Raw genomic sequence first — 137,450 nt, 5'->3', positions numbered from 1 at the left:
TTTGACAGTGGAGTTGCCAGAACGTGATGTTGCTGGAGAAGGACTATCCTTGGGTTTGAGAAAGACCGAGATTTGAGCCGCAAATCTGTTGCGGCTCCATTGTCATTGAACCATCGTTTCTGCGGTCGTACTGTCACGATATTGCTGCTGTCGCGTCATCTCTGAGCAACAGTAGTTCGGGCAGCTGCTGCTGCTAGCAGGCACCTTGCTACCCCTTTTTTCTATATCTCTTTTAGTTTTGCTATATTCAACATCTGCACACACTAACACATTTTTAGATGTATTGTCGTCTAACTTATTCATCTTGGTGTTTTCTTTGTGTAAGAGTTTAAAGAGCATGTCTAGCTTTGACTATCAGATAACTATCATGTGTGTGCTCTAGACAAGAGCCCTATTTGTCGTTGAGCATAGAGAATGTGACTAAATATGTTTCAGGCGCGAGAGAACGGTGAAGCGATGGCAAAATAAAACTACAACAATCATATTACAAAGAGTAAGATAAATATATTATCATTCAAAACAAATAAGATATAAAAAATGTGGCCTTCATTTCAAATACTCCCTTTGTCTCATTACAAATGTCTCACTTTTTATAATGGGATGTCCTATTATAAATGTCACATTCTTTTTTTGGCAATTAATTAAATGAATTTAATGGGCCCACTCACCATATTCTCTCTCTATACCTACTTTTAAAATAATATTTAAATAATTTTCATCAATCCACTTTACCTACTAATTATACATTCCTTAATCTCCATGTCGAAAAGTAATACTCTATCTCTCCCAATAAAAGTGGCAACCTTTCCATTTTGGTTTGTTCCACTAAAGTGGTCACTTTCTCAAAATCAAAATGTTTATCATTTAATTAAGTTCAATTAGTTAATTTAATTAAAATTCTAATTAAACATAAACCCTCTTTAAATAAAAACACACACAAAACATACACAAACACATGCACAGCAGCGCCGGCTTCCCAACACAGTCCATTCCCCTTCTCTCTTCTTCTCCGGCGGACGACAGCAGCGCCGACCACCGCCCAGCCCCCTGACCTCACTCTCCCTCGCCTCTGCTATCTCCCTCTGTCTCTCTCGTTGTGCACACACATATACCAAAATGTCACACACACCGGAAACCACCATGGCAGATCTGGCTCTTCGCTGTTGACCTTTGCCCAGAACCGTACCCGCATTGTCATAGACAGCGGAACAGAAGTGACTCCACCGTGGCTGCAAACCATGTCGTACGTGCCTCTGGATCTGATGGGAAAAGGGCCGCCAAGGACGCCGCTGCCGTCGATAGCAGGAGTGACGACGAGGATTTGTTGCTGTCGCCAGAAATCATGGAGGGTGAAGGATAATTTTGGGGCTAGGGTTCAGGCGGTGGCGGTGGCTCCATCTACAGGACAATTTCATTAATATGGGTTTTGGTTTTTGGGTGAGAACAATTGTTGGTAAATTAATAGAAATATCCTACCCTTGTTTTGATGATTTCAAAATACTTAGTTAATCTTCACTAGACTAGAGTAATTAATAGAGTCCATGTTTTTAGCTAGACTGAAGATCGAAGACTGAAAACTGAAGAACTGAAGAGCCGAAGATTGAAGATTGAAGTTCCAGTCAAACTGAAGACCAAGAGACTCAAGACTACTGACTCATATTAAAGGACACGTTTACTAAAGTATCAGTGTTAGGAAAACACTGATACATGCCATGTCGGATAAAACAGAGACTGATACTGAAGTAAAGTATCAATTGTAACCTCGGACTCATTCTTTGTCCCAAACTGATTCTCAGTTTAAGGTTGTCTCATTCGCTTTAAAGAATTACTTGGTATAGACAAATAATGATTTAAATTAAAATACTTACCCATCAGTATTCCTCTAAAAGAGGATCCTCCCGTCGTGCCTAGCGCAATCGGCCCTAATCGAAGCCACTGATCGGCCTTTGGGCCTTCTAGACCCAGATGCAGCAATGGTCTGTGGAGTCGAACTCTCTGGAGTCGCAGAAATGTACGGCCTAGAGCCTAAGGAGGATTGTCGCTCCTGCTCAGGCCCAGAAGACCGACTACCAAATCCCAAAAGCCCTCTACAATGAGACATGGTACCTATTTGAAATTGATTTAAATAAGTATAGACACAACCGGTATATAATTATCAAATAAAATAACAAACATATCACATAAATTGATTCAGATAAGTATAGACAGTATGTGAATTGCATAAAGTTTCTGATCACAAAAAATAACAAGCATAAACAAATACATTGCCAAATATTCCAAATTGTACATTTACAATTATTTCTAATCATCACTACTGTCATCATCATCACTGTTGTCGTCATCAGATGTCAACGGTTGGTCGTCGTCTTCTGGTTCATCGTCATCTTCAATGTTAATGATTCCACCGAGGGGATGAACAAGAAGTGGTGGGTCAATGTCCACAGTTGTGTGGGTAGACATAATAGTAACAACCTCTTCTTGAAACGGTTGATCTAATGTTGAGTTAGATGCGGCAGTGGAGACTTCAACCTTTGATCTTGCGTTGACTTTGCATGATGACCACCAATTTTTCTTTGATTGTTTCGTACTGGGATAGAGGCAGTAAAACACTTGAACTGCCTGACTCGCTAAAACAAACGGATCATACTTCTGATATTTTCTTGTGTGGTTCACTGAAACCAACTTGAAGTCTGTATCAATAGAAGTTTCCCGAGCAGACAAGTCAAACCATTCACATTTGAACAAGACTGTCTTCTTAATTGGATGCCCCCATACTCCAGCACACACACCTCTTGTTGACGCCCATAAAAGTCTTGCACATCTCTACCATAGACCGAGCCTTTTATGCAAACGCCACTGTTCACAGTTGCACGCTCTCCATCAAGATCAGTTGTGTGAAATCTATAGCCATTCACAAAATACCCGGAGTATGTTTCAATCTCAATTAAAGGTCCTGCTGCAAGCGACTTGATATACAGGTTCAAATCATTGTTAGAAGGGCGAATCACCTGTTACATGCAATAATTTAGGTTCGCAAGCCCATTTTTAGTCAAGTAAATATATATTGAACATAAATTTGTCGCATCTTACATAATGGCCAAACCACACCAGAAAATCGTTGTCGAAAGCACCCTCTAACTCCGCTTCGGTTAGTGAAGGATTTACATATCACATTTCGTCCTCGAAGATCCTTGGATAGAACTAAAAAGTTATAAGTTACCACCTATGTACTTTGAAAATTTATATACATAAATTGAGTCAAGAATACTCACTCGATATATGTGTCTGCAACCTCCGCACAATTGCTCAAAATATACATATGCGCAGCAATGTATTCTTGAGGATCCATGTATCTCTTTGTCATTCGCCCAATCGGACGTCCAACTGGTTTGAATATTAAGAGTTGATTAGGATCATCATTTTCTTCAACAAACTCTTCAATATTGCGAGGCAAATTTCTCCACTTTGTAGTCACATGATCCTCAAAGTAATATGAAGAGAAGGTGGACATTTCTTCTAGTATATATGCATTGCTGATGGATTCCTCAACCTTGGCTTTGTTTCTGATATGATTTTTCAATGTCCTCAAATATCGTTCAAAAGGATACATCCACCGATACTGCACTGGACCAGCCAATCATGCTTCATCTACCAAATGAACTGGTAGGTGCTCCATTGAATCAAAGAAACTCGGGGGAAGATACGCTCAAGTTTGCATAGAGTAACAACTATCTTCTCACTGAGTATTTTCATATCATGTATTGAGACATTGCGGGATGTTAATTCTCTAAAGGAGAAACTTAACTCTGTAATTGCCTCCCAAACATTCTTAGGAAGAAGTTCTTTAAAGGCTACAGGTAGCAATATTTGCATGAACACGTGACAGTCGTGGCTTTTCATGTTGTGCATCTTCAGGGCGTTCAAATCAATGCATCTGCTATCCCAAAGGGAGAAGATCCTTAAGAAATTGATTAAATCTATCCCACAATATATAATAACATATCATTTCATCCGAAACAGTAAATCAATTTAAAATTAATCTAATTAATACTCCCTCCGTCCACGAAATGAGTACCCATATTTCCATTTTCGTCCGTCCACGAAATGAGTACCCATTTCCCTTTTTGACAAGTGTACCCCACACAACACTTTAATTAATACACTCAAAAAGGTGGGACCTCTATTCTATTCACACTACACTCAATACATTTCTTAAAACCCGTGCCGTCCACAAATGAGTACTCATTTCGTGGACGGAGGGAGTATATCATTTCATTCGAAACAGTAAATCAATTTATATTAGCATACTTAATTTAACAAAATAATAGTAAATCAATTTAAAATTAATCTAATTAACAAATTTCAATTAATCATGCTTCATAAACATCCTATAAATTAATTAGAGTTAAGTTAATTTTAATCAAATAAATAAATAAAAATCTATTAAAAACGAGAGTGTACCGTGGGGGTCGACGGCGGAACCGTGCGGTGGCAGCAGCGGTGGGGCGGCAGGATTGGCCTGAAATTAGGAAGAGAAAGAGGAAGAAAGGGTGAGAGAGAGAGAGAGAGAGAGAGAGAGAGAGAGAGAGAAAGACAAAAGGAAGGAAAGGTGGGGGCTTACCTTGACGGCAGCGGCAGGGGGCAGCAGGGCAGGGAGCGGGAGGGGGGGTGTTAATTAGATCTGCAGAGTTAGGGCTTGAAGCCTGATTTTGGGCTTCAAAATTAACGGCGGCCCATTGTCGCCGCTAAAGCCCGACCAGAACTTTAATTTACCGGCGGCACATGCCGCCGCTATTGTTAAATTAAAAAAAAATTAAGTATATATTTTCCGGCGGCCTTAATATTTACCGGCGGCAATTTACGCGTATATTTAAAATTAACGGGTCGGCCGCTCCGTCGTCGGAAAGCCGCCGATAATCTCCGGCGGCGGAGCTGCCGCTGATAAATCTCGCCGGTAAATCGCCGCTTTTTTATAGTGATTTTTTTTATATATAAATTTATAATACTAAATAAAGAAATTAAACGGTCGCGCCATAGAGGACTCGAACCCAAAACTTTTAATATTAAGCTTTAACCTCTTATCACTTGACCAACGCACGTCGCTTTTGGTGTTTTTTATATTAGAGCTCGTGATTTAAAGAGCAAACGTGGGCGCCATGCGCAATTGACCCCATAGTGTCACTTTACGTTATGCAACTCTTTAAGGTGAGGTGAGGTGAAATTGAAATTCGAAACAAAACTTTTTTAAAGCTGATCTGAAAAAGTATAAATACTTTTGAGTCAAAGCAGATTGAAATTTGTTTCTAAACTTTTTAAGCTTGTTCTTATTTGGTAATTGTTGTGCTTAAAATTTACAAGTTGGGGGAAACTTGGGTGTTGGACGAGATCCCGCATCAACTAATAGCTTCTTATGATAAATTCGACTGGCAAAGATGGTGAATAAAGCTAATTTGGTTCCGGTTTACCCTGATTTCACCTGATTTCACCTTTTGCCATTGTTGAATTCAAATTTCAGAGTATTCAGGAGAACTCTCGTAATTCTATAGCCATTTTCATGATTTTTAAGGAATAAACTTGAAAATTTAATATTTTCATAAATTTCTTTATGGTGATTTATTATTATTATTATTATTATTATTATTATTATTATTATTATTATTATTATTATTATTATTATTATTATTATTATTATTATTATTATTATTATTATTATTATTATTATTATTATTATTATTAAGGTGGTGATTAAATAAATACTACAAGTATATCTAGATAATGAAAATTTCATAAGTCAATATTTGTTTTTTTTATATGAATATGTGATGTTATCGATTGATAAACTCTTACATGTGAGGTGAACAATTTATACATAGTAGGTTATTACATAAAAACAGAATATATCTAAAGTATTTGGATAATAGTTACATATTATCCTTGTCACAAGAAACTAAAAAAAATGAAAAATAGAATTAGGTTGTCCTTAGCTTTTAAGTTATAAGTACTAATAATTAATAAAGCTTAATTAGATTAGTTTCTAAAAAAAGGGTTAATTAGATTCATTAATTGCATTGAAAAACTGTGCGGCCTTTATTGATTCAAACAATTTGGAAGAAAGTATAATTTTTTTAACATGAACTTCAAAATGTCACACCGATAAACCTCACACATTTTATAATTTTCACGCAGTTTTCATTTTTTGGTCAAATTATTGCAAACGTGATGTTAACGTGGCAATAAATAAATACAACCATGTACATTGACAGCAATTTAATTAATTTGATCAAAATAAAAATCGTATGAAAATTGCAAAATAATGTTTATTTTAATCGTACATGTTTTTAAGCTTATGAACAAAATGAAAAACAACCCATAATTTATAGTAATAATATGTTTTATGAAAATTACTTCTAACTAAACGTAATTGGTATTCCAATATTTGGGTTTGAATTGGAACTCTTTCATCTTTCTTTTCTGGGTTCATGCCTTGGTAGTTTAATTACACAGGATCCGATGAATCTTCCATCGACACGCAGGAATATGTGTTTGTGTCTGTGTGAGGTAATTTATTATTTTTAATTGTTTTGTCTCGCAAAAGCAATAATTGCATGTATTCAGAATGGTTTCTTTTATAGTTAAAATGTCCTTTTCCAGATGGAATGATTAATATATCTAATCCATCTTAATTAATTTAACTAATCAAATCTAGTGACATGAAAAGGAGAGGACGGTAGGTCACTCAAGATTTGTTATCATTTTCTCAGATTGGGAAAGCATTCATCTGTTGGACACATGGGTAGGCCCACAACGAAATGTATTTCTAGTGACAATTAGTGAATTATCAAATTGTAATTAATTTTAAGTCGATTCCAAAAAAAAAAAAAAAGTAATTTTAAGTAAACATGTTTTCGTAATCCATTAGCTGTGCGATCATTTGTAAATATTGATTATGGATCTAAGAAAGTTACTTAATCCCTAAACTACAAAAGAATAAAAAAAATAAATTGTATGTATGTATGTGTATATTAATTTAATCATAAAGTGGTTAATGACGGTCTCGTGTTCAAAAATCCACCGTAACATGAATCTTTATATCATGTGGTCTCTTGTGAAATCGATTTTATGGTAAAATCGGCTTCACGATGACACTACTTCAACATACAAATGACACTTTAAAATATTAAAATTTCATTTATATGTTGAAGTAGTGTCATTGTGAAGCCGATTTAACCATAAAATCGGTTTCACATGAGTTTTTGTGTCTTTATTATATTATGAGTTTATCGGAAGAAAAAAAATTGAAAACAAACAATTTCCACAAATATTTTGAATAACTTTCCCTTCAAATAGAAAAAGGAGATATCCGTACAGTTTACTAGAATTTATTGAACTAGTTAGTATAGTAGCTAAAATTTTCCCACATAACTAGAGATATAATTAAATAAAAAGCAACTTTCCGACCAGACCAAAACTCTCCATCAACGAACTTCAGCACAAAAAAGAAGAAGAAGAAGAAATCCACATTGTCATTTTGTCAATTAGTGTGACATAATTAACATTGAGGAATTGGCCCCAATTTGTAATAATTATATGAAAAATATCTGGGTAATGTCATTAAAACCCATGGACCATATTACCATTATTTCCTCATCCTTTTCTTATCCCCCGCCCCCCTCTTTCTATATCAATTAATATATAGCACGAATCATTTCAATCATCTAATCTTTTCGTATTTTATTATATATATTACAACACATGATTATAAATGATTTTTCAGATACTTGGTGAGATTTAGTAAGATACAAATCAACTTAATTATAAATGTCAATATGTTTGAAAATTAAATTTACACTATGATTTAATCTTAGCTAATACATATATAGTTGTGCGTGATTTTATAGGGGTGGGTTTTTGTAAGGACCATGGCCTGAAGGAACACAGGAACGCTGCTTATTTGTTAATTATTTAATTTTATATGACAATTAATGGTTATTTTGTGATACTGCTCGATGATTTATATATACAACAATACTAATTTTATAATGCCGTTTATATATACTACTCCCTCCATTTTAAGATGATCAACTTTTTTTCGGCACAAGATTTAAGAAACTAATGTCTTAAGTGTATTTGATAATAAATGGACGGTTCATGCTAGTTGTCTTAGACAACTAGTGAAAAAACCGGTTCATGCTAAAGTGAGAGAATATATATTAATTTGACCGGTTTTAAGCTATTTAGTGATTTCTCCTTTCCAAAATTTAGAGATCCGATTTTAAGCTATTTTTGGAAGTTATATTTCCAATTTTAAAGCTATTTATTTTATTTTATTTTATTTTTTGTTTCCAAAATTATATTATTGATTTGTTTCCACTAATTTAGAGATTCTCCTAAAAATAATCCTAGATTTATTTCCACTAAATCAATAATAATTTTGGGAAAAAAATAGCTTAAAAATTGGATCTCTAAATTTTGGAAAGGATATTTTAGAGAAATCACTAAATATCTTAAAACCGGTCAAATTAATATTTTCTCTCACTTTAGCATGAACCGGTTTTTTCACTAGTTGTCTAAGACAACTAGTGTCTAAAAATCACTACCTATAAAGGGAATAAGTGATTAGATGTTTCATTACTTATATTTATTCTATATAAGAAAATTGATCAACTTAATTGAAACGGTAAAAAAATTTAAAAAAAAAATTGATCAAATTAGTTGGGACATAGTGAGTATAACATTTATTTTTATAATAACCATAATTTAGATTGATTTCTAGCTCAATTCCTTCATAAATAAATGGATCTCTCCTTTATTTGGGTGGTTCAAAAAAAAAAAAATCTTAGTCTGACATGTAAAATCAACATGTAACATTGATTTTTACATGATTATATTAAAAACGAACATCTTTATATATATATAAAGAGCAAAGTAAATGTAATTTCATTCAATTTGAAGGACATAATTGGAATTGGAGTGAAAAAATTTGTAAAACTCTTCGGCAGTTTTTAATGTATGCAAGATGCAACTATGCATTCCAATTTCCCACTATCAAAATCTTTCCTTAAAATGAGGAACGTATTTTAACTTTTATAATTTTCTTTTTTGTTATTAATATTTAATTTTAAATTATGTAGTTATGTTTATTTTACATTAAAAATAAATTATTAATATTACATTATGTCATTGTTTGTTATAAAATGATATCATATTATATATTATAATTTATATTAAGAAACACTAATTCAATAATCTCATCCAACTAATTGAATATTAATTTATTTTAAAAATAAATTACAATTCATGTACATGTACTTTCTCAAATTCTTATCCAATTAATTGGTTAGTATAAATTTTTTCTTAAAATTATATAAGAAAATGTATGAATACATACCTTTTTATTACTCTCATCCAAGTTATTGATTTTTTAAATTTTACTACACATAAAAATACAAAAGTTAATTATTTTGTTTTTAAAACATAACATGGATGATATAGTAAATATCTACTAATACTTCATTCGTCCCTGAAATAAGTTTCTCTTTTTCCTTTTTGGGATGTCCCCCAAATAAGTTTCTTTTTCTTTCTTTTTATTTTTGGACAACTACCCCACCACTAATAATACTTTATTTATTCTTACTTTTCACTTTTTCACTACTCTCAATACTAATTATAACACTTTTTCACTTTTTCACCATTCTCAATACTAATTATAATACATTTTTCTCCACTATCAATACACTTTACCACTTTTCCTTAAAACCCATGCCGTCCTCAAAGAGAAACTTATTTCAGGGACGGAGGGAGTATATATTATTTAAAAAATATATATATTGCCAATTATTACGTAATATGGATAGATGTATTTTGAAAAAGACGAAGAGTGTGTAATATTTTAATTTCTATCATACTATTTTATTTCTTACACAAAAAATAACTTTACTATTTCTATGTGGTTTCATCTTACATAAAATATAATGGAAAGTCATTTAATTTGGTATATGATGAATTTGAAATAAATAAATAAATAGCTTATATTTATTATTTATTTAAACCAATATTTTTTAAAAAATTATATATATATATATATATATATATATATATATATATTAAAGATCAAACATGTTTAAACTTTTCTTTAATTTTACTTCTTATTTTCTCCTTTTTTTTCTTTTTCCTTTTTATTTATGATATTTTGATTTTTTATATTATGTATTTCTATATATTTTATGTATAAAAATAACTAATAGAATAAAATAACATTACTATCAAAAGACATCAAACTATATATTATAGTTTATTTTATGATGGAAATTACAAAATGGCTTTAATAATAATAATAATAATAATAATAATAATAATAATAATAATAATAATAATAATAATAATAATAATAATAATAATAATAGTGTATCTATTTTTAATGAATTCATTAATTATTTTTTTAAATTAAATAGTATTAAAATAATTATAAATTAAAATCTAGCAACAAAAAAAATTCCTGGAGTTAACTAACCAAAATAGGCAAGGTTAGTGATTAATTATTATGCAGTTAAAATTTTTAAATACATTGAAACTAAATTTAATTAAAAGTCAGATACGGAATATTATGCATAAATACAATGCAAAATTTTAAAAATTCAAATTAAAATAAATTGTTGTTTTTAAGTAGGGATTAGAATCAATTGTTCTAAAAACTTTATCTATATACGTACGTGAAATGAATTCAAATTAAATTCAAGATTAAATAATCCATTTTTATTGAATTAAAAGTTGTAAGGGATAAAGAAAATTATATATGATCGAATTTGTTCAAAACTATTGTTGCTTTCTAAATATAACAATTTTTTATTCTGTATTAATGTATGTCTTTTTTGTATATGTACAATTATCTTTGATGTGTATTAAATTAAGTTTGGATATCTTTATGTGTCTGTAAATATTTAAAAAATATGTGTTGAGATAGGTTTAGGATTTGAATCTCATAATTTGCACAAATTCATTTTTTTAATTCATTATTTTTCATAATAAATTAATAGACAACTTATTTTATACAATAAATCTGATTTATATAATTATAGCTACTCCTTATACAAGTAATATTATATCTATATCTAGACATATGTTATATTAAAAAATTAGATCATTTTATAAATAATAAATTTGATACTGTATCAAATTTTAATTTTATTAGCTAATTTTAATAATTATAAAACATGTACATAACTTACACGAGTCTAAAATTATAATCCCCGCGCATCGTGCGGGAGATACACTAGTTATTATAATGTACAAATCATTATCATATAAAATACGCATTATCACACGTATAAAGAAGATTATTACGCATGTAAACCAATCTTGATCGTCCATTTTGTCAAGATATATGGATCCAATTGATTTCTTAATTGTTCCTATATATACTGAAATGGTTTCCACCTAAAGATGGAGTATGTTATTCTACATGTAAGTATATATTATATATGATATATACTTTTATCTGTCAGCCAATATATAAGTGTAAATTATCATTTAGAAATAGAACATACTTTGTTATGAAAATTTATGTCAAACTTCTCATTTTACCCTTATCATCAACATAGATTTTGTCTAATTTCTTGATGTGGGTATTGAATTACTAATATACCCCTAATCAATATATGAGAGCCCTCATTGGATTTTATGTCTGAAATCCGTCAACCGTGTTATAGAAGGAGCCGCAAAGTGCTTCTCCATGCGTGACCTTTTCCTTTATCGTAGGGGTCTGTTTTGGAAACAATAAATTTATGTCGCCACATTATGGCCACCCACATATTAATATAATAAGAAAAATTTTGATTTATTTAATTTATTTTTTAAAATAAAAATAGAATTTAGTTATTTTATTATATTCTCTATATTGTACTTTTTTTTATTTTGTTTTGCATTTTTTATTTTTAATTTATTTTTTAATAAAAATATACCAAAAAATTACAAAAAAATAACTACAATGTAGAGAATATGATAAAAATAACTAAATCTTATTTTTATTTTAAAAAATAAGTTAAATAAAGTAAATTATTTTTTAGTTAGGTAAATTGTGGGTGCACCACAATATGGCTGTTGGCTGTCTAGCATTACTCATTTTGGAAATTTGGGGCAGGGCGGGGTTAATTATGACAATAAATAATATAATAATTATGCAATTTTAAGCATATGAAAATAATGAAATCACTTTTAATTAAAACATGACATACTCGTAATCGTATCTGACGAACATTAAGTATAACTTAAGTTCAATATTTGAGAAGGTCCAAAATTCAAGTAAGAATTTGTCTAGTTATACACCCAAGTTACTCAACTATATATATCAACTTGTAAAAAAATAACCAAATTAATATGAAATAACTACTGATAAGAGTCTTTAACTAATTAATTATATCGAGTGTCCTATTTGTTTATACTATCAAAGTACTCTTTACAACAATTTATTGGCTGATTGTAAAAAAGTTGCATTACTTTTTATATTTTTGTTTTAATCTAAAACTTTTATTTTAGCAAATTTGCAGAGATAGTTCTTTTTATCTTTCAAAAGAAACCAGATATTCATACAAATTGAGTTAGCGTGTATCGGTGTATGATGACTAATTAGTAATTAATGTGGACATGTTGATCAAATTGATTCAATACTAAAAAATCACTACGAAATTGCTAAAATTATAAGTTTCTGATTAAATTATGAAACTACCTTGAATTTCCATATTTTCCGTTTATAATTTATATGCGTTGTAACTTGTAATTGATGAGATTCACCATTCACATAACAATACTCTTCGACGACTTGAATAAAAAATTTCTTCGATGTATTGGTGATTATTCTTTCATACATATACAATTCACATTATCATAGAGATAACACCGTTGCATCTCACTTGAAATTTGATATCATCAATCCCATCTTTTGACGTTCCATTTCAAATTTTGTAGAATGCTTTTTACTTCAATATTAATTTCTTGTAGTTTAGTTTTAATCTTAAAATTATTAGTTGGGATTGATTATACCCAATAATGTTAAGTATGATCGATATAACAGTTTTTATATTTATGATAATTTTCTTAAAATAATAAATTTATTAATGAGACATAAGGGCATAAAAGTATCCGATTTTAAAAACATCTACACACTCTCTATAGGTGTTGTAAGATGTACAAGATAAGGTTGCTAAAAATATTATTTCCCTAAGAAAAAAAAAAGGTTTTGTGGCTGAGTTGTAGCGAAGATAATATTTTAATTGATGCTCTTTTTGTCTTCAGTCTTCCGTGTATGGTCCCAATATTTCAATTAATTTCAACTGTCATACATAGGAAGGATTTAAATATTATTCTTTTTAACTCTTCTCTTGCAAAATACTCAAAGTTCATTTAAACAATTCGGATAATTCAATTTTATAATCGAAAAGTATTCCCTTACGCAAAAAGTGCAAATTTTATATTTGCTGCGATCTGATATGAAGGTTCTTGACGTTTGGGACCAAAAGTCGTGCCTGATGAAAAAACACAGAATGTATAAATGCTGAAACGCAAAATGGTTTTTTGGCTTTATATTGTCTGGTTGGACTTAGAATGTAAGTACAACACTTTTTTTCTCTTTTGTTTTTTTCTTAAAACAAAATTTAAGAATGTTTTGGGATCTTGCTTTTTCTAACCACATAGAATAATTCGATCTAGAACAGGCTGGATTACCACTATAGCAGACCAAATAGACAGTTCACATAATAAAATAGATATACATATTGTAGTAAATCAAATTGACTTTACATATTTTTATATTGAAAATTTACCAATAATTAAGTAGACGATTTGATTAATTGTCAAAAGCTTTTATAATCGCTTCTTTTGGTGTGCATGGGCTAAATTCACATTCATGTGCAATAATTTACAATAAATACAGAATGGTTAAATTCAATGACGGACCCAATTTATTAGTCAGTAAAGTCCAATTAATCATAGTTTTATAAATTCATAAGAATTTTTTAAATTAGAAAATAAATTACGATATAATATAGTCATTAAAATCACATCCCAATTTTATTTTTAAAAAATAGTTAAACATGACCGCCTCATAGTATTTCTTTTATTATTATTTGAGATTAGACAATGCTACGTTCATTAATGGTGAAAAGAAACATCCACAATACGAGATACTTTTGTATAAATCGTTCTATTTATCTAAAAAATAATAACAAAATTCAAAATATATATGTACCCTGATATTTTATCTTCTAAATTTAGAATTTATAGAGGAATGAACTGTGAATAAAGTTTTGCTGAATTTGAAATTTAATTAGTTTCTCATTGTGCAATATAGAACTAAAATATCCTTTTAATTCATACTAAACAACGATAAATAATGATATATCAAATGCAATAATAACATAATAGTACATAAAGCTCGAATGATGATGATCCAATCTCATTCATATTACCTTAAGATATCGAGTTTCTCATATTTAGAGAATAAAAAATTACATTTTTTTTTTGCATTTAAGTGTATTCCTATTCTCTTAAAAAAGAAGAGAAAGTTGTATCCTCATGCTTGATATATGATATATAAAAAAATAGCTCAAAATACATTTTTTTTGTTCTCGCTCTAAATAGTACATTTTATTGGCATACTAGATCATTTTACAAGGAAATTAATTTTCTTTTGAAGCATTTAACTAGAAAATTTAATACCAATAATAACAATAGGAAAACCAACTTATAAACTCTCTATAAGACAAAAAAACTACCCTATTATTAGAAGATCAATATGATATGATTTTTTTAACTAGACTATTAAATATGAGAGACATATATATATATATATTATTTTTTTTGTAAATTTCAGTGGGACCCAATCCCCCGACCTCCGGGTTCAATCCTGGGTAAACTATATTTGGAAAATCAAGTGTGACAAATTCAAACCAATAAAAATGTTAACAAGTTTCAAATATCTGGGACTTTTAATTTTTAAAATATATGTATTCCTACATATATATATATACTTACTTTACCGCTATATCGTTCAAGGTATTGAGCTTTGTAGTTTAATAACATCACTAGTTTTCCATTACAATAATATGTTAATGGTCCAATCGTGAACTTGTTGCATATTTAAAAAAGAAAAAGAGACAAGATAAGACAATAAATTTAAAATAGGGACATATCTCATGTCTAATTTAATTAGAAGATGTAATACTACAACAAAATAGAGCTAGCTTTGTAGTGAATATCGTCTGTATTCATATTCCATGCGCTGTTATGGTGAATAAAGTTGAAAGAAAACGAAAAATAAAGCAAAGAAAATATATATATATATATATCCGATCCGCAGATAAAAATAGAATTGTGCAGATATCTTTCCTCAGACTCATCCCCTATAAGAACACACTCTTGAACCACAAAAAATGATTAGCTTCCTAAAGTAGACAGCTCTGCCCCGTCCACGTGTCGGGCATCCACTGGTGCCAAATGTCCAAGGGCGGCGCACCAAACCAGACATGACATCCTGGACCAAAAATTGCTTGTAAATAAATTTGCATAATTTAATTTTACAAGATTCATTTTTAGTGCTTAATGTAATTGTCTGTGAGTCTGTGATAGTTGACAGCTTCTGTTAATCTTGAAAATAAACCATGGGATGGTGGGGCCCGGGTGGGGTGGGGGGTGGTGGCGTGAATGCTTGTTGTCACGCCGTCCAAACAAACCTTTGAGCCAATATCAGCCACCCCACGCGTAATCAATAACAATTTTTACACAATATATAAGCTCTGTATCTATAGGTGTGTGTGTGTTGGAAGTTATTAGTATTAATTAGTGGTAGTGCGGTTTTGCTTCTGCTCATCTCATGCTCATATAAATATTCATTACATATCTCTCTCGCCACCAAATTTAACCAACATTTGATAACTTGTTATCCGCTATTTGCTTCATTAACATTGCATATTCATCACCCTCTCTCTCTCTCTATTTCTATATCTCTCTCTCTCTATATATATATACGCACACACACATATATCGACAGACCATTCTCTCTATAAGTTTCTCTCTCTATCTCTCAAGAACCGGACGATCGCGCGAGCTTCGGTTAGTACATTATTCTATTAGATGCTTGTAATTTTTGCATGAGCTTCATGTTATGCTCCGACCTCTCGAAACGAGCAATTGCTTGTTTCGATAGGGGAAAAAGAAAAAGGAAAAACACTACATGACCAATGAGACAATTTCATCTAAGTTTCCATGCATGTGTGAGCTTGCATTACACATAATATTCTGCACAGGTGAGGGGGAGGGTGGGCTTCAGCCCCCACCAAGCAATCTCTTTTTTGAATTTAATTCTTATAAATCATCAAATTATCATATTTTTGTGTGATTTTTTTATACAAAAGCCACTATCATCGCACCGAATCATAGAAAAATTATACATACAAGTATACAACCCTATCAATTTTTTTTTTCTGCATCCGCCCTATATGAATATCTAAGTTTGAGAGGGAGATATTATTATAAAATTAGATAAGTTAGCTTACTAATTACATGTATAAGCTTAAGCTGATAAATTATTCAACAAGAGTATAAGGGGGTGGGTACTGAAAACCCCTTGTGCACCAGGAAGCATGGAGTAGAATGTACTCAAAGAAATGAACATGCTCATGTCCCTCTCTCTCTCTCTCTCTCTAAAGTCAATGTTTTCGGCCAATACCATCTACTACTTTTGTGTTCAATATACTTTCTCTTAATCACTATACATGCAACTATGTGATTGGCCTATGTTTCTAGATGGGTGGGGGTGGGTACCCCCAATTTTTCCCTCATAAACCACTGTTTCAAAACACATGTTATCAAACCCCGCTGGGACCATCATTCCATTTTGCTCACGAATGGATATGCAATGAATCATTGCATTTCTCGGATCAAAGAGTTGTGTGAATTTCACTAAAGTGCCTTTACACACAGTGACAAATATCTCCCCACACCATTTTAGTGCTTTTCATGATCTCTAAATCAATGGAATATGTTACCTAGCTAGTCTCTCTCTAAAGGCCTCTCCCTCTCTCTCTAGATTGGAGAAGAAGATGGACATGGAGTCGTGCGTCCCCCCCGGCTTCCGATTCCACCCCACCGAGGAAGAGCTCGTAGGCTACTACCTCAAGAGGAAGATCGATGATCTGAAAATCGACCTCGACGTCATCATCGAGGTCGATCTCTACAAAATTGAGCCATGGGACATTCAAGGTAAGTCGGAACTAAATTTCCCGGCCCAAGGCCTCAAATTTGAGTTCTCGATTACACAGTTTTTAAAAATATTTGTTTCTTCTGAAAAAAGAAATAAATTTCCTAGAACAACAGAAACTATGATCATTGGCTTATTAGATGATGATGGTATGTGATGAACAACAGATAGGTGCAAATTGGGATATGAAGAGCAGAATGAGTGGTACTTCTTCAGCCACAAGGATAGGAAGTATCCGACGGGGACGCGGACCAATAGGGCGACGACAGCTGGATTCTGGAAGGCGACCGGAAGGGACAAGGCGGTGCTGTCCAAGGACAAGATCATAGGCATGAGGAAGACGTTGGTCTTCTACAAAGGCCGCGCCCCCAATGGCCGCAAAACGGATTGGATCATGCATGAGTATCGCCTTCAGACTTTCGAGCACGGACCTCAGGTAATTATTCTAATTTTCTGCAAACCTTCAACTGTTTTTTTTCCATAAATAAAACAAAATTTAAGGTTGTTTTTTCTACAAAGTTTGAGCCATAAAATGTACGTACTTGACCCTTAACTATATATCTATGATCGATTTCCAAAAATTAATACTAGTGTGTATTGCAATTTTGTGGCTTTAATTAGGTTGATCTCCATTGAAATGTTCCTTTTGAATTTAGTGGCATGCTATGTTACTTAAATTTCATGTGAAGAGCCACTTTTTTTGTGTGTGTAATGATTTCAAAACATGTCTCCCATTCTTTCTTTCATAGAGCACTTTCTAAGGTTGAAAGTTAATGACCTTAAAAGAAAATAAAAAAAAAACTCGGTCTCTCTTTATTATTTCCCACATTCGAAATTTTGTTTCATTCTCGTGTTACATCTCGCGTGTCTCACAACGCTAATGGAAAAAAAATAAAACAGAAAAAAAAACCCTCCATCTCTTTATTGTTTTTTCTACATTCTCTTGCTGCTCACAACGCTGCACGCGAGAGAAATTCTCACATATTTTCGTATTACATCTCGTGTCTCGCAATGCTAATGTAAAAAATTAACTCCATCGCTACATTCTCTTGCTGCTCACAACACTACAAGAGAAAGTTTGTTACATTTTCGTATTACATATCATATATGACAAAAAAAAAAAAAAAAAAAAAAAACTTCATCTCTCTTTATTGTTTTTTCTATATATTCTCTTGCCGCTTTCAATGCAGCAAGAGAATATTTGCATTACATTTTCATGTTACATCTTGTGCCTCGTCCCACAGGAAGAAGGGTGGGTTGTCTGCCGCGCGTTCAAGAAACCGAACCCGAGCCACAAGCAAGGCTACGAGGCTTGGAACTACATGAGATCTTCTAACATGAGCAGCAGCAGCAGCAGCGGCAGCTACTGCTACAGGCCTCCATCCTATCCCAACCTGCCTAGCTACGACCCGAACCAAAACCTTCACCAGCGGCCGCCATTCTCAGCCGCCGAAGCTCTCAAGCCCAGCAGCTGCGCTTTCGATGGCCAGATGGTAGAGATCCCGAAGCTCGACAGCCCCTCGAGCTTCGCCACGAACAATGACAGCAGCTTCGCCAACGAGGAGGCTCACGAAGACATCAAGAGCAACTTCGGGAGCCATTTTAGCTTCGATTATAAGCTTTCTCATCAACTGATGGGAACGACGTCGTTCGACTACACAAACATGCCGTTGGTCCCACATGGTGATGAGTTGGATGATCAAAGCCATTTGAGCCATGTACTTGAATGCTTTCCTGACTTATAGATTGCATTTATTTTAGAATTTTATTTAGAAGAAAAAAAAAAGGGAGGAAGTTGTAAAAAATAACAAGACTTTCGTTGGGAAAATTTGATCAAAGCTGCCTTTGATCTTGCGACGTAGGCTGATTATTGTTGATTTTGATTCTTGACTGCTTTTTGTTTGTAACCAATTGTGAATTTTATTATATACAATATATGTGTTGTTACAGATTGACTCATCATGAAAAAATCCATCTCTTTTATTCGTGGGTTTTGCCTTCTTTTTTTTGTACCTTTTTTTTGAAAACTAGATATTTAATATGTAAAATTATGATAAGTATGTTATATATATTCTGAATTTTTTATTTTGCAATTGAAGAATCTGTTTTATTTTTTATATGGCTGCAATAGTTTAGGTTTTGTATTGTTTATTTACGTAGAGAAAATTACAGGTTATAGAAAAAAAATGATATATGTATACGTACTGTTTTCTTTTTGTTCTTTGGTTATCATCTGGTTTGTCAGTAGATTCTGTATAAGACAACCACAAGCATAAAATAAATTAATAAAATGATCCTTAAAAAACGAATGGTTTTATTACTATATATTGAGATGAAATATATATATATATATATATATATATATATATATATATATATATATATACCACATTTTGTCATGATCCAAAATACATTCCTACACCTGTTGTGATTCACCTCTCTAGAATCCAAATATACTTCATTTTGTTTTCAATTTTTGTCAAATTAATGCAGGCCAGAAACTTGAATGAATCGTGAAGCATTTCAGTCCTATAAATACACAATGCTCAAAAACTCTGAATGCAAGCTCACCTGAACACTTGACATATTCAACAGTACTTGTAGTTTCTTCAAAAAAGAAGAATGGAGGCCTTCCTACCTTACCTTGTTCCTCTTTTCCTTCTTCCTCTCTCCCTCTACCTCATCTCGTCCCTCCGGAAAAAGGGGTCCGGTGATCCGAAAAACCTCCCCCCCGGCTCCAAGGGGTGGCCGATGGTGGGAGAGAACATGGAGTTTGCCCTCTTAGGCCCTCAGAAATTCGTCAAAGACAGAATGGAGAAATACTCTCCCGATGTATTCCGAACCTCGTTGCTAGGAGAGAAAATGGCAATATTCTGCGGCGCACAAGGCAACAAGTTTCTCTTCACCAACGAGAGCAAACTCCTCACCTCATGGTGGCCTCAATCGATGAAGAAGGCGCTGCTCTTCCCTGAGTTCATCGAGAGCGACTTGAAGGAAGTCTCCGCCTTGAAACGGAGCTTCCACCACGACATCCTCAAGCCGGAGGCCTTGAAACACTACATTCCAGTAATGGATGAGTTGGCTCGTGACCATCTCGACACAGACTGGAAGGCTAACTCAGTGGTGAAGGTTTTACCTATGTCCAAAAAATACACATTTGAGCTGGCGTGCAAGCTGTTTCTGAGCGTGGTTGATCCACTGCACATCAAGAAGCTCTCGGATCCCTTCACTCTAGTGACCAATGGGATGTTCTCCGTGCCCATAGACCTGCCCGGGACGGCCTATAATGGAGCCATCAAGGGGGGCAAGATGGTGCGCGAGGAGCTCATGAGGATCATCAAGGAGCGGAGGAGTGAGCTGGCCCAGAGGGGCGAGGCCGAGGCCGAGGGCCGGGACCTGCTGTCAAAGATGCTGCTGGTCACCGACGAAGATGGGAATTTTTTGAGTGAGATGGAGATCTCTAACAACATTATAGGTTTGCTGGTGGCTAGCTTTGAGACGACCAGCTCTGCAGTGACGGCCGTCATGAACTATCTTGCTGAATTCCCCCACATTTATGATGAGGTTTTGAAAGGTAACAACAACAGCAAAACACAAGTTACTAAAAGAGTTCCAATTTCTTACTAGTGAATTCCTCTGTTTTGAAACAGAACAAATGGCGATTGCGAAAACAAAAGGGCCTAATGATCTGCTGACATGGGAAGATATCGAGAAGATGAAGTACTCGTGGAACGTTGCGCGTGAATCACTGAGGCTAACTCCGCCTGCACAAGGAGCATTCAGACAAACCACGACCGAGTTCACTTATGCAGGTTTCACTATTCCTAAAGGATGGAAGGTACATACATAAATCTACACTAACAAACTCTTCATTTTTAGTGAGCTAAAATAATGATATAAGTTGTAGACATTCTGGACGGTGCATTCGTCTCACAAGAATCCCAAGTACTTCCCGGAGCCGGAGAAGTTTGATCCATCGCGGTTTGAGGGGAGTGGGCCGGCGCCCTACACGTTCGTGCCGTTTGGAGGAGGGGCGAGGATGTGCCCGGGGAAGGAGTATGCTAGGCTTGAAGTGCTGGTTTTCATGCACAATGTGGTGAGGAGGTTCAAACTCCAGAAAGCAATCCCTAATGAGAAGATCGTTTTCTATGCGTCGCCTACGCCGGTTCATGGCCTCCCGGTTCATCTTCGCCCTCATAAAAACTAACTTTTAATTTAATACTATGTGTGAATGCATTTCTTGCTTTTCTGTTTGTGTTTCATAATAATCTACCAATGTAGAGCTTAGAATGTAAGGATATTGACATAAAGGAAATACATTACACGCTTCTTGTTCTTGGACAAGTTGCACAATTCAATAGTTTTATGTTTCTTCAAATTATTTCTAAATTTACCTATGGTATGGCCTGACTAAATATTTTATAGGGCTATTTTTTTTTAACAATTTTCATTTTTTGCCTTCATGCTTCATCTGAATAAGTAAACGTTCACCGAAAAAATGTTAAGAAAGGCGTCTACGTTATTTTATCGCTATTTTCTTCTATTATTAAAATAGATAATGTATACACCCTCAATAGTGATTGAATTTATTCAAAATAAATTATGAACTTCACAATCTTAGCTCCAAAAACTTCTCAAAAAAAAAATCTTAGTTCCATAAAGAGCAAGAAATTATATCATTTTTTCTTGTTTTTTGAGGTGTATTTTTTTTTTTTTTTTGGTAGAAGGAGAGCTGTGGGATGTGAATCCTGATCTCACTATTCATAAATAAGAGTTCGCATCGCTTAATATTCTTTTGGGGACATCATTTTTTCTTGCTAGTTGTTCGAAATTGAATTTATTGCCCTATAATCCAAGAGCCTATATTCCTGACATGTTAAATTGTCAAAGTAATTGGATTAGGCTGAACCAAGCTGGGCTCATTTGGTCAAGAGATAAAACATTAAAACTAAGTTGGATCTCAAAATATTAAGGACTTGTTTATTTTGATGAAAAAAAAAACATATATTTTTATACTTCCTCCGGCCCACTGTATCTGATACTTTTATTATTTAAGGCGTCCCATTGTAAGTGAGACTTTTTTTTTTGGTAAAGATTTTACCCTTTAAACACATTTTCATTTTTTCACCTACAAACAAAATACACTTTTTTTAATTTCTGTGTCAAAAAAAAGGTCTCACATACAGTGGGACAGAGAGAGTATTTTTTTCATTATTTTCACATGTTTATTATTATAAAAAAATTTCTTCGGTATGGTGGAATATTTTCTCAAGTAACTTTTCTTCATTTATTTTCTCTCTAATATTGAATATTAGTATTATCTTTAGATAGTGATATGCAAATAAGTTTCAACATTTTAATTTTTTAAAATTTTTCGTTTTAACTCATGAGAGAGGCTAAAATATGGTTTCTGTAATTTATATAATGAGGGTAATATGGTAAATTTAATAATTTATTCACTCATTTCAAACAAAGTAAACAAGTGAATATAAGATAGGATAAATGTAGTATATGATAATTTTTTTTTTTTTTATCAGTACATATATTTTTCTATTTATTTTTATTCATCATATTTTAATATAATTTACAATTAAGGTACACGCACTGCACCTTGATCGTAAATTTTCCAACCCAATTTGATATGAAAAGTATTGTTTTAGCCCGATTATTTTACAGCTTGAAACATAGGTAAATTAAATTCGAGATAGACGATGCTGACGGAGATTGAATCGATTAAAAATTGCATGATTTGTCTTGTCTTCTTTATATTGTATACATGCATAACGTTAAGTCAATAGTCATAATTCTTTTTCTTGGAGTACATAAGTTACTTTAAAGCACATTTATAATGTTGGTGATATATAATAAAGCAAAACATTAAATAAAATACTCCTATTTTATGAATATTAAAATTTTATGCAGTAACATGTATAAGAATAATAGAATCCACCAAGAAGAAAGATAGGATCCAAAACGCATATGCTACATGTGTTAGATTAGCACACATAGCTGGACTCCGGAGATATGATCCAACAAAACCAAATCCCTAAATCTGCGTTTGTGTTCTCAAATTCAAACAATTGCTGAACAACCATTTGACTCCTATTCCACTTCTCTCTCAATTTTGATTCTAGGGTTTCTTTTATGATCAATTATCAACCCTTCATTTTTATTTCCTCCAATTCTATTGATATATAAGACATACACGCAATTCAGTTATTTGCCCCTCAATCCCAGCTCAATTTGATGAAATTCCCCCAATTCCAATTGCATTAACAAATCTCCCCCAATTTCCCTCGTACATTGAACGTGTTTTGAGTGGGGGCGGCTTCGATTTGTTAATCGCAGGAGCAGCAGGAATGATCGAATCCCAAAACAATTTCTTGCATTCGTGTTTTGATCATAATGAAGGCTACTAAAATCCTGCGCAGTACGTCGGCCCCCAACACTTTTTTCGAGTCATTTTCGACGTCGTCCGCACCATCAATTTCCATGGCGGCGCCGCGGAGCGTGTACGTGGAGAGCGGCGGCGGCGGGAGGTCGCTGGATGAGGACAGGGAGAAGAATGCGGAGTCTCCGACGGACAAGAAATACAGGGCGGATAAATCGCCGCCCTCTAGGTGGGAATTCGTGGCGGCGTTGGGGGTATTTTTGGCATTTTCGTCAGCTTTGTTGTTCATTTACCTCACGATGCCCACGGCGGAGTATGAGATCCTCAAGCTGCCTCGCACTCTTGCAGATCTTCGCTTGCTCAAGTAAGAGCCTTTTTATTTTCCTTCTTTTTATTGATTAGAGTATTTTAAAATTTAGGTTGCTTACGTTGCAGATTTGAGCTCAATTTGCTTTTGAATGCCTTATCCATTCGTATTTTGAGAATTGCGTTTTGCATAATTCGTATTTCGTTTATTGATGTGATAGAGTTAAGCAGAAATTAGAGAAACACAAAATATGAGTCGAGAATTCGAGATTATGATCATGGCAATGCACCTTGATTGTGCTTGTTTTTAACCATTTTTCGAAGTTCTACATCAGAATTTGAAACAATGGGCAAAGAATAATGAAAGGAGAAATGGAGATTTGAAGATTAAAAATGATTAGTGAGGTATATTGATCTCTTATAGCATTAGAATAGCATTGTTAAGTTAAAAAATTAAAGTTCAAGTTCATCTCTTGTCAAACATAAGATATTAATACTTTTGAAAAATGTAAGAAAATCCAACTGCATAAGCTTTATTATGTAGGCATCAGTAGTTCTGCTTACTTGTGTTTGGTGCCTTTGTGTAAATTTTTGCATTGTGACATTTATATTGTGTTCCAGAGATCATCTTGCAAGCTATGCTCGACACTACCCAGCAAAGTTCATTCTGGGTTACTGTTCGACATACATATTCATGCAGACATTTATGATACCAGGGACAATTTTCATGTCCTTGCTAGCTGGAGCTCTTTTTGGAGTTGGCCGAGGCCTCTTCTTGGTCGTCTTTAATGCCACTGCTGGTGCATCGTCTTGTTATTTTCTGTCTAAACTAATTGGCAGACCCGTTGTTGTCTGGTTGTGGCCTGAAAAGCTAAGATACTTTCAGGCAGAGGTATGTTTCTCTCCCCTTTTGATTTCAACTAGCAAATATTGCGTGTAACAATCCTTGATTCTGCATCTTATGGCCTAGGAAAATTCCAATATCTCCACAGTTCATTTCTTTAATAATTTAATATGACACTCTAGTATTGTGTTGTTTGGCTGTCATGTTAAAATGGATGAATGAGAGTAAAACTAGTCAGTCTATGACCTCCAGAAAGTGCAAGCAAATACAAATTTACAGCAGAAGTCCATGATGAGTGTGATAATATCATAAGAATGCCTATTTATAGGTTAAATGCAGACACCTTAGAGCCATCAATACTTCTATATATGTTAACTATTCTCATTATCCAGCACTCTCGACTTTGGCATGCTGCTGATATTTGTCTGGTTGATCTCAGATAGCAAGGCATAGAGACAAGTTGCTCAACTACATGCTCTTCCTGAGAGTTACCCCCACATTGCCCAATCTTTTCATCAATTTGGCTTCGCCTATTGTAGATATCCCTTTTTATATCTTCTTTCTCGCAACTATCATCGGCCTCATTCCAGCCTCTTATATTACTGTCAGAGTAAGCCTTTTCACCTTCTTGCTCTTGAGTTCTTCAATCATACATATCTTTTTTTAAATTTATTATGGTTGTTCCTATATGTCACGTTTTTGGTGGGACAATATCCATACCTTTTGCGGTGGAAATTCAAATACCTAAATGACTTACAGAATTAACATATGTATGTGTTTAAGAATCTTGTGCAATTGGCAAGATCTTTGATGCTACATTTCCATCGTTCAGGCTGGACTTGCGCTTGGAGATCTGAAGTCGGTGAAAGATCTATACGATTATAAGACTTTGGCCGTACTTTTCCTCATTGGGTCTGTTTTATTATTTCCGACCCTCCTGAAGAGAAAAGCGAGTATATGAATAGAGCTGTTCGCACATTTCCTCCCGTCTCAGTGGAGAAGGAACCCGGAAACACATGGTCTTCGACAATTCCTTCATCCAGGGGTGAGTCTTGAAGTGCAAATGCTAAGCCTGCTATTCATTCAAGATAACACAGCAGAAATTATGAGATATTACATTTATGCGACATGAAGCAACACATGATGTTGCTGTATGTATATATTCATTGAAACTCAAATTTCTAATGTCGCTTATAGAGATAGTTAATTCTGGTGTTTGCTTCATACATCATTATTGAGCACTGAGTTATATTATTCTGAATTTCTGATAGATTATTGTATTTCATGTGCTACTTGTCTCATTATCTCATTACATCAGTGAAATAACTGGTAGCAGTCAAAATTCACACATTATCTCATTTACCTCAATGAAATAACTTGTGGCAATCATAATTCGCATTTTATAATATGCAAATTTTGAAGAATATAAAAATGAGACATAACATAAAGACACTGATTTTGCAAGAACAGAATCTAGAAGCAACTGCCCAGCAATTACAGCTGAAAATATTGTCAAAACAAGATTTGATAATCAAAATGACGGGGGCTACATAATGCCCTAGATGGGATCTCTACACTCCAACTTCTAGTTAGCAGTTTGCCACCAAAATCAAGAGGCATTGACAGTAGACGACATCATCTTTCAAAAAAATAAATGAAATCTAACAAGCAGACAGTTCTGTAATCTAGTGTACAATCTCCTCAAGAATCAAGGGTCGTCACGGGAGAGTTTTGGTATCCCGTGATGCTCGTTATTCGTATCCTTGTAATAGGCTGTACATACAAAGAAAGAAAGCAGTTGGCGAAAAAAAAAAATGAAACAATGCAGCTTGGTAGATTTTAAGCAAAAAAATAAATGATGTGCTAACCTGTCTGTGACCAATGTTTCTTCTGTAGTTTTTCTTCTTCTTGTATTTGAACACGATCACCTTCTTATCCAGCGTCTACATGGAATACAACTCAGTGAGTGATGCAGTAAATTACGTGAGCATATATACAAGAAAGCATCTGATCACATACTTGCTCTTCAACAACGGCCTCAACTGTGGCATTAGGCACGATTGGTTTTCCAATATACGCGCTTGTTTTTGTTCCAACTAGCAACACCTTGTTTAGGGTGATCTGGACAAGGTTGAGTTCTAATGTGTCATTATGGAAAGAATACTATTAATTACACATACAAAGACAGAAAAAGGGAAAAACAATAAATTAAGGGTGAAAGTGAAGCCTACATAGGAGTTGACATCCACAAACCAAATCAACATTTGCAACAAACACACCAGTAAAAATAGCAGTTTAAAATCTCCATGTTTTAGCCTTCTGCAGCACAATATATATGCTTAACACGTATGACTAAGTGGCAAAAACATAAAAATTTAAGGATTTCGTACAATGAAAAAGGAGAGTATGGAAGAAGAAAAAAGCAACAAGATCCTTCTGGCACTGGAATTCGTACCAACATATAAAGTTATATTCAGCAGAATAATCAATAGAATGGAAAATAGAAAAGCAAAATACTCGTAGACCATCACAGAATTCTCATCATATCTTTACTAAGACCATCTCCAAAGCTGCTTCAGCATTTCACTCCAACCCTGGGCTATTTTAGTGCAATGAACAATGTCGCTCTATTAATAACGCGACATTGTTCATTGTGTTATTACTTTTGTTCTTTGTTTTTTTCCCTTATTATTATTATTATTAGTGTTCATTTTGCATTAATTACAATAAATTTCACCTATTAATAAAAAATAAACTTATTAAAAAAATATCCTTTTGAATATTCTTTTTTTGCTGTAATAATAAAGCACACCGCTGGAGATGAAACTGAAATTCTGCGCTATTTTAGTGTTAAAGCTGTTGCATTATAGGACTAAGCATTGGAGATGCCAAAGGAGGTAAGACTTACCTTGTCGTTTACACTTGCGCCTTTAAGCCTCTGTGTGTAGATAAAACGTCCAGGGAAGACGATGTATTGCCTAGATCCAACCTAAGCAAGTAAAAGACCAAAAGAAAAAGTTCTAAGTCGACTATTCAAACTCAAAACTCAAAACATGACACCTTAGGCAGATTCAACAACAAATGGCAATCAAGAACTATATAGAGTAACAAACGATCTCATGAGAACCAAGCGGGATGCTTCAGCAAAAGAGATAAACGACACAACCATATTCTCATACATATATAAAAAAACAGAATATCTTGTTTAATTACACCTGCAACAGAACACATTCTCAACCAAGAAAGGCCAAAATAATGCAGTGAACCTTGACATAGTGCCCGGTATGAAGCAACTGAAGTTTCGACAAAATAAACAGCAAGCATTAAAAGTCGAATAGATTCTCAATCATCTCTAATTCCACGAACTAGTCTCCACTTGTAAACATTTGATAAGAGGACTAGCTTATACCATAAGGGGGTGTTTACTTTGAAGGATTAGCCTTGATAGATAAAAATAGTAAGACCAACCCCTAGTTTACTTTGTTGGATTGAAACTTAAGCTAGTTTTGCTTGATTCTTATCCCATCAAAATGGTGGGATTGGAGTAATCCTACTCTTGAGGATAAAAATACTCAATCATGCATATTATCAATCGTGCAAAGTAAACTATCACCAAGTAACAAAGTGAAAAACAGAAAACTAGTTCAGCTATCATATAACTAAAAAATGGAAGATATTAGCACATTGTTTAACCCTACACAACGAAACTTTTCCAGCAAAAGAGAGAAAATTTCGGAGATCTAACATCTATTCAGACAATCAAGAAATTCCCTTTTTAGCTAGGGGCACAAAAAATTACTACTACAAAAAAGTCCCTCAAATCAGACAAAACAGTATAATCAAATGTCCACTTTCAATAACACGAAATCGAAAATAAACCCAGTATTTGGGCCATCATGAATCGCACTAAAATCGGCTCCCGACACTACAATTTCCACGAAACCACTATATCTCTCTACTCACCATCACAACAGCAAAAACTTCCTCGCGCTTGGGCTCCGCGGTTTCAACATCGGGCTCACTTTCTGGAACCGGGCTTTCGATTTCGGGAGCACTCACAGAAACTGCAGCCTCTGTGTCCGTTGATTTTACGGAGAACGAAAATGCGGGCTGTTTGCGGGCGGTGAGAGTGAGAGATGAGAGAGAGTGGGACAGAGAAGAAACGTTGGGTCTAGATAGAGAAAGGGCGGTTGTATTTTGGTTGTGGGAAGGTTTTGGAGTGAGAGAATAACAAAGAGAGAGAGCAGCAGCTGCCATTGTATCAGAATTGAGCTCCTGCGAAAATTTCTTGATTGCTTTGGAAGGAGAGGTACCATTATCCTATCCATCTTTTAGTGGAGTGACACTTTTGCCCCTGTAATCGGGTCGTTGATCTGTTAAATGAGCAAGATCCGGCTGCACAACTGGATATGTCCAAACCTGTAAATCTTTATTCCTTAATTATTAGGGTTAAGTATCAGATTAGCCCTTAACGTGGAAGCCCCTATGGCATTGAGCACCTTATGGTAAGGGGTGTGTCAACTAAACCCCTAAAGTACCTATTTTCCTCCAATTAAGCCCCCGACTTAACGGAGAGTTAACACCGTTAACTATTATTATTTTTTTTTATTTTTTTATTTTATTGGTGGTGGGACCCACACCTTCTTCACCACCAAACACACTGCAAACTCGCCGGAAATACGCCTCTCCCTCATCAAGAGAAAACCCATCTCCTTCTCCGACCAACTCCCCCCACAGCAATGGCAGCTCGAGCAGCAGCAGCAACAGCTCCTCCCTCCACCTCTCCACTCCACCCCACATCCACACCCCCACCCCCACCCCCATCCCCACCCCGACCCTGAAGCCCAGATCCCACGAAGCCAATCCCTACCCGACCACCTTTTATTGTGGTTGTTGGCTGTAAGAGTCGAGAGACGGAGGGAGGCAGGGCACGGCGGCGACTCGCCGCTGCTGTCCGGCCAAGGGTGGAGGTCGAACTATGTGTGTGAGTCGAGGGAAGACTGAGATGATGGCCGCGGCTCTTGGCTGTAGTTGTCGGGAATCAGGAAGATTGGAGAAAGAAATCGAGAGGAGGCGGAGAAAATTTAGGGATTTAGGGCTTTCGGGCGGCGGCTTTGCCTCCGATCAGTTGTCAGGGGAGAGGAGATGGAAGGTTAGAGAGAGAAGCGGCAGTCGCGGCCCTGCTGCGGTCGTCAGAGTCTAGAGAGGCAAGGCCGGAGGCTACCTTCACCGGAGGTGAGGCCATCGATTGTCGTCTATGGTGTGCGTCTGTGTTGTCGAGTCTGTCGAGAGAGAAGCGGAGGCGGTGTCGCCTGACCTACGAGCGGCGGCGGGAGGAGATTCGAGGGAGAGCGGCGGATGTGGGTGAACCGCGAGAGAGAGAGAGAGAGAGAGAGATTTGAGAGTGGAGGTGGGGTCAGCGTGGGGGTGAGGAAGAAGGGGTTTGATTAGGTTTCCGGCGAGTTTGGTGGTGAAGACGGTGTGGGTCCCACCACCAATAAAATAAAAAAATAAAAAAATAACAATAGTTAACGGTGTTAACTCTTTGTTAAGTCGGGGGCTTAATTGGAGGAAAATAGGTACTTTAGGGGTTTAGTTGACACACCCCTTGCCATAAGGTGCTCAATGCCATAGGGGCTTCCACGTTAAGGGTTAATCTGATACTTAACCCTAATTATTAATCCAAATAAAACCTTTCAAGGAACTTGATGTATGGATCCGCCCAGTTCCTTTGCATGAATATGTTGAAATGAAACCCATAAACAGTATAACTGACCACTTATATATTTTTCAATAATAATAATTTCGCATAAATTACTAATTATATATCTGCATAAATGGCAAAACAGGAACATTGAAAAACCTAAAATTGACAACGAATATACTAATTCTCAAATTTCTTTCTGAATCAACTTGCAAAAGACACGAGTAACTCAATGAATTTTATTAAGGTGGAAATTATGTGTGATTGAAATGCGGGCATGGATCAGTCCCCCAAGAATTAGTCCTAAAATAGGATTCTATATTTTTTTTTTGGTAATTGCTTGTAAATTTCCAAATTTTACCATTTTTTTTTTATTTTTCATCCATACTTGTAATCATGCGCATAAATATCTAAACATTATTATTTTTTTTATTTTACCCCCGATGATAGATTACTCACAAACCACATTTGATGTGACACACGTGTATCTTGAAATAGTTAAACGACGTCGCTCTCAAATCTCTCTCAACATGAGAATTATTTAAAAAATACTCAATTCGTACAATCATCGCTCGTCAACGACAATAATAGTATTGCTGCCCCGGGTTCTTCTCGGTGTGAGGCGTTTTCACATCTGCAAATTTTCATGCTTGCGCAACCTAAGGAAAGAATAATTTTCATGTCGAGAGAGATTTGAGAGCGACATCGTTTAACTATTTCAAGATATGTGTGTGTCACGCCAAGAATTATATTGCCACGTCAAATGTGATTTGGAAGTAATTCGTCTGTATGTGTAAAATCAAATAATTAACACAGTTTAGGTATTTATACGCAAAATTTGAAGTATCGGTGCAAAATGAAAAAATGGATAAAATTTGGGAATTTACATGCCATCAACTCTTTTTTTTTTTTTTTTTTAAATATGATTCTATATTATACTCCCTTCTTCCTATAATAATCTTAAACGTATATGTTATGGGACAAAACCTTCTTCCTCAAATAGAATTACTCCTCGTCAATAAATATATAGAAAGAGGTTATTTTTTTGTGAACATACCTAAATGATAAAAATAATTTTTATAGATGAAAGAAGTATATGTTAAAATATAATTTAAGATTTTATATGATAATTTTTTTTTAAGTATAACGTCATTTCTAATATAGAAATGATCACCATTCTTGAAGGAAGCCTATAAATTTAGAGATAATATTGCAATTAAATAAAGGCATATATCTATCTATTTATTGTGGTTGATATTACTGGAGATCATAATGATGATCAAGCATGAAGATGATTCAACAATATGTTCATATTTTAACAAGGTTTCTATCACAACCAGAATCTGGCCGAACACCGACGGAATATTCCGTCGGCACTACAAAAAAACGCGTTTTTACCGGCGAAAACTACCGACGGCAAAATTGCCGTCGGTAGCTAACGGCGGCACGGCGGCGGCAGTCCAGGCGACCCGAACTTTCGAATTTACCGGCCATCTACCGACGGCAAATTCCCCGCCGTTAGCTAGCGGCGGCGACGCCGCCGTTAATATTAAAATACGCATTAAATAATTTATTTTATAGAATTAACGGCGGCAAAGTTGCCGCCGCTAGCTAGCGGCGGCATTTGCCGTCGGTAACCGTTTAAATATAGGGCAGCGGGTTCCTTCTTTTTTCAGTTTCTGCGCCGCACACACACACGAAAATCCACCCCCCCTCCCCTGCCTGCTGCTGCTTCGCCGCCGCCGCCGACCGCCGCCGCCCTAGCAGGTATCTCTCTCTCTCTCTCTCTCTCTCTAGATCTATATATATATATATATATATATATATCTCATTAATTTTAATTATATATACATAATTATATAATTTTCACTTATATTATTTATTGTAGTTCGACGACCTCGTTTCACCGCCTTCTTCACGACACCCACCGGAAACCACCACCGTACGCTCTCTTATTTATATATTTATTTAATTATGAATTTATTTATGTATTTAATTATATATTAATTAAATAGATTTATTTGTTATATATAGTTAATTAATTTATAATTGATTTTGTTTATAACTAAATTATATGAAGCATGATTAATTTTAAATTATATTAATCTATTTAATATATGTTGTTAGTTTAATTTTAAATTATGAAGCATGATTAATTTTAAATTATATTAATTTTAATCAATTAGTTTAAGAATTGTTTGTTAGAATAATTTATATATGTTGGATAATTTTGTTAAATTAAATGTTATGTGCTATGTGTTTATGAAATGTTATATTATTATATATATATATATATATATATATATATATATATATATATTGTGGGATAGATTTAATCAATTTCTTAAGGATCTTCTCCCTTTGGGATAGAAATTGATTATTTCTTAAGGATCTTCTCCCTACAAATGATTGTTTTTAATTTAATTACCATGATTTTTATTGCTTTTATTTGTATTGTATTATTGCTTCGACATTGGGGGGCCGGGTAGACCTAGTATAGGCTTAGTAAATTAGGACCACTATGGTCACTATAGTTGCTGGTAGAGTCGAGCACTTGGTAGTTAGGATAGTGGGGTTATGCTGTCGAAATTTTGTTAGATTTCAAGTAATTTATTATATTTTATTTGTTTTTTTCAATTAGAATTTGCAAGAATGAGTGATAATCGTACGTGGATGTACGCGAGATACAATGATCGTACCGCATTTGAAACGGGGCTTGAGTTTTTCCTTGAGTGGGCGTTCAATCAAACGGCGTACACAGATGGACAAGGTAACATTAGGCGTACACACGATATAAGGACAGCTTGCGTGCATCTGGGAGTCGCAGAAAGAAACAAGTGCCCGCCAAACAGATGCACTATTTTCCCTTGACGCCCCGATTGCAGAGATTGTTTGCATCTCCTGCAACTGCTGAACATATGCGGTGGCATGCGACCTCCACAGACGATGGGATAATGCGCCACCCGGCCGACTCTCCGGCATGGAAACATTTGAATTCAGTCTTTCCTGGATTCGCCGATGAGATCAGAAATGTGAGATTGGGCCTCTCTACAGATGGTTTTGCCTCATTTGCACAATCAGGGCGTCAATATTCTTCTTGGCCAGTTATTGTCACGCCGTATAACCTGCCTCCGTGGTTGTGCATGAAAGAACAATTCATGTTTCTCACAGTCCTCGTGCCTGGCCCATCAAACCCAAAGATGAAGTTGGACGTATTCTTACAGCCATTGATACACGAGTTAAAACTATATATTTATGTTTTCAAACAAAATTACATTTGCACTTTCTTTTCAAATTTATGTTTTATTGAACTATATATTTCAAGTGCTTTAATTATTAAAACTATATATGTTTTATATATTTATGGCAATGATGATGATGATTGCATTTACATAAACAAATAAATTCAAATCACATTATAATAACCAAATTAAAACACTTTTGGTGTATTAATGTTAAAAAAATAATAATAATAATAATAATAATTAATTAATTATTAAATATTAATTAAATATTTTACCGACGATAAAAATAAGGACCGAAACGAACTCGCTCACTAATTAACAACATATTTCAGGTATTATCTCCACATATTCAAAGATTATAATTATATGAGTGAGTATATAGCATTTAAATGAATTAATAGATGTAGATATATCAATAATACGAGTGTTCTGTACTGGTGATCACTCGAAAAGAATTTCAAAGTTAAGCGTGCTTGACACAGAGCACAAGCAAGATGGGTGACCCACTGGGAAGTCGGGTCGCCGACTGGGAAGTTCGTCTAAAGTATGCAATATCGTATAAATACGGAAATAAATTGTGGATATACAATATACAATAAAATAAATAAATAAATAAATAAATAAATAAAATAAAATAAAATAAAAAAATAAAATAAAAAACATTACCGTGGGCAAAACGCCGTTGGTAGTTACCGACGGCAATTTGCCCTCGGTAAATACACGGCTATCCTCCGGCATGACCCACCGGCCGGCGGTAGCTTGTTACCGACGGCGTTTCGCCGCCGCTATTTAGCGGTGGTAATCGCCGTCGCTAGTTTTCCGGCAAGGTCAGCCGGACTCCGGTGGCTCTCTACCGACGGCAAAATAGCCCTCGGTAACTAGCGGCGGTGTATGCCGCCGCTAATTCTCCGGCTAGGCTCCGCCGTTTAACGGCGACAATTCCGGCGGCATCGCCGCCGTTAACTGCCGACGGCGGATGTTCGCCGCCGTTATTGTCGTTGCCGACGAACCTTTTAGCGGCGGGAGCTTGCCGCCGTTATCGCCGCCGGTAACACTATTTACCGGCGGCCGTCTTTTGTTACCGACGGCATTTAGCCGTCGGTAATCAACGTTTTTTTTGTAGTGCGGTAAGAATCAAAATTCCGTCGGTAAATGGAGATACCGACGGATTACCGACGGATTTCACCCGTCGTGAAAACGCTCGTCGGTAAATGATTTACCGACGGATTTTTTCTGTCCGTCGGTGGATACCGACGGATTACCGACGGACGTCGCCGTCGGTAAGTCTCCGGCGTCGGCGTTGGCCGTGGTATGTGGCACGTTTACCGACGGAAAATTCCGTCGGTAAAACATAAAAATAATTATTAAATTCGAAATTACCCAATTTTCCGACGGAGTTTAATCCGTCGGTAGGGATTCCGTCGGTATTCCGTCGGTAAAAAATAAAAATAATTATTAAAATCGAAAATACCAAATTTACCGACGGATATTGTCCGTCGGTAGTGATTCCGTCGGTAGTCCGTCGGTATTTTCATCGGAAATAGATGCCGGCTCCGGCGATGTTGTCGGATGACGGTCCGTCGGGGATCCGTCGGTATATACCGACGGAAAATAGTCCGTCGGTAATTTTCGTCGGTGTTCGACCAGTTTTCTTGTAGTGTATGGTATTCATAATTGTTACATTTTAAAAGTTATTAATTTATAATATTAACAAAGCCTAAAATATAATATGAAAATTGATGATGTTTGAACCGACTCAAATCGGAACCAGAGAAATTTATTAATTTATAAAATTTAGGGTTAATTACGCCAAAAGCCATGAACTACCCTAATTTCCAAACTTTCCATGAACTTTTTTTTTTATCAAAAATTTCCTGAACTTAAAGTGGTGAACAATTTTTCCACGCTTTCTTCTCCGGTGAAGCTCCGGGCTGACTTGTCGCCTACATGGTAATATCGAGCTGACATGGCGCTTATTTGGATAGAAAAATTGACACTTGGAAAAAAAATGAACAAAAAAAAAGCAAAAAAAGAAAAGCAAAAACCATCACCAGATCTGCACCGTCCACTCTCTCTCCACCGCCGCCTCTCTCTCCACCACCGCCTTCCCCCACCACCATCACCAGATCTGCCGCCCCCTCTCTCTCCACCGCCCACCGCCTTCCCCCACCACCCCGCAGATCCGCCTTCCCATCTCTCTCCCTCTCGCGTTTTCTGCCCATTAGAATAGCGCCGCCGCTTCTAACTCCACCGCCGCCTCTCTCTCCACCGTCCACCGCCTTCCCCCACCACCATCACTAGATCTGCCGCCCCCTCTCTCTCCACCGTCCACAGCCTTCCCCTACCACCCCGCAGATCCGCCTTCCCCTTTTTCTCCCTCTCGCGTTTTCTGCCCATCAGAATAGCGCCGCCGCCTCTGAAATTCGGGCGAGCGACCGCCCATTCCTCCGGTCGACATCGCCTTTCCCTCGACTGTCTCCCTCTTCTCTCAATTGTTCTCTCTCTCTCTCTCTGAGCTCGACTGCACACTCAAATCGATCCTAATTTCTTTTCTCAAACCTCTCCGCCTCAAGCCCTAGCTCACCTCTGTTCGACATAACTCAGCCGTCGCCGCCTCTGGAATCGGTGAGGAGATGGCATTCTTAGGTCGATCCTCCTCTCAATCTTACATAATCGAAGCAAAAGGGAGAACCCCTAGTCCTCTCGACTTTAGAAAAATTGCCGCCCTGGTTCGACGTCTTCCTTGGCCGGAATCGCCGTTTGTCGTCTCAATGCCGTCGGAGGAAGGCTCCTCAGATCCGCCGCCTCCCTAAGAAAGAGGTTTGGGCTCAAAACGACGTCGTTTTACCCCCTACTAAACGACGTCGTTATGATTTTCGTCCGGCGGTGCCACGTCATATTTCAGGCTACTTAAAAATGCCATGTCAGCACTCAATTTGGGGATTTTTGAAAATCATGGAAAAATTGTTCACCACTTTAAGTTCAGAGAATTTTTGATAAAAAAAAAAGTTCATGGAAAGTTTGGAAATTGGGGTATAGTTCATGATTTTTGGCGTAATTAACCCTAAAATTTATTAACTTATTGAGTATTATTTTACAGAGATTTTACTATAATTATATAATTAAATAGAGCAAATTGCTAATTAAATATAATAGATATTATATTTTAAAATTTTATCAAATAAAATAACATTAATTATACGTACGGCATACACTTTTTCTGCTAGTAAAAAAAAGTGCATATATACTTCGAATTTTGTCCCAAGTAAATGCGCTCGTACTTGAAGAAGGGAAACTTCACTTGATTTCCTGAAAGTATAGTCGTCTATTTTGGAGAGCTATTCACTTTAATTTTTCAACTTGGAATTCCATAGCTTAATCATCACAAATTATTTAGAACTAATTACTTCATTTTGATTGTAGACATACTTGATCAATTGTTTCTCAACTGAACAAAAAGAAAATTTAAAAAATAGTGTCATAATTGAAACGATTCACAGAGCATGTTTAAAATCGCCAAACATTCCCCTGGTGACTCGTGAGCACAACAAGTCTCTCTCCAGTCTCCACTCACATAGAATATTGGATCGATGTGGAAACTGTGTTTGGATTGCTTTCACGTTCTCTTTTAACTGTAGGTATCACTACAAAAAAACCGGAGATTAACGGCGGCGTTTTGCCGTCGGTAATGAGGGGACGGCCGCCGGAAATTAGTCTACCGGGGGCATTACCGGCGGCGTCTCGCCGCCGGTAATTTTCTCGTCGTTAACACTATTACCGGCGGCAAAACACGCTGCCGGTAATTAACGGCGGTAGGTCCCGCCGTTATTTGTCCTCGGCGAAAGGCGGAGAAATGCCGGCATATTACCGGCGGCATTATGCCGCCGGTAATTACTGGCGGGGGTTTGCCGCCGGTGATATTCACCGGATGGCGGCGGTGAATATCACCGGTAATTGTTGCACTTACCGGCGGTAAAATGCCGCTGCTAATTACCGGCGGGAAAATACCGCCGGTATTTTTTTTTTGTAATTTAATTTATTATTTATTATTTATTATTTATTATTTAGACGAACTTCCCAGTCGGTCACCCATCTTAGTTGTGCTCTAAGTCAAGCACGCTTAACTTTGAAGTTCCTTTCGAATGGTCACCAGTACAGAACACTCGTATTATTGATATATAGAGTACCTATTAATTCATTTAAAGTCTAATTCAATATACAAAATCATATATATATTCATAACCTTATAATATATCAAGATGATATCGATGAGATGCTGTTAATTACGGATCGAACTCGTTTTTGTCTTTATTTTTATGTCGCAAAAGTATTTATTTATTAATTTATTATTATTATTAATTAATTAATTAATTATTTTTTTAATCAATATAGTTTATATACTCCATTAGTATTTTATGATGATAATTATTGTATTTTCAATTTATTTCCATACGTCCTTATTTTTATAAAAAACAAGGAGATAATTTGTTATAAGATAAGTAATTTGAATTTATTTCCATTCGTCGTTATTTTGAATTTATTACTTTGTTACGAATTAATTGTAATGTTGTTTGAAAACATGAAATTAATAGTTGCTCAACATAACATATATAAATGTAAAAAGAAAGTGCAAGTGTAATTTTGTTCCTAAACATAGTTCAGACAAATAGTTCCAAAACATGAATTAATTACATAGTCCAAAACATTAAATTAATAGTTCCAAAATATAAAGTGCTGCTCAAGGTAGCTGACCCGACCGCCTCATGAACGCCTCGATTTCAGCCATACGCTGCTGGAGGGCCTCACGTTCTGCTTGTTCGGCTAGTAGGCGCTCTTCAAGCGTGGAGATCCGTGTCTCATACATCTGCTGAGACATCATGGAAGTGCCTGTGCTTTGAGAAGACCCCCTACTAACCTGGCTCCTACCGGCACTTCCAGTGTCGTAGAGCCGGGACCTGTCGGGCCGTACGACCTCCAAGTAGATCTCAGGCAGCCGGTCCTCTCGCCCAGTCTCAACAGCAATGCGACGAATCTCCGCCTAATTCAGACATAACAATTGAAAATTGTATTAAAATAAATACATTTCACTATGAATTACTAATATTTGATTAAACTAATTAACCGCTTACATCAATGTCCGCATCCCTCTGTGACAGAAAAGATCCATCCTCGCGCATGTGGAGGCGGAGGAAAGTGCTATAGTTCTGTGCAGTCAGGGGGAGTCCAGTGTCCAAGCTTTGTCCATGCATGCATATAAACAAGTTATTATTTGCGAAAATATATATATATATATATATATATATATATATATATATATATATATATAGAGAGAGGTTCAAATAAAAACCACTAATAAAATAAGAACGGAGAACCATTTTAAGCCATTCGATCATCAAGATCTACGGTGGATGCATCATCTTGGTGGATGGATGCAGGTGCTGGGTTTGAATCCTGAAGGGAGCAAAAAAATTATTTTTTTCGGATGCATTAAATTTAATAGCGGATGCATTAATTTGTATAGCAGATGCAGTAATTTTATTGGTTCTTATGTTCTCACGATAATTGTGGTTCTCACTATAACCGCACCCTATATATATATATATATATATATATATACTTATGAATTTATTTGATAATTACTAACCAGACTCTGCTGCAGGACACGAGTGGACCGAGACCCTCCCACGTGCCTGCTGATCCCAGTACCGGGTCCATCGGGCTCAGACATCCGGTTCGCACGTGCTCGCTCGGAAACGGCCTGAACAGCCTCCTGACTCCAGTATGCCTTGAGTCCTGTCCAGAATTCGGCAGACATCCAGACGGGTCTATCCATCTCCCGACCTGCATCGGTATGAGCCCTGAGCTTCCTCTTGTAGTCGCTCATCATGTCACTGTACCTCTTGCTGGCTTTAACCTCCCACATGGCCCTGACCTCAAGCTCATCCGCAGGCGACCAAGAAAACTCTTTCTGTTGAATGAAATAGTTAATTTAATATATAACATTTTACAATATATTATCAAATATTTTTATATGCACTATAAATTCAATCATACCTGTAATTCGGCATAGTACAACTCCTTCACATCCGGGGGAGTCAACCTCCAAGTGTACCCGCCTGGGTTATCCACCCTCTTAAATGCTTTAGTGCAGGCTTTGGCCAGGCCCACTGGCTCCATCAAAGCACTGTGTAAAACTAATTTAAGGATTTGTTTGCTGTACGAAAAATAATGATTTAAATTAAAATACTTACCCATTGGGCATCCTCTGAAAGACAATCCTCTCATGTGCTTCCCTAGGCGCGTTGGCCCTGATGGTGGCAGCTGTAGGGGCGATGGGCCTTCTAGCCCGTGAACTACTAGACGTCTGGGGGGTCTCAGGAGTCGCAGAAATCCCTGTGCCGGACCCATCAGATGTGTCATCAGTCGGCTGGTCATCTCGATCAGACCGACTAGATGCAGCAAACGAAAATATACTTCTACGGCGAGACATGTTACCTGTTTCAAATATGATTTACTAAGCCTATACTAGGTCTACCCGGCCCCCCAATGTCGAAGCAATATACAATACATATAAAGCAATAAAAAATAAAGTTTGAAATTTAAAACAATCATTTGTTGGGAGAAGATCCTTAAGAAATAATCAATTTCTATCCCCAAGGGAGAATATCCTTAAGAAATTGATTAAATCTATCCCACAATATATAATATCATATCATTTCATGATAAACACATACGTAGCATACTTAAAATTCAATTAATCATACTTTATTTAACAAAATTATTTAACATAAATAAATCTCTAACAAATTCATACTTAAAATTAATCATGCTTTATAATTAATCAAACAACTTTAATTTAAAATTAATCAAACTCCAACTAATTATTAATTAGATTGTAAAAACAAATTTCAATATAATTTAACTAATTAAAATTAATCACACTTCACATATTATAAATTAATTAAAATTAATCAAATTAACATTAATTAGATTCTAACAAAATAATATTAAAAAACAAATTTTAAATTAATTAATCATACTTCAAATATTATAAATTAATTAAAATTAATCTAATTAATATTAATTTTAATCTAACAAAATAATTAATAAATAAATCAAATAATTAACGAGAACGAAAGCGTACGGTAGTGGTCGGCGGCGGAGCGGTGGCGATGGCGGTGTCGGCAACAGCGCGGCGTCGTTCAACTAATTAAATGTTAAAGAAATAAATTAATTAAATGTGAAAGTGAGAGATAAAGAGAAAGAGAGAGAAATAATACCTGCAGGGGTGGCTGGCCGGCGGCGGTGGACTGACGGCGGCGGCGGCTGCTGGGTCGGCGAGGAGGCGCGGCAGGGGGCAGGGAGAAGGGTTTGAGGGCTGCGCGTGATTGCTGTGAAAGAAAAGGGGATCTGAAGTCGTTTTTTATTTAAAGAATTACCGGCGGCATTTTGCCGCCGCTAATTAACGGCGGCAATGCCGCCGTTAATCAACAATTTTTTTAAAATTAAAGTTAAATTAAATTAATTTGAAATTACCGGCGGCGAGCCGCCTCTAATTACCGGCGGCAAAATGCCGCCGGTAATACCGCCGTTAAAGAAAAAAACCGACCCGCCTTCTTTCGGCGTCGTTGGGCCGCCGATAATTACCGGCGGGCGTTTCGCCGCCGGTAATTTCCCCGGTAATACTCGGTTTTTTTGTAGTGTATAATGAAACAAATTATAATTCATTCATAATCATTACAGCATTGATAATCTTAACAATTTTTTAACATGAAAGTCAATTAAATTATCTCTTTAGAACCGATTCAGTTGGAGCTGCCTACTTTCCACCCACATAAAATATTGGAGTATTGGAAATTAATTGCATCGACTTGGGGTCATGCTATTACTCTTATTTTATTTATTTTTAGGGTGCATAAGTTAACTTAATAAAAAATACTAATTAATAATTACTTAATACTCTTTCCATCCCATTGATAATTAGACATTACTGTTCGGCATGATTATTAAGAAGAAAAGTGATTAAAGGATAAAAGTGATATAAAATGGTGAAGTCCACAACTTTTTATGAGAGACGGTGTTTTCTTTTTCGAAACAAACCATTATCAATAGGACAGACCAAAAAGAAAAGTGAACCATATATTATCCATGAGACGGATGGAGTATTAATTGTTTATCGACTAGGAAGCTTAATCTGAATAACGAACACAAACTTGATGAAATATTGAAAAGAGTGAAGAAATACCAACACTGAGAAGAAAATGAGGTCGGAGCGGTTGAAGTCTTCTGTGATTCTGTATTGGCCATACATATTGTTAATGATGCTTACAAAAGAGAGTCAGGGGATTTTTTAGGACAATAATTTATGTTGATTTGAAAATTAGGACAAAAACTTTCGGATTTGTAAAAATAGGACACTAATTTTTTTTAGAGTAAAAATAGGACACTAATTAATAAGCGTCGTAAAAATAGGACATTTCTCGGCCGATAATTGGCCGAAAAATGTCCTGCGGATGCAACACTTATTAATTAGTGTCCTATTTTACTCTTAAGAAAAATTAGTGTCCTATTTTTACAAGTCCGAAAGTTATTGTCCTAATTTCCAAATCAATCTAAGTTACTGTCCTAAAAAGCCCTCGAACTCTTACAAAAGATTAGAACTAAAACCTGGATCAATGTAGCCTATTGGTTGCAGTTGAACTGCTTCTCTCTATAGATGACAAGTTCTCTGAAATGTTTGCGAAATCTCCAGTTAATGTTAGTAGGCTTCAAATCTGCATGCAAGTACTCAACTGCAGATGCAATATCAATATTTAGCCTTTGAATAATACTGAGAGTTCTGCCTTGTTCCTCATAATTGGGATGGAGATTTGAGTAAGTTCCTGTGTCTTATGTCTCTTAATCCATTGCATTCTGATGCCAAGCTTTTACTAAGAAGATTAAGCACTGCACCTCTCTTCATCATCATTGATATATATACACACATCCAAATCTCCCAGCACCAAGAAGATTCGACTCTGCTAGTACCCTTCAAGAGGTTGTTGGATATGTAGGGATAGGTGAAGTGCAACAGAAATGAAAGAAAGCCTAAAAATTTCTGGAGGTAATGAACCGCTCAGATTGCCTAACAGTTGCCAAGACTTTGCGGCGGCAAGGGATGATATAATAGTGTCAATATCTCCCTTCATAAAGGGATTGGGGTGAGCTGAAAGATCAAATCTATAGTATGCGTTATTTTATTTGATAAAAGTAAAAATATAAATATAATGTTATATTTTATTGTTAATTAGTAATTTGGTCTATTTAATTCTTCAAGTATAGTAAAATCTTTTTAAAATAATACTCAATAAATTAATAAATTCTATAATCTAATAAATTTTTCTTGTCCCAACTCGGGTCAATTCAAAAAATTATCAATTTTAATAAAATAATAATAAAATTTAAAAGATGGTGATTTAATTCGCTACACATCAAAAGTCACGTTAAAATTACAATTTTGAAATAGTTCGTGATTTTATTTCTCAAATCTCATTCTTTCAAATTATTAGCAGAAAGAACGTACGTTGTACGTGTAATTAATGTTATTTTAATTGATAATCTATTATTTAAAAAATCTATTAATTCATTACTTTTATTAGATAATTTATTGGATGAATATATTTATTTATAAGCCTTATCAATAGATGTACATATAAAGTATTCTTTATAGATTTGGGTGACAAATAATATATTTTTTTTGGATGGATATATTTATTTATAAGCCTTATTTAGTATAGATATAATATAATTGACACAATTACCCTTAAAATTAAATACTATGTAATAGGAATTATGATAGTAGAATATAATCTATATTTTGTGGCCAATACACTTTTTCTATTAGTATAGATTATTTCTTATTTCTGAAAATGAGTTCATATCATGGTTTGCTAATTACTTAGTATTGTTTCAAATAGACTTGCTGTATTAACACATCATGAACAAAATCATCACAACCGATATATGAAACTAGATACATTCTTGAGAAGAAAAATGAAAGAAATACATAACACAAAACATCTGTTTCAATGTTGATAGGTAGCAACATTTCTACCACGTCTGTCTGCAAGAAAAACATTTCTAATCTTTTTCAGCTCATTCACAACCTCTGCCATGCCCATGCGATCTCTAGGAAGTTCCTTTGAGCAACTCACTCCAATACTCAAAATCGAAACAATGCAAGTTCGATATTTCTCACCTTGGTTAAGTTGTTGATGCAAAAATGGATCCACTACTTCCATTACACGGTTTGGTAATGCATTGCTAACGAAATCATGGAGATTTAGATACCCCTCGAATGCATCAGTAGTTGTGGGCCTTCTGTTTGTGAACATCTCAAGCACAAGAATTCCGTAACTATATACATCCCCTGTTGTTGATGCCACGTAGTTCATGCCATATTCTGTGTAGACCCAAATACACTTATATATACACATAAATTAATAATTGGCAATTAAAAAAGGTTAGAAGTTAACCTGGAGCAATGTAGCCTATGGTGCCCTTGATTGCAGTTGAAGTACTGCTCCCTTCCGTTGACGACGACAAGTTGTGTGAAATGCTTGAAATAATTTTGGCTAATCCAAAATCGCCAACGTGGGCGACCATTTCTTGATCCAAGAGAATGTTACTCGGCTTCAAATCTCCATGAATAACAGTGGAGTCAGTACCACAGTGCAAATACTCAGCTGCAGATGCAATATCAATAGCAATATTTAGCCTTTGAATAGTACTCAGAGTTCTGCCTTGTTCCTCAGAATCATGATGCAGCCAACTCTCGAGACTTCCATTGGGCATAAATTCATACACCAATGCCTTGAAATCATTCCCTTGAAAATCAGTGCTGTCACACACGCTCACAATCTTGACAAGGTTTCTGTGTCTTATGCCTCTTAATGCATTGCATTCTGATGCCAAACTCTTACTAGCTCCTCTTGCGTTAAGATTAAGCACTTTCACTGCTAAATCTGTGTGCTCATCATCATCATTGATTATACTTCCTTTATACACAGATCCAAATCTCCCTGCACCAACTAAATTGGCCTCCGAGAATCCACCCGTGGCATTCAAGAGATCTGCATAAGATAACCTCAAGAATCCAGCTATGGCGCCTTCGAGGGCTCCAACATTTTGCAGTGCTCGACGCCTGTACATGATCACACAGAAGCACACTGCAAGCGCTAGGCATACAGATCCAACAATAGTTGGGATCAAGATTTTCCCCAAATCGTTCTTCATCGAATTTGCTGACGATGATGGACAAGAAGGAAGGTTTAGGGTTGCAATACCTCCGCACAAGTCGTGGTTTCCTTCCAACGATATTGCACTTTCATTCTGAAAAACTCCAAGAGTAGGGACTTCACCTTGCAGCGCATTGAAAGAGAGGTTTAGATATAGAAGACGAAGCTCGACCAGAGACCTCGGAATCATTCCTGAAAGATTATTCTGCGAAAGATCCAAATATTCTAAACCTCTCAAAGCCCTCAGGCTGTCAGGTATCTCTCCTTGAAGAGAGTTCCCCTCGAGGCGAAGGCGATTCAGCATCACACAGCTGCTTAAAGAAGTTGGGATGGTTCCTGATAATCTGTTGTAGGAAAACCCCAAATCCACAACATTTCTCAAAGCCCCAACTTCCGGTGGAATAGCACCAATCAAGGCGTTATGAGATAGGTCGATGAAAATAGAAATGGAGGAAAGCCTCATGATTTCTAAGGGTATTGAACCATTGAGATTGTTGTATGAAAGATCTAAGCTCAACAAGTTGTTACAGTTTCCAAGACTTTGAGGTATACTCCCAAAGAGACTGTTAAACCCTAAGCGAAGATGGTTCAACAAAGTCAAGTTGCCAAATGATGACGGCATCTCATCAGTCAGCCTGTTTGCTCCGAGGTAGATCTCCTGCAACTTATCAAGATTGCCAATGGAGGAAGGGATTGGACCTTGGAGATCATTGAGCGAAGCTGACAGAGTAGACAGACCCACGAGGCTCCCAATGCTAGATGGAATGCTTCCACTTATCTGGTTTTGATGAAAACTTAAGAAAGACAAGTGATTGGAAAGATTGCCAATGGAATCCGGCAACGAGCCGGTGAAAAGGTTATCGGACAATGTCACAACTGTAAGGTCAGTGCAGTTTGCAAGGGATGATAAAATAGTATGAATATCTCCCTTGAAATGGTTAGACGTAGCCATGAGGTTTCTGAGAGTGGAAAGATTTGCTAAATCTATCATATTTCCGGTGAAATTGTTTGAAGACACACCTATGCTTTCGATGAGGGAGGAATTCGACAGCGAAGCAGGAAGCTCTCCGGAGAAACGATTGAAGCCCAGATCAAGAAACCTGAGCTTGGGAAGGGTAAAGACTATGTCGGAAGGTATGGTGCCATGGAGTTGGTTGGAACCGAAGGCGAATTCCTCCATGCTCGAGAGGTTATAGAGGCCCCGTGGAATCGAACCAGTCAAATTGTTGGCGAACAGATATAGATACCGCATTCTCCGGAGTCGAACCAGCGACTCCGGAATCTCCCCCACAAGGCCGCAATATGTCAAAGAGAGTTGGAAAAGGTTGGTGAGGTTTCCTATGAATGGTGGGATAGTCCCCGAGAAGAGGTTCCTCGACAGGACAAGCTGTTGTAGCCTGAGCAGGGAGCCTATCTCGGGGACTATGGGTCCGGTGAGCTGGTTTCGGATCAAATCAAGTAGATAGAGATCTGGACAATGTGATAGGTTGGTTGGAATCCCACCTGTGAAAGAATTGTTGCCCAGCTCCAGCGATTGAAGCCTTCTCAGTCGACCTATCTCCTGAGGGATTGGGCCGAATAGTCTGTTGTTTTGCAAGTCGATGTTTCTGAGGAAAGAAAGGTTACCTATGTGAGGGGAGAGAGATCCCTCGAGGCCTTGGGAGCGCAGAGAGAGAGAGATGACTCTGTCTGGATGCTTTCTGCTGCATGCGACGCCGTTCCACCTGCAGAAATGGGTTGTCTCGTTCCACGAGCTCAGAGGATCGTTGCGTATGGATTTCTTGAAGGCGAGGAGAGCTTCGAGATCGGTGTGGTTGGTGGAGTGTGAAGGAGGAATGGTGGTCATGAGTGGTAGTAAAACTAAAATCAAAGGGATGGAGATGGAAGGTTTTGCCATGGTGTTTTTGGGTTTGCATGCATGTTTCAATTGAAGAACAGATTATTTATATATGTACCAAATTTTCTAAATAATTTTATACGTATATAGATGTGAATGATCACAGTTGAAGAAACTTTAGGGAAACTACACTTATTCAACTTCCAGTCTACTTTGGCGTCCACTTTATTTTCAACTTGCAATATACTTAAAAAATCGTTGTTGGTTTTAGACATGCTTAGTTTCAACTGAATAGATGATGACATGTCTTTCTCTTATCCATCTCTTTGGTGTCTTGCTTCATGTCCAACTTTTTTTTACAAGTTTTTAATCTTTTTCGTTATTTTTAATTTATTACTATATTTTAATAGTATGATTTTAAAATACTTAATTACTAATCAACTAGAAGTCAACAACTCAATTATAATTTATAAGTATTTTTAATATTTAATTAATAAGATTAATTAATCTAAAGTTATGGTACATAGTTTTTAAAATTTTCAATTTTTATTGATAAATTTTAATCAAAATTTATTATATAATATATTTTCATTTAATAATAAATAATTATACATTAAATAATAGAATTAACAGTGGAACACAATAAATTGTAAAATCTCATCCTACAAACGAGTGGGCATATATGATTTTTTAAATTGCCACACAGCCTGTGTTTCTCGGAATGAGATCCAATGTTTCTCGATTAAATTTTGCACTAGTGTGTATAAAGTCATGCTCAACTTCGTCAAGTCATTTTTCAGTTCGGTAAACATTTTGGAATTATCTATGTTCCAATCTATAGTTCTATATAGTGTAAAAAGTATTTTGGATATAAAATATAGATTAATAGATAGCCTATTATATCTCTATTACTATTTAATTTTAAAGATAATTATGTAAATTATATATATATATTTAAAAATATATATTAATTCATTAGATATCTAAAATTTATTTGATATATATTTAAAATTATTTTTGGAATCCTGAAACACATAAATATACTATAGAATCTAACTATTTAACTAGATAAATAAATAAATAAAAAATTGGACCTAAGGATTTTATCGATTTAGAGATATTAATATATCGATAAATTAATAATTTGTAATTAATAGAGTATTTTTTAATATAAAAAATTATAATTTTAAATAAAGTTAAAATGTGTAAAAACAAATGAGATATATTATTTAATTAAATAAATACATGTATCTATCAATTCATTGTGGTTGTTATTACTGGAGATGGAGATCGTAATGATGATTAAGCTGAAGATGATTATGTTTATATTTTAGCAAGTTATCATAATTTTCATAATTGTTATATTTTAATAATTATTAATTTATAATATTAATAAGACCTATATACTTATAAAGAAATTCTCTAAAAATTAGTACTATTATTTTATTATTTTATTAAAATTGATTATTTTTTAAATTGATCTAAATCGGAACCAAAGAAATTTATTAGTTTATAGAGTTTATTAATTTATTTGACTATTCTTTTAAAGAGGTTTTTAATATTAGAATCAAATAGATCAAGTTGTTAAATTAAAATTTAAATATTATATTTGTATTTTTTATTTTTATGAAATAATATAACAACATACGCGACTTCTATTAATAGTAAATTAAAAATAACACATTATTGAAACGATTTATGAAGTGTGTCTAAAACTGAAATTGGAGCAACGTTTTTTGGGACTTTGAAACTGCCAAACTTTTTCCCACCAGAGATGATGAATATGAAATCTGAAGGAGCCCACGAAGTCGTCTTAATTATTGTGAACACAACATGTCTCTCAACTTGCATTAAATATTGGATGTGATGCAACTTTACATTGACTTGAGCCCCTTGTTTCACTTTCTCTGTAACTTTAGGTCAAATAAAGCAACTATAATCAATTTATAATTAATATTATAATAACCTAGATATATCCTAACAACTTTTTGAAAATTGATCATAGTCATAACAACATTCACATAAAATCTTGGTTGTAAACATACAAATAATCTTTCCCCATTTAGATCTGAACCAACACTGAAGCTGCATCAGCTCAGGCTGCATTTGCTATTTCCAAGACATGGTGCCTAACTTCATTGCAATGGATCTGCATCGTTGGATCATGAATTCACACATTTTTTAAAGCATCGATATCCACTACTTTTTCAATAAATTTGAACACTATGTGACGACTAATTTCTCGATACATAAATATTTTGCAGCAGCTCCCAATTGTCCAAGAAATGCCAGCTTAATTTTGTAAATAAACAGATATTATCAATATTTGCCTTGAAATTTTCGTCAAGACAAATTAAAATGGAGAAGATTTCTAAGAAACTAAGCAACAAGATTGGCATTTTTATTATCAAAAAGTGTCGGGAAAAAAATAATAATAACTTGCTAGCAAGCTAGAAAATAGCATAAGATGATACAATTATGGAATCACTATTCTTAATTAGGAATCTGGAAATAATTGAAGCGCTAGCATAAATCATTTTTGGGGAAAAAAGTAATAAAATTCAACATAACTTAATTACTTTTTGACATCACATTGAGCTTATATGGATTCTAGGCTAGCTTCTAGCAACATCAGTTCTCTATCCGCACAACTCATCATAATTGTTGAACTACTTGTAAGAATTAATAAGATAGGAGTATCTTTTTATTTAATAAAATATTTTAACTCTTCGTAGCAGGCAGATTGCATATATAAGCTCTACAAACACCTTCTAATTAATCTTGTCATTAAGGGATTTTACGATAAATTATAAGCAAAGTTATCAGCGTGGCTAGGCAATACATTAGATGATAGTGTTTCAATTGTTTATTAGAAAATTAATCTGTTTAACATATGCATATTTAAAACAACGGCAAAAAAAAAAGAAAAAAAGTTGTTGAACTTGGAAGAAATGTTCAAAATGAGTAAGTAGCAAGATCGTAGAATATAATCATAACTCAAGAATAACAAGCACTTTGTAATAGATATTGGAGATAATTTCGATTTTCATGAGTAGCCAGAATCAAGCCATCGTAGCTTGCAAGAGGCTTGTCCGTTATGCAAGTGCTACCTCAAAAGATAAACATTTGGAGGCTGTGAAAAGGAAATTAATGATGCATCTTGTTACTACAAATTATATTACTCTTCTCAAAAAGAATAAAAAAGAAAACTACTACAAATTACTAAGAGCAGGAGAAGTAAGCAGTGACTTTTCTGTTTACAGCTCAACTAGGAAATGTTTGTACCATAAAAATAAAAAGCTCAAGATTACATTTGTCAGAAACATATACAAAAAAAAAGGTGAAAAGATAGTCTTAATTTTACTCGTCGTCCTCCTCGTCCTTGCTGCTATCTTGTTTGCCTTGGAGAGCATCCGCCAAGTTAAAGTTAAGATTTCCTCTCATGGTTCTTGAACTAATTCCACCACCATTGCCTTTCCTCATCATCGTTGCGAATTCGCCGTAGTCAATGCGACCATCCTTGACATTACCAAACCATTTTCAATTTCAAGATTTAAGAGTAGTCTTGATGGGATATAGATATACTCACGTTGTCTATGTCGATTTCTTTAATGATCTCGTCTATCTGATCGTCTCCAAGGCCAAAATCTTTGCAAGCTTGTTGGAGCTCATCAGTGGTGATGTAGCCACTCCCATCTTTGTCGAAGAAAGAGAAAGCAGCAAGAAGATTTTCCTCTCTTTCCATTTTGTTAATGTGCAATGTTGCTGCTAGGAACTCACCGTAGTCTATAGTCCCATTGTTGTCGATATCAGCCTGCAATTAAACAAAGTTAACATTTCAGATGTAGCATGTTTTGGGTTTTATAGAAAATGTAGAATGTACGCACCGCGTTCATTAGTGAAAGGATCTCCGATTCCATTAGTTCGGAGCCGACTTTTTTGAGACCATGTTTGAGTTCCTCAAACGTTATTGTCCCACTGTTATCTGCGTCCAGCATGCTGAATAACTGTCTCAACCCGCCGATCTCTTCTTCCGACAGCCTTTCCGCTATAACCTGCACCTTACCCACTTCAATCTTTTGGAGATCAAAAACTTGCATAGAGTTTATTAATGTAAAGATTAAAACATCAATTAACACTAAACATATTCTGGCATATAGTGAATTGAAGGGACTAACTAACAAGAGTGGATGCTTTTTTATTTTATTTTTACTATCTTAAAATTGGCATTAGTCCGGTCTCGATCAATTCCAGCCCCCCAAATAGGATTTGGCAGCGGAATCTAATGGATACGTACACGAAGAGCCATCTTCTTGAGCTTGTTCATGGCCGAGAACTGCTTCAACCGCGACAAGACAGCGGATCCGAGAGGCTTGTCAGGAGCGACCGTGTCGTCCACGATCCATGGATGGCCTGTTACAAAACCTTAATTCTGTTATGGCGGAAATACAACGAGGAATGGAGAAGATGCGGAGGGATCGATGCTACTAACATAGGACTTCGTGAGCAGATATTCTTTGTTTAGGATCTCTTTCAAGCATCTTTTTCACAAGATCTTTGGCGCTGTCTGAAATGTGGGGCCATGGTTCCGACACGAAATCTATCTTGCCTTTTAAGATTTGTCTGAAGATCCCGTTATCAGTTTCTGCAAGTCCCAGAAACACAAAATTTATGAGTTCCAAGCGTCCAAATCTGAAAGCGGCGAAAAACATAGAAATTGGAGAAGAGGCAATGGCGGATGTAGAAATATATATAGCTGGGAGGAGCTAGAATTAAAAGTTTCAAGAAAACATAAAATAAAATTGTAAGTAAATAAAAATGGTTGGAGGGTGCTTAAGCTCCCGAGTATAAAGGTTTACCTGCCCAAAATGGAGGAACACCACATAGCAATATGTAGAGAATCACACCGGCACTCCATACGTCGATTTCCGGCCCATAGTATTTGTGCAGAACTTCGGGCGCAACGTAGTAAGGACTTCCCACAACGTCGGAAAGATATTGCCCTAGAAGAGTAAAAAGACAAGCTTAAATCAACTTCATCTAAATCATCGATTTATGTTGATCCCTACAATGATTCAGGAAATTCATCAAACACCTTATACGCATTCCATAATGTCGGGTTGTTTTGCAGGTATAAGTTCTCAATATGCTCATCTTCTAGATTTCTTGAATGCTTCATTCAGGAAATACATCAAATGCACTCTCATAAAAAAACGCAGGGATCCATATATATATACCTGGCTTATAGAAAACAGACAAGCCGAAATCGGTGGCCTTGAGCTTGGCATCCTCATCGGGCGTATCGAAGAGGAAATTCTCGGGCTTGAGATCACGATGCATGACACCGAGGGAGTGGCAGGCCTCGACGACACCGACGATGGTCTTCATGAGCTGGGCGGCCTTCCTCTCGCTGTAGTGGCCCTTCTGGACGATGCGGTCGAAGAGCTCGCCGCCCTTGCAGAGCTCCATGACGAGGTGCACGAACATGTTGTCCTCGTAGGTGCCCTTGATCCGGACCACGCTGGGGTACTCGGAGAGGTGGTGCATGATCTGGATCTCCCGCCACACATCATCGCAATCTTCTTTGCAGAGGAGCTTGCGCTTCGGGATGGACTTGCACGCGAATTCCAGCCCCGTCGCCTTCTCTATGCAGTGGTACGTCGTGCCGAACTGCCCCTGCCCGAGCTTGCGCCCCAGGCTGTAGTGGTCGCGCAGCCGCGGCGTTTGGTACGGGAGGATCGTTGCCGACACCTTTGATGTTGATCCCGTCGATCGTTTCTTCATCTTCCTTGATTTCAAAGGAACAAACTAATTTGGTTTTTGATGGAAAAAGTTTTTTCTTTTGTTTATTATTTTTTCTTAAGGAAACTAACTAACTTTTGGTTTTTGGCTAACGGTATTTGGCGGGGTTTGTGGTTGCGCATAGTTCACTACAGTTTTTTCCCTTTTGGAAAATGTGTTTTTTTATTTTGCCGATTGGGACTTACTTTTTTTTCGCCTTTTGGAATGAATATGAATAGTTCGTATCACCATCCAACTATAGATATATAATCTCTTTAAAAAGGGTAGATTAATTAATGGAGTTGGAGTTTATGCAGTTACACTTTTCACTCTATAGTTTGTGGAGTGAGGATAACTGATTTTGTGCTTGTGTGAAGACGTTGCAGTTACATCGCCATCTTTTTATTATTATTTTTTTTTTAAATCATCAAATTTTATTGAATTTGTAGCCCCAAACAATGTCATTGACTCATTATATTTTAAAATCATGTGAAAATTACGAATTCGAATAAATGTTGTATTGTTTACACCAAACAACCCAAGAATATATACATCTGTTTGATACTCGCTCCCCCATGTAATTTCGAGTACTTGTGAGCGTATAGAAAACGAAATCATCTAAGATGCATATCAACAACGGGCATCTCAACTGTTGGAGTGAAGTATTAAGATAATAAAATTAATACAATTTGAAAAAATTGTGATAGAAGTGATGAGTTTGAAAAATCAGAATACAATTAATACAATTACTAAAGATTAGGATATATTGAAAATTTGCAAAGATATGGATAGAATTGATAAGATCACTAATGATCACCATAGAGTTGATCATTAAATTAACCCTACAAATAAGGTATATACATAAGTTATGAAGAGGTTGAATATATATTTGAGACCCCCCTCAATTTTCCAATGACCGAAGGCGACTGCCTCAATCGCCTCATGGATTAGCTATGAGTCGTTAGGCCGTCCACAAGCTGTGCATCTTGTTCAGCTGACCGAAATCGGGCGATTTTAGGGAAATTTTGTAAAGCTCTGAAAGCTTTTTCACATCGGAAGATTTACTAGGGGTTTGCTGAGTGTTGACAGAATTTTTATTTGCTCTTGCCGAGCGAGCTGTGGCCAGCATACTCTTCAAGACTGTTTGAAGCTGACTCCAAAATTTAACACAAAGTTCGGGAGTTTGATCACGTAGCGATGTGCTTTCAGATGCATGGCGTCCTTCGAGTAGGCGAGTTAGGGCCGATTCAAGCATCTGTGCAGATCAACACGATTAACACATAAGCTAGAGGTGTCTGCTAAACCACAACATCAGTAAAGAGGCATGATTCCAGTCTAATAGAATTGCGCAAAAGCAGTTTCGTGCCAACACTAACAGTAGCAGTGACATAACGTTCCTGTCTTCTTACACCCCACAGTATAAAAATTTATAAGAAAGAGCACATAGGTAACACGTTATTTTTGCCTAATAATGCAACAAGAAGAACAGATGACGTAAGAAAGCAACACATTCAACATGATAGCTTGTATGTAGTGATCTTCTGTGAGGATAGTGTCTGGTCAAGAAAGATATGCATTATCATTTCATAAATAAAATAGTGGAGAATCATGTACACGGAGACAAGCTGAAGACATACCGTGCTTGAGTGAAGGTAACTTGAAAGGCTAAACGACAAAGCTGATCTATCAATAAGGATAGTCAAGAACATAGTGGCGTGTGTTTTTGGCCCATAGAAATCAATGGATTTTTGCCAATTCCTTTCTGCCAGGGCAGCATACTGCTTTACCTTTTGAACAACACTGCTTTCAACTTTATTTAAAGTGTTTTTCTTTTGATCAGACTCCATAAACCTCAAAATGCAATCCCTTTGATAAGAAGCAAGTTGAAAATGAGCATATGCAGCCTCTTGCCACCTCACCTCACCGAGTGACTCATAGACAGCCAAGGCCTCCCGGATTGCATCATTTGCTGATATTTCATGCTTCCTGTGTTCAATTTGAGATTGACTGGTTGAAGAACTAGAGCAATCTTCCAGAACACCATTTTCATAAACCTCGGCGACAGTATTTTCCCTTGCTAGTAGCATACCAAGTTTCAGATACGTATGTGCAAACTGTGTGTTCACTTCATTTTTCACACTGCTGGATAGAGGACCCACTTTTTCAACAAAAGCATTTAGCTCTGTTTTGGCAGCTCCGTAGTACCTGAGTGCTTCCCTGTACTGTAATTTGGCAGTCTCGAGTGCCTGCAAATATGCATTTTGGAACATGGCATGTTTCTTGAGACTTTCAACTTTTGATACCATATCTTCTGCTAATGCGCGTCGTCCGTGGCCCAAGTTACAGTTGATCAGGATGACATTGGTGTGATCCTCTACTTCTCTAAATGCATCTATTGCCTTGGCAAAAGCAGTTTCAGCTTTGCTCAAATCCTTCCTTTCGAGCCTGTTTCTCCCTAATTCATTGCACACCCATCCTTTCTTTTTAAGTACTGATTGTAATTCGGTTGAACTAGGAGGAAGCCTACCCATAGCTTTGAGAGCCTCTTCATAACAGCTTAGTGCACCAGACAGATTATAGTCTGCATCTCCACTCACAGAACCTCGCAAGAATTTAAATATACCACCACGTTTAGCTGCAGACTTTCCTTTGGAAATAGCTTCTGGATGAGTTTCTTCTACACACCTTGCATTATCTTTTTCTTTAGAAACATCATCTGTTTCAGAGCTGGCAGTTTTCAAATTCATCTCCTCCATTGCATCTGAAATCCTAAAATTTTCATTCCTGCTATCTTCACAGGTACCACTGTTCTGATGCTTTATATGTTCGGCTCCATAAGTTTTTTTCAGGCCCATTTTCTGAGAAACATGATTATTGCTGTCCCCAGTATGTGTATAGAGGCTGTTTCTGCCATACGGTTTCTTGCTCTGCTTTCTACCATAAGCAGATGGGTATGCATCCCGAGCACTGCTGCTGGCGCTGCTGCCGCTACTGGCCCTGTCACTCTGGCAGCTGCAGTTCACCAAAGAACAAGAACGGCAGTTTTCGGTAAATTGCCCAATCTTCTTCTTCAGTCTTACAACCTCCTTCAATACTTCAGATGATATTTTCAAGCTCGTCGTGCATTCTTTCACTTCTCTTTGGCTTGAGACATCTTGACCTTTCTTCAAATAAAAGTCAACGTGTACGTCCCCCACCAGAGTCCAAGCTTTAGACCAGAAGAGGTAATTAGAAGACAAAAGAACATCACTATTCATACCAGACTTTACATTTTCACTTTTGCCATCATTCTGGGTGAATGAACTACAAACCATGGAAGAAATGAATCCTGTGTCTTGAGGCATTGATCCATAGACCAAACAAGCCAACTCTACAACCTTCAAAGCCTGATACAGTTGGCCATCATCTTTATAAACTTGACCAAGTGCCAAATAAGATTCCCCCAACAATAGAACAAGTTTCCACAATTTATCATCTATTTTTGATGTGGGGAGCCACTCCCTAATATCACAAACTTCAATACAATCAGAGTCTCCACAAGCACAGACAGAGAAATCCATTGACGAAGACAGATCATCTTCAACTTCATTTTCAAGGTTCAGATCTTGCCTGGCAGTCTGAAGTTGCCTTGTCCATCTGAGTGACTTGATGGCTTGAGAAACATGATGTATAGCGGCAAGTTTAGAGGATAGTGGATCAGAAACAGTCTGGACAAGATCTTCGGTTTTTTTCAGCAAATTAGAGGCAGCAAAATCATAGCTATCAACATCTGAAGCATTCCTACTTCCTGCTGTCATATCTACTACTTCAGGCATTCCAGATGATATCTCTTGGCCAAATGACTTCTGAGAAGTCTTTTCTTGTTCCACATGTTGTAGAGATCCTGCATTTTCAAGCTTTTCGACTGCACTAACAGGCGGATAGACAATATCTTGAATACTTGATGTTGAAATGCCACTTATAAACTCCACTGACTCTTCTTCAGCATCAGAAATAATAACTTCTGACTTTACCGGAGGCACTGCAGATGTTAACTCAAACTCTTCATTGTAGGTCAAGAGGAGCCTTGCAAATTGTTCATGAGCAAGTGCTCGTACCACCTAGTCAAATATAATCATAATTAATATCACGCTGAATCTTGTGAATAATCAAATATATAAATTTTCACTCAGTTGAATTTAAGAAGCATACTAGATGATCTGGTTCGTCCAAGAAACTAAGACACTTTTGAAAAAAGCTTGCGCATCTTGCCCTGTTATTAGAAGACTGCAAATAAAGAATGATCAGCAAACAGTAGAAGGCAGAACATAAAACTGATCATCAAGGATTGGCAGTATACCATTGAGAGTGATAGTCTATGTGCAATTCGGTAAAGTAGGGTGCCCAGGGAGAGAACAGAATCACTTCTCCTTCCATAAATCAAAGATGGCAAAGAGCCAGTACCATCATGACAATTATCAGCAGAATGGTTTTTAGGAATGACAGAAAGATCAAACAGCTGTATGACATCTTCTCCAGCACTTTTATATAGCTGCAGATGGAAATAAAACAAATCTTACAACAGAGACAAGAAATATAAACCGAACAATCAACAGAAAATAAGTACCCAGTAAGCCCCAGGGTCTTGCTTGCAGTTTTCCTCAAGGAACCTCATAACAGAAAGACCATTTTGCTGGACAACATGAGGATGAAAAGCAGGAGTTCCATCATCAGATACACCTTTCAGTAGAAAAATATCATCAGTTTTTAAAAGCTCGTATCCCTGAACGACACCATTCTCGTGATAGCAGATGGCCAATTCAGGAACACTAGCCATAAAGTTGTCCAACCATGCCTCAAGCCAGGTCAATGGAGTGACCTGCAAATGAATATTCCTTGTGAGAAAAAAGAAGGAAAACGGATGGGGGGAGGAAAACATAGATTTTGTGGAGAAAATAATTATGATCTTTCTAATGTTAACACCCACCTTCCGTGAAACATCCCACAAATGCAAACTCACGGCTGCGAACTTTTCATTACTAAAGATTAGCAAGTCACTACCCAAAAGCATACGAAAATTATGGAACTGCCAGAATAGAATCCTTAGAAAATCATCTGCACCAACTTTTCTGTACTTTTCAGATTCTTGAACTGGGCATCTTGGCTTTTCTTTGACTTCTGAGACCTTCTTTAAAGCTTCACTACCTTTATGTCTTTTATTATTTTTCTTCCCCCAGAAAACATCATCCTCCTTTCCACCAGAGGGGAACTCTTCTTGATGGGCATATTTGTCTTCTTGAACAATGCCTTCACGCTGCCTACCCGGAGCATGCCCTTGCGTCGGATGGTTTGAGGATCCAAGCGACCCTTCACTTGATATGCATTCATCAGTGTAAATAGATGATTTAAACTGCTCATCCATTGAAGTGTTATGACTCGGAGGGCAATCACAAGCCTCCATTCTTACTGAATGCATAGCAAAGTTCAAAAACAAGGACTGATCTACACATTTTGGCTGATGGTTTTGCCTTCGGATAAGTTTTTCTCCCTCTTCAGTATCAGGCCTGTCAAACAACATTTGAGAACTAAAGCATTCAGAACAAAGAAAACTGCAATATGAATAGAATCCTACCCGCTATTCAGGACGAGTGTCTGTCCAACACGGTGAACTGCAATTGAGACTCGAGCCTTGGAGTATGGTATCTTAAAAAGTTGTTTTAGAATATCAGCTGGGGCTATCACATCTATCTCATCTCCATATTCTGTTAAGCCAGTTACAGCAAGTGCTTCCCCTTTCCTTGCAAGACTAGACGTAATAGGCGCACCTTGCCAGGATGAATCTGCCAGCATCAACATATTTTAACCACATGATAACATAGCTATAGCTCACAGGCAAGAGCTCACTAGCTCAGAAAAATGTCAAAAAAATCAAGGAAATACCATACTCCTTCTGATGGTCATAGTAAGATAAGAATTTCCATAACATTTATCAGATAAAAGGTTATGCGCGAGAAATGACATATCATCCGCTATGAACATGCAGTATTTGCTTCATGGACCAACGTTTATGGAATTATCACTTCTATCCTGTATTTTGTAGTATTTTGGTGCATGTCTATGTATTTTGCATTAGTCTTCTGTATGAGCTGGCCCCTAAATGATTAAAAATATTTCGAGAGAATGTAAGAATCGTTACCTCCATTTGTTCTTGCCTGTGTGGCTGCAACTGGTAGCACTCTTTCAGGAATACTTGATAGTAAAGGGAGCGCATTCAGATCAGTTTCTGTTGGAATCATCCGATACCTTGGAGCGCTTACCCTATGTTACCCAAAACTCAATTAAATAATATTACTCAAGCACGTGCATCATTGAAGTTCTAAATTAACAGAAACACTAATTTCTAAATGATACAAAAGGAGAGCCTAAGTGAAAACAAACACTATCTTGCACCACCCATGCTAATGTTTGATGTTTCCTAAACAAAAATACATTTATCATCTACCACATCCCTGTATTCAGTAAGCTTCACTGCTTGTAACACTCAGACGCAGATACACTTTAGAGACAACGCAATTTAAACTAATCAATGCTTGTACAGTTACAAAATACACATGGATTCCCTGCCAAACAGAACCCCAAACATAAACATACTAAAATATACTAAAAACCGCATCAACACAAACACGATCACCCTATCTTCTAGTCCAAAAACTGTTCCCACAATTCGACTCCGAAATTCATCATCCAAAGCAACGACCTCCTATCACCTCCAATTATGAATCCAACAAAAAGAAAAGCTAAAACAGATGTTATACTACCATTATTCAACAACAAGATTCACATACGTATTCGGAGACGGAACTAGCGCGGCGGAGCTAAAATCGTGAAAAGCCTCATCAGTGGTCACGGGAATTGAGCCGCAGAGAAAACCGACAGGCTTCGGCCGCGCGATTTCCAGTTTTCCGACGCATTGTAATTCCAGCGAGCCTGATCCTTGCTTCTCCATTTATCACTGAAAATACAGTATTAAGCAGCAGAGCAGAAATTACACATATAGGGTTTACAAAGCGACGTTCAATTTTGATGGTGGTCGAAGTTCGCTGCTCAATGGAAGTTGAGGTTTTTCTGAAGTGGTTTTTCCCTCTTATGCAAATCTCAGAAAAATTTTATGTAGACGACGTCTGGTTATTTCGGGTTTCATACTTATTTTATTTTAGTTTTTATTTCGGAGCATTTTTTATCTTTAGGCCTTTTTGTTTGGCAGGATATATTGTTGTCTGAAAATATAATTTTTGGGAATATAAATTTTGTAAATATGATTCCTGACAGATTACTCAATGTTCGGAAAAAATAAGAAAATTGTTAGAATTTTAAATTTTGTATTTGACTCAAATTTATCAAATACACAAAATATTAATTGAGTTACCATTAACAAACATTAAAAATATCTTACATATGTCATAATATTAAAATCTGTATTTGAATTTACTTAGTAGAAATTATTAAACTAATAACATAAAAAAAAAAAAAAAACACACGCACACAATACAAACTTCGAGGAGCGTGGTTGTAATTTCACGGCTTATAAACATTGGGCCTAATAAAACTTTTTTGGGCTCAGATGTGATATTGGGCTAATAAGAGTAATTGGGCCGCTTAATAAAAATCTAGCGCAAATTCTTGGGTGAGGTTGACCTCACCCTATGAGACGGGTCGGGTAGGGTCAGAGCGCGGGTTTGACGGGTCGGGTGGGTTTTGGGCGCGGGTCTGGGATACCAGAAATAAAGTACACATTCTCATTAATAAAAGTAACAATTATTGTGAACAAATGTAATACTTTAGAAACATTACATTTCATCATATCAATAGTTACTTTTCCTCAAGACAATGATTATTTGAATTATTATTTGAATTATTTCATCATATCAATAGTTACTTTTCCTCCAGACAATAATTACTTGAATTATTATTTAATTTTTTTTCTATATTCTATTTATTTTCTCCGTTATTCAAAGTAATTGTTATTATAATGAAAAGTAATTATTGATATGCAGAAATGTAATGTTTTGAAATTATTACATTTGTTCACAATAATTGTTACTTTTATTAATGATACTATGTACTTTATCCCAAACCCGCGTCCAAACCCGACCCGACCCGCGCCCCGACCCGACCCGACCCGTCTCACCCCATGAGGTTGACCTCACCCAAGACCAACTCAAAATCTAGTACTCCCTCCGTCCACGAAATGAGTACCCATTTGTGGACGGCACGGGTTTTAAGAAATGTGTGGAGTGTAGTGTGAATAGTTTAAGGGTCCCACTTTTTGAGTGTATTAATTAAAGAGATGTGTGGGGTACACTTTCCAAAAAGGGAAATGGGTACTCATTTCGTGGACGGATGAAAAAGGAAATATGAGTACTCATTTCGTGGACGGAGGGAGTATATTATATTTGTAATTAAAAAGCCAATGTGAAACGAAAAATCTCTCCTCTCTCTCTGCGTATCGCGAGCAACCCCTGCAGTTTTTTTCACCTGACTTTTCCGTTCTTAGTATTTGTTGAATATCATCTGAAGGTAAAAATTCCAATTGCTGCGGAAATCCTGTTGATTTTTTCTCTATTGCTGGATTCTGTGCTTTGTTGAGCTCTGTTTATCTCCAGCACTTGGGGAAATTTTTTCCACTAATTTTGGTAAAATATATCTGCTGATTCTCCAGCTGCTGCCTGTTATTTTCTCTAATTTCGTGGCGTACGGAATGCATGCAATTGCATTTGGAGCTATCATCTTGTTCTAAACAGTATTGTTGTTTGTTAATTTATTTTGTTACTCGTAAATATTTTTGGTAATTGTTGGTTCTAAACTTGACAGTTCAACTGCTCTGTTCCTTTTGTTTCCTCAGTTTAGGATATCGGGCGACTGGATTTTTTTTGACTGGATGCTTGTGTGCGTGTCGATTAAGGAGAGAGAAGCCCTTGGTGTGGTGGAAGATTGGGGCTGAATACTAGTTTTTTTGGTAAGTGAGAAATTGAAAGCTATTGGTAGGCGGAAATGATGTTGATCTTTACTTTAGTGCCAAGATGGTTCTGATTTCTGGACAATGTTGTTATTTTATGAAAAAAGAAGTCGTCTATTTATTTATGTATTAGCAATTTAGCAGCAGTAGTAGTAGTATTATATGATTCATTATTTGTACGCTGGCAGAATTTGAAACCCAAGCTGGACATTGTTCCACTATGTTTATCAGTAGAAACATCTGAAAATTTACTGGGTTAGTACCAGAAAATGTTGATTATGCATCTTGCAGTGAAGTCTAATCTAGAATGTTGCTGTTTTTAGGGGCTTTCTAAACTGTGGGTTTCTTCATAGAGTGTGCACGATGTTATAACCTTTCTGTATTGCCTGTGATTTTTCCCCGTATCAAATTTGAACAAATTATTACTCTGGCACGGGTAAATCCCTAGGTTGCCTCCCGCCCCAACCCAAGCAGTGATGTAAAAACATGAAATCAATTACAAATTAAGTTATTATTGGTCGACAGTAATTGCAATCTATTTAATCATCTCAAAAATGTCATCTCTTAAGTTTTGGAGCATGTCGTGATGGTTGTGCATTTATGTGAACTTGAATGAATGTCTAAGCTGGTCCTTGGGGGTGATAGCACTGCTCATGTGGCCAAATTGCAGATCCTGTTTGGCTATTGGTTCATTGACACCTGTTTGTCACCAGCTTGTGTGTGTGTGTGTTTTTTTCTGTTCATTTAGTTTTAGTTAAAACTGTCTATGCATTTGTTACTTACTATGTGTTTCTGGTGTGTTATTTTTAGATGGGAAGACTCTAGTCGTTCCGATGTTCTCAAAAGGATCAGTTGTGGTGGATGGGCCTGATTCAAGGCCAGTTCGTACAAGTGATAGGCTCAAGAGTAGGACAAGGCATCATAATCGCCGCATGTATTATACTCCAAATATTGTTATGCGGAGTCAGAAAAAGAAGCCTAAAAAACGGGCTTCATCTTCACATTTGGCGAAGATTTTTCAAAAGGAAAGAACGTCATCTAAAGCAAATGTATGAAGTATAATGTGATTTTTATATATTTGTTTATTTTGTAGAGCTGAAAAATATAGAAACATACATGGGAAAACCGGAAAAGAATGGAGTAGATTTCACAGGAAGAGAATTTCCCATATATAAAGGGAGTAGAAAGCTAGGGTTACAACTAGGTTAAATCTTAGCCTAAAATAACAATAGGTATAGAAGGAAACCTGGATACGAATATATTCTACAGCATATTTGTTTCCTTTTATGTTTGATTTGTTGAGTTAGGTCCAAGTCTAGATTCTCTTGCTGTAAATTATTGTCTCTACTTCTACTATAATTGGAACGATGCCCTATTTGAATAGAAGTTATTTTTTCCTGGTTGCAGTTGCTTAATATCGGAAAAAGATGCATGATATTGTCACTTTTGACTTCTTGCAGTCAGTGGATGCCAATCTTAGGCGGTCTACCAGGAAGAGGAGGATGCCCATGAATCTTGAGGAATACACTGATAGTTCTGGAACAGAGGGAGAGGATAATGACTTAATGGTGAGTCTTATGTGCACCAGGCTTATGTACGCCATATAATTGATGGTTATATGTGTCCATCTGGTTTAGTTTGATCCTCCTTTTGGAGCTCTTCCTCCAGCTAATAACTATTTTATTTTTGTCTTAGATGCCAAGGTATCAGAGATCTAGGAACAGAATAAACAATAACATTGCAAGCCAAGATGAGTTGACACCTCGTCGTGAAGGGCTAAGACCCCGTCGCGAAGGACTTCGGCCTCGACGTTCCAGAGTAGGTTCTAGAAAAGCATTGCGAATAGAATCCGAGGAGGAACAAAGCACATCTGATGAAAAGGGGACAAATGTCGAACCAGAAAACGCTAAAGACATGGAGGATAATGATGCTGATGATGGAGAGGGGGAAGAGGAGGGTGCTGGTGAAGAGGATGGTGAAGATGAAGAGGAAGATGGTGATGATGAAGAGGGGGAAGAGCAAGAGGGTAGAAGGCGGTATGATCTCCGTAATCGAGCAGATGTCCGCAGGCTCTCAATAGAGCAGAGTAAACAAATGCCAAGATCCCCACGTAGAGTACTTCATCAAGGAATGGGTTCCAAAGTAGGCAGGGATGCAAGGAGGGGCAGCTCACGAGTTCATAAACGTCATCGAATGACACGAGCTGAAGACTCTGATGATTCTCTTCTAGTAGATGAGCTTGATCAAGGTCCTCCAATACCATGGGGGAGAGGTGGCAGCAGGTCTGCTCCTCCTTGGTTGCTTGGAGGGCTAGACATCCAAGGGACTACATCATGGGGTTTAAATGTTGCTGCATCTGGTTGGGGTCATCAAAATGATACACTTTCTAATTTGTCTTCTGGTATTCAAACTGCTGGTCCAAGCTCCAAAGGAGGGGCTGACATTCAGCCTGTTCAAATTGATGAGACTGTAAGTTTTGATGATATAGGTGGTTTGTCTGAGTATATTGATGCCTTGAAGGAAATGGTGTTCTTTCCACTGTTATATCCAGACTTTTTTGCAAGCTACAACATCACTCCACCCAGGGGGGTCTTATTATGTGGTCCTCCTGGCACAGGGAAAACATTGATTGCGAGAGCATTGGCTTGTGCTGCGTCAAAGGCTGGACAGAAAGTCAGTTTTTATATGCGAAAGGGGGCTGATGTCCTGAGCAAATGGGTTGGGGAAGCTGAAAGACAATTGAAATTGTTATTTGAAGAAGCTCAAAAGAATCAGCCCTCAATAATCTTCTTCGATGAGATTGATGGGCTTGCACCTGTTAGGTCTAGCAAACAAGAGCAGATTCATAATTCAATTGTGTCGACTTTGCTTGCTTTAATGGATGGTCTTGATTCTCGCGGACAAGTAGTTTTGATTGGTGCAACTAACAGAGTTGATGCTATTGATGGAGCCTTGAGGCGCCCTGGGAGATTTGATCGTGAGTTTAACTTTCCTTTGCCTGGCTGTGAAGCACGTGCTGAAATTCTAGATATACATACTCGTAAGTGGAAGGAGGCCCCTTCCAAGGAGCTAAAACTGGAACTTGCATCTAGTTGTGTAGGATACTGTGGTGCTGATTTAAAAGCTCTATGCACTGAAGCTGCAATACGTGCTTTTCGGGAAAGATATCCACAAGTTTATACAAGTGATGACAAATTTTTGATAGATGTCGATTCTGTGAAGGTGGAAAAGTATCACTTTGTAGAGGCCATGACAACAATCACCCCTGCTGCACACAGAGGCTCCATTGTGAACTCGAGGCCGTTATCACCTGTTGTTTTTCCATGTCTGCAACGACTTCTGAAAAAGGCTATGAGTATCATTTGTGACATATTCCCTGTTGTTTCATCAGATACATCAAAGCTTTCAATGCTTTCCTATGGATCGGCAATTTCTCTTGTCTATAGGCCTAGGCTTCTATTGTGTGGTGATGATGGTGTCGGGCTGGTAAGTGTCTTATTTTTTCTTCTCTCTTGTTTAATCCTTTTTTGTACCAATCTTTATAAAGGTTAGATGTGACATAATGTACTGATTTCTTTGATTTTGTAGGATCATCTTGGGCCTGCAGTTTTGCATGAACTAGAGAAGTTTCCTGTTCACTCTCTTGCTCTACCATCTTTACTATCTGATCCTGGAGCTAAAACACCAGAGGAAGCTTTGGTGCATGTTTTTGGTGAAGCCAGGAGAACTACGCCATCTATACTATATTTGCCTCAGTTCCACCTTTGGTGGGAGAGTGTGAGTGCATTATCACTTAGTTTCTGGGCGATTATCTGGATCTGGTTTCTGGTGTTGATTGATTTATGTGTATTTATTACTCTTTTTATTCCAGGTCACTGTAGCATCAATATTTTGCTATTAATTGGATAAACATTTTTGCTTTTTAGGCTCATGACCAACTTAAGGCTGTATTGCGGACGCTGTTGGAAGAATTACCTTCTGGTTTGCCCATATTACTATTGGGAACATCCTCTATCCCACTTGCTGAGATATGTGATAGTCCCTCAATATTCTCCGACCGCCATGTGTATGTCTATCAATACTTCATATATTATGACCTGGATTTACTTTCATGATTCCGGTCTAAGTTTAACTTGTAGCTGCATCTGTTGATTTTCTACATCTTATCGGTATTTATGTTCTTTTCAATATGAGTAGTGTATAATGTTCATTTTTTTTGGTTACTCTTCTAGGAAATTTTTCTTTCAATTTAGGATGCCAGAAAACTTCTATTTGCTTTCTTTATTGTCATCATCCAGTGCTCAAAGTTCAAGGCAATCATGCATGATCCTCATATGATGAATATATATAATTGAGAAGCCTGCAATTTCATCCAGAAGCTTTCAATATTTCTTTCTGATATTGATTCAAGTTTATTTGCTTACGGCAAATTTTGAGCTTAGATCAATTTTCTCGCCCTTCCCAGTCTTCACCTTTTACTAGGTGTATATAGTTTTTCCGTTTCACCTTAATAGCATATCCTCTATGGAACTAAGGAAAATAAATCCCTTTATTGTCTGTAACATGCTTGCTAAACCTAACATGTCTTGTTGGGAACTTGATTCACCTGTCCTTCACCTCAACTCAGAGATTTGGGAGCGCATAGGAGTTTGATGACCTTCCTTTATATGTTTGACTGCTCATAGGACATGTATTTAGCAATTATCAATATCCTTGAGAAAAAGTTTGGTTGATGAAGCCGAGAAAGAAACTGTGGTTTGATGGAAATTGATCAATGTTTGATTGGAGTTTCCTCATCCATTGCTGTTGCCATTTGTCTTTTTTCTCCATAACTGGAATAATAAGAAGTCGTGTGGCATAACTGTCGAATTCTCTGTAATAATTTATGCAGATCTAACCCAAACTTTGTGATATTTAATCATTCATCTATTTTATGCCTTGGTCCTTTGTACTGTATTTTTAAGTCAGTTGCATTCCTTGTCTCTATTTCAAACCTTAACTGAAGGTTTTCTCTTTCAGTGAAAGTTAGGTCGATGTTTCTAAAATAATTGGAACGGCAAGAGGTCTTGGCTGTATAATTGCTAGATTCCCTTTATCAATTTTTGCTTTTGCCTCTATTGTTTGATCTATTGTACATTGTTGTTCAAACTATGCTAAAATTTGTTCCTTTTCTTTGTTCTTCTTTTTGGGTGTATTGACAGTTTGCATTTAAGCTCACCATTAAAAGAAGACAGATCATTGTTTTTTGATCGTCTGATAGAAGCAGCATTGTCAGTTCAATCTGAGAATTTGACGATATCAGCTACATCTAAGGGCCTTCCTGAACTTCCAAAAGCACCAAAAGTGGCTACAGGACCTAAGGTCTCTGAGCTAAGGGCTAAAGCCGAAGCACAGGGCCATGCTCTTCGTCGTCTACGCATGTGCCTTCGAGATGTTTGCAATCGGTGAGAAATACATCTTTCTGTTTCAGGTATAATTTCATGATTGTCTCACAAATTTTTGGATTCTTTACTCCTTCATTTCTTTACAGGATTCTTTACGATAAGCGGTTCAGTGCCTTCCATTATCCAGTCTCGGACGAAGATGCACCAAACTACCATGCAATAATCCAGAATCCTATGGACGTCGCAACTTTGCTGCAGCGTGTTGACAGTGGAAAATATATCACATGTAAATCATTCGTGGAAGATTTTGACCTCATTTTGGCTAATGCTAAGGTTCGTGCTCATGTAAAACCTGTTTAAGTATAGCTGCAAATATGCTTGTGCATGTTGAATGAATAAAATATGCTCATCTTATGCAAAAATGCTGTATATCAATTGATGAAGTAGAAGTAACTAAAGAAGCATGTAAGACATGCCACTCATGATTTGTACATGGTTATAATTAAATATGGATTCATTTATTGGCAAGACTAGTTATCTTCCTCGAATTATTGGATGCTGCTGGTCATTTCATTGTATCCCTTCAAGCGGCTTGACCTTTCTTTATCTTTACTTTTGCATGTTCATCCTCTCCGAGAAGTTCTTTACAGTTTCTGCTATAGCAGTTGTAGATGCTCGTCTATAAATAATATGACTTGTTCTTTTGACATTTCTGTTTCCCGTTCCACAGAAATACAATGGGGATGATTACAATGGATCTAGGATCGTGAGCAGAGCATACGAACTCCGTGATTCTGTATGTCCCTAAACCAGTTAAATGGTTTATCTTTTCTAGCTGAAGCCTTGAATCCATCTGATGCAAGTAATGTTCCACTTTTTTCAGGTCCACGGTATGCTATCCCAGATGGACCCTTCCTTGGTCACATTTTGTGACAAGATTGCCGAGGAAGGCGGCCCAATCTCCTTGCCCGTTGATGATGGGACTACTCTGCCTCAGTCTCCCGTCATCCAAATGATGTTGACGACTAGGGCAAGCGCCCGTCTTCGTAATGTGCAGCCCGAAGTTAATCTCGATCAGAGCTGTGAACCAACTAAAAAGCCCAAGAAACAAACCGATGCCTCTCAAGCAGGTATCATCTGCTCTTTTCATTTCAAAGTACGTCGTCTAGCTGAACATCGCGTTTCTTGAAAACTAATTGCTTTGGAACTTGTTTTTCACCTCACTGTTGGTGGCAGAAGAGGGATCTGACCTTGATTTGGACCCACCAAAGGCAGCCGAAGAAGCTGAGGCAAATTGTACAGAGCAGCCAACAGTAGAGACGCCGGTTTCTGACAGCGATGAGCAGCCGGGAAATTCCAATTGCGACACCGCCGAGTGCACGACGCAAGACGTTACCATGTCGTGTGCAGAAACTTCAGATCAGGTGGATTCCATAAAGAAGCTGCTCCTGGATCGGTCGAAAGAGTACAACATCCCGCAGCTTGAGAGATTGTACACGAGCATAATGAAGGGCGTTTTTGAAACAAAAGATAGGTCTGAGGTTAAAGATCTTAAAGCCTCAATTTTGCGTTTCTTGTTTGAGTTTGCAGAAGATCAATCTAGGTTCTAGCTCTTCTAACTTTGATATAGAGTATTTTTCCAGCTTGGACGGAATTCAGTAAATTAATTCTTTCATCTCTCTCTCCCCCTCTCTCGCTTCAATTTACGTTTTTTGAGTTTGCAGTTAACATAAAACCATATTCTATTGGGATAATAAGTTAATAACATGTAATTATTGAACTTTGATCAAATTTTAATTGCTATTCTAAAAATATGAACTTTTAATTCAATCTTAATTTGCTTAACGAGGTTGGAATTCGTCGTGATTTATTTATCAAAAACAGAGCTTAGATGCGGATGACGTTACAAACGTCTTTTATTTGGTCGCTTTTTTACAAAATTAGAATTAAATTTCAATAACTTAGAAGCTGTTATACCTATTGTAAGCTCACTACCAATTTGTCAACTCGGTGATATTTGAGTAAAATAACTCTCTCTCTCTCTCTCTCTGGCGAGGTAAAAGTACCAACATCCAATATATGTAATCTTGATTGGAATTAAAATGGCAGCTAGCTAGTTAATTGCTAGCTCGTGACATTGAAAAAGCAACTGTCTTACAACTTTAATTACACTTGATCATGATTCAAACTAATTCTTTTCCTACTTCCACCATTAGAGTTTGCTCGAATCCAACACAAAACATCTCAGCAACAAACCACTTTGTGTATCCCATTCCCCTATTCCATCAAGCTTTGATTCGCCTTAGGGCAAGGTAGGCCAACACTCTGTACCCTACAAACATGATCACCAGAATCCCCACGCTCAACGCCGGGTGGATCTGCCCGCTGATGTCCTCGTGCACAAACCTACATGTCGCTATGTCGTGGTGTCTTCCCGTCGAGGAGCAACCAAGCAATGAGGAGATGCTCTCCCCGTCCCCGTATTGGACGTTGATGAGCAGCCGGTAGGTGTAGAACGTCGTGGATGCGTACTTTATCCACGCCACAAAGGGGGGCACTTTGTGCACGTAGTAACCCCCGGTCAGCACAAAGGCGAGCATCGTGACCGTGACCATCGTCGAGGCCTGCTTGGCATCCATGATGAAGGCACCAAGCGCGAGGCCAAGGCCGATGGACACAAGCACGTAGGCTAACAAGACGAGTAATGTCAAGACGAAAGCTGAGAGCTCGGGCTTGAGCCCCGTCATCCAGTAGAGTATGGACAGGAAGAGGGTCGGGAGGATGAGCTCCATCGGTAGGTCCCCGGTGATCCGGGCCATGAAGTAGGATGATAACGTGTACATCCCGGCTGCCTTCTCCTTCATGAAGATGGCTCGCTCCTGGGGGAAGGCGAAGACCGCATTGAAGGAGGGGAAGACGCCCCAGAAGATGGAGACGAAGAAGGGGAGACCTAGGCGGTCCTGGACATCTCTGTAGTCGGAATGCCACCACATGAAACCACCTAGCAACGAGGCCGTGATCACTTGGAACACCCTCAAAGAGTTGAAGGTCTCGTGCTTCCGCTCTTTGAGGTTCCGCTGCAGCAGAATGCTCAACTGGTTAAACCAAGTCGCTAAATGGCTCGTGCAGCTGTACTCCTTAGTCGGAGGATTCCCATTCCCATTCCCCACCACCGGAGCTTCCATGCAAGCCGTTTTAACCTTTGGAGCAAGCACATTGTTATAGGAGGATACAAGAGTTTGCCTCACATTAGGCCTCTCCCTCTCACTAAACCCATCAACTTGGCATACCCCTACATCCAATAAAACAAGATTTACATCAACAACAAAACTACCAAATTTCAACATATGACCCACTAATCCATATCATAGAGGTAAATGCAAAAGGTAAAGGTAAATTAAGATGTTTGGACCTAATAATCAAGATGTTCCAATAGACTACGTTACTCTAAGGGACGGCAAATTAAAATTAGTAAAAAATGGCAAGATATTTAAGATATATGTTATAGTAAACAGAGAAATGAACTAATTAGAGCTGTCCAATGTTGGTGGTGAGTTGGGAGTCCACTCATTATAATGGCTGCTAATGGATATTTGGGCCACCATCACCACCACTTATACCTTCATTCAAATCTTAATTTATTAATGTCACACCATAAAAGAAATAATTCTTCTTGGTGGAGGGACACTTTCATCTTCTCACCACCTCCATCCACGTGGACTTGTTACTACCAATTTTTTTGTTTTAATTAAGGTACATAGGCAAAGAAAAGGCAACAACACTTTTCCAGATCACAGATGTGCCATGACGCATCTGCAAACTATTGTCTTTTTTGCTAGGTTTTATTCAAGAAACTCGTGCTAGAAATGATACTAAACGACATATATATATACATTTGTATTCTTTTTAACTATGTTGATCTATCACAAAAAAGAAATACTATACTCACCTTGTTGAATGAAACATTCCATATGCCTAGTGTGTGCAGTGTGTGTGATGATGGACTAAATGCATTCAAATATTCTTAGTAAAAGAAAGTATTCAAAATTGCCAACTCTTTAGTTGGATGCTATCCGACGCAAGCAATGTTGTCACGTTTATCACAATCCACATTATCATAATTGTGTCTCCAACGAGAGATTAACAGAGCTAATCCATTTCTTAATCTTTTTTTAATCTTGTTGAATGCTCGAAACAACCTTAAACAACTAATTAAAAGAATATCTAGCAAGTGGGAGATGCTTTAATTTATACCCTTTCCACAAATATAAACTTGTGTTAGTGTCAATGTCCCACCAATCTATTTTCGACAGCCAAATTAGGGCAAAAAAGAGTCAACGAATTAGGAAAATCGACAAATTAAAACAAAACTTGTTATGTCACGGCCTCAATATCAATATTGTGACCTAGACTATCACTAGCAATAGTTGGCAAACATTTTCAGGTGCTTGACAATTGACCTTAGCACTTATATGCACAGAACTAGCTATTCTTGAAGGAATTATTACCTTACTGTAACATGTTATCTTTTGGGATCCTAAACAGGCATATTTCATTATTAAAAGTGGCTACAAAGGTACTTCACTATTATGCATAAACACTACCCATATATTCTTGAAAGGAATTATTACTTGCCTTAGTGTAGCGTATCTGTTTTGGGATCCTACCATAGTTCATCAAAATCGATAGTTTTTTTACAGAATATCTTATGTCATCTAAATAATGGGACATGGGGTTTTGTTGAAAAGTCAGTAGCTAGCTCCATCTTCCATCCATTTCAAAGTGATTCTGTGCGTGTGTCAATCCAAAAATTTAAAGATTTTGGTGTGGGGGTGGGGGGGGGGGGGGGGTAGCCATACCCTACCCTAGTGCAGCTACCACTTCACTACAAGAAAACACACTAATCATACACACATATGTATGGAGAGATATATTATATACACAACACGAATTCTAAGAAGCTCAAATCAAGAGCCTACCATAACATGTCGTTTTCTCAATGCTTTCTCTTTCTCTATAATGATCGGTCAAAACAATCTAGCTATGTATTTTTTTTTTCAACTTTATGTCACCGAGGATCATCTAATCAAATAATGCATAATTATCATACCATTTTCAATAATGCACAGCTACTTTTTCGAAACGCATAAATCCTAATTTCTCAAGAAAATGAAATGGTGACTTTTATCTCACACATTATGGTAAAAGAAAAGGAGCATATAAAGGGTACAAAATATCATACTATATATTTCTGATGATAGAGAATTTTTTTAGCCTTAAAGAAGCCAAAACAAAATGAGAAGATACAGAGGCCGGGCCCACATTCCCAATAAGGGATCCTTGTTAGCATCAAATGACACATTGCCGATTTAAAAAGAAAAATCGATTCCATCTTCTGTATAATGTTTTAAGATCCTATTAATTTTTTTGGTTAGTTTTGGAGTTTTTGTCTTTAAAAAATGGGAGCGAATCTGACGACGACACCAACTCCCACCTCAACGAATTAAAATAAGATGTAATTCCAACTTTTCCGTGAAAAGAAAAAAGTTTAGAATGTGATCTTATTCGACTATAATTAAAATGAATATTCTTAGCTATGATAGTATAGTCTTGATTAATGTAAAGAGATAATTTAAAATTTGAATAAATGTAACTAAAAAATTCCGTTCAACTATAGAAATTATGATAGACATGAGACATCATTACTTTTCCCAAAACAAAAAAAAGGTTATGGAAACACTACATCAAAATCACTAAAAGAAAGTGGGCATCATGAGAAAATGGCTAAGAAAAAAAAAGTGTAAAGGCAAAAGCTCAAAAGATAGGAGACACGTGGTATGAAGCTAGAAATTCATAAAAATTTGCCCTTTCACTGTGTGTGTTCAAGAATTCATATTACTCATTATGCTCCTAAAACAATTCTCCCACCACCATTACATCTCATCAAAAGTTTCAAAGCTAAGTGCGTGCAAAGGCATATCATAGAGTATTTCTACTATATTATGGATTAAGTCTTGCTACTACTGACTAGTTCGACTCCAACTTAAACTTAATTTCGTGTATAATATCGTTGTCGCAGCCACCTCTCAATGCGCAACTTGTGCAGACAGATTTGAACTTAACCTCAAAATTAAACTCATCCAATCCAGACAGATTTGAACTTAACCTCAAAAGTCATCCAATCCATGTCTTTTTCCCGGTAGACTCAATTAATACTCACTAGAGTGTCAATTTTTGAAGAAAAGTTGTGAATTATGAAGATGGCCCAGCTTTAATGGCGGAAACGACACTGTATATAGTCCAGTTTATTATAGTACAAATTGGATAAAAAAAAATATAGATGTGGATGAAGTATTAGTTTTTAAGAATTAAATGCCTTAAATTAAATTTTCAGGTGTGACCACTCTTATTGTTGGACCATATTTGGTTTTGCTACTATAAGTTACACTACAAAGAACAACAAATATCTCGCTTTAGTTGAAAATGATGTAAAATATATATTTTCATCAATTTTTTCATATGTTCTTGTATGTTTTGTAGGATGAATAATTTCTGTAAGATAATTTTTTTTTTTCCAAACAGCCCCTTATCCCTTATCCAACAAAAAAGGACAAGCTATGTTTATATGGGCACATTGAATATGCACCAATACTTCCCCAAAAGTTAAAATTAACTTCATATACTCAATAATTATGAAAATTAAGCATCATGAGTTATTCTTTTTAATCCCAAATGTGACAGCATTAACTTAGTGAAATTTAAGATTATGATTGAAAATAAGCAAGTGGGAAATACGGTTTCATAAACACTAGTGCAATAATGGTCTATGTCTAATTAAAGACAGCAAATATGCTTGTTTTTAGCCAACAGACACGAAAATCACTATCAAAAACTAGTCAAGCATTTAATGAGAAGCTTGACTATATACATACGATAAAATCAGCCTTATATCTCGTATTTCAATACCATTAATATGTAAACGCTTGTATATAAAATCCTAATAAAATGATGTTCCATGAGTATATAGTGTGATACTAAATCACGTAATTTCGACGAATACGAGAAAAAAACACTAGGAAATACTTAAATTAAGCAAAAACAAACGAAGCGCAGCTCAATTAGAGAAACGTACCGTTGGCTAGATCGAGCATGAAGTCGGCCGGATTCATGGGGAAGAGCGGTGAGAAGCCGATGCTGTCGAAGTAAGGCGTGGCTTGGCCCCGGGTGCCGAAGTATATGCAGCGGCCCTCCGACAGCACGAGCAAATCGTCGAACATCTGGTAGGCGCGGCTGGACGGCTGGTGCACCGACATCACCACCGTCTTCCCCCTCGCCGCGAGCCCCCCCAGCGCCGCCACGAGGCGGTAGGCCGCCGTGGCGTCGAGCCCCGACGTCGGCTCGTCGAGGACCAGCAGGCTGGGGTCCACCAGCATCTCGTGCGCGATGCTCACCCGCTTCCGCTCCCCGCCGGAGACGCCGCGCACGAAGCTGTTCCCAATGATCGTGTCCGCGCACCGCCCCAGCCCCAGCTCCGCGATCGCCGCCTCCGCCGCCGCGATCTTCTCATCCCGGCCCACCGAGCCGGGAAGGCGGAGAAGCGAGCAGAAGATCAAGGTCTCCCTCACAGTCAGGTGAGGATACAACACGTCGTCTTGCGCTACGAAGCCGGTTTTCTTCGCGATTTGCTTGCTGAATTTCCGGCCGTTGAAGAGGATGGCGCCGGCGAGGCCTTGGCCGCCCTGGAAGCGGCCGGCGAGCGCGTTCAGGAGCGTCGATTTGCCGCTGCCGGAGGGGCCCATGATCGCCAGCACCCGCCCCGGCACCGCCGTGCCCGTTATCCCGTTCAAAATCGTCCGCTCCTGGTGGCGCGGCGCTGGATTCTCCACATCGCCGCCTCCGCCGCCGAGCATGCTCATTATTCCGCCGGTTCTTGATTTCCCGCCGCCGCCATGCAGCTTCACTCTATATGAAACATCCACAAACTGAAAAAAAGAAAAGTAAAAAAAAAGGTTAATTTTGAAAACTATCATCCAACAGTACACTACTTTCATTAAAATAATTTAATGAAATTAACACTAAATAAATGATAGTATATGTATACCTTAAGCATGATGGGAAAAGAACACTGCAAATTCCGATCCAAATTATTTTGATTTTGTGTGGAATTTGCTCCTCCATTTTTACTAGGGGGGGCTTCTGCTGCTTCACCAGACACCAACATTGTATTTTCTCTGTCTAAATTTCTCAGAATTGCGTCGAAATTAAGGATGGTACAGTTGCAAAATTTAAGATACAAAAAAATTTATGTGAAAAAAGTAGTGGCGATGTTGAGGGAGAGAGAGAGAAATAGGAAGCAAGAAACGAAAATTGATGAGAGAGAAGCAAAGCTGTTGCTCCCCACCCCTATTTATTTGGTTTGGTGTCTGCCACATGCTACGTGGCACTTCACGAGCTAAGCCATGTGTAACCATTTTTTTCACCCATTATATATATATATATATATATTATAGATATAGAGGAGACCTATAATAAAAACACATTTTAGGGTATATTTGATATATAGAGATTTTAGGGTATATTTGATATATAGAGATAAAGGGTGATAAATAAAACTTAGACAAATAAAACTTAGATAAATAATACCAGGGGGAGAAGATATTAAATTTCCCAGTGAAACAGTGATATAAGAGCGGGTCTCTCGCTTAATGCGGACCTTCTTGTTAATCAATATTGCTATCAAACGCTTAGATAAGACATGATTATTTATCTATCTTGTTTTATCTGGGGCTATCAAACATACATAGGAATCATTTTCAGCCCTTAGATCATCAAGATCTACGGTTGATTCATCACCTTATTAGATGAATTCATGGTCCTGAGTTCAAATCCCATAAATAACAAAATAAATTATTTTTCGCAATTCATACCTTTATACAGTGAATTCATACGTGTTCTACATAAAATACATATATATAGGGGAGAGTTAATCTGGGTATAATCATTTTTAACATATAAAATACGAACTAGTTAAAAAGTATGATTCTATATAGAACATGTATAAATTTGTCATGTAAATATATGAATTGTGAAAAATAATTTTTTAACCATCTATGAGATTCGAACTCGGGATCATGAATTCATCCAATAAGGTGATGAATCAATCGTAGATTTTAATGATCTAAAGGCTGAAAATAGTTCGTGTATATATATATATATATATATATATATATATATATATATATATATATATATATATATATATATATATGAATGCAGAGAAGGGCTACCGTGAGAACACATCTTAAAATAAGAAATAAAAACTAGGAAAAATGTATGAATTTTATGTAGAACACTATGAATTGCGAAAAATAAATTTTTGCTATACCTTTGAGATTCGAACTCAGGACCTGAATTCATCCAACACGACGATGAATCAACCGTAGATCTTGATGATCTAAAGGTTGTAAATGATTCTTATTTTATATCTTAAGCCCTCCTTTATGAATGCAAATGTATAAATACACGAATGTTCAATATTTTTAATTTAAATATATTTCATTCGTTCACAAAATTTTTGTTACAGTTTCTTTTTTAGTTAATTCATCAACAAAAGTTTGTCATTTCATTCATATTTAATGTGAGACCTTTACTATATTAACTCTATTTATATTTTAATAAAATTCTTGTCGTCTATAATTAATGTGATAATTTTTTTACAAACGAAGGGAGTAATATAATCCGCGCTTGTGTGATTGTTTCCATAATGAGTAATTTAGATCAAATTGATGTAAATGACTGATAACACTCATGTTTCCATGGTTTTTAATGTTCTTATGATGTTAATTTTATATGAACTTGAGTGTTGGATGATTATTTTGTGCTTAAATTGCTTTATCTTGTGAAATATGTTACTTGGTCGTACTTTGATGATTTTTATAAAAATATGGAGTTCGAATTTGGATCGATGGTGTTAATGAAAGTTGTAGATCGTCTCGATACGGGTTCGTAGGCACAAACGGTTCGCAAATCCGAGTTCGGACGAGAAAGATATGGCCGAAATAAGAAAGTCGCGCGCAGCAGTGAATAGTGCCCGACGGGAATTTCCGAATTTTCGGGATTTTGCAGGATTTTCGGATTTTATCAGTATTTTCGAGCTTTATACTGTATTTATCCCATGTGCCTAGATATAGGTCCTCTTTTGACCTATTCAGGGTTCCCAATTTTATTTTTCAGTTCCCATACTTAATTTTTCAGTTTTATAGCTTCAGAATTTTATTGCTTTCCAGTTTTCAAGGCTTGGATTGGATTTCCACAAGATTGAAGATTCAAGCTGCTACAATCGTTCTTATTCAGTTTTTATATAATTCAGTTCTTCCAATCGTGTTCTTTTTAATTATGTTCATGTTTTATTTCATTATGTCTGGCTAGTTTCGTTTAGCTGATTCTAGGGTTTGTAAATAGTTGATTGAATTTATGTGATTTATTTGTTAATACATTTGTGCCTTCCAGTTTATGATTCATAATTCCCGGTGCTTGATTTCTTGTGGATTATCTGACCAATAATTTGCATGTGTAGCTATTCCGTTTGAGACCTAGCGGAGATATACTGTTTAGCAGATTCAGGAATGTATGATATAATTTTAACCTTGAGACCTAGCGGAGATAGGTGCATCATAGGGAGCTATTCTTATGAGCTATTGGGAGTTAATTAGTATATTTTCTTGAGATCTAGCTGGAGATAGGGAATTTACTAATCTACGATCGTTGCTGCTCTAGCGAGAGTGATTGATTAATTAAGTGATCTCTCATCATAACTGGATTAAACTGATACATAGGATTAATAGATTAATTGCATAGATTTAGTTAATGAATTTACTACCCTAAGATCAGTTGTCTTTAATATTTGATTCTTCTACGTGCTTTTATTTATTGCTATTTGCGTTTTAGTTTAAGTCAATCAATCTCTACTTTCTGTTGCCTGTCTACTGTTATAGTCTGTTTAGGAGATAGCTAGAGTTGTTTCGTTGTGTCAGTCACTGTGGATACGATACTCGATTACTTGTTGCTTGCTACAATTGCCTGTGTTAGTTGCAGTTTTTATTGCTAAGAAATTAGTGATCAATGACTTAGCTTCCGGGTGGCATATTATTGTTTATGTGGAAAACCAACATCATGTCTTTGAATGAAAGGGATGTTAATATTATTTATGAAATTAAAATAATTACACTTATATTTTCAATTAAAATGACGACGTTTAGAAGTAATAAGAGTCATGTCGTTTGTATACGCGTGTTGGCCTAATGATAAAGTGATTAATGCTTAAAATTGAAAGACTTGGGTTCAACAATCATTAAATTTACTTATATTTAATTGTTAATTTATTAAAAAAAAATTGTATCATTTTGACCATATACTGTTTTAGTCATATTAGCAGCTCTGAGCCTCTGACAGACACATAAGGAGCCCAAAGTTTTATTAGGCCCATCACTTTGAATGTTATGCAAATGTAGGGCAAAATTTTTCAGGCTTGCAATTATATGACAAATTTTCAAAAATTGAACATAAGTAGGACAATTGAGTCCGAAAAATCAATTTGTCCTGCAATTGCAAGCCCAAAAATTTTTGTCCTACATTTGCAAAATGACCAAAATTACGGGCCTAAAAAAACGAGAGAGACGATAGAATTTTCAATCTTTAAATAAATATAACTTTTACAATTCAAATAAAATATTTACATAAAATATGTCAAATTAAAACTCTTATTGTGATCTTTAATTTGATATGCATATTACATATTTTATAATTAGTCGAATTTTACAATTTTAGAAAGAAATAAAATAAAATTAAATAATTAAAAGATAAAAATAAATAAATAAATATAGTTTATAAATAAACCTTGAATTTTATTATAACTCCAAATTTCCCACTCAAATTGAAATCTTGCCTTTTTAAGGGTTATTTTATTTTCTTTTTTCTTCCACAATATTTTCTTTTCTTGCGTGTCAAAAAATTTAATATCTTGCCACTCCAAAATTGCCACTCAAAATATTTAATATGCATATCAAATTAAAGATCACAATAACAACTTTAATTTGATATATTTTATGTAAATATTTGATTTGAAATGTAAAAGTTATATTTATTTAAAGATTAAATTTTTTTAAAAATTCTTTCTTCTCTCTCTTTTTTTTAGGACCGTAACTTTGGTAATTTGCAAATGTAGGACAAAAAATTTTGGGCTTGCAAATGAAGGATAAATTATTTTTTCGGGCTCAATTTGTCCTACTTATACTCAATTTTTAAAAAATTGTCCTATAATTGCAAGTCCGGAAAAATTTGTCCTACATTTATAAAACAACTAAAGTTATGGGCCTAAAAAAACTTTGGGCTCGACACATAAGTATCAATTTGAGGAAAATGAATTTTATGTGATAAAAAATACACAAACACTGAATTTGTTTATTTAAAACAAAACAAAATTGTGGAAATTAAAAATAAGAAAACGCTGATTTTTTATAGTTAACGTAAATAAGCCTTTAAAAGATTAGTACGTAAGTCAAGCATGAAATACGTGCAAATTTTCAAACGTGTGTGTACTTTTTATACGTTTGTACCTTTTATCTAAATAGGACTGTTCGATTTGAAGGATTAAATTAAATAAAATTAGATTAAATTAATTTTATAATATTTTGTTTGATTGAATGAATATGGTCTGATATTTAATTTTAAAATAATTATTAATAGAGTGAATTTTTAAAATGACCACTTTCATATTGTAAAGATAAAAAATGTCCACTAAAATAAAAAACATAAAAAATGTCCACTGTTACCAAAATACCCTTCACATTAAAAATTAAAAAAATGTCCACTTTACATCACCCCTTTAAAAAATCCCGCAATTCACAACCAGTGTGAATTCACAACCAAAAAATTTTGGTTGTGAATTCACACTGGTTGTGAATTGAGAATTCACAACCAGTCGAATTCACAACCAGAATTTTTTGTTTGTGAATTCACAACTAGTCGAATTCACAGCCAAAATTTAATTCACAACCAGTCGAATTCACAACCAAAATTTAATTCACAACTAGAATTTTTTGGTTGTGAATTCACAACAAACGAATTCACAACCAAAATTTAATTCACAACCAGACTTATGTTGGTTGTGAATTCACAATCAGTCGAATTCACAACTAGAATTTATTTTGGTTGTGAATTCAAGTAATTGTGAATTTGAGTTTTTAAAGTTTGAATTCACAATTAAAACTGTAATTTATTTTGATTGTGAATTTATAGATTTGGTTGTGAATTCATAAATGTGGTCATGAATTCAAGAACATTAAATTGTGAATTCATAAATTTGATCGTGAATTTAAGAACATTAACCAAAATATTTCAATTAATTAATTATCAATTATGTGGAGAGAGAGAGAGACTTCAATTCTACACAAACACAAAATTGTGAACTTAAGAGAAGCAAAATTTGGCAAAGGAGAAGAAGGCTTTTGAGTATGAAAAACAGAGGAAAAAGGTGATGGATTCAATGGCAAAAGTGAGGATCACAATTTCTTATAGAATCTCTTGAGAAAGACAGTTGTCATGGGTTTATGAATGTAGATGCATATGCACTGCACTCTCAATGCTCATCAAGGATTCTCGAGCACTCACACGATACTTGGTGGACATGCAAGCCATCCTTACTTCAACTAATATTGCTGTTTGAGCTTGTCATCACTGATATGATCCACAGTCTTAACATTACATCCGAAATCATTGAGCAATCTCGAGAATTGAGCAATCATTGAGCAATCTCGAAATCATTCAACAAGTATAGGTTAGAGTGATAGAAGGGATGGATGAAGCATAGCAACCGCGCCCCTCTCCGGCTTAGAATACTTTCTCCACACTGCTTTCAGCTTGCTCTCACCCAATCCACACTGCAATGACCCCAAAACCTTGCCACACTCCCTGCCACATGCATACCAAACACAATCAATACAAAATACTACTCCAAATTAATCAACAACTCTAAAACCATATATGTTACACACATGAGCTGCTCTTCCTCGTAGCCGCTGTGCTGCCTAAGAGTCCCCGTCCACCGAGGACTCCTTCCAACCGCAACCAAATCATGAAGAGCTCGCCAAGCAAGTGAAGTACCTTAGGAGGGAGTTCGAGAGACCAGAATAATTTCCACCATTTGCTAAAATTCGAGCAAGAAGACATCTGATGAGGTTGGAAGAAATTAGTCGCGTAGAGATATCCCGATTTCACGCCATATTTTCCCAGAACCGAGTATCTTCTTTATTTTCTCTTGGTAATTTTATCGAGCATATGGCCTGCACAATATGCGGTGGAAAGGAGATATACAGCTTCTGTTTATCCCATTGTCCCCCGGTAGAGATAAACTCTGCAAGCTATCAATAGCCTCTGCCCCCGACTGAGGCCAAACCCCGGAGCCCGGAATCCACTGATCACCGGAGAACGTCGTCGCAGCAAAGAGAGGGAGAGAGAGGAGATGGCAGAAGCGCCTAAAAACGCCGGAGAACGTCGCACCGCCGCTGGATCCCTAAGAATCACTGCCGCTGGAGCACCGCCCGCTGGAGAATGCCGCGCTGCTGGAGTACAGCTGATGGAGAAAGGAACTCTGTCGCTGTCGCTGGAGAGGAAAGGTAGCCGCCGCCGCCTTCAATTTCTGGGGGAGGGAAATTAGAAAAACTCAAATTCACAACAGATCTGGGGGAGATCTGTTGTGAGAGAGAGAGATATGTCGCCATCTCCTCTGTTGATCGCCGACCAGCTCGAGAGAAACCCTAGAAACGACGGCGCATCGGTGAGATCCTCCGCAGCTGCCGCCGAACTCGAAGCGCTGCCGCACTCATCCTCCTCTACTTCGAAGGAATTGGTGGCGGGCGGAGGCTAAAGTCGCGGCGGGGGTAAAGTAGGAGATGACGGGGGCGGCGGCGCTTCGCGGCGAGGGGCGAAGCAGGAGATGGCGGAGGCGACGAGGTCGAGGCGGTGTACATCTCGTTAGGCGGTGGCGCGGAGGTCGGCATCGGAGAGTGTGGCGGCGGTGGTGAAGCAGGAGGTGGTGGAGGAAGAGAGAGGTGGTGGCAGCGGCGGTAGTGAGAGAGAGAGTATGAGAGAAAAATGGTTAATTTTTATGTTTTTAAAGTTAAGGGTATTTTCGTCTTTTCAATCAAAAAGTGGACAATTTTTATTATTTTTATCTTAGTGGACAATTTTTATCTTTACAATATGAAAGTGGATAATTTTATATATTTACTCTTATTAATATTATATAAAAATAATCTTAAATTATGAGTCTTGTCTTATCCCCTAATTATTAATGTCGGATCAATTCAATTTTGAATCATTTCAGATTAATTTTATTTCTTCGGCGACTGAATGCGCCGGCAGTAAACTCAATATTATGGCTCAATATTAAATGAACATTATTCTTTGTATCTGAAATCCAATTCTACGAGGCTTTGAATTCTTTTATGTAGTGTGTGTGTGTTTGTGTGGTATATGTGTCTATTTTTAGGTCGGGTTGAGTTCTCTCTCTTACTTGAGAGAGAGAGAGAGGGTTTGGAGAAGTGGAAGAGAGAAAGGTGCAGCTCATCAGCAACTATGGGAAACGAGAAACAATTAATGACGTAACCATATACTTCATTCAAAGTAACTAACAATAGTAGTGGCTAGCTGTGGATACAAATATTGAAATACATATATATATAGAGAGAGAGAGGGGTGAGGTATAAAGATACATAGTTTTCTGTACATGCATATGAGCATATCCATAGTTGATGAAATATATATAGTTATTGATTGGGGTTAGGTTTGAATTAAGTGGGGAGAAACTCAAAAAAGGGTCAACAAGAAATTAATACTCCCTCCGTCCCGCCCAAGATGCTACATATTCCTTTTTTAGCCGTCCCAATGAAGATGCTACATTTCTATATTTGGCAAAAATAAGAAATTTTAAACACTTAATTAATACTAATTAAGTATTTTTTTATTATATTCTCTCTCCTACTTTATCATTTTATTACCTTCTCTTTCTTACTTTATCACTTTATTACTTTATCTCTCCTATTTTATCACTTTATTATTACACACTAAAATATTAATCTACAACTCCTTAAATCCCGTGCCAAAAAGCAAATGTAGCGTCTTGGCCGGGACGGAGGGAGTACCTTTTAGGGTTTGTTAGTACCTAGAGGCTAGAGATCTTTTGTCCGATTTCTATACTATTAATAATTAATTTTGTATATTTATCTTTTAATTAATGATTTAAAAAGATTGTATTTACCTTCACTTTTAAAGAGTGTTTGGCTAAGCTTATTTTAAAGAGTTTATAAGTTCTTGGAGCTTATAAGATATTTCAAAAGTTTATAAAATGTAGTTTTTTAAAGGGGTTATTGCCAGAAAATACATATATACTTTGTCAATTTTCTGGTTTATAACATGACCTTATAATTTGGCCAGAAAATACATCAATTTTCAATTTAATTGCAATTATAACATGACTTTATGGTCTGACCAAAAAATACACCAAGTTTCAATTTATTCTCAATTATAACATGACCTTGTAATTAATTTAGTATAATAATATCAAGTTTAATACATTAAATATTTTTAATTTTCTTTTCATCTCACAATATAAACAAACCAAACTTGCGCTTGGAAGTATTCGACTCGTTAGCTCGTGAACAAGTTCGTTAAGTGATTCAACTTGAAAATATAATTAATTATTAATAGGTACAACTTATATTTTTCTACTAAAATTAGTAATAATTGTATATTAAATCTCTAATTAACTTTGTTTGTTATAAGAAAATAATTAATATATATTTATTATTTTGAATGAAATAATTTATTTTCAAAAGAAAATAAATACATATTTTAAATATAAAAATAAATTTAGAAAATTTGTATAAGCTCGATTAAGCTCGTAAGCCTCGAAATATTCAATAAATAAAATTTGAGATTTGACTCGGTACTAAATAAATTAAATTTGAGCACATCATTATTCAATTCGACTTAATTCGATTGCACTTCTAGTTATAATAAATTATTCGATAAATTCTAATACTCAACTTGACCCAATTCATTTACACAATTACACTCCTGCCTACGGCCATCTCATTATAATTAAGTCACGAAAGTAGGGCGGCGCTACTTATTTTATTAAAATAAGATTATATTAAAAAAGAGAAGAGAAAAAACCTAAACCCTTGAAAGCACATAGAGCAAACTAAGGGCCGAGCCTCGTTAAAATCTCATAAAGAGGAAAAAGAGTACTCGTCTAAAAAAGAAAAAAGTGTTTAGAAGCTGAAATGGGATAATCTCAGAAGCTCCGGCCGTACCATCGCCCATAGAAAATCCAGAGAAAACAAAAGGAACCAAAGAAACCCAAGGGAAAAAATAAACGAACCGGCCGTATCGACGTCTGTCATAGAAGGGTCCCCGGCCGGTAATACGCCGTCGCCGAGGCCCTCCTCCAGCCATCGATCAACCCAAGAAGAGGCACCAATCAAGCAAAACGTCTCAGAAGAATTCGTCGCCTCAAAACAACACCCACGTACTGTCAAAGAAGAAGCCCCGGCCGGTGATACGTCGTCGCCGAGGCCCTGAAATAAACCTTCATGAAGGCTGAAACCTTGCAGCAGCCACAAAATCCAGGTGGTGCGAGTTAAGAGAATCTCAGCCGGTAAGTCGCCGTCGCCGAGCTCTCTCACCCCATCACACGAAGCAAACCAGAGGTCAGGAGAGATAGTCAAAACGGCCGGTGAGATGCCGTTGCCGAAGACTCTTCCATCCCAACACCAGCCAACAATCATACCCGAAAGCCAGGAGCTTAGCTCCATCCAAAAATCTACGAAACAAAGCCCCAAAATCGCCCTCCAACTGCTTGAAAAATTGCCGCTGTACGAAGCTAACCAACCCGCTGCACACCTATAGCCCACTTCACGTGAACTGGCCACCAAACGCTGCAAATCAGCGAAACATCCGCGAAAGAACGATCAGTCGACCTGCTTGACGAAAGATCAAGAAACCTCCTCAAATGATGATTAACCAGACGACCACCTAAGCTCCACCACAACGAACTCACATCACCCAAGTCCGTACCAGCTCTCCACATCAAACGCCAAACCAAACCAACCCTTGCCCAGATCCCACTAACAGCACACCAGCTGTTCGACGAAAAGCAGCAGATGAACCAGCCCATTATTTTACCATCCTAGTATGGCTATGCGTTGCCATGTCCAAGGCCACCGCCTTCTTGATTTCATCGATAGGGTATGGCCACCAACCCTCAGTGCGTTCCCCATTCGCCATAATGTCCGCCAGAGAATTACCTTCTCTATAGATGTGAGTCACCATGATATTAAACTCCGGCAAAATCCGCAACACAGATTTCCAGGACGCCACAAACCTCCAAGGGACGTCTTCCGATCTGAAATTAAGAAGATTAACCACATAAGACGAGTCCGACTCAACCCATAAGAAACGCCAGCCCTAGAATGGGCAATATTGATTGCCGTGATGACCGCTAAAAGTTCAGCTTCAAAAGCAAACCCCAGACCGCCTTTGACGTGGAAACAACCTCGGACAGCCGCCCATTTATCACGAAAGACCCCCCCCCCCCCCCCCCGCAGAGATGCTCCCCGGAGCGCCAAGGGCAGAACCATCAGTGTTAACTTTCATCCAATGATTGACCGGAGGCCACCAATGAACGTCGACGAAATAAGGAGGAGCCGCCGCTCTACTCTGCACTCCAAGACGACGAGTGATCAAATAGTCCGTCCAAGAATTATTTGTATTTCCCAACCGAGGAAACTCCACATCCATCTCCTTAATAGCCGTTTTAACAAACGCAATGATCGCCCTCTGCTCAAACCGTCCATGATCAAAGATAATTTTATTACGGACATCCCAAAGCTTCCAAAGAATATTGATAATAGTCGCCTTCCAAAGATTATTGATTTGCGAACTGACTATTCTTACACTTCCACTTAAAATTTATTTTATATTAATTCAAGATATGCAATGGTTTATATTATTTTAACTATTTTCATAAGTTGTGTAGAATATATAATTTTTCACGGTCATGATGAAAAAAAATTTGGATAATTTTTTATTCTTATTTTTACTTCAATTCATGATGAAAAAAATTCAATCATTTTTTTATTCTTATTTTTACTTCAATTCATGATAATATTATTTTGAATATTAATGTGGTATTTTCTTGGGTTTTCCTGACCTTAAAAATATGAGATTAAAAAAAGGTGCAGATTAAAAAATGTGATAAAAATTTTCCATTTTCTTTTATTTCTCATTTTCTTACGATAAATTTGCAACAACAAAAAAAAAGTTAATGCACCCCTAAATATATATATGTAGTCACTTTCTTTTTTTTAAGAGGGAATATATGTAGTCACTTTTATCTGAGTATAATTTCCACAATAATTTTTGTTCCTAACACGTACGGTTCTTTGAACCATGTTAAACATTGTGTGCTTTACATTCTGTTTTTACATGAGTGTTATTGAACTATCATAATCAACACACTAACATGATATCATCAACATACTTTTATCAATTGACCCAATTAGATGACTTGTATAACTTGATAAATTACTTTAGATTTTCTAAACAACGCAGGTAATTTAACCATCACTTTTTGTACATGTATTAGTTACAAGTCCAAACTGATAAACAATTTGCTATCGGCAAGTTATTAGCTAACTGAGTATCACTTAAACAAAGCATCCATTTGGACAAACATCACCTCATTTACTGTGTGTTGACTGTTGATCAAGTCACTTCAAAACCAATTATTCATAGTTAGCCGATTAGTCTTGTCTTTAAAAGCCAATTATTCATATATGCAACAACAAAAAAAATTAATAGGTGTATTTTTTCCTCCTCATACATCAATAACTACTCGCTTCGAGACCAATAAAATGATCAAATATATCATTATCATAAAGATGAAATATTTCTAAAAGAACACGTACATTTTGGACTAAATAATGATATCTTTCCTATATCTCTTTACTATAAATATCGAGTGAGAGAGAGACAATTACGGTTACGGCCCATTAATGTTGACCGTGACACATAGATATTCATTCACTTTTAACTAGGTTTTAATTGAGGATTTTGAGTAATCGCCGAAAATAAATTTATGTCGTAAGCGATGAGACCGGCGGAATGCACTCGTTTTTTGGCCACTTGTCTAACAAATTCAATGTATATCTAAATTTCTAATATATTAAATAATGAGAGCATTTTTGAAATAATCATTTTGAAATAATATTTGGCTGTTTTAATTGAGGATTTTGAGTAATCGCCGAAAATAAATTTATATCGTAGGCGATGAGACCGGCGGAATGCACTCGTTTTTTGGCCACTTGTCTAACAACTTCAATGTATATCTAAATTTCTAATATATTAAATAATGAGAGCACTTTTGAAATAATCATTTTGAAAAAGAAAACATAATATTTGGCTACTAATTGAAAAAACACAAAATCTAGCCATTTATTACGTGTAAAGACTATTTTGCCCTTAATTAGGGCGGACTGCATTTGGGTCAAATTCGAATTTGTGCGCGGGTTAGACACATATGGCACTATTAGTGCCATATATATGTGCCAACAAATAAAAAAAAAATCTAAGTATATGGCAATAATGACACTAATATGACCATAAGTACCATTCGTGCAACACATTAAATGGAGAATCTAAACCCTAAATAAATAATTTAAACCCTAAATGAGGAATCTAAACCCTAAATATACAAATCCTTAATGGATAATCTAAATCCTACAGGAAGTATTCAAAATTTTCATATAATTGTACCCATCTAAATAATATCAACACACATGTATATGACACTAATATGGCCATAAGTACCATTCGTGCAGCACTGAATATATGGCACTAATGGCACTAATAGTGCCATGTGTGTCTAACCTGTGCCCAAACCCGAATTTGGTCTGCCCAAATTAAGGGCAAAACAGTCCTAAAACGTAAAAGATGGTCAGATTTTGTGTTTTATCAATTAGTGGCCAAATATTGTGTTTCCTTCTTCAAAATGGTCATGTGAGTATATATTGTTCCAGATGGCGCTTTTGAAATAGCCATTTTGAAGAAGGAAACACAATATTTGGCCACTAATTGAAAAAACACAAAATCTGACCATTTAATATTGTTAAGACTGTTTTGTCCTTAATTAGGGCAGACCGGATTCGGGTTTGCGCGTGGGTGTGCCACCGAAAAAAAAATCTAAGTATATGGTACTAATGACACTAATATGGCCATAAGTACCATTCGTGCAACACTACATAATAGAGAGTATATGGCACCAATGGCACTAATATGGCCATAAGTATAATTCGTGCAACACGCTAAATGGAGAATCTAAACCTTAAATGAATTATCTAAACTCTGAATGAGGAATCTAAACCCTAAATGATAATCCAAACCTTAAATGGATAATCTAAATTCTGATGGGGAATCTAAATCCTAAATGATAATCTAAACCATAAATGGATAATCTAAATCCTACGGGGAAGTGTTCAAAGTGGTCACATAATTGCACCTCATCTAAATAATATCAGCACACAGGTATATGACACTAATAGCACTAATATGGCGATAATTACCATTCGTGCAGCACTAAGTATATGGCACTAATGACACTAATAGTGCCATATTTGCCTAACCACGCGCAAACTCGAATTCGACTCGAATCTAGTCCGTACTAATTAAGGGCAAAATAGTCTTAAAACGTAAACAATGACCAGAGTCTGCATTTTTTCAATTAGTGGTCAAATATTATATTTTTTTCTTCAAAATGATCATGCGAGTATATTATTTTTTCAATAATTGTGACAGATATTATGAAGAAACAAATTACACATATGAGAATAGATATAATCAGTTCATCATTTGCGAGCGTTTTTGTGAGTATCGATGACATTTAATTCATATATATATGAATTAAAATTATCTTACTCTAATTACAATTGCCACATCAGTGGTATGTTTGCCTACGGTGGGTAGATGATTGGTTCTGTGTGTGTGTGTATATATATATATATATATAGAGTCAAGTTAAACAAAGAAATAGCCTATGTATAGAAAATAGAGAATAAATCTTAGCCCTTAAAACCGCTTAATCGTGCGGTTTAAAATAAATCCGCTGCCCAATTTTAATTACCACAAATATTGTTTGAAATTACATTTTAAATAGAATAAGGGCATTTTGGTATCTGTGCAAATTATTAAAAACTGCAACCACCGGATTTTACTCTCATTTACCGCATTTCATCCCCCTCCCCTAACATTTACTGTCAACCTTATCAATTCAAAATCTGATTTGAGGTTACGAGGAGATTTCGACGCAACAAATCCGATTGAAGGTGGGTAATCGGTTGAAGTTTCAATTTTTCACCAAACAAATCAATTCAAAATCTGATGGTTCAATAAATTTTGTTTTGTTATTTCGATTTCAATGTCAGAGTCGTCGGCGACTTGTTCGTAAAATGGTTAGGTTTTGAAGATCTGCTGAAATCGAACGGACCAACTCCGATTGCAGGTAGCTATTCGTTTCAAGTTCTGATTTTTCACAAAATAAATCTCTATTTTTTCGATTTTTGTTTGCCTTTCCATGGAATTAATTTAGGTATTATTGCTTCGAATATGAAAGAGTTTATGTTTTGAACAACTGATTGTTGTTGACGATGAAGAATTTTTTTGTAAAATTGTAATTCGAGATTATGAGATTTCAGATATTGGGCTTTCAATTTTTTGAATATAAGTTCAGTTTTTCAGTTTCTGGAAGATATGGGTTTATGAAATATAAGTGTACTATAAAATTTGTGGTTTTGATTTTGAGGCTTTGGATGTCGATTTAAAGCATGATTGGATTTTGTTTAAAGTATTTTGGGTGTCTGTTCAAATAGTTGTGATTTATGTTCAAAATGTATTAATGATGTTACCAAATGGAGTTTCATTTCATAGTTGTTGTTCTGTTCTTTAAGCTAGTTAGTCTGTTCAAATATTTGTAAGGTCTGTTCGAAATGTACTAATGATATTATATTACACATTTACAGATCAATGCAGTGCTGGTTGGGAAGGAGGCGTCGGCCGTTGTCGGCGTTTTCGCCGGAGAAGGAAGCGTGTGTGAGTGTCTGCGTCTGTGACTCAACCTAAACACTACTCTAGATTGACTCGCAATAGTACGAGATCTATTGTAACGTGTAAGCTAACCCAAGTCGTCTCTCAAAGAAAGTCTTTAAGGGCTTTTAATTGTATCGTAGGAAAAAAGCAATAAAAGAAAGCAGTAAAAAGTTTGATTATTAATCTAGAACTGAAACTTAAAAGCTGAATTAAAACCGAATTGTAAAATTACTAGGCGAATTAAATTATTAACCATAGGCAAAATTTAAACAACTTAAATTAAACCTAACTTAAGAAATTAAATACTTGTAAATTAAAAACCAACTAATCTAGGCATAAAACTAAAGTGCATAATTTTAATTGCATAATCAAAAAGGAAGCATAAACGTGAACTAAAAACGTAAACATGATTAAACAAAAGAAATTGAATTGAAATACGAAATACCGTAGACGTCTTGAACGTGTAATTGTGTCACGCAATCACAATCCAAGAATAAAAGCTAAACAAAACTAAATTGAAAACTAACTAAAACAATAAAAACCGAAAACTATGAAAGCAAGTAAATCCTAAGTTTTTGGCTGCCAAGGGAAAGATGATCTTAAGGAAGGACGAAAATTAGGGCAAGGAAGAAGTTGGTTTCAATGAAAAACTAAACCCTATTTATAGACTTCAAAATCCTTCTTGATCACCATGAAAGTTTCCTTGCAAAGTAGAACTCTAAAGGCAACAAAATCGTGCAAGATAAGGCAACTCTCCAGTTGGATGCGGGCTCTGGAAAACACTCATACTCTTGCCGAATTCGCAGCTCTGAAAAGGGCAATGCAGAGCTGGAAGTCAGCTCTGGAAATTAGGGCAGAGCTGGAAGGCGAACTCCGATGATTATGCTCGGGAAAGGTAGTCAGCTCTGGCGAGATGGGCAGAGCTGAAAAGTCAGCTCTGGCGAGAATGGGCAGAGTCTGGAATTTTAGCGATGGAGCGTTGACTCTGGAAATTCAGCTCTGGATCGTTGACACTGGAAATTCAGCTCTGGATCGTTGACTCTGGAAATTCAGCTCTGGCATAGCTGGCGTTGACTCTGGCAGTTGACTCTGGCGTACAGAGCTGAAAAATCAGCTCTGGCACTTAGCTCTGCTCTGCTCATGAGATGTCTGCTCTGCTCTGGAGATGTATGCTCTGCTCTGGAGATGTTGGCTCTGCTCTGGCGAGCGGGCCTTCAGCTCTGGCGAGCGGGCTTTTAGCTCTGGCGCGGGCTTTTAGCTCTGCAGTCCAGAGTATGCACATAAACACGATTCTTAGCCCAAAATCTCCAAAATTTGCACTCTTCCATCTATAAAACCTAAATCTCCTGCAAAGCATAAAACAACACATAAAACGCACCAATTTCCAGAAGATTATCTTAAAATAAGCTCATACAAACCCCAAAATTTAGAACAATTAAGCATAAATCAGTCTGCAATGTGGTTTATGGTCAGCTACAATCGCTTATGTAAGAATGCAGAAGAAAGTTGATGCAGATGAGATCATTGAGATGGGCACTGAAGCTGATCATTATGGATTCAAGTTGGTCACTTCATCTATAGAAAAGAAAGACGCACTGAAGATTGAGAAAGCAAAGGAATCCAAGCTGAGGATGTAGTTCACAACCATATATTTCTTTTTTCGTATTTTGACTAAATATGTTTCTGAATATTTATCTTTAGTTGAATTGAATTACTGGAATTTTGGGAAAATTTGTGTATTCTAAAATTTCTCTTGAGTTGAATTATGAGAATTTTCAAAATTTGGAGAAATTCATGTTTCCAGGAAATCTGATTATATTCTGTTCGTTTAGAAATTATGTTTTGTTCATTTTCAAATTATGATTCTTCGTAAAAATATTTAACATAAAATATTTTGAACAAGCGTAAAAAAATTACGAACATGTAAAATAAATATTCAATTTTTTTGGTTGGCATAAAATATTTAACATAGAACATTTTGAACAAGCGTAGTAAAATTACGAACATATAAATAAAATTTTTGAATTTTACTTGCTGACATAAAAATTTAACCACGTAATTATTGTAAAATAATTGAAAAGAAAACAAATTATTGAATTCACCAGCAAAACAAACTAAAATTAGGAGAAAAATCGTAAAAAATAAAAAATAAAAAAGGCAAGAAAAGCGTGAATGATTAGATTTAGGATTAAAGCATATCTTTTAATGTAATTAAAGTGATATGGTGTATCTTTCCATATAAATTTTCGGTTATAAATAAATTGTAGTTTACAAAAATAACCTTTCCCTATAAAATAAATACATAAATCAGCATTAATTATAACCATTAGATTAAATTTGATCAAGGATCAGGATTAATTCTCTAAATACTTATCATTCTCTGTTTAACCTTTCTATATATATATAGGAATGAGATCATATAGATCCCAATGCTTATAATAGATCCCTAGATCCAAATCTTGACCACACATTTATGACATGTGGCGCATCAAGATGGTGACACGTGGCAAGGATTCCAAGGCAAAATCTGGAGGGGTAAAATTGGAATGTAATTTTCGGATTTAATAATTAAAAAAATATATTTTTTTTTAGATTTTCTCAAAATAGATATATTTTAGATGCATATAGTTTCACACAAAGATGCATAAAGTTTTCACATGAAATGCATAACTTTGAACAGAAAAATGCATTTAATTTTTCCAGTTTTGGTATTTTCACCACCCCACCCCATACCACCCCCCAATCCAGCCCACACCACCCCCCAACCCTCCCCATTACCACCCCCCAAAAATATGCATGTTTCACATGCATATAAAATCAAACAAAAATGCATAAAGTTTTCACATAAAAATGCATTAAATTATACAAAAAATGCATTTCATTTTAATAAATCTGGTAGTTTCGCCACCCCACCCCTGCCCCTGCCCCTGCCCCTGCCCCTGCCCCCCCCCCACCCACCCCCTCCAAAAAAAAAATTTTTTTTTTTCAAAAACTGATTTTCTAATTGCTGGCCCACCCCCACCGACCCACCCCCCCACCCCCCCCCCAATTTTTTTTTTTTTTTTAAAAAACTGATTTTCAAAAAAAAAAAATTTGGGGGGGGGGGGTGGGTGGGGGGGTCAGTGGTCAGAAAATCAGTTTTTGAGAAAAAAAAAAAATTGTTGGGGGTTTGGGTGGGTGGGTGGGTGGGGGGTGGGGGTAGGGGTGGGTCAGTGGTCATAAAATCAGTTTTTAAAAAAATAATTTTTTTTTTTGGGGGGGGTGGGGGGGTGGGTGGGGGGGTAGGTGGTGGGTGGGGGTGGGGTTCTGGGGTGGGTGTGGGGTTCTGGGGTGTGGGGGGTGGGGTGAAATCTTATGCATATTTATATGAAACTTTATGCATTTTTATATGAAAGTTCATGCATTCTCGTATGAAACTTTATGCATCTAAAATATACCTATTTTGAGAAAATATATATATATATATATATATATATATATATATATATATATATATTTTGAATTTCGAAAATTACATTCCAATTTTACCCCGCTCCAGATTTTGCCTTGAAATGCCTTGCCACGTGTCACCATCTTGATGCGCCACATGTCATAAATGTGTGGTCTAGATTTGGATCTACGGATCTATTATAAGCATAGGGATCCACCGGAACCCAATCCTATATATATATATATATATATCAATATTATTTATTTTTACTTTGTATTGTTTTATTTTTTATTCTATAGCTAACACCTCATAAATTGCTATTGGATCACCGGATTTACAAATTACAAATTGAAGGCCTCGAGATTTATTCATATATTTGAAGGTAAAAGCAAAAAAAAGGAATAGATCCTTGATCTTTACATATAGTTTATAAATTTAATGTTACTAATAATAATTTATGATGACTTAAAGCAAAAAATAATATTAAGAAAATATTGACGTGAACTAAGTCACATTAGGAAAAACGTTATAAAACGATCGAAAATTTCGATTGAAATATTCGGTTTTTAAATTAGTGGCCTTTATGATGATTTTACGATCGATTTTTTTTTATCTTTTTTATTATTATTATTTTAACAATCGATTTTCGGTTGTTAATATTTTTTTTATTCTTTTTTATTTTTTATATTTTTTTATTGATCCAAAATTCGGTCATTAATATTTTTTTTATGTTTTCTTATTTTTTTAATGATCGAATTTCGGTCGTTAATATCATTTATTTTCATTATTTTTTATTAAAAAAATATTTTTTAACGACCGAAAATTTGGTCGTTAATTTTTTTTATTTTTCTTTTATTTTTTATTTAATTTATTTGTATATAAATTTTTTATTTTTTTAACGACCAAAAATTCGATCGTTTTTTTCAATTGGTCGTTATTTCGATCGTTAATTTTTTTAATAGTTTTACAATCGGTCGTTAACATTAATATTTTTATTTTTAAATTATTTTTATATTTAGTCTTATTTTAAACTCGTTGAGGATTTCTTAAAATCAATATTTATTTTTTAACAATAATATTTTTTAAAAATATTAAAGATAATATTATTTTTATTATTATTTTAAAATCAATCGTTATTTTTATCATCACTCTTTCGACGACACCATATGAGGACAAAAATATGCATTCCTTGAAGACTAGAAGATTAAGGTCAATCCAACGATAACAACGCTGTTAGCAACCCCGCAGCCAAGATGTCCTGCGATTGACCTATCTTGAAGACTATCAAAATCCCACTAAAGAAGGAGATTATTATGAAGAAAGAGATAAATATAAAGAATTTTAGTCCTATTTTAAGTCTAAGTAGAGTCCTATTCCTACTAGAATTCCTAATAGTTTGCCTATAAATAGAGGCATATATTCATTATTCAAGAGACAACTCTGTAATTGTAAATTTTCACCACAAATAGTGAATTATTTCGACCGCACGTAAATTCTTGCGTTCTTTTAGCTTTCCGTTGTAGGCGATATTTATGGGCACACCACCACAAGTCTTAGATATCCTTTCAACATACTTTAAGGTTATGCATGAATGGTATTGTATATGAAAATAGAGTTTAAATGAATTAATATGTGCTAGTTATATCAATAATACATATGTTCTACATTGGTGATTACTCTAAACAAATGTCAAGGTTAATCGTGCTTGACTTATACTAGAGCACTACTAAGATGGGTGACCCACTGGGAATTAAGTTCGTCAAAACGTATGCGATTGAGTCCAAAATATATTAGAAATATTGAAATAATCGTGGGGCAAAAAACTAGATTGTTATATATATATATATATATATATATATATATATATATATATAGGGTGCGGTTATAATGAGAACCACACTTATCGTGAGAACATAAGAACCATTAAAATCAATGCATCTACTATATAAATTAATGCATTCGCTATTAAATTTAATGCATCCGAAAATAATAAATTTTTTGCTCCCTTCAGGATTCGAACCCAGGATCTGCATTCATCCACCAAGATGATGCATCCACCGTAGATCTTGATGATCGAACGGTTTAAAATGGTTCTCTGTTCTAATTTTATTTAGTGGTTCTTATTTGAACCTCTCCCTATATATATATATATATATATATATATATATATAGAGGAGAGCTCAAATGAAAACTCTCTGTTATATGTTAACTAGGAACCAATCTGGTCCCTTGATTATATTCAATCTATGAATAAGATTAGTTCATAATTTTTAATTTGTATACATTTAATTAACCTTCTCCTTGTTTCTCTCATTTTCGGGCTTTTAGTGGGTTAGGCCATTAATTAATTGTTTATAATTCGCGTAACCGTTTACATCCATAAATGGTGGGATGCTTCCAATTTTAATCATATTTTAATTACATTATTAATTGTGTAAAAATATATTCACTTCTCAAAATTCCTATATGTAATTACGTAAATTCAAAAAATGTTTCTAACCCTAGCAATCACCGGTAAAAGGTAATACGGTTCATCAATCCCAATTCTAAATTTTATATACTTAATTTGAATTTATATTATAAAATAATTTATTATAATTAATATTTTTTTAACTGCTAATTATATTGAACTTCTTTGCTAAAAACGTTGTATCTCATAGCTAAATACATTATTTTTCCTTGCATCTGCAATTCTGCATGCATACAATGAAATCGGAACAAGTAATTATACTAATTATAAAGTATCCTCCTTTACCAAATAAAATTATAATGTATATATCCTCCTTTTATATATAAGAGATCGCTCAGCTAATCTCTTTTAAATTATCTACTTATAATTATTTGTTATTACTAATTAGGTTGTAGTCCATTGCTATAATGTTAATAAGCAAATCGCTATAGTATTGATAAGCATCAATATTGTAATCAATAAGCAAATTCCGATCTATAAAAAAGCAATATTGTAATCAATAAGCAAATTCCGATCTATAAAAAAGCATTAATATTGTAATCAATAAGCAAATTCGGATTTATAAAAAAATATCAATATTGTAATCAGTAAGCAAATTAATCCCAATCTGTAGAAAAAGCATGATACAACAACAACAATCAATTTTAAGTATAAATAATATATATAAAGCATTAATTTTTGTTAAATAAGCAAATCATAAATAATATAAAAGCATGATCATAAACCAACTACAAATTTAAATTAAATATACAAAGCATCAATCTCATACAAAATAAGCAAATGTCGAACTAGTTCAAACAAAAATAATACACATCAAATATAAAATCGTGAAATTATCATTTGATTATATATCAAACATTAAATTTGTTATACGTAGCCAAAAAACTGTAATAAAGAATAATATGATACAATAAGCAATTGACATATCATTACTAAAAAATAAACATCTAATATCAAAATGTGAAAGTGTTGTTATATTGTACTATATCACAGTATGTATATATAATACATAAATGACGGTAAAAAAAAAAAAAATTCACGACAATTACCCAATATATCAAATAGCGGATTACATGGAATATTAATTTGGATTATTTGAATTCCAAAAATCACATAATTATCCATCATTATATATGAAAAGATATTTAGCAATTTAATAAAGGATCATGTCTAAAATATTTTCCTTCATCTGAAACGTCCAACTAGTATAAATCTAGGGTCTAGAATGGTTCCTAGTTAACACATAGGATTTAGTTTCTATTATAACCCCTCCCTATATATATATATATTAAAACTTTTTAAATTTCTTTTAATAATAAAAAATTCGATCGTTAAAAAAAAATACGACCACGACTAATATTTATAGCGACTGGATTTTTGGTCGTTAAATTTAATAGTCGAATTTTCAATCGTTAATTTTTTATTTGAAACGACCATGCAAATAACGATCGATTAAAATAGTTGTTAATTGTGTTAACGACCATTTTCGGTTTTAACGATCAAATTTTTGGTCGTTAAAGCTGTATTTTCTGGTAATGAATATTAAATATTTAAAATAAATGAGCAGCATATCATCTGCCTCTTACACAATAGATTTAAATTTATGTTATCAACATAATCTTGCATTTTCTGGTAATGAATATTAAATATTTAAAATAAATGAGCAGCACATCAATCGGCCTCTTGCACAATAGATTTAAATTTATGTTATCAACATAATCTTGAATATCCAAAATATGACACACAGCGTGACATAATCTGATTGATAATTTCAAATTTCGAGCCATAATTGAGAGTTGTCGAATCACTCTAGTTACGACATCAAATTTATGAATATGGCATATTAGGCGAGATGCAAATAACGTAGCTCATAAGGGTGCGGGTCGGGTCGTTATCGGGTCGATCTGATATCGACCCAACCTGATAAGACCAGACCTGAACTCGACCTGATAAGAGAATGTTCGAACCCAACCCGAACCCGACCTGATACACCTAAACTCGAACCCGGCACGAACTCGATATCAACACGATTTGAACCGGATTAACACGTCACGATAGCGACATAATCTGATAACGACCTGATAACAACACGATTTGAATCGGGTTGACACGATAAAATAACGACACGATCCGATTACGACCTGTTAGGTCCCGGGGGTCTCGAATAGGTGTATGGGGGGGGGGGGGAATACACCTATGGGCTATTTTTAAATCTCTTCGAAGTGAGGGATCTCCAGAAAGAGATCTAAACGAAACTTTACGAGCAAATAGTGACGCCTGTTAACTGAAAACAGTTTTGACCAAACAGGATTGACGACTGATACTGAAAGCTCTTCAGTAAGGAGTTATCAGTTAAGTTGCTGGAACTTAACTGATGCACTTATGGGCTTCAGTCGAGTTTGCTAAAACAGAGATGATAACACTCTTCCTGACTATCAAAAGATAGATCAGTCAGACTGATATCATACGCAGCGGAAATTAAACTTAGTTTCGCAATAGCCTCGGTTGAGCACGTTGTTGGTCTTAGGTTTCTCTTTGCAGTTATTCAGTATTCAGTTTATCAATTGAAACAACACAAGTAGAAAAGTAAAACTGAAAGCTGTAAACAACACAGAGACTTTTACGTGGTTCGGAAAAACCCTTTTCCTACATCCACGGTCGGTTGATCAGACCAAGAATCCACTCCGCAAGTGCTTAACAGGTGCACTGCAAACCAAACCGTGTGCTTGCCGGGTGCACACAACCGTACCACTGAAGAAAACTCTTCTTCAGTACCCACACTTCACTCGTGTCGGATTTCTCTTGCTTAGCACAACCCGCGCTAAGACTCTCAGAGTCAGAGTACCTTCCTGAACTCCGAATCACTCAAACACTCAAATCTTTCTATCTGAAAGGAGGTTTGAACGAGTGCCAACTATACTGCAAAGAACAAGTTCTTTGGAGCAAGTTTGACATTGGCTTCTGGGTAAACAGAGGTTTGCCTAAGGTCTAAGAGAATGTATGTAATCAGCAGTGACTGATTTTGGCTTTGGAATTCTCTTCTTCAATTCAAGCTTTGGGGAGGTTAAGCTTTAGGCGGAGTGGCGATTTTGGCATAGCTTCAGCTTATGTCGTTGAATCGGTGAAGATTGAAGTGATCCTCGAGCGCTATTTGTAGGAGAACTCTTGAATAGATCCGTTGGCGTAGAACGTCCTCAAGATTTCTTCCGTTGGAGAGCAATTCGAATTTGGGCTGAGGCTTCAATCTTCGAGGTTCCTTGTCTGGTGGAAACGGCTCTCTTGAGGGACAGGAGATGTGACGTCTCTGATAAAGTAACCACCAAATAGGAATGACCTCTGCAGATATAAGATCCTGAGATCTCTGCATTTAATGCGGCTGTACTTTTGTGAGTACGTGGCTTCCTTTGAACGTTGGAATATCAGTCCGAGGAAGAATGTTCAACTGATACTTGACTTTAGTATCAGTCCGCGGCACGCATTAAGTAATCAGTTCCAAACTGATTCTTCAACTGATACTTCAGTTGGTATCTTCAGTCTTCAGTCCTTCGTCCTTCAGTCTTCAGTCCTTCGTCCTTCAGTCTTCAGTCTTTAGTCTTTAGAACTGCAAGCTAAACTATAAGCGAACTCTAACACTTGAGTTCAAAACTGTTCTAGTCTATTACAATGAAGACCTATGAATTTTGGTATCATCAAAACAAGGATTAGGATATTCCACAAGGTTCCCAACACGACTTGATAACAACACGAATTTGATTTGATTCATTCACAACAACAACAACAACAACAACAACAACAACAACAATAATAATAATAATAATAATAATAATACAAGATTCGTCACATATGCTCAACATATCCAATCGACATAGGAAGAATTTAGAATGGGGCATAAAAGTATAATAAAAGAAACAATAGTTAAAAAATGAAAGATATTGAAACCCTAAACTAAACTAAAGTGAAGATAAACTTGGGTGTGCGGCGGAAGTTGGAAAAATTGAAGATATTGAAACCCTAAACTGAAGTGAAGATAAAAAATTAGAAATCAAAAATTAAAAAATTAAAATAAATATTTAATAAAAATAATAATATCACTATCGGGTTACCTGAATTCGACCCGAACCCAACCCGAACCCGACCCGAAATTATCAGGTTCTTATCAGGTCGACCCGATAAGGACCCAAACCTTATCGTGCGTGTTACTAACCCATTAATTTCGTGCGGTTTCATATCGTGTTTTCGTGTCGTGTCGAAAATTACCAGCCTTAGCTCATATATTATTAGCTAGAAAGAACTAGGGATGCTACTCTAATTCGAAACATGTGGGTTGGCGTAAATAGACCAATAATTTGAGAGTTAAGAGCCCAATAATCCTATATGATTGGATCGAAAATAGGGATTATCCCCGAAAAACTAGTGAGTTGTCTAATTTAATTGAGATTTTTCTCATTATTTGGTTTCATAACTTCATTACTTTATTTTAAAAACTAGTTTTTATAAGATTTATTTTTCAGATGTTTCTAATATGTATTTTAATTTAATATTTGAAGATTATAATACATCTGTCTGTCATAAGTATATATATAGCACTTTGGCGGGACACAGATTTTAATGAAACAAGTTAGTGGATATATTTTTACTAGTTAAAAGGTTCCACCATATATAAAATGAATGGTTGAAGTTAAATTAAGTATGACTCATGGTTGAATTTTTTGTGAATGAAGATATTTGTAAGAGTAAGGTATAATGGTAGATGGTGGGATCATATCCTAAAAAAAAAGTGTTATACTTTTAACGAACGCCAAAAATAGCAAAAGTGTTATACTTATGGTGGACGGATGGAATACTAATCATTTCACTTCTATGTGATTTTATTATAATGTTTAACATAAAGCATTTAGATGTAAGAGTTAAAAAATGATAATTATTTAGAAAAAAATGCGTGTTTCCCTATCTTTACAATAGATACACACATATAGGTGTTGGGAACTTAATGAAATATCCTAACCCTAGTTTTGATGATACCAAAATCCTTAGATTTTCTTTGTAATAAACTAGAACTTTCCGAACTCAACTATTGGAGTTCACTTTCTAGTTTGTCTAGTGTTCTGAAGACTGAAGACTGAAGACCAGAGGACTGAAAATTGAAGACTGAAGAACTCAACTGAAGTTGCAATGAAGAAAGGCCAAGTCAAATACTGATGTTTTGACTGAACGGGTTTCTCACTGAAGAATCAGTTATGACTGGTTCATCAAATGCTGGCTACGTGGACTTAGCGGACTGATACTAAAGTCAAGTATCAGTTGACATTCTTCATCGGACTGAAACTCTAGAGTTAAAAGGAAGCCACACACTTTCAAGTACAGCCGCATTAAATGCAGAGATACTGAGGATCGTCCTTTCTCTGCAGAGCATTCCGTTTTGGTGATTACTTTTCAGATGAGCCTTACCTCTTGTACATGAGACGACATTTCTCACTAAACAAGGAACCTCGAAGATTGAAGCCTCAACCAAATTCGAATTACTCTCACAACGGATGAATTCTTGAAGACCATCTCCGCCAACGGATCTATTCAAGACCTCTCCTATAAATAGAGCTCGAGGATCACTTCAACCATCACCGATTCAAAAGCACAAGCTGAAACGCTGCCAAAATTGCAACTCAGCCATTCAAAGCCTTCAAAGATTTGAATCGAAGAATAAAATACCCAAAACCCAAAATCAGACTACTGATTTCATACATTCTCTTAGATCCTTAGGCAAATACATTGTATATCCAAAGCCTAAGTTTCGATTACAGAGAGCATGTTCTCTGTGATCTAGTTGGTACTTCGAACCTCATTTCAATTGAGCGAAAAGAGTGTTTGAGTAGAGTGGAGTTCAGACCAGTGTTCTGACTCCAAGAGATCTTAGCCATCCGCTGAAAACGCATTGTTGTGTCTTAGCATGCTAAGAGTGAGCGAGAAATCCAACCCAGTGTGTTGGTACTGAAAATCTGATTTTCAGTTGTAAGGTTTGCTGTGCACCCGTAAGCACTAGCCCAGAGTGTTTTTCAGTGTGATCAACTGACCGTGGATGTAGAAACTTGTTCCGAACCACGTAAAAATCCTTTGTCGTTTATCGTTTTCAGTTTTACTTTCCTATCTGTGCACAAACGTCTCTTTAACTAAAACTGATTAACTGCAAAGTGAAACTATAATCTGACAACTTGCTAATCAAAAGGCTTTTTCAAAAGATAAGTTTTCCGCTGCCAGTGTTATTAGTCTAACTGATAAATCTTCGGATAATCAGTAAGATTCATAACACTCATCCGTTTTAAAATCAAGACTGAAGCTCTACGCGAATATCAGTTAAAGCCTTGAGCCTATGATAAACACTCATTTTGCATAGTTTATATGGTTTATTTTCTGTGGATTAAGTTGAAATTATGCTCGTTTTATGGTTGTTTGGAGTTCATTGCATATAAATTCATGATTTCACGGTTGGGTATAGTTTTGGTTGTTTTAACACAGGAATGAGTATTTCTTGGAGCATGTTTCGTAAGGAATACGTCTAAGGAAAGAAATGTGAGAGAATCGAGCCAGGAAATCAAGATAAGACGAAGATTTTGAGCTAGAGTCGAGAAAAAGACGGAACGACGGTCAAACGCCGTTGACTGCCGTTTAGGGGCAAAAATAGGAGAGATTTCGGCGACCATTTCGGCGACCGCCGACCAGGTCGCCGAAGTCCTTGGAGGAATTTTATACTTGGTTTTTAGAACTCGGTGGTCGCCGAGTTTGAAGGCAAAAGAGAGCAACTCGGCGGGCGCTGTGTTGACCGCCAATCTGGGAGTTTTTACGGTTTTTTTCGGATTTTTGTGTTTTATTCGTTTTTAAACTCTGTTTTTACCCTAAGACTATAAATAGGTCCTCTTTTGACCTATCTAGGGTTCCTAGCTTTTATTTTTCAGTTTCATAGCTTTAGAATTTTATTGCTTTCTAGTTCTTAGAGCTTAGATTTGATTTCTGCAAGACTGAAGATTGAAGATTCAAGCTGTTACATTCGTTTACTACGGTTTTATATAATTTAGTTTTACAATTGCTTTCTTATTAATTATGTTCATGTTTTATTTTGTAATGTCTGGCTAATCTTTTAATCTGAGCCTAGGGTTTGTACATAGTTAGTTAAATATGTGTGTTTGATTTATTGATATCAATTTGCCCTCCAACTTGTGATTCATGTTTCTTGGTGCTTGTTTTCTTGTGAATTATCTAGTCAATAGTTTACATGTCTAGCTGTTCAGTTTGAGTCTTGAATGCGATAATTGTTCAGCCGTTTCAGGAATGCATGATATAGTGTTAGCCTCGAGTCTTGAATGCGATAGGTGAAGCTATAGAAAGCTATAGAAAGCTATTCTTTATGTTCTATTTGGAGTTAATTTATTCATTGGAGTCTTGAATGCGAAAAGGGGTTAATTAATCTACGTTCATAGGTATTTGTTAGAGAAGCTTGTGAATAATTCTGTGATCTTTCATCAAGGTTGGATTAAAATTGGTAATTGAAACAATAGATTGAATGCATGTGTTTGATTAACTATAGTACATCCCTAGGGTCAGAATCTTTCATATTTGTTTTATTCACTACTGTTTATTTGTCTTATTTTATTTTTAGCAAGTTAATTCTTAATTGTTCATCATAGTTGTGATTTGCCTGAATATTACTAAAGTTTGCTTAGGATTATTTAGAGTGATTCGGTATAATAGTCTCTGTGGATACGATACCCAGCTTACTATTTTTCGTGCTACAATTAATTTCACTGTTTAGTTGCAGTTATTGTCGCTATAGAAATAGTGATTAACTTTTTGGCGCCGTTGCTGGGGACTATTTAGAATTTACTTTAATATTTCTGACTAGACTTAGGCAGTATTTCAGGCGTTTTAAGTTTTAGTTTTATTTTAAGTTTTTGCTTTCTGTTTCTGCTTTTCGTTTGTTGTCTCAGGAGTGTATGATCACGAGATCCAAAGGAAAGGAACAGCTTGTACCTTTGAATTTGGAAATCGAAAAGCAGCTTAGAAGAGACAATTGCGAGAAGAAGAAGCAAACTAAGGCAAAGCAACGTAACAACTTTGATCCTGCAGTTCTTATGCAAGCAGTGGCAGACCTTCAGAGGCAGCTGAATGAAGAGAGAGAGGAGAGCAGGCGCAACCGGGATCCTCCACCAGAGCCACCACTGAATCACATGTATCAACCTCAGGTTGATCAATTTCAAGGAGGCGGATGGGGACCGACTGTGTAGGCCAACACGTTCGAGCTGAAGCTGGGATTGATAAACATGGTGCAAACTAAACAGTTTAGTGGAGCTGCTACTGAAAACCCACATGCTCACATCACTCAGTTTCTAGATATCTGCGACTTTATTAAGCAGAATGGGGTGCCGCCGCATGCAATCAGAATGAAGATGTTCGGATTTTCTCTCAGGGACAGAGCGAATGAGTGGTTCAAGAGTTTGGACAGATAAGCTATTACTGGATGGGAGGATTTGTGCAGAGCTTTCTGGCAAAGTATTTTCCTCCTTCAAAAGCTCAGAAAATCATTGCAGAGATTTCTCACTTTTCCCAGCTTGGAAATGAGACCATTCATGATGCCTGGGAAAGATTTCGTGAGCTGCTCAGGAACTGTCCACAACATGGTTTCACGGAGGATCAACAGATCATTCACTTTTATAATGGTCTGACTAGTCTAACAAAAAGTATGGTGGATGCTACTGCCGGTGGATGTCTTCTCCATAGGAATACAAAGTAGGCTTTTCGTGTAATAAAAGAGATGGCCTCTAACAATTATCAATGGTCAAATGACAGAAGTTCTACAAGGAGGATTGCAGCTGCCCAGGAACAAAATTATGATGATTTACAGGAAAAGTATGCAACTCTCCAAAAGCAGTATGAGTTGGAGAGAAAATCACTGCTTGCCCAAATTCCTCAGCAGCCGACATTATCTGATGTGCCACAGTTTGAGGATGCTAATTATGTACAGAGACAGTACCAATTCGATAGACCAAACTAGGGCTGTAAATTCGGGTAGTGGGTATCGGGTATACCATCACCCGTCCCGATACCCGCGCGGGTATCGGGTACCCGATACCCGCAAATTTGAAGTTGAGGGTCAGGTGCGGGCATCATATCCTTGAAAATTAATATTCATGCATAAGTAGGGAAAGATTCATGAGTATACAGTATAAAAATTCGTGCAATAGAAATTTATTGGAGCCGTAGAACGTCTGAAACATACGTTCTTTGGTAGCTGCAGAAGTTGTAGAATTAGTAGAGTTCGTGTCAGCCCATCTCTTAATGTATTTGGGTATGAACACTTTACCATTTTACATGAATCATTTCGTATACACTCGTGTAGAGCTGTCAAACCTTGCGGGCCGGGCCGGCCCGGACAACCCAGCGGGCCTAGGAAATTTTTTGGGCCGGGTTGGGCCGGCCCAAAATTTCAGCGGGCCTTGAACAATGAAGCCCAGCCCGGCCCTATACGGGCCGCCGGGCGGGCCGGGCCAAAACGGGCCAATTTTTTTTTTCTTTTTCTTTTTAGCTCCAAAAATTAATAAATTAAATCAAATTTAAAGAAAAAAATGAAGACAAATTCGACCTTAAACAATCTACATCTAAATTACATAATTGACTAAAATTAAATGTAAACAAATATGACTAAAACTAAATGTAAATAATATGAATACAAGTAAAAAAACAAAAACTAATTGCAAAAACAACAAAAACTGAAAACGATTTATTCACAAATTAATTAATACAGTAATCAAATCAACTGGAATCAAATAACAACCACAAAAAAATAAAAAATAAATAAATCTTTCAAGTAAAAATAATTTAATATTGATTGTTGATTGCTAATTTAAATCTTAAGTTAGACTTTGACTCGTCATTGTCGTCAATTGAAGTAATTGACTTAGATTGGGTTGGTTTCATTGGGATTGGCCGATTGGAATTTTGGAGGAGATATAAATTTTTGAAATTTTCACCTTCTATATTGACGGACCGATTTAGGCCCGAAAGCCCGACGGGCTTTTTGGCCCGCGGACCGGGTGACCCGGCGGGCCGCATGGGCCGGGCCAGGGAGGCCCGGTTTTTTTTGGGCCTTGGAAATCCTAGCCCAGCCCGGCCAAAACTACGGGCGGGCCGGGCCATTTTCGGCCCATTTTGACAGCCCTACACTCGTGCACTTAAAAACAACCAATAAAACTAATAAAACATAACATAAAATTGATATAAATAATTGTGCAGTAAATGTTACTAATTCAAAAAGAATATAATCAAGATTTATACGAAGTTAAAAAATAACAAATAATCAAGAACTGATTACTGGTGAAGCATGAGTTCAAACTGTACAACATTGACAAACAAAAATAATAAAAAAAATTGAATGATTAAAATATAAAATTGGTATTAACAACCCTATATTTGGGTATGAACACTTCACCATTTTGAATGCATTATTTCGTATACACTCGTGCACTTATAATCAACCAATAAAAATAATAAAAAATAGCATAAAATTGAACTAAAGAATTGTGCAGAATATGTTACTAATTCAGGGGGAAAAAAACATGAATGAAATCTTGATTACCGATAAAGCATAAAGATATGGAAAACGTGATCCCATGATTCGTGGGATCCATATTAATTAAAGGAAGTCAATTACATTATTAGCCTAAAAACAATTCGGCTAACCCATTTAAAATAAGATCTGGCCGTTAATTTAATTAAGATCAAGAATTGAGATTGAGTCTTATTTTATAGTACTCCCTCCGTCCCAAGGTAAGTGAGACCTTTTTTTTGGGCACGGAAATTAAGAAAAGTGTATTTTGTGTGTAGGTGAAAAAGTGAAAAGGTGTTTAAAGAGTAAAACTTTTACCAAAAAGGGAAAGAGTCTCACTTATGGTGGGACACCCAAAATAGAAAGAGTCTCACTTACAGTGGGACGGAGGGAGTATAATATTCAGTCTTATTTTAGCGCAACCTTATATATATATATATATATATATATATATATATATATATATATATATATGGTTAGGTTCAATGAAAAAGGCCTAAATGTAAGAAAGAAGAGAGAAGTAATCTCATCTGTTGATCTTATCTAATCTAACGAACATGATTTGTTCACGCCATGTTCAACGGATTTTTTCGTTGAACATTCGTGAACATATACAATATTTTTGGAGGTTCTGGGTTTCGACCCCCCATATGTTCAACGAAAAAATCCGTTGAACATGGCGTGAACAAATCATGTCCGTTAGATTAGATAAGATCAACGGATGAGATTACTTCTCTCTTCTTTCTTACATTTAGGCCTTCTTCATTGAACCTTGACCTATATATATATATATATATATATAGGAATGGGATCATATAGATCCCAATGCTTATGATAGATCCCTAGATCCAAATCTTGACCACACATTTATGAAATGTGGCGCATCAAGATGGTGACACGTGGCAAGGAACTTCCAAGCATTCCAAGGCAAAATCTGGAGGGGTAAAATTGGAATGTAATTTTCGGATTTAATAATTAAAAATATATATTTTTTTTTTAGATTTTCTCAAAATAGATATATTTTAGATGCATATAGTTTCACACAAAGATGCATAAAGTTTTCACATGAAATGCATAACTTTGAACAGAAAAATGCATTTAATTTTTCCAGTTTTGGTATTTTCACCACCCCACCCCATACCACCCCCCAATCCAGCCCACACCACCCCCCAACCCTCCCCATTACCACCCCCCAAAAATAGGCATGTTTCACATGCATATAAAATCAAATAAAAATGCATAAAGTTTTCACATAAAAATGCATTAAATTATACAAAAAATGCATTTCATATTAATAAATCTGATAGTTTCGCCACCCCACCCCTGCCCCACCCCCATCCCACCCACCCCCCACCCCCACCCCCCAATTTTTTTTTTTTCAAAAACTGATTTTCTGATTGCTGGCCCACCCCCACCCCCACCCCCCACCCCCAAAAAAAAATTATTTTTTTAAAAACTGATTTTCAAAAAAAAAAATTGGGGGGGTGGGGTGGGGGTGGGTGGGTGGGGGGGTCAGTGGTCAGAAAATCAGTTTTTGAGAAAAAAAAAATTTAGGGGGGGGGGTGGGGGGTAGGGGTGGGTCAGTGGTCAGAAAATCAGTTTTTAAAAAAATAATAAAAAAAAATTTTTGGAGGGGGTGGGGGTAGGGGGTGGGTGGGTGGGGGTGGGGTTCTGGGGTGTGGGGGGTGGGGTTGGGGTGGGGTGAATTCTTATGCATTTTTATATGAAACTTTATGCATTTTTATATGAAAGTTCATGCATTCTCGTATGAAACTTTATGCATCTAAAATATACCTATTTTGAGAAAATCTAATTTTTTTTTTTAATTTCAAAAATTACATTCCAATTTTACCCCTCTCCAGATTTTGCTTTGAAATGTCTTGCCACGTGTCACTATCTTGATGCGCCACATGTCATAAATGTGTGGTCTAGATTTGGATCTACGGATCTATTATAAGCATAGGGATCCACCGAAACCCAACCCTATATATATATATATATATATATATATATATATATATATATATATCATGTAATTAAAAAAAAAAAGTAGTTTTACAATTGCCATGATTTGTAAAACTTGTCTAAAATCAAAATTGGCTAAAATTTTATGAAGCTTTTAGCAATTAACCGTTAAAATAACGAACTTTTTGTACTGCCACCACTCTTATATTCACCAAGTTATGTTGCGATTGAAGTTATTTTTGTATAATGTAAATAATGGGAAACAAGTGATTTTATTCCTATGAATTTTGCTTTGAAAATTTATAAATATAATATACTGCACAATCTAAATATTCATACTCAAACTAATTGGGCCTTTACAAGTCAGAAAAAGCCCAAAAATCCTCAACTAGACCAACGAATTATATCGAATACAGATCTAGGACTCACTAGGGCCCACGAGTCAAAGAAATTTCCACATTTAGATAATTTTGCCGTCGTCACTCGTCAATTATTTACACAATAAACCATTAAATTTATACAACCACATTCACATTGTGGCTGTGGTTGCCCACAAACTAATCAAATAAATAGATTGCTTTATTTAATTTATAATATTAAATAAAAAAGATTTAATTATTTATTACTCTCTATTATAAATGTCTCACTTTCCATAGTGTGATGTCTCATTACAAACGTCTCATTTTTTTTGACAATATATTATCTCTCTATACCTAATATTTAAATAATTTCCACCAACCCACTTCATCTACTTTCTACACAGTTCTTAATTTCCGTAACTAAAATTAATGGGACGTTTGTAATGGGACGAAGGGAGTATATTATTTATATTGTGGTTATTTTTTATGTTTTGGTAATTTATTTTTTAAATAAAAAATTATAAAAAATAACTATAATGTAAAAAATACAATAATTACTTTTTTTATTTAATAAAATAAATTAAATTAATGAAAATTTTCTCTATTTACCTAGTTTGTGGATAACCAGAGCGTGGCTATTTAGCATCTCTTATACTTACGAAGCACTCTACTTGTTTTTACTAGTATTAGTTTTTGCTATATTTTTTAGTTTCATATTTAATAAGTTAATTGTTGATTACTAAACGTATTTGATCTATTTTGTAATTTTAGATTCAACTATTCAGATATTGCAATATCAATGTTATCATTTTTCGAATGGTTGTCAAATTAATATCAATAAACTTTTCTTCCTCGTCATAAAATTGACATTGTATGCCTCACGGCAGACTCGCACAAATCCGGCAACACAATCTTTGTATTTTCGATTAGATTAGTTCTCCCTCCGTCCCACTCTAATAATTTTGTTTCTCTTTTTGGAACGTTCCATTAAAATAGTCTCATTCCTATTTTAAGAGTGTAGTTAAATGACTAAAATAAAATGAATCACACCACTTTTCTATTAAAAAGCAAGTTTCTTAATCTTCGTGTCGAAATGAAACAAGACTATTGAACTGGGACGGATAGAATATTACGCTAGACATATAATCTCTTCATTGATTAAAAAAAAATAGAGATATTTATTTTACAGTAAATTGAAAATCAGTGACGCTATTACAACATTCAAATCTCACGTTAAAATTGTAAAATTAATGAAAATTCATGCATTAATTAAGAATTAATCGTTTATGACTTATAATTTAAAGTTTAAGTTCAATACTTTGATTTCATGAAATCTATTTTAATTAGAATTATATATATATATATATATATATATATATATAGGGGCGCGCTCCAGTGAGACCCTCTATTTTTCGTGTAACATGAGTACAATGAATAAGACATATAATACTAATGAACAAAACATATATCTAATGAACAAGATGTATATACTGATGAAAAATAAAATTTAAAAAATTCGTAATAAATAAGACATATATACTGATGAATAGGGCTGTATATACTGATGAATAAGAAAATTTAAAATATTATGCTCCCTTCAGGATTCGAACCATGCGAAAAAAAATCACCTTCTAGATACAATATCAGCCATATGATTGATAAAATAAACGCACCAGATCGTGTCCTAGATCTCACTAAAATTAGGGGGTCTCATTGGAGCGGCCCCTATATATATATATATATTACACGTAAATAATTTGATATCCATTGATGGACGAATTAAATTCGGTTCATGTAATTAATGATGTCTTCTTATTCAGCTTTATTACTTTTTAAAATTTGAATAATGGAAACACAGCAACTTACGCAACGCTAACACTATCATCTTAATTATTCATCTGAAAAAACACTATCATGTTATTTATTGGTTACCATGTATTTGTCTAATAGTGGTTATGCATTATTCTTAATCTATTTGCATTCTTAATAATATACTCCCTCCGTCTCAGCTTTTTGTATCCACTTTTAGTAGTAACTTTATTATTCTCATTGGAGAAAGACTCTCCCGTTTTAATACTAAAAGTGGATACAAAAAGTTGGGACGGAGGGAGTAGTATATTTAAAAATTCATATTCGGATTTTTGTGCTTTCGTTCCTTTCAGTTGGCTGCATGTATATTCACGTGTCAGAATCGATTCCGTGTATGTTCTATTTTCTTTTACAAATTTTGTCTATAGTATTAATTTGTTACTATTTTTTTTGTAGTTGAGATCTTGTACGTTTGTTTCAATAAAATACGTAGCTGAGATCTTGTACGTTTGTTTCCATAAAATAAGGTCATATATGTGATTAAGTTTTTCTAATAAGAGGCAAATATTAAAGAGTCGCACTATGCGCTTTGTCAGACAATATTTAGAGGGTGTTTGGCTAAGCTTATTTTAAAGAGCTTATAAGCTCTTGGAGCTTATAAGATGTTTCAAGAGCTTATAAGATGTAGTTTTCTTAGAGCTTATAAGTTGTCAAAGTGTTTGGATAATTGAGCTTATAAGTTAGAGAGAGAATTTTTTTCTAGAGAAAGAAAATATTTTTTTAGAGAGAGAAAATCGAAGAGAAATGTACTTAAATGATATATGATGAAAATAATAAATTATAGTTGAAAAATATTTGTAAAATAATTATTACATATGAGATTATAAAAAAATAAGTTGGGGTAGAGGAACTTATTTTTTTGGGTGCTTATAAGCTCTTGGAGCTTAAATTTAGAGCTTATAAGTTGTTTAGGAGCTTATTTTGCCAAACACTTTGAAGGAGCTTATAAGCTCCTGAACAGCTTATAAGCTGTTTTGAAGAGCTTATAAGCTCAGCCAAACACCCTCTTATTCAAGGAATGGAGCTTATGCCCAATTGAGCAGCTTTCAGCGTTTAAACCACATGCGCCTGTGTTGTGCTGTTTCGCCTGGTCCGGCCGGTTTGCCGGATTTAACATTTTATTTTATAATTGCCAATTTTTATTAAAAAAAAATTCCACATGCCCTTATATGCAATATTCAAAACTATCATTTGCATATATTAGAGTGTTATTTGCATACATTAAAAGTGTTATTTGTAATATATCATTTATTTTTCTATAAAGTATCATTTGATTTTATAAAAAAATATATCATTTACGATCATTTTATGTTATTAAAAGTATCATTTGAAATGCATCATTGCGATATACTCATTTATCGTCCATTCGAAAGTATCATTTACATACATTAATTAAAATGTCATTTTCTATTATTAAAAGTGTTGTTTGTGATATTCATTTATTTTTATACAAAATATCATTTGCATGGATTAAAAGTATTATTTTCTTTTATTAACGGCGTCATTTGTAATATACTACTACGTACCATTTATTTAAATAAAAAATATCATTTGATTTTATAAAAATTGTCATTGCATAGCTGAAGTCTTGAAGACTGAAGTATGAAGGACTGAAGCTACACTGTACACCATACTGAAGACTGAAGTCCACCTGATTTAAAGGCTTAATTTAATGCGGAATCTGCATTGAAGTATAAGTGTTAGAGAAACACTTCAGTACACTTGATCAGTCAAGAGCATCCAATGCAACTGAAAGGAATGTTTCGAGTAGAAACCTCGGACTGATAATGTAGATACAGACTAAAGTTGGAGTAACGTATAACACACTCAATGTTAACAAATGACAACTTTATTGCTTCCAGTACATGCCGCATTTAATGTAAAGGACATCGCATTTAATGCAAGGATATGGTTAATCGTAATTCACCCTACAGAGTTTCCCTTTCCGTGTTACCTTATACTGTAACACCATCTCCTACCTCAGAAAGGCCATACCTCTTTTGGCGTAAATGAGATAGAGGACGAAGACTTGAGCCACATTTGAATTGATAAGTTAAACGACAGATAGGATTGAAGGATCCCCTCCAACGAATCTTTTCCTCCTCATTCGCCTATAAATAGAGCTCAAGATTCAACCTTCGACCTCACCGATTCAAGAACATACGCTGAAGCTCTGCCAAACTAAAGACTCAGCTTAAACTTAACCAATACCCTTGAATCGAATAAGAGAATTTCAATTGCAAAATATCAGTTCACCTGATATACAAACATTCTCTTAGAAGCTTCTAGGCACATATTTCTCATCCTTAGCCTAGATTTCGATTACTTGAGAGCTTGTTCTCAGTAATCTATAGTTGGAGATCTGAACTTTTTTCTACCAGAGTGAGAAGAGTGTTTGAGATAGAGAGTGAGTTCAAGACGGTTGTCTGAGCTCAGAGAATCTTAACCACTGCAAGCTAGACGTGTGTTGTCTTAGCAACAGCGAGTTAAGAAAGAGAAAAGTCCAACCTAGTGTGTTGGCTCTGAAACTTGAGTTTCAGAAGCAAGATTTGTTGTGCACCCGCAAGCACAACACCAGTGAATTGTTAGTGTGGTCAACTGACCGTGGACGTAGGAAATTATTTTTCGAACCACGTAAAAATCTTTGTGTTCTTATTGCTTTCAGTAATTACATTTCTCTTATCTGTGCACAAATTTTTATTCATACTGAAGTTGTTAAAGTGAAAAGAAAAACCCTAAGAACTGACAAAGTGATTCACATAAAGGCTATTTCATAAAATCGTTTCCACTCCAAGTGTTATCAGTCTAACTAACAAAATCTTTGGATAGTTAGTAAGATTTCTAACACTTCTCTGATTGTTTAAAACTGATTAGGCTGAAACCTTACTTGAACTATCAGTGTGTCGACAAGTTCCTCGCACTGAAGTTAATCTACTGAACCAATATCACTATCAGTCTACACCCTTTCTTAACTGATCTTACTTTACACTGTTCACTTCAGTATCAATTTTGATACTTACATCAGTTTACAAAAGAAGTTTAAAGTTTCAAAAATAGCCTACTGGTGTATTCCCCCATCCCCCCATACACTAGTTCAGTAATTCTACGGGACCCAACAGATATTCTGTTATCAATATTTCTACTAACATCACTCTTACGAATTCACAGTGTTACTTGTGGTAATTTGAGGCACTAAACTCTTTCATTTAATTTTAATTTCTTTTGTTTATGTTAAAAATCTGATATCAATCTATCTTTATATCTATATAATAAATAAAAGTACAGTTTTAACAGATACTTTCTAGTATCATTTTTAAAAAAGAATTATGCCTATTTTTCTTCTACAATTCACATTTATCCTACATTTTTATTTTTATTTTCTCTTTCCTTTTCTTATATTATTTTCTTTTAAAAGATAATGTAATTTGATTAATGGTAGAATATTTAATATATATCCATATATACATATCAAATTAAATATAATGACAATAAATTTAATTTGATATATATTATACAAAAAATAATTTCAAAATTTAAAAGTTATAGAAATTAGAAATTTTTAACAAAATTATTTTAACTCATCTCCCTCTTATTCTTTTCGCAATTTACCTTTTCTTATTATATTTTCTTTATTTTTTTTTACAATGCATCAAATATATTATCTTATTTGATTGATTATAAGTGAATTATTAATTTTTATTGTATTTAACTATAACGATTCTCATACATCCCATGAGATCAGATAGTGATACTATTTTTTTTATGACACAACTCAGCAAAAATTCTGAGACTTAGACATTAACCCTTTTAATTTTTTATTATTATTTTCAAGTTACACACTTATATCTATTTGCGTATATTAACTCCTCAATCTATTAATTTGAAGAGAACTGAATTGCGTTAAATCAAATTGCATTCACATTTTCTCACATCACAAAATTCTTCTGTCAGACCGAGTGTATAGATCAGGCAGGTTAAGTCAGGGCTGGAGCGCGGGTGTAGGGAAATGAATGAAATATATTTGCCCTTATTTTGATGATACCAAAATCCATTAGATCCTTTCTATAGCCTTAGTCTTTTTCGTTGAACTCAAGTGTTAGAATTTAAAGTGCTTAGAATAGGTTTCTGGCTTGCTGACTAATAGACAAAGACTGCCCAACTGAAGTCATTCCGACTGAAGCATCATGAGACATTCCCTGACTGAAGATTAAATGCAAGTACTAGTCAGAAGCTACTCAAAGGATTCATGTCATCGAAGAATTGAAGCAAAGTGAGAGTGCCAACAACCTCTCTACTCTCGATTGAACCGGGGAGTATCAGACACGCAGCATTAAATGCCATGTACGGAGCATTAAATGCAGAGGATTTGACGACCATCCTTGCAAGAACCAAACTTCATCTTTTGGTGTAAAGCTGCAGAAGTAACAAGCTCCAAGACTACTCCGATTCAAATTCAAGTTGAATGAACTTGCGAAGATAGCCTACATGTGTATTCTCCCCCCCCCCCATACACCTGTCCTTTCAACCCTCAGGGGACCCAACAGCGGGTCTAGGCGAGTTTGAGCACGGCCGGGGTAGATCTGGTCACGGGTCTGGGTCGGATAATTCAAAGGAATTATTGTTGTGATGAAAAGTAATAATCGACATGAAGAAAAGTATAAACATTATCTTTCTTTATATCAATAATTACTTTTTGTTGTGTGTGTGTGTTGGCCAAGCGGTAAGGGGTTAATGCCTAAGGCCAAAGGTCTTGAGTTCGAGTTTCCTGTGGGCCAGCCTTTAAATTTCTTTATACTGTTAATTTATCAAAAAATTAAAAAATATTTTTTGTTACAATAATACTAATTTGACCAAAATAAGTACACTATCGCTCGAATTTATTATTATTGTGATGAAAAGTAATAATCAACGTAAATGAAAAAAAGTACTCCCTCCGTCCGCCAAAAGTATTCCACATTGGCCGGGCACGGAGTTTAATAAAATGTGTGATGATATTGATGTAGTGGAGAAAGGGTCCCACCACTTTATGAGATGTGTGGTTGAGATTGAATTTGGGGTGTGTTTTTTTGTAAATAAAGAGTGTTTGTAAGGATAAAATATAAAGGTGGATGGTGGGACCATGACTTAAAAAGGAAAGTGGAATACTTTTTGCGGACGCCAAATATAGTAATTGTGGAATACTTTTGGCGGACGAAGGGAGTAATGTTTTTGAAACATTTATTATTACTTTTTCTTATAACAATAATTACTCGATTGCTCGCGTCCCCGCTGCTCTGCCAGGCCCGTTCTGCGTCCCCGCCCTCCCCAGCCGCCGCGACCATGTCCTCTCCTCACAGCTCCTATCGCACCCGTGCTCCTGCTCCTGCTCCTCTGATTGGGCTCCACTACAAGAAATTAAGGGTTTTAGCCACACATGGATGTGTGGCTAAAAGTATATTTATGTGTCACTGTTTCTTTTTACCCACACATAAGTCAAATGTCAACATGTGTGGGTAAAACTTTGTAAAGAAAGGGTATTATCCACACATATGTATATGTGTGGGTAAATCACCAAACATTTACCTACACATATATATGTCACGAATAATACATTTTATGTGTGAGAAAAGATATTTATGATATACTGCAGCGATGATGTGGAAATGACATGGCATTTACACGTGGCAAATTTTATGTGTGGGTAAGTCATCAAATATTTGCCTACATATATATGTCACTAAAGGTATATTTATATGTGTGGAGAAAAATATTTTTTTAGTAATTGAATTTTAGAAAAAATATTACTATTTTCAAATATTATAACCTTTTATTAGTCAATTATAATCATAATTATAATTATAATAAAAAAAAATCAAAAATCAAATACTCAACACATTAAATGTAACAAGAATATCATACAGAACATTTACATAAAAAAATATTTAACAAAATCAAAGTACAAGTCTGAAATTACTAACTACATATAATTTTAAATGTCTAAATTACTAAGCACTTAATCTAGGACTCATAATTTTTCTTCAAGCTCTTGATCAAAAAGTCACTCCATTGTACATTGGAAGAGTTGAACATTGATTAATCATCGTGACAACTTTTTCAATGACTCCTGCCAAGATAAGAGAAACAAGATATTAGTCAACATACACAATTTAACATATTTTAAGGTACAAATAACAAAGTTAAAAATAACTTAAAAATTATAATTGATCCAATTGTTAGTTTAATCAATCAATTTCAGTTATTGAAAGAATCGATTCTCAAGCTAGAAGAAACAAGAGTGAGTATAAGTGGATAATTACTTGAGCTTGAATCCTAAATTTATCATTTCATCTATTCTCAATATAATACAGATCTTACAGAAAAAGTCAGCAAAAGAACATGGGATAGGCAACAATTAATCAGAGAAAAAATAGTATTACCAGCTCCAAAACCAAAACCAACCTGACAATCATCAAAATATATCTCAGTATAATAGCCATCGAAGTTAGCTCACAAACTCCAATCATGAAATGAGTCACAAGAAAGTTATTCTGCCTAAATTGCATAATCAACATGTTTCAAAATAACCTTATATGTTAATAATTTCTATAATTATTTACCTCTAAGAGCACTTTCCGATCTGCAGAATCCCCATTATCATCATCACAAAAATATATCCCCCAATCTTTACCCAAATAATGCATGTCCTAGAAAACCTGCAATCACAAAGGACGAGCGAAGCAAGGAAATTTAATCATGATTGTCAAAAACGAGAAGTAATACAATTAAGTAGCTTTGATTTTTTGTCCAAGGGAGAGCGCGGTTGAAGGCGGCTGCAATAGCCGCGACGTACGATCGGTGGTGGTGGTGATGCGGCTGGGAGAACAGTGACTGAGTAATAGTCGAGCAGAAGCAGGCGGCGCCACGATTTTCGATTGAATGGTGAGGTAGAGGACGGGAGACGGAATAGCCGAGCAGAGGGGTGAAGATTGTGAGGATTCCTTCTCATTTGTCCGTCGTGACAACGCCTGAGAGAGAGTGGGTGTGAGGGATAGGGCGGTTAGAGTTCGAGGTGTGCAGGAGTAATTCTAAATTGAAATTTTACTAAGTGCGGTTAGGAACACTACAGATATAAAATTAATCAATGAAAATGTAATGTAAATATATAATGATAGTTTTCATCTATATTTTTATTATGAGTTTAATTCTCATTACTTATCATAAGTTTAAAAAAAAGTTCTTAATGGTTTTATATATTTATATGCAATATAATTTTTTTAATATTTAAATAATTTTAAATAAAAATAATAATTTATATTATAAATTACTTCTTATATAAAAAAATTACAAAATGTATCTTACTTATATTATTTAAATAACTTTTGAATAAAAATCATTATACAATATTAATCCTTCTTATTTTTTATTTATAACAAAAAAATTCATAGTTGCTAAATATTTAAATGATTAATAAATATTAATCATTTTTATTTAAATGATAATCCATTTTTTTACAATTTTAAATAAAAATATTAAATTCATATTTATTATATGATATTATATTCATATTTATTTTCTAAGTTTCATATTTGCAAAATTAATTTTAATTCTGATTGAGAAACTTGTTTGACAAATATATTAAGAGAAACAATTTTTTTTTTTAAATGTGACTAAATCTTTTTACCCACACATAATAAAATGTCTTAAACTATTTAAAATCGTATACTGAATTTACCTACACATATTCAATTATGTGTAGGTATTTTGCCACACATAATTATGTGTGACAAATTATGTGTGGCTAAAACATCCACGTCAGCATTAAATATATTAAGAGTTAAACGAAAAATAAAAAATAAAAAAATAAATGTGACTAAATATTTTTACCTACACATAATTAAATGTCATTAACTATCTAAAACTGTCTAATGAATTTACCCACACATATTTAATTATGTGTGGGTATATTGCCACACATAATTATGTGTCACAAATTATGTGTGGCTAAAACCCTTATATTCTAGTAGTGCTCGTCTGATTGGGTTGGGCCAAATCAATCTCACCTATATATTCGGTCTTACGGTAAAAGGTGTGAGTATTAAATTATTGAAAAGAAATTAGTGGAGAAGTGTGCATGTGTTGATCAAGCGGTAAAAGATTAATGTTCAAGGCTAAAGGTCTTGGGTTCGAGTCCCCTATGACGCAATCTTTAAATTGTGTTATTTAATATTGTTAAATTATTAAAAAAAAAAGGAAAAAAAAAAGACGAAGCAATTAGTGGATAAGTGAACGAAGAAAAATTCAAAATTGCAACAAATAATTGGGGCACGAATCATGAAATCGTGTCATTACCACAGTGATGAGGGAAAAAAGACACAGACGCGTGTCGGTTAAGCGAGGGCGACAGCGTGGGGTGATCACGTGCTTTCTACTCACCAAAATCGCATCCCACTAACATTTGTTCTGCTTTCGGTCTCTAATTAGTTGCACGGCGCCTACGCGCACATTCCAGCGCGTTCATTGCACGGCCTTTCTTTACGTTTCGTTACCACATTGGATAATTTCCTTGATTTGGGGGCTTTACCGTTATAATATGGTGCAATTATAGATTAAGGGATTTTTAAGTTTTGTTTAATATGAGTTCCTGCTGCTTTTAGTGTCCACCTTTGAAAATGTAATATTTTTTTCTCCTTTGTATTTAAGTGTTGAATATATAGAATGATTGAAAGAAAACATGTAATGGATATTGGATATTGTATATGGTTGACTTGACATCTTTACAAATATATCATACTATTATTGATAGATAATGATTACATACATCAATCTAATAGTATGTTCAATAAATAATCATTCTGGACATTTTTCGTGTCTATTGATAGATAAATGCTAAATATGACACTATTGTCCTTGTCATGAAATATGGTTTATTATTATTTAAGTATAATTATTTATTTTAACTTTTTTATGACAATTATTTGTTAAATTATTGTATTCTTTGGAGATGTGAACATTGGCATCCTACTTTTCCAATAATTTCGAAACATGCTAATGTACATTAGCATGTTTAAAGAATTTACTATAATTATTAAACTAATTATTTGTATTTTTAACGTTATAATTCTGAAATATAATTAAAGATTTAATAAAAAATCAATAAGCAGACTTTAATTACATTCAAGTATTAAGTGCCTTTTATGTATCGAAAATTATATTTTTCATATTACATAATTAAAGTTAAAAGAGAATAACAAACTTTAAATTTCTTTAAAAAAAAAGAAGAAGAAGAAAATGTTGGAGGTTCTCAAAACAAAGAGAGAAGGAAAAGAAAAGGAATAACAATGCACTAAGAGCACCTACATCAGGGGGTTTATCACTTCTATTCGAGTCGGTTGTGACGATGAGCCAATTGATGCAAGTCTCCCCAGCTCGAGTTGTGGCTCATGTGGATGAATCGGGCTCATCGACCCATTTGTGCAATCGCGTGTATTACACGCGCAACTAAAATAAATAAATCGACCTTTTTGAATTGTAACAGTTATGCGCGAATTTGAATTTTTTTTTTAAATTTTTTTCCAATATCAGTAGCAACTTTAATTTTTTTAATTTTTTTTCTTTGCCCAATGGCTATTTGCCTATTTTACCTTTTAAAAAAAATTCTTCTCCTATAAATACCTCCTCCCCCTACCTTCAAATTCATTCTTCAATCTCTCATCTATCTCCAATCTCTCACCTATTTCATCTCTTAATTTCTCTCTCAAATTCAGATGGATCCCAACAACCCAAATACTCCCGATTATTTTTTTCCTTATTGGACCGGTGCTCTTTCCAGTGAATACTATCATCCTGACTTATTGACAGTTAATTTAAGCGACGAGACCGAAGGGACGGACGAAGGCCAAGGGCAAGGCAGAGGCGAAGCCACAACCACGAGGCTGCCAGAAGGCTCGGGCTTTCAAGGAGGCGGCGCCGACATCGCCACAAGGCGAGAAGAAGGGTTGTCACTCTTACACCCTTGAGGACACCAACCTCATCGCTCGGGTGTGGGTGGAGGAAACCAACGACGCCATTCGTGGTGTCGATAAAAAAGGCGGGCACTATTAGGGCCAAGTCGTCGGTAAAGTAAACGCCATCTTGAATACGTCGTTAAACCTCCGGCAAATCATATTTCACTGGGCCCGTGTGAGTTCAGAGGTCAAGCTTTGGGAGGCGACGTGGGTCGAGACCAACGGAAAGTGATCATTCGGGCACTTAGACATGATTCGCATAGCAAGGATGTTTCATTCAAGTGGATAAATGCGTGGTGGACAAAGACGAGTGAGAGCGGCGACTTCACTACCTTGGCCTCAGGCGAGAAAATTTCGTCTTTCCGGCCAATGGGAAACAAAGCGGCAAAGGCGGCGAAGGGCACGACGTCGCAAAGCTCGAAGGCTCCGCCCCAATGTATCGAATTCATGGGCTCGACGAGCACCACTCTCGACAAAATTGTCGAAGAATACCAGACGAAGAATTGTCTCAAGAGGGAGATCCACGATGACCGTATCATGTTCATGGATACGTCGAACATGACACCGGAGCAACTCGAATTCCTTCGAGAACGGGTTGTGGCAATTCTCGTAAGGCATAAGGGTGCAAATTAATCAACTTTTAAATTTATGTAATTTTTAATTATGTCTTTTAACTTCCACACCAACATGGGTTTTCCTTACTGTTAGGTGTTTGTGCGAATGGGTTTTTAGCGAAGTTTTTAGGTTATCCTGCGTTTTTTGCTTATTCGCTTTTTTTGTTAATTGACGAGCTCATTTTCAAGTCTCATACCCCTAGTCTGCGATCTTGTGCTTTCAAGGGCTTTTAGTTCTTTTTTCTTTCTTTTATATAAAACCTCAATTTAATTCTAATGCACAGAAGGTTACGAAAGCATTTTGACTAATTCATTTAATATTCAATCAACTATTAAGATAATAAAGTCATAAGAATATAATATTCAATAATAGATCCAAAATTGTTGATTAGGCCAAAAAAAGAAAGATAATTACCTATTACATAATACACAATACGTAGTCGTTATATTATTATTGTTGGTGTTATTGTTATTAGGGTAAATCTATTTGAATCAAATCAATCTGGATCAATGAGGACAAAATAGTCATAATATTATAATTTTATTTAAATAATCTAATATATTTCTCAAAAAGGAATGAAAATTTATATATATTTTTAATAAAATATATATATAAAGGGTAATAATTATTTTTTTTATGTTGAAATTAATTTAAGATTTATTTAACCGGATCAAATTGATACAAATAACATTATTATTATTATTATTATTATTATTATTATTATTATTATTATTATTATTATTATTATTATTATTATTATTATTATTATTATTATTATTATTATTATTATTATTATTATTATTATTATTATGCTATTTGGATCAATTTAATCGGGATTAAACGTGAAAATTTATTACATTTGAATATAAAAAGACATTCTTACCATTTATATATATTTTTTATTTTATAATTTTGATATATCATTATATATATATATATATATATATATATTACGAACATTAATTTCATTAAATATTTTTATATTTTCGACGTTTGACTACTTTATAGTGTGAATTAAATTGGTGATATGAAAAGAACAACGTGCATGAATCTTCTCAACATACATGAATCTTTTTATTTTGACTTGCATGACCTAAATTTAAAGCAAAAAAAAAAATCATCACATTTCTTATTGCCAATATTGCCAAAAGCTTCACGTTTTTTTTTTTTGTTAACATGCATGAATAAAAATCATGATTTTTCTTGTTGATCGAAAATTCACCGATTTTTCTTGTTATACAAGTTGCATAATTCAATATATATATATATATATATATATATATATATATATATATATATATAGGGTGCGGTTATAGTGAGAACCACAATTATCGTGAGAACATAAGAACCGATAAAATTACTGCATCTGCTATACAAATTAATGCATCCGCTATTAAATTTAATGCATCCGAAAAAAATAATTTTTTTGCTCCCTTCAGGATTCGAACCCAGCACCTGCATCCATCCACCAAGATGATGCATCCACCGTAGATCTTGATGATCGAATGGCTTAAAATGGTTCTCCGTTCTTATTTTATTAGTGGTTCTTATTTGAACCTTTCCCTATATATATATATAGGGTCGCATTCAATGGAGACCATTTCTTATATAGAAAATGAAGACCAAATCAAGGCCATTCATCTCAATCCAATCAATGATCCAGATTATTTCCTGATTTGATTTTTCATGTAATTAAATAATGGTTAATTACATTTATTTAATCCAAAAAGGGCAAAAATGTCCACTCAAATCCACGAATTATGGCATCTGGTTGAACAAATCCCGAAAATTACTCTCTTCCAATTCTGGGACCTGATCCGTCAATGAACATAATAGGTGAACATTAGCATGTTCATTTGTTTTCCGACGAACATATTGATGAACATTAGTATGTTCATTTGTTTTTCTACGAACATATCGATGAACATTAATATGTTCATTTGTTTTTCTACGAACATATCATCCATCATTAGTATGTTCATTCATTTTTCTACGAACATATCAACGAACATTAGTACGTTCATTAATATTTTCTACGAACATTAGGTTCAAACTCCTTAATCAACCAAATTTTTCCATTATTTTTGCAGAAATCAACCAACAGAATTTACACAAAGGTTCTACCTTTTAACACCCAACTGGACTTTACAACCAACATAATTTACGAATTTTGTAGCACAGAGCCACCAAAATGGTAAAATTCATCTCACAAAATCGAAAATAGGGGGTGATTTCTCTGTCCGGCGCTATTTTAACTCGGTAGGGGAGATCGGTCTCCATTAGGGCGTGGAGGCCGCTGCAGATCATGGAGGGGAAGCGGTAGATCTGGGATTGGAGGCGGCAGATCATGGACGGTGGTGACTGGAACTGGTGCGAGAAGGCGGCGACAACTGGAGGGCAGTGGTCATGGCACCTGCGGTGGTCGCCGGAGATCCCGGAGATCGAAAGAAAATGGTGCAGATTTAGGGATCTAGGGTGCGGTGGCAGTAGCTCCACCTGCGATGACGACCATTACCAAGGCAGGAAGGGATGGCGATTTTGAGGAGAGAGGGACGGACGTGGGGGAGCGGCGTTGCTGGTCTGGCGCGGCTTAGGGAGATTGGGGAGGCGGCGGAGCAGCAGCAGGAGAGATGGAGGCGATTAGGAAGGTGGCGGGGAGGAAGACGGCGGAGCAGCAGCAGGAGAGATGGGGAGGCGGCGGAGCAGCAGAGATGGAGGCGGCGAGGGAGGGGGGGAGAGTGATTGAGAGAGAGAGATAGAGAGAGAGCGTGAATGAGAGAGAGAGTGAGATTAGGGTTAAATAGAAAATGACATGCTTAACCTTTTGATTATAAAATAAATGAAAATTAATAAAATTAATCAATTAAATTACCACCATTAGATTAAGTTAGATCAAGGAACCAGATTTGGTCTTCATTCTCTATATAGGGGAGTGGTCTCCATTGAACTCTCCCATATATATATATATATATATGGAGAGGTTCAAGAAAGAACCATAAATAAAATAAGACCGGAGAACCATTTTCAGCCATTCGATCATCAAGATCTACGGTGGATGCATCATCTTGTTGGATGAATGTAGATCTTGGGTTCGAATCCTGAAGAGAGCATTTTTTTAAAAAAAAATTAGTGCATTAATTTTAACAGCGAGTGCATTAATTTTTACAATGGATGCATTAGATTTGATGGTTCTCCCGTTCTCACAAATAATGTAGTTCTCTCTAGAACCACACCCTATATATATATATATATATATATATATATATATATATATATATATATATATATATATATATAGGGAGAGGTTCAAATAAAAACCACTAAATAAAATTAGAACAGAGAACCATTTTAAACCATTCGATCATCAAGATCTACGGTGGATGCATCATCTTGGTGGATGAATGCAGATCCTGGGTTCGAATCCTGAAGGGAGCAAAAAATTTATTATTTTCGGATGCATTAAATTTAATAGCGAATGCATTAATTTATATAGTAGATGCATTCATTTTAATGGTTCTTATGTTCTCACGATAAGTGTGGTTCTCACTATAACCGCACCCTATATATATATATATATATATAGGGGGTGGTTATTCTATAAACCACCCTTATTTTAAGAATTACGAACCAGCAAAAATGCATGAATTTTATGTATAACACGTATGAATAAACTGTATAAAGGCATGAATTGCGAAAAATAATTTTTTGCTACCTTTGGGATTCGAACTCAGGACCATTAATTTATCCAACAGGATTACGAATCAACCGTAGATCTTGATGATCTAAGGGCTGAAAATGGTTCCTAATTTATATTTTAAGAAGCGTTCTTGTTTTAGCCTTCCCCTATATATATAGGGTTGGGTTCCGGTAGTATCCAAGCTTATAATAGATCCATAGATCCAAATCTAGACCACATATTTATGACATGTGGCGCATCAAGATGGTGACACGTGGCAAGACATTTCAAGGCAAAATCTGGAGAGGGGTAAAATTGGAATGTAATTTTCGGATTTAATAATTAAAAAAAAAGTTTAGATTTTCTCAAAATAGATATATCTTAGATGCATAAAGTTTAATACGAAAATGCATGAAGGTTCATATAAAAATGCATAAAGTTTCATATAAAAATGCATAAGATTTCACCCCACCCCACCCCACCCCCTCACACCCCTGAACCCCACCCCACCCCTGCCCCACCCCCACCCCACTCACACCCCTGAACCAATTTAAAGCCATTGATTTAAATAAAATAGAGGGCTGAGATTAAACTACAGATAACCAATTTCGATTGCATAGATGCACAGTTTCAATTGCATAGATACACAATTTCGATTTGCTTGAGTATTTTGCATTGTTGGTTTCAATTGCATAAATTGCATATTTTTTAAGTGCACAGTAAAATATAATAGATGCACAATTTCTTTTGTTGACTAAATCCTAACCATGAGATCAAATATTTAAAAGGCCAAGATTAGGTTCCTAGTTTTCATTTTAATAGAGGTTTTTATTAGAACCTCTTCATATATATATATATATATATATATATATATATATATATATATATATATATATAGGAATGAGATCATATAGATCCCAATGCTTATAATAGATCCCTAGATCCAAATCTTGACCACACATTTATGACATGTGGCGCATCAAGATGGTGACACGTGGCAAGGATTCCAAGGCAAAATCTGGAGGGGTAAAATTGGAATGTAATTTTCGGATTTAATAATTAAAAAAAATATATTTTTTTTAGATTTTCTCAAAATATATATATTTTAGATGCATATAGTTTCACACAAAGATGCATAAAGTTTTCACATGAAATGCATAACTTTGAACAGAAAAATGCATTTAATTTTTCCAGTTTTGGTATTTTCACCACCCCACCCCATACCACCCCCCAATCCAGCCCACACCACCCCCCAACCCTCCCCATTACCACCCCCCAAAAATATGCATGTTTCACATGCATATAAAATCAAACAAAAATGCATAAAGTTTTCACATAAAAATGCATTAAATTATACAAAAAATGCATTTCATTTTAATAAATCTGGTAGTTTCGCCACCCCACCCCTGCCCCCCACCCCACCCACCCCCCCAAAATTTTTTTTTTTTTTTCAAAAACTGATTTTCTAATTGCTGGCCCACCCCCACCCCCACCCCCACCCCCCACCGACCCACCCCCCCACCCCCCACCCCCCACCAAAAAAAAAATTATTTTTTTATTTTTTAAAAACTGATTTTCAAAAAAAAAAAATTTTGGGGGGGTGGGTGGGGGGTGGGTGGGTGGGTGGGTGGGGGGATCAGTGGTCAGAAAATCAGTTTTTGAGAAAATAAAAAAATAATAAAAATAATTTGGTGGGGGGTGGGTGGGGGGGGTGGGGGTAGGGGTGGGTCAGTGGTCAGAAAATCAGTTTTTAAAAAAATAATTTTTTTTTTGGGGGGGGGGGGTGGGGGGGTGGGTGGGTGGGTGGGGGGTAGGGGGTGGGTGGGGGTGGGGTTCTGGGGTGGGATGGGGTTCTGGGGTGTGGGGGTTGGGGTTAGGGTGAGGTGAAATCTTATGCATATTTATATGAAACTTTATGCATTTTTATATGAAAGTTCATGCATTCTCGTATGAAACTTTATGCATATAAAATATACCTATTTTGAGAAAATATAATTTTTTTTTTAAATTTCGAAAATTACATTCCAATTTTACCCCTCTCCAGATTTTGCCTTGAAATGCCTTGCCACGTGTCACCATCTTGATGCGCCACATGTCATAAATGTGTGGTCTAGATTTGGATCTACGGATCTATTATAAGCATAGGGATCCACCGGAACCCAACCCTATATATATATATATATATATATATATATATATATATATATATATATATATATATATATATATATATATATATATATATATATATAGGGGAAGGCTAAAATAAGAACGCTTCTTAAAATATAAATTAGGAACCATTTTAAACCCTTAGATCATCAAGATCTACGGTTGATTCATCACCTTGTTGGATAAATTCATGGTCCTGAGTTCGAATTCCAAAGGTAGCAAAAACTTATTTTTCGCAATTCATACATTTATACAGTTTATTCATGCGTGTTATACATAAAATTCATGCATTTTTGCTGGTTCGTAATTCTTAAAATAAGGGTGGTTTATTGAATAATATATATATATATATATATATATATATATATAGGGGCGCTCCAATGAGACCTCCTAATTTTAGTGAGATCTAGGGCACGATCTGGTGCGTTTATTTTATCAATCTTATGGCTGATATTGTATCTGGAGGGTGATTTTTTTTCGCAGGGTTCGAATCCTGGAAGGAGCAGAATATTTTAAATTTTGTTATTCATCAGTATATACTGCATTGTTCATCAGCATATACGGTCCTGTTCATCAGTATATATGTCTTATTCATTACGAATTTTTTAAATTTTATTTTTGATCAGTATATACATCTTGTTCATTAGATATACGTTTTGTTCATTTGTATTATATGTCTTATTCATTGTACTCATGTTACACGAAAAATAGGGGGTCTCACTGGAGCGCGCCCCTATATATATATATATATATATATATATATAGGGGGAGGCTAAAATAAAAACCATGATTAGACTTTAAAATAAGATCTATTATATGCCATTAGATCTCAATGGATCAACAGATGGATCTTCTCCACAATTTATGCATGTAATTTTCGCATAAATGAATTATTGGGTAGAAAAGTCATGTTAATCTTTTTATAAATATCTTTCCCTTAATTAGTGGGATTACAATTACGTGTATCTTATTCTCTCTAAATGTCTATTTTCTCTTTCTAAACCTAAGTCATTTGGTTCACTTTTGTCAAAATCCTAGCAAAATAAAACATCTTGTATACACAATTATTCATCCGCATATTGTCGATTAAACAGTTCTTGATCCACCATAAATCAATAAATAACTAAATAAAAGTCTAGGGTTTGTTGTATCAAGTACCAATGATAATCCAATTAAAAATAAAAAACTCACCATTCTTGCTTCCTATGTTCTCGCCATAACCTTCGAATGCTTTGCTAAATCAGTCGATTCAGACGACAAGCAAGATATTACACCGAATGCACTACTACTAAATCGAGTTATTTTTTTTCCCTCAAAATCTTGCGCCACCAACACTGCCGAATGAAACTCAAAAGGTAACCCAAACCCTATAACATAGTTGGTGCGAATAATCTATATAATATATAAAGAATCAGTTTAACGGCATCCAATTTACCGTTAATTTTTTAACAGAATCTTTTTAACATTTAACGGTAGTTTAAAGATACTAATTCATTGTGGTAACCCACTATTTTTTAATCCTCTCTCTCACACGATACTCTCCCTCTCTCTCACACACGGTTATCTCACAACAATTTTATCTCTCTCTTTCACACACTCTCGGTTATCTCACAATATTATATTTCTCTCTGCACGTATATAGATATATCATCTCCAAAATCAGATTTCTCTTCATCTTCTTTTCTGATTCAGCTTCTATTTCTCTATATCTTTACATAAAGCTTTAGAATACTGTGATTTTCTATGTGATTCAGGACTGCGGAAAACCAATCTATTTAGGTGAAATTATATTTTGTTGCGTATTTATTTAATATATTTTTCTGCATCTGCATTCTTATTTTATCTTCCTTTTTTTTTTGGAACAGCCGATACACGCTATCCACACAAAATTTCAGATCTAAATTTTACTGCGGACATTCAACCAGATCCAAGAAGAACAAAATACAGGTCATATATAATTTTTCTTTGTGTGTGTATTTACAATTGTTGATTTTCTAAATTTAAACTAACATTGATCTACTTTTTGTTTTTGTTTTTCTACGGTGATCAATTATTTGAGGTTTTAAACATCTACTAGGAAATTAGTACATATATACAGCATGCTTTTCCTTCATCATAGAGTTGAAAAAAAATTAAATTAGATTTTTCAATAAGTTTTCCTTTAGATCTATTCTCATTTACATTATTTGGCCTTTTTTCTTCACAGAAGAAGAAAACGGTGAAGTACGACCTGAAAATTGCAAAAGAAAATGGAGAAGAAGAAAATGAAGAAAAAAAAAGTGAATTGTAGAAAAAAGGCGCCGAGATTTGCAAATAAAAATGGAGAAAAACCAGCTATGACAAAAGTCACTCTTTAAACTTCAGTTGGCTGCTGTTGTTCGATCGGAGAAGGTGGACGGCAAGAATGACGATGAATAGCCTCCGATTTGAAGGAGGAAGTGACACATGGATAAAGGATCTAAGTTTTGGCGTGATTTGAGAGAAGAGAGAGACGATGGAGGCGAGATGTACAAGAGGGGGAGAAAGAGAAAGGCGTATGGACTATGGAGGGCGTATCAGAGGAAGAGAGAATTGGGCTGATTTAAGGCCAAAAGAATTAAAATATTTATATTTTTATGAATATAGAATTAAATTATGTATATTCTCTAAAGAAAAGAATTAAATTATGTATATGTATAAAAAATATTTAATTGAATGCCAAATCTTTCTTAAAATTAAACAAATTGAGAATTTTTTTTTGACCCATTTATAATTATAATTTGGTGACGATCAATATGTTGCTGAGGAAAAAGAGATATCACCAAGAATTCTGAAAATAAGAAAAACACTACAATTTACAAGGATTCTTATTTTCTAATTTTTCTTTAAATTTTTATTTTCTCATTTTCAGGATTTTGACTTATGTATTTAATAGTACTATTATTTTTATTATTTTATTAAAACACAAACTATAATTTTTATTTAGTATGTATTTTGCATTGTGTCGTATAATAATAATAATAATAATAATTATTATTATTATTATTATTATTATTATATAATTCTTACATATACTGTAACTATAGTTAATTAGTGATAGAAATTTAGAATTCTAATAGTTGAAAATTTTGTGCTTTCATATTAATGTTCTTTAGTGAGTAATTGATGTAGATTATTTTATCTTTTAAGAAAAATTAATTTGTATTTACTTATATTCATGCTATATTTAATATTTATTTTTTATTTATTTAATACATCGTTTAATTTTAATGTAAAGCTATGTTCGGCGTGCATCGCACGGGAGGCCGTACTAGTTAATATAATTGGTGAGAATAATTGTCAAGCCATTAATTATCGGATGGGATCCCAAATAAAGAATCTGAAAGGATTTTCTCAAGAATTTTTATCGCATATGCATTGACGCATTTTCTCATTGTCTAGGTAATTATTGTCGATTTTTTTTCCTAAGAGATTTGCAATAACTGCGGGATATCAAAAATCAATAACCAAATATACCCTTATGCGATTAATTTAAATGAACTATATGAATAACTTATTAGAATGTAACCACTCCTAATCATTAAATCTAAGCCGTCCAAGATCTTATATAGATGGTTAGGATTAGTTCCTATTTTAAAGTCTAAGGGGAGTTTTTTGAATAGCCCTCCCCCATATATATATATATATAGATACACACACCAAATCAAATCTATCTGAGATCCAAAGTGAGAAGAAAAAAATATGAAACGCACCAAACATCTGAACTTAATTTAATTAAGTTTGGTTCCTTTAGGATTTAATGGATTTTTTTTGTTAACCTCTAATACAATTGTTGCAATTGAAGTTCAATTGTCTACTAATTAAATCACCTTTAGTCCAATTGCTATAATTGAAGTATAGTTTATTCACTGATGTATATGAGTAACGACTCACATTTAGTCATCGCTAGCATACTTTAAAACTGTATTGTATAACTTTGATATTTTTTTTGAATTTCTTAATGCATTAAATTTTTTAAAATTATAAATAAAATGCCAAATTTTAATAAGGGCCCGAAACGACTAAAGCCTTTAAAGAAAAGATGAAGCTCTTTTCTTAACTCATAAACATTTATGTAAAGAATTTTATTTTAGGAATAATTTTATTACTAATTTATAAGTATTTTAAGTTATAAATCAAAATGTGTTTTATAGTGATTTTGGGTGTTTAAATAAAAAAATATACAAAAAACAAATTATAAAAAACAAAAAAAGAAAAGAATGCTCATGAATTAAGGAGATTGAATCTTTAGAGAGCAGACGAATTGGAGATTTTAGGTCAGCCGCCGCTAATCTTTCGGCGTCGGCGACGCTCCTCTCCGGCGTGTTTCTGCCAGAGACACGACGACCGCCTCCGCCTTTCCGGTGCAGCGCGGCTCATCTTCCTCCGGCGAGGCGCTACTCCTCCGGTGCAGCGCGTCTCAGATTCGATTCGAATCGGCGCTGAGTTTCGGGAGCCCTGATGCAGACGTTGCCCTAGCAGCACATTTTTCTCCCGCCGCCTCTCGCTGATCGATGGCCACTTCTCTGTCAGCCGGATTTAGCGACAAGGGAGGCCTTAACCTCCCCTCCGTTTCTGCGAATTTTGAAAAGCCACAAACCATAAATAAGCCCAACTCTCCAACTCGGTCTTCCCCTTCATCAGGCAACGGCGTGGCGAATAATGCAAGCCCTAGCGTGGCTGGAAACGCTAGGATTTCTTATGCGAACGCCACTGTGAAGCGATCTGTTAAGCGGCCGGATTTAGAAGCCCATGTGTTTCACGATTTGCGTCCAACGAAGGAAGGTGATCAATTCTCCCTGAAAATACCAAAGGCTTTATATCTTGAGGAGGTCAAAGCTTTTGAGAACGCGTTGACAGGACGTCTTCTGCTGGGGAAAGGCGATAAGCCACGTTCAACTATGGAATTGAAATCGGAACTTCAACAACTTTGGGGTATCGTTTCTGCTTGGCAATTGATTCCGTTGGGAAAGGGCTATTATACACTCCGATTTACTACGGTGACTAATAAAGCTATAGCGAAGGAGAAGGCGATCTGGGAACTCTCGAAGGGGAATCTTCGGCTCCGGGAGTGGACTTGCAATTTTGATCCGTTCAAGGAAAACTCTCCTTTGGCTAACGTGTGGGTCAGAATTCATTATCTTCCAATCGAGTACTGGAATCCACAAGTTATCTCTGGCATTGGACGTTTATTGGGCCACCCCTTGAAGATCGATGGTGCATCGGTAGGAAGGGATTTTGGACAGTTCGCCCGTATTCTTGTTAAAATAGATATGTCTCTTCCTCTCCCTAATACTATGCTTATTGATATGGAGGAGTTCTCATTTCATGTGGAATTTGTTTTCGAAAATCTTCCCCTTTATTGTGGTCGTTGCAAGATTACGGGACACTCTCCCAATGGATGTCGTAAGAACAGATCGGTGGCACCGGGGGAGGCGAAGGATACGAATACGGTGCTGCCGAAGCAACCGCAACCAATTATCCAGAAATCCCAGCCACAGCCGGTGCTTTGGCAGCAGGTCGGTGGAAGGCAGCAGGTTGGGAAGGAGCCGGTAGTGGCTGAATTGGAGCAGGTTGGGTCCAAGATTACTGAACCGCAGAAGTTGTTAGGGAACTCTTTTGGATCCTTGGTGGATGTTGAGGAGGAAAACTTGGAGGTGTGATGAGGAGTGATATGTGCAGAGTAGGGAAATGATGCAAATCAGAGGAATCGACTCCACTAGAGAAATAAGTATGGCAGAGGAAGCGTACTCGTCAGAGGAAATCATCCTCGCCGGAGGGATCTTACTCACTAAAGGCATCTCATACACCAGAGAAGTCACCATCGCCAGAGAAGTCACCCTCGCCAGAGAAGCAGCCTTCGCCAGAGGAACTACCTTCATCAGCGGAATCGCCAGAGATGCGGGAGATTTCCCGCGTGAAGGCAAATTTACCGACATGCCCCTCTATCACGCCAAGCGCATGCACCACAGATGATTTTACCATTTTGCCCTCTTATGTAATCTATAAATAGAACCTGAGCTCGTGCATTGTAACTACGCTACCTCTTATTTTCGAATACAACAGCTACTTTTCTCCCGTTCTGAGTTTTTCGATTGTTTACTTTGCCTTCTCCGATCATTCATACTAGGTATATTCTATATTTATCGCTTTGTAGATTTGGTGTTGGTCTTTGATTCACCAACTGGCGCCGTCTGTGGGAAGGCTACTGAGTTAGGATGTGAGTTTGTGGACGCCGGCGCATGCGGATCTGAAATTCCAATCGGGTTTGCGTGTGTCGGTACCGCTTGAGCCGATAATTTGGACACCCAGATGATTTCGAGCTGCTAATTACGTTTTTCAGGTTGATGTGCTTTTAATCCTTTACGATCTGTGTTTAATTATGTTTTTGGTGCATGGGGAAAGGTGGCGAAAGTCGTAAATCATGAACTGGGGGGATATGTGTTTATTTACCGATTGATCGGTTCAATTATGGGTGAATACAAAGTTTCTTTGTAGAATCGGGATTTTATTTATAGATCTGATGTTTATACCGGTGAATTGTGGAGTATCGCTCTGTTTCTGCTTGAATTGGGTTTTGGTTGACGATTTATGGGGTTTCGCTTCGGTAGAATGTTGGTCAACATTCCATTTTTGCTGCGATTGAGCCTGTGTTGTTGATTTGTGGATGTTTTTCATTTAAGGGTAATAATTGTCGATATTTCTCACGTTTTTGTGGCTAATCTTCGTTTTCTATCGGTGGATTATGGGGTAATGATCTGTTTCTGTGATGATTGGGTTTGCACTGTTAATTTACGGCTATGTTTCGACTGAGGGTGATAATTATTGGTGTGCTCCATGTTTTCTTCGACTAATCCTCGTTCTATGCCCTGTTTAGCGCGTTATATTACTAATCCGGCTGATTGCCATGATAACTCTGTTGTTCTTGGGTTTTTGCGGTTAAAATAGCACACGACCGTGGTAATTTCAGGTTATGATGTTCGTTTTCTTGCAAATTCTTTACTATATATCATGCTTAACGTTTTGTGCTAACAAGCTTCTTGGTGGTTGTTCTGTTTATGTCTATCTCTGGATATCTTACTTTGGTTCTCTGGACACTCTGTTTCTTTTGCCGGATCTTGATAAGAGTCTACAGGGGAAATTTCTGTTGTTCGGGCTCTGTTATTTTAATCTATACCCTGGGTTTATTTCCCAGTGTATAGAGTTACCTTGAGGGAATTTTTTAACGACCTCTGCGCCGGTGCTTGGAATTTCTCATATTGGGTTTTCAATCAGTAAGGGAGGATCTATTCATTGGCCGTATGGATTCTTTCTCACTTTGTTTATGTGCAGGTACTATGGGATCCTCTGATGCTCACCGCAACTTGGAGAAGGAGTTCGATTCTGCTACTGTCACTACCGAGGTGCCTACCTCATTGTTCAATGGCCTTCAGGGTAACCCCACTTTCACTGTGCCACCGGGTTTTCAGGCTATCTCAGCCACTCCGACAATAGGGTTGAACGTCAATACCCAGAGGTTTGCTCTGGTAACACCGGGCTCTGATCTGCCAAGTCTGGCCCCCACGTCTGGAGGGGGGTCGCTTAACTTCGGGCTGGCGGAGCAAATGATGGCTTTACTCAGCTATGCTAATATGCGTCAGGCATTGGGAACTCCGATGCTGTCTGTCATCCCCACTGTAGCTACCCCGGTTGGAGCGGCTAACCCGCAGGGCACTGTGGCCCCACCTCCCACTGCTCAGGAGGCAAACATGTTGGCAATCAACAAACAGGCTGTGATGCCTGGGGAAATGCAAGGGGACGCTGCTGACAGAGAGCTAGCTAGACCAGATGGGAGCCGTGTTAGGCTCAACAGTGTCGTCAGGAAGGAGAGGGTTGACGAGTCTGATAGTCAATCCGTCTCCCTTGTGTTTGAGGAAGAGAGACCGAAGGAGAAGGCACGGTTGAAAAAGCAAGTGTCGCAGCTGAAACACCAACTCGAGAATCTGGAAGAATCGTTGAGGGAGAAATCCCGGAGGGACGATAGGGAACAGAGATCAGAGCGGTCGTACAGAGCAGAGAAGTCCCACCGCCCAGAGAAATCACGGTACACCGAAAGAGCAGAAGAAAGGGAGCTGGAGTTTTCCTCTGGCAGGCCAGGGCACCGGGCTCACAAGCGTCATGACCGTGACGTGCCAAGGGACAGAAGGGAGCAGGGAAGGTACAAGGAGGACAAGAGGGCCAAGACTTCAAGGTTTCATCCTATCAGCAACCGTAGTCCTTTCTCTGATGATATTTTGACAGACACTTTACCCAGGAGCTATAAACCCATCTCGCTAGATTACGATGGCACTACCGATCCAGAGGTCCACCTCAATCGTTTTGAAGGGTTGGTCACACTGCATATGTATACTGAGGGCATCAAGTGCCGCATCTTCTCCACTACTCTCACTGGACCAGCCCAGCTATGGTTCGGAACGCTCGCCCCCAATTCTATTCACTCATTTGAGGATTTACAGACCCGCTTCTTACGTCAGTTCGCAAGCTCGCGAAGGGTGGGGAAGTCAGCTCTGTCGCTGATGGATATCAAACAAGATCAAAATGAAACATTGAGAGAATACACTGCCATATTTAACTTAGCCGCTCTGGAGGTGCCAGAGGCGGAATCTCAAATTAAGAATTGTGCCTACGTCAGAGGGCTCAAGCCGGGGCTCTTCTTCGACGAGCTACAGATCCGGCCTGCAAGGGATTTCGATGATATTATGGCAAGGTTGCCAGGCTATCTACAGTTGGAAGACGCCAAGATGGCGAGAAAAGCGGAAAACGATAAACATAAAGCTAAAAGAGCTGAGGAAGCACCAGAGAGACAGAGACACCAGGACAGAGCACCATTCAGAGGGTTACCTCCGAGGGTACTGCCACCCCAAGGAGAAATGCCGCCCCGGCAGCAACGTACCGTGAACGAAGTCACGCGGTTTACTGAATACACGCCTTTAAATAAACTACAGGAGGAAATCTTTCATTTGATAAAGGATCAACCATTCTTTCGGGCACCGGGAACCTACCGGGATGGGCCGCCACAGGAGGGGCCTAATAATAAGCTGTGTGAGTATCACAATTCTTTTGGACACTACACAAAATATTGCGGTCATGTTAAACATCAGTTAGAGCTACTGGTGCGCTAGGGAAATCTCGACCGGTTCATTGACAGATGAACCGAGGGCCAGAGGCGGAATGATCAGAGGGATCATAGGGACCAACGGGATCACAGAGATCAGAGGGATCAGAGAAATAACCAGGATCAGCGACAAGAACAGCGGAATAATAGGGATCAGAGAAATGACAATCGGGATAATCGTAGGGAAGGGCCAGAAAGACAAGCACCTCCTCCCCCGTATCGGAGGGAAGTTCATATGATTTGTGGAGATAATGGGACGCCCACATCAAATAGGGCTAAGAAACAAGTGGTCAGAGCAGTGAAGTCAGGATACTACCACAAGCAGGTTATGGAGGTTACAAGCGCGACAGAAGAGCCGATGATCACCTTTGGGGCAGAGGATCTACGTACACTAATGTACCCGCACGATGATGCACTGGTTATTATGGCGGATATTGCCGGCTATATCATTCACCGTGTTTTCATAGACTCGGGCAGCGCGGTGAATATCTTATATTAGGAGTGCCTTCAAAACATGGGAATCGACGTTCATATTGAGCCAACGAATGCCCCTTTGTTTGGGTTCGGAGGAGAAATGGTCATGCCTCTGGGTTATGTGGAGTTACCATTAAATCTCGGCACTACAGCTGCTAATAGCAAAACTAGGATGGTGCGGTTCTTGGTGGTTGACATGCCAAAGCCCTCCTACAATGTGATACTTGGCCGGCCTGCATTGATGGCGTTTAGGGCGGTGATCTCTATGTTTCACTTGAAAATGAAATTCTCCATCGAGTGAGGGAGAGTGGGGGAAGTTTGTGGTGATCAAACAGCATCGAAAGCTTGCCATGTACAAATGCTTACACATTCAGCGGGGCAGAAAAGGGAAAGAGTGACAGAGGGATTGGATACACGGAAGAAGGGGAAGGTGGGCGAAGTGAATGCCTCGGCAGAAGAGCGCCAGG

The 137,450-nt window shown here is 35.9% G+C and overlaps 11 protein-coding genes, 3 long non-coding RNA genes and 1 other non-coding gene across 17 annotated transcripts in view; 7 read left to right on the top strand and 8 right to left on the bottom strand.

Annotated features, from left to right (window-relative positions):
• The first annotated feature begins 15,860 nt into the window (after nucleotides 1–15,860).
• LOC131010048 (NAC domain-containing protein 30-like) lies at nucleotides 15,861–19,129 on the top strand. Its single transcript, XM_057937444.1, has 4 exons — nucleotides 15,861–16,101; nucleotides 17,078–17,250; nucleotides 17,416–17,684; nucleotides 18,493–19,129. Exons 2-4 carry the CDS (start codon nucleotides 17,091–17,093, stop codon nucleotides 18,991–18,993), a joined length of 930 nt encoding a protein of 309 aa, XP_057793427.1. The 5' UTR covers nucleotides 15,861–16,101; nucleotides 17,078–17,090; the 3' UTR covers nucleotides 18,994–19,129.
• Nucleotides 19,130–19,824: 695 nt separating this feature from the next.
• LOC131010047 (beta-amyrin 6-beta-monooxygenase-like) lies at nucleotides 19,825–21,606 on the top strand. The gene is made up of 3 exons (XM_057937443.1): nucleotides 19,825–20,822; nucleotides 20,899–21,086; nucleotides 21,156–21,606. The coding sequence occupies exons 1-3, from the start codon at nucleotides 19,871–19,873 to the stop codon at nucleotides 21,453–21,455; spliced, it is 1,440 nt and encodes a 479-aa protein (XP_057793426.1). The 5' UTR covers nucleotides 19,825–19,870; the 3' UTR covers nucleotides 21,456–21,606.
• Nucleotides 21,607–23,200: 1,594 nt separating this feature from the next.
• LOC131010045 (uncharacterized membrane protein At4g09580-like) lies at nucleotides 23,201–26,074 on the top strand. Its single transcript, XM_057937441.1, has 4 exons — nucleotides 23,201–24,003; nucleotides 24,567–24,837; nucleotides 25,229–25,399; nucleotides 25,622–26,074. The coding sequence occupies exons 1-4, from the start codon at nucleotides 23,654–23,656 to the stop codon at nucleotides 25,748–25,750; spliced, it is 921 nt and encodes a 306-aa protein (XP_057793424.1). The 5' UTR covers nucleotides 23,201–23,653; the 3' UTR covers nucleotides 25,751–26,074.
• Nucleotides 26,075–26,245: 171 nt separating this feature from the next.
• LOC131010046 (50S ribosomal protein L21, chloroplastic-like) lies at nucleotides 26,246–29,130 on the bottom strand. Its single transcript, XM_057937442.1, has 5 exons — nucleotides 28,753–29,130; nucleotides 27,698–27,778; nucleotides 26,809–26,910; nucleotides 26,658–26,732; nucleotides 26,246–26,562 (listed from the first exon to the last, which is right to left on the bottom strand). The coding sequence occupies exons 1-5, from the start codon at nucleotides 29,044–29,046 to the stop codon at nucleotides 26,491–26,493; spliced, it is 624 nt and encodes a 207-aa protein (XP_057793425.1). The 5' UTR covers nucleotides 29,047–29,130; the 3' UTR covers nucleotides 26,246–26,490.
• A 10,225-nt stretch (nucleotides 29,131–39,355) lies between these two features.
• LOC131009685 (uncharacterized) lies at nucleotides 39,356–40,228 on the bottom strand. The gene is made up of 3 exons (XM_057937097.1): nucleotides 39,990–40,228; nucleotides 39,793–39,922; nucleotides 39,356–39,706 (listed from the first exon to the last, which is right to left on the bottom strand). The coding sequence occupies exons 1-3, from the start codon at nucleotides 40,226–40,228 to the stop codon at nucleotides 39,356–39,358; spliced, it is 720 nt and encodes a 239-aa protein (XP_057793080.1).
• Nucleotides 40,229–43,681: 3,453 nt separating this feature from the next.
• LOC131010043 (receptor kinase-like protein Xa21) lies at nucleotides 43,682–46,923 on the bottom strand. The gene is made up of 2 exons (XM_057937440.1): nucleotides 44,253–46,923; nucleotides 43,682–44,179 (listed from the first exon to the last, which is right to left on the bottom strand). The coding sequence occupies exons 1-2, from the start codon at nucleotides 46,909–46,911 to the stop codon at nucleotides 43,803–43,805; spliced, it is 3,036 nt and encodes a 1,011-aa protein (XP_057793423.1). The 5' UTR covers nucleotides 46,912–46,923; the 3' UTR covers nucleotides 43,682–43,802.
• Nucleotides 46,924–50,011: 3,088 nt separating this feature from the next.
• LOC131010042 (calcium-dependent protein kinase 11-like) lies at nucleotides 50,012–52,865 on the bottom strand. Its single transcript, XM_057937439.1, has 7 exons — nucleotides 52,089–52,865; nucleotides 51,711–51,854; nucleotides 51,344–51,496; nucleotides 51,149–51,264; nucleotides 50,739–50,906; nucleotides 50,441–50,665; nucleotides 50,012–50,370 (listed from the first exon to the last, which is right to left on the bottom strand). The coding sequence occupies exons 1-7, from the start codon at nucleotides 52,633–52,635 to the stop codon at nucleotides 50,212–50,214; spliced, it is 1,512 nt and encodes a 503-aa protein (XP_057793422.1). The 5' UTR covers nucleotides 52,636–52,865; the 3' UTR covers nucleotides 50,012–50,211.
• A 513-nt stretch (nucleotides 52,866–53,378) lies between these two features.
• Nucleotides 53,379–59,805, bottom strand: LOC131010041 (uncharacterized). Its single transcript, XM_057937438.1, has 9 exons — nucleotides 59,457–59,805; nucleotides 58,808–58,929; nucleotides 58,244–58,451; nucleotides 57,599–58,175; nucleotides 57,239–57,490; nucleotides 56,972–57,163; nucleotides 56,824–56,898; nucleotides 54,270–56,732; nucleotides 53,379–53,887 (listed from the first exon to the last, which is right to left on the bottom strand). The coding sequence occupies exons 1-9, from the start codon at nucleotides 59,615–59,617 to the stop codon at nucleotides 53,594–53,596; spliced, it is 4,344 nt and encodes a 1,447-aa protein (XP_057793421.1). The 5' UTR covers nucleotides 59,618–59,805; the 3' UTR covers nucleotides 53,379–53,593.
• A 1,277-nt stretch (nucleotides 59,806–61,082) lies between these two features.
• On the top strand, nucleotides 61,083–68,690 carry LOC131010040 (ATPase family AAA domain-containing protein At1g05910-like). 3 transcript variants are annotated; one of them, XM_057937436.1, is made up of 13 exons: nucleotides 61,093–61,188; nucleotides 61,331–61,411; nucleotides 61,514–61,627; nucleotides 62,438–62,676; nucleotides 63,088–63,195; nucleotides 63,323–65,113; nucleotides 65,216–65,404; nucleotides 65,554–65,693; nucleotides 66,829–67,071; nucleotides 67,158–67,344; nucleotides 67,742–67,807; nucleotides 67,895–68,141; nucleotides 68,248–68,690. In XM_057937436.1, the coding sequence occupies exons 4-13, from the start codon at nucleotides 62,461–62,463 to the stop codon at nucleotides 68,619–68,621; spliced, it is 3,561 nt and encodes a 1,186-aa protein (XP_057793419.1). In that variant the 5' UTR covers nucleotides 61,093–61,188; nucleotides 61,331–61,411; nucleotides 61,514–61,627; nucleotides 62,438–62,460; the 3' UTR covers nucleotides 68,622–68,690. The 3 variants fall into 3 exon arrangements, with proteins under 3 accessions (XP_057793418.1, XP_057793419.1, XP_057793420.1); XM_057937435.1 differs by lacking the exon at nucleotides 61,331–61,411 and having other exon boundaries at nucleotides 61,083–61,188; XM_057937437.1 differs by lacking the exons at nucleotides 61,093–61,188; nucleotides 61,331–61,411; nucleotides 61,514–61,627 and having other exon boundaries at nucleotides 62,537–62,676; nucleotides 63,035–63,195.
• A 412-nt stretch (nucleotides 68,691–69,102) lies between these two features.
• On the bottom strand, nucleotides 69,103–75,392 carry LOC131010039 (ABC transporter G family member 25-like). The gene is made up of 3 exons (XM_057937434.1): nucleotides 75,113–75,392; nucleotides 74,144–74,993; nucleotides 69,103–70,303 (listed from the first exon to the last, which is right to left on the bottom strand). The coding sequence occupies exons 1-3, from the start codon at nucleotides 75,230–75,232 to the stop codon at nucleotides 69,297–69,299; spliced, it is 1,977 nt and encodes a 658-aa protein (XP_057793417.1). The 5' UTR covers nucleotides 75,233–75,392; the 3' UTR covers nucleotides 69,103–69,296.
• A 13,936-nt stretch (nucleotides 75,393–89,328) lies between these two features.
• Nucleotides 89,329–90,424, top strand: LOC131007592 (uncharacterized). The gene is made up of 3 exons (XR_009096176.1): nucleotides 89,329–89,450; nucleotides 89,550–89,626; nucleotides 90,144–90,424. It is a non-coding gene; the product is annotated as an uncharacterized LOC131007592 (long non-coding RNA).
• A 14,249-nt stretch (nucleotides 90,425–104,673) lies between these two features.
• LOC131013810 (small nucleolar RNA R71) lies at nucleotides 104,674–104,780 on the bottom strand. The gene has a single exon (XR_009097889.1). It is a non-coding gene; the product is annotated as a small nucleolar RNA R71 (small nucleolar RNA).
• An 11,968-nt stretch (nucleotides 104,781–116,748) lies between these two features.
• Nucleotides 116,749–117,972, bottom strand: LOC131011182 (uncharacterized). Its single transcript, XR_009096779.1, has 2 exons — nucleotides 117,491–117,972; nucleotides 116,749–116,997 (listed from the first exon to the last, which is right to left on the bottom strand). It is a non-coding gene; the product is annotated as an uncharacterized LOC131011182 (long non-coding RNA).
• Nucleotides 117,973–128,963: 10,991 nt separating this feature from the next.
• On the top strand, nucleotides 128,964–129,907 carry LOC131012962 (uncharacterized). Its single transcript, XR_009097547.1, has 3 exons — nucleotides 128,964–129,116; nucleotides 129,203–129,284; nucleotides 129,544–129,907. It is a non-coding gene; the product is annotated as an uncharacterized LOC131012962 (long non-coding RNA).
• Nucleotides 129,908–137,341: 7,434 nt separating this feature from the next.
• Nucleotides 137,342–137,450, top strand: part of LOC131009684 (uncharacterized) — a 3,339-nt gene continuing 3,230 nt past the window's right edge. The window contains exon 1 of the mRNA XM_057937096.1: nucleotides 137,342–137,450. This exon is cut by the window's right edge and continues 326 nt beyond it. Within this exon, the coding sequence (XP_057793079.1) occupies nucleotides 137,342–137,450 (109 nt within the window).

The sequence above is a fragment of the Salvia miltiorrhiza genome, chromosome 2, assembly GCF_028751815.1.
Source record: "Salvia miltiorrhiza cultivar Shanhuang (shh) chromosome 2, IMPLAD_Smil_shh, whole genome shotgun sequence".
Classification (NCBI taxonomy): Eukaryota; Viridiplantae; Streptophyta; class Magnoliopsida; order Lamiales; family Lamiaceae; genus Salvia; species Salvia miltiorrhiza.
The sequence above is the reverse complement of the archived record's forward strand: the minus strand, read 5'-3'. Positions and strand labels throughout refer to the sequence as shown.

What these genes read in the sequence shown, in the direction of transcription:
- LOC131010048 (XM_057937444.1), top strand. Translation starts at nt 17,091, where the DNA reads ATGGACATGGAGTCGTGCGTCCCCCCCGGCTTCCGATTCCACCCCACC. An exon ending in TGAGCCATGGGACATTCAAG is followed by an intron (nt 17,251 to 17,415) that starts GTAAGTCGGAAC and finishes GATGAACAACAG; the next exon opens with ATAGGTGCAAATTGGGATAT. An exon ending in CTTTCGAGCACGGACCTCAG is followed by an intron (nt 17,685 to 18,492) that starts GTAATTATTCTA and finishes CTCGTCCCACAG; the next exon opens with GAAGAAGGGTGGGTTGTCTG.
- LOC131010047 (XM_057937443.1), top strand. Translation starts at nt 19,871, where the DNA reads ATGGAGGCCTTCCTACCTTACCTTGTTCCTCTTTTCCTTCTTCCTCTC. An exon ending in TTATGATGAGGTTTTGAAAG is followed by an intron (nt 20,823 to 20,898) that starts GTAACAACAACA and finishes GTTTTGAAACAG; the next exon opens with AACAAATGGCGATTGCGAAA. An exon ending in CTATTCCTAAAGGATGGAAG is followed by an intron (nt 21,087 to 21,155) that starts GTACATACATAA and finishes TATAAGTTGTAG; the next exon opens with ACATTCTGGACGGTGCATTC.
- LOC131010045 (XM_057937441.1), top strand. Translation starts at nt 23,654, where the DNA reads ATGAAGGCTACTAAAATCCTGCGCAGTACGTCGGCCCCCAACACTTTT. An exon ending in GCAGATCTTCGCTTGCTCAA is followed by an intron (nt 24,004 to 24,566) that starts GTAAGAGCCTTT and finishes ATTGTGTTCCAG; the next exon opens with AGATCATCTTGCAAGCTATG. An exon ending in TAAGATACTTTCAGGCAGAG is followed by an intron (nt 24,838 to 25,228) that starts GTATGTTTCTCT and finishes GGTTGATCTCAG; the next exon opens with ATAGCAAGGCATAGAGACAA.
- LOC131010046 (XM_057937442.1), bottom strand. Translation starts at nt 29,046, where the DNA reads ATGGCAGCTGCTGCTCTCTCTCTTTGTTATTCTCTCACTCCAAAACCT. An exon ending in GCGCAAGTGTAAACGACAAG is followed by an intron (nt 26,911 to 27,697) that starts GTAAGTCTTACC and finishes AACCTTGTCCAG; the next exon opens with ATCACCCTAAACAAGGTGTT. An exon ending in GAAACATTGGTCACAGACAG is followed by an intron (nt 26,563 to 26,657) that starts GTTAGCACATCA and finishes TTGTATGTACAG; the next exon opens with CCTATTACAAGGATACGAAT.
- LOC131009685 (XM_057937097.1), bottom strand. Translation starts at nt 40,228, where the DNA reads ATGTCTCGCCGTAGAAGTATATTTTCGTTTGCTGCATCTAGTCGGTCT. An exon ending in TTTCAGAGGATGCCCAATGG is followed by an intron (nt 39,923 to 39,989) that starts GTAAGTATTTTA and finishes AGTTTTACACAG; the next exon opens with TGCTTTGATGGAGCCAGTGG. An exon ending in TGTACTATGCCGAATTACAG is followed by an intron (nt 39,707 to 39,792) that starts GTATGATTGAAT and finishes TTCATTCAACAG; the next exon opens with AAAGAGTTTTCTTGGTCGCC.
- LOC131010043 (XM_057937440.1), bottom strand. Translation starts at nt 46,911, where the DNA reads ATGGCAAAACCTTCCATCTCCATCCCTTTGATTTTAGTTTTACTACCA. An exon ending in CATAGGCTACATTGCTCCAG is followed by an intron (nt 44,180 to 44,252) that starts GTTAACTTCTAA and finishes GGGTCTACACAG; the next exon opens with AATATGGCATGAACTACGTG.
- LOC131010042 (XM_057937439.1), bottom strand. Translation starts at nt 52,635, where the DNA reads ATGAAGAAACGATCGACGGGATCAACATCAAAGGTGTCGGCAACGATC. An exon ending in GTCTGTTTTCTATAAGCCAG is followed by an intron (nt 51,855 to 52,088) that starts GTATATATATAT and finishes TTACTCTTCTAG; the next exon opens with GGCAATATCTTTCCGACGTT. An exon ending in TGTTCCTCCATTTTGGGCAG is followed by an intron (nt 51,497 to 51,710) that starts GTAAACCTTTAT and finishes TGGGACTTGCAG; the next exon opens with AAACTGATAACGGGATCTTC.
- LOC131010041 (XM_057937438.1), bottom strand. Translation starts at nt 59,617, where the DNA reads ATGGAGAAGCAAGGATCAGGCTCGCTGGAATTACAATGCGTCGGAAAA. An exon ending in ACAGGCAAGAACAAATGGAG is followed by an intron (nt 58,452 to 58,807) that starts GTAACGATTCTT and finishes TGATGCTGGCAG; the next exon opens with ATTCATCCTGGCAAGGTGCG. An exon ending in ACACTCGTCCTGAATAGCGG is followed by an intron (nt 58,176 to 58,243) that starts GTAGGATTCTAT and finishes GTTGTTTGACAG; the next exon opens with GCCTGATACTGAAGAGGGAG.
- LOC131010040 (XM_057937435.1), top strand. Translation starts at nt 62,461, where the DNA reads ATGTTCTCAAAAGGATCAGTTGTGGTGGATGGGCCTGATTCAAGGCCA. An exon ending in GAGAGGATAATGACTTAATG is followed by an intron (nt 63,196 to 63,322) that starts GTGAGTCTTATG and finishes TTTTTGTCTTAG; the next exon opens with ATGCCAAGGTATCAGAGATC. An exon ending in CTTCGAGATGTTTGCAATCG is followed by an intron (nt 67,072 to 67,157) that starts GTGAGAAATACA and finishes ATTTCTTTACAG; the next exon opens with GATTCTTTACGATAAGCGGT.
- LOC131010039 (XM_057937434.1), bottom strand. Translation starts at nt 75,232, where the DNA reads ATGTTGGTGTCTGGTGAAGCAGCAGAAGCCCCCCCTAGTAAAAATGGA. An exon ending in CTTTTCCCATCATGCTTAAG is followed by an intron (nt 74,994 to 75,112) that starts GTATACATATAC and finishes TCTTTTTTTCAG; the next exon opens with TTTGTGGATGTTTCATATAG. An exon ending in CATGCTCGATCTAGCCAACG is followed by an intron (nt 70,304 to 74,143) that starts GTACGTTTCTCT and finishes TATTGGATGTAG; the next exon opens with GGGTATGCCAAGTTGATGGG.